Here is a 144,179-nt window from a genome sequence, read left to right as displayed (position 1 = left end):
GTTAAACATTTTTCTCCGCGTATTAAAGTAGGAAATGAACCCGGAACCTAAATTCAATTACGTTAAACGTAACCAATAAAATCGTCATCTACAACAAGAATATCACTTAAGAAATAACTTTCACTCACATATTCTCGTTACAGTACAAGTAAATTGAGGCGTTTGACACGAAAGCACTAAACTGTCTGCTTTTGATGGAGCAGCAACGAGATAATGCGTAGTTGTCACAGAACTGACACACCGGCCTGTCAACCAAGTCTTTGTCATCGTTATAGCTATATAAATAATTATTAATTTAAAAACCGTTTATTTCTCATTGACATTATATGTGAATTTATTGTTTTATAATTAATTAGCTGGAAAACTTTTAGGCCTGTAAAATTAAAAAAAAATATAACCGTCGTCAAGTAATTAAACTATCAGAGTATAAATAATAAACTAGACAGTACAGAAAGAAAAGATTTTGAAGAATTGTAGTAGAATAGAGAACAGTTCTAAACATAAGATGTAAAGGTTTAGGACAGACGAGAAAATATGCACAAAATGTATATCTAAACATCTTCCAGAAGAGAAAAGAAATCAAAGAGTTTTAATGCCAGTGTGAATATATAAAAAACAAACGAAATGAAACGTACTTCAAGTTAAAAAGTATTTTGTTGAATCATATTGCGGATGTTGTAGAATCAAAAATAAGCAATAAACTATAGGATGGACAATGTTTCAATAGGTTAAAAATTTTATTGTTATGTATAAACCAGAAACAAACAGAAGATGAGATAACCAGATATTTTTAAATTACATTAAAAAAAAATAGTAGAGAGTGATAGAGTGAAGTTCTCAGCGTATTTGCAAGATCAAGTGGTAGATGGCAAGCAATATGGCGCACAGAAGAAAATTGCCACTGATATCTTAAGACTTTGAAATGGAGACTACGGGTCGACAAGTTCAGTGCAGGACTTCCACTGACAAGTTTGACAGACGGCCATATAAAGGTAATGGAAAAGGATGAAAAAGAGTGCGTCCTCAAATTATTTAAGAAAGTTGCACAATGCACAATAGACAAGTACAAAACATAGGCGGGTAAAACATTGTAAAGTTATTATTATAGATTCATTGATATTAAAAAAAAAACAATTGTAAAATAGATCCGTGATAAAATTCATGTACACGAGAAAATAATAAAACCAATTAAAACTGTGATACTGTAATAGAAATGGATAACTGAAGTGTTTGAGGATGTACTAAAGGAATGGAATAATTGAGAAAGGAAGATGGTATTTTAGAATGATAGAAGAAGGAAAAAAGATATTGTGTACTATGGAAGACGAGAACGAGACATTGGATCCAGGGCGATTTCAACTTGTCTTATTGGAGGCCGATTTCGCTGTGGTTGGTCTACGGTGATGATGATATTTCAGTACATCAATTTTATGATTAAACTTTTGACGCTCATTGTACATAACTGGAGCGAGTGCTGATTTATATTTTACATTTATTACCTCGCAAGATCTGATTAAAATATCGTTCCGAGGATTTTCATTACGATAAAACATGTAGATGTCGTTACGCGCTCTTCATTTTCCATAAATAGCTGCTTGCGTGAGTAGCATGTAAATCTTGAACGCTACAGTAAAACTATAAATATTAGGGCAGGGACAAACTAGTCGGTTAAAGAAATTATATTATTCATCATCCGTTATAGATTAGTATTCTTATATGGTGTGAATTTTAAATTACATTATTATTATTTAAGTTAGGTTTGCGGATTCGCCTAGCCTCCTAGCCTCAGACGGCCTAGCCTCACCCCCTATTAAGGTAACGAAACTATAGCCTTTTCGGGAGAACTACGGCTCGAGTCGCTACATAGTAATACTTCACTGAATTGGTAGAACGTTTCATGGAGTTACTTAGCTCATAGTCCCCCTTAAAGAGATCTCGACATGGGATTTCACTCGTCTATAATAACCGTCTAGCATTCGAATACAAAGACGTCCAGGAAGACAAAGACACAATTTATTTGAATGCTATTCTCGGGCTAATATTTAATTATGAATAATTCTATTAATAACCGATATTTATTTCATTATCTATTAGAGCATTAGACGCTAGATGCTAGCTGCTTTTAACTGGTCCTATTGAAAATCTCTGCAGAGGGCCATGTCTAGAAGTTGACGGCCTGCTACTGCAATGATGCTCACAAAATTTTCTCCTCTCTTTATCGTCAGAAAAATGACATTCCATAGACATTCACTGCAAGTCTTGGGCCTCCTAGCCCCAAGATATCTATGAGAGAACATACCATAATCGCCACACATGGTAGCCGAGTTGGCGATAGCAGTGTGGTATTATGGTACGCAGAAAATGCTGCTGATCATTCTCTGAAAACTTATTTGTAAGCAGTGACAATCATATATAATTAATGCACAAAGTGTGAATTATAATATATAAAATTTTATTCCGGAAAAACCCAGAACCTGCAATCGCAATTCTCAATACTCTACCGCTAGGTTACCACTGCACAGGAGAGGTACCTAGTATTTTAAACCTAAATTTTCTTCTGTTATTTCAGCTATTTGATATACCTAACAATTTACAGTGTTTGACTGCAACAGACTGTGAATCCGAAGATCGAAAGCCGTCTAATGGGTCACGACGTCGTGGAGTTCATGCAAATCATGAACGGCCTAAATTCATAATAATTAGATGATCACCGGTGGACTGAGATAATTTCCCTGCAATGAACGCCGCAGCGCCCGTAATGTATGCGGTTTCGTAGATTGCAGGAAAGTAGCAAGATATTGTCTTAATCCTTAGTTGTCTTATATTGTATACGACTAATCTTTTCTATACCAGTGCCTCCAGTAAGTTCAATAATCGCTCGATGCTTCAGCTTCTATAGAATGATTAGTTTTAAGTGTGAAAGCTTTGCAGTTGTGTATAACCTATTTATTATAGGTTTTACACCCATAAACAATCATTCTATTTATAAGAACTCTTAGAGAAATAATAATTGAGAAACTAAAATTAATATCACAAAAGAATACAACAGCATTAAATTATTATAGCATAACAGCAGTTTCAGTTTTTTTTTTCCTTTTTTTTCATTATCTTTCAGTATTCTAACGCTGTTAACCAGACCAAAATGTTACTTCAAAGTAATTCTAATCAACAATCTCATTTTAATTATGATGTCCATGATTTTTTTTAAATAAGGCTTGTTTTGTTATATTTATTTCAGTGCTGTACATTAACTTACTATGCTAATATAAATGTAGGGGTAAAATGTCTAAAAATCAACATTCATTATTCATTCAAATCAACGTTAATTATTAAAGCGTTCTAATTTAAATATAAAACCTAAAACCTTCAACTGATAAAAATTAAAAACGGCACAAAGAGTTGTTTATAATAATTAAAAAAATTAAAACTTGGGTTGAATTTATAACTAATGTGTCTCCTATTTCAGACGATTCCGAAGTACGCGTGTGACCTTTAGTAAAGTGGCAAACATTTTTAAACGTACCTACGAAGGCCAGCACTTTTAACAAATGGCTCCATAATTTAAAAAAACAAAACACTGGGTATAGCGCTCCTCATAATTTAAACCATAAATTATGTTTTAAGTCACGCAATTATAACTGTTTTAGTACAAAGAAAGCAACTCAAATAAAACGTATCAATAAACAAGTTCTTTTATTAAAATATTACGTTCTTTTTTTAAAATATAACTTGATATATTTCATCAATATCATCATTAGCCGTTGGATGTCAACTAATGCAGTACTCCGCAACCGGTGCGCCGTGGTAAACTGGTGTGCTGCAAGTCAAATGTGCTACGGTAAAAATTAATAAATTGAAATTTTTCATTTTTCATTATACATATTTTGCGTTTCAGACACAATGGCCACGTCACCTTACTTCGTCTTTCGTATTTAGCATTTGGTTTGCCGTAGATGATGAGAAAAGATTGCGGAGCACTTAACTAAAGGACAAATGATTATCCCAATTTCCAATAGCATCTGTTAATAGTGTCTGTTGTCCTTTTATTTCTTTACTTCTCTTCCGTAGAAAAAGACCGCTTTTTTAAGATCATTCATTCGGTCTTTTATACTTCACATGAACTTACGTACTCGTCGGCTTAGCTTCAGTTCAGAAGATTATTATCATCAGATTGTCTAAAGATTTCTATGATTAATATTATTATTATTTTAAAAGCATTAGCGAGGAAGAATTGATGAGAAAATATCGATCAATGCTTATGTGATTAATTGATGAAAACTTGGTATCGCATTTACGTACAAGCCAGAAAAATTCTGAGTCGACTAAGATTTTTTATGTCGATATTGTGCAATCAATTTATAAACGTATTAATTCTGTTAGCTTACATTTACAGCCGCAGTAAAAATGGGAACATTCTTTTAAATTATATATCTGATTACATATATGATATAATTTTATTTCTTATGTATAATGTAATACATAATTATTAAATAATTAAATAACGTTTATATGAAACGCACCTGGTGCGCAGGCGGCATTCATGTGTCGAAGCTGGGCGCGCGCGGCGCATCACCGCACTGCAACACACACCCTGTAACAATAACACAACCTTACATTACATAACACAGCGACACAATTGATACAATGACCGAAATTTTCTCTTCGTAAAACTGATGATACTTTTGAGCATAATTCAGACATCATTTCAGCCAGCAATTACTGGGTAAAGACCTCCTCAATTGATTTCCATTAGGCCTAGCATTTATCTTCTTCCCATGATTTTAACGAAATCGTCAATCCGCCTTCTGAACGTTCTACGCTACGTGAAATCCACTCCTAAACCATACCTCTCCATTATTAGTTCAAAGATAAGAAATTACGTGTAAAAAAGTGTGTCACGGTATATAGTTTTCGAAGCGTTCAAACGTAGAAGCAGTTTTAACGTATATAGTCTAAAATAGATAAGGAAGGGTCGGATAAAATTTTAAAAACTGGTATTGTATTTTTATTTTAAAAAGTTAACATTGTATTAAAGAATAAAAAAAAAATAAAAAAGTATGTAAATAGAAGAGAAAAGATATAAAAAAGTAATTTAATTTATTATTTTAGGAGCAGAAAAGAGAAAAGGAAGGAGTTGTGCAGAAGCCAGGTAAACCTCACTCTTTTGAGTGTGTATCCAGGTGATATTGTAACGGAAAATAGATGAAGAATGAAAGAAATTTTGAAGAACGTAAGGAGGGAAGGAAAAATACGAACATGAGAAAAAAAGTATACAGATTGCGTTTCATCCGAGGATTATTTGGCTGACACTGCTTTAAATTCAACCTTTCATAATACAGCCACGAAACCGTACTAAACTTTAAGTTGGGTAAAGTTTCGTTATCAAAGTCGTTTATGTCAGCGATATTTTTTGGTATAAATTTACTCTTAGCGTCTTGCGGTCTAAGCTTTTTCCGTTGCGGTAAAATTACTGTATTGTGTTTTTTTATTGAACCGTCCATCACAAAATAGGTCTATTTGTGGCTGGTTAAAATCGGCGAAAGTATATTTTTGAACCGTTTATAAACATTCCAATTACGGGTGACCTCATTGTTGGAATACGAGTACCCGAGTCCAATTTAGCAATGATATTTTTTTGGACTTAAAACAAAGAAGACTTTACCCTTTATTCCATATTTCATCTTCATTAACAATTTAGTTTTTATTTCTAAACACCCGGCTGAGTTTGTCGTGATATCTTCTCAAATGTCACAAGAAAGGAGTTCAATTTGACTTCAGTTTCTTTCAAACTAAGGTCTTATTCTTTCTCGTTATAAAAGTGATCACTATAAATTACCACAAAGGAATGATATTCACAAATAAATATGTAATACCATATTAACTTGATATTAAAGATCTTTGAGTGTTGAGAAATCGTTTGCAATATGTCACATAAAAAATCTTCATAAATGATATTTTTTCCTTTGACGACATTACAAGTGACAAGACGAGTAAATCGGGCTTAATCTTATCTCTTCACACTAACTAAGCAGAAGGGCTACCTTATGAGGCCTAGTCGTACCTTGAGAGACAATAACAAATGGAATAGCCAGACGTAATTTCAAATTTCTAGCGAAAACGAAATCTCCGTTTCATTTTAGAAATCCATAACTAATATTTTTTTCTGTTACACTAATTGTTATAAAAGTTTATGGACATTATGTTTATGCCTTGTTATGACCAACACTTGTAACACACTAAACCAGTGATACATTTTTTGACCTCTGATATGACAGTTTCTTCGCAAATTTTCCTTTCAATGAGACATTGAAACCATATAATTATAAGCAAACAAAGAGTTCTAAGTCGTGACGCTTCGCTAGACTCAAAATTAATGATTTATCATAATTTTATTTATAACAAATTTCGATTTACGTTAAAGTATTCACTGCAAAAAAAAACTAAATTTCCCGGTATGCACTTTTCTTATAACCATATGCATAATGCGTATAGGAGAACCATTAGCATAACTCAAAAGTACATGTGTGAATGCGTTTGATAATATTTACATCGTCAATTGTCTATGTAGAGGTGCCTCAAAGACGCCGACACTAAAACATTTAATGAATTTTAAGTTTATCAAGAATTCGCTAACGAATCTATATGCTCAAATAAAAATCTAAAAACAATTTCAAATCATTAAAAAAAGACAAGTTATAGAAGAGAAATGGTATCAACGTTTTTTATTTGACTGACTTAGTATAGCAGTGAAGCGATATAGGTGAAATAAAAAATATTTATTGCGAACAAACACGAAGTCTTCAACTTATGTAATAAAAATGAAACATTTGAAATGATAACAAAGAAAGTAATATCCATAGAGAACGTGTGCGGTAACGTATATTCATACGTGCCTAGAATTTTAGTTTACAAACAATCTGCGGGTACAAAGGTTCGCGAATACAATACGAGTGTAGTTGTATCCGTCAAGATTTTCTTATAAATCATGTCTTTTTAACTTATATTTTTTTATCTTATGACTTCTCTATTCAAAAGGAAATACGAGAAAAATTGGTTAAGACACACATCATCATGTGTGTCAACATACGCCCACAGCAAGGTTTCCCCCTCCTCCAAAGATTGCCACGACATCCGATTTGCACTGTCCGCATTCAGCGATTTCACACGAATCTAACTATTTCGTCGATCCATCTAGTGAGGGACCTATATACGTCTACCAGCTTGTGGTCGCCCCTCAAAAATCCATCGGGACCATCGACCATCACTTGCACGAGCGATGCACCTCACATTGCATATTATAAAAAAATAAAAATAATTACATTTAAAAAACTTTTAAGTTAAACGGTTTTTTGATACCCATATTGTGGTGGTTGTGGAAAAATATGTACCCAGTCCGCCATATTGAAACGGTGTCCATCTTGAATTTTAAATTTTGACATAATCATCGTGTTTTACTAGTGTAGCCCTTTCATTTGATACCCATATTGAGAGGGTTAAGGAAAAATATGTAATCCGCCATTTTGTATCGGCGGCCATCTTAGATTTATAATGTCATTGATTTTATTATATTGTATTGTCATCTAAATTAAATGTGTGTACCAAATTTCAGATCAATCTGACAACGGGAAGGTGCCTAAATTTCAATTTCTAATTTTGACCCAAATAAATTCCGTACGGGTCGAACTAAATAAAACCGTTTAAAAATCAGGGTTAACGTAAACGGAAGCTATACGGAATGATCAGATCCATGAGAACAAGCTATTGCGAATATAACAAATGTAAAATCAAGCCAATGTGCGCGTGCCTCTAATGGTTTTACATAAAAGATATTATCTGTTAAAAATAATAAAATATTACCGCAGTAATAACTGTAAATCTATAACAAAATAACTGTTTCCAATTGTTTCGCTGTGCGAGCGAGCGGAGCGATTTTTTTTTATAAACGTTACATATAACGTAGGACGTGCTAATGTCATCGAACGATTTATCACCTTTTTTGTTTCAACTTATGAATTATTAATTGTTTAACTGTTGAAGTTTATCTTTGATCTTACTCTAACAATAGATTATCCTGTTCTTTAATTAGTTTTAATATATTTTTATAACGTCATCATCAATATCATTTCAGCCGTAGGACATTCACTGTTGTGTTGAACATTGGCCTCTCCTTAAGCTTTCTTATACAACTGGTTGAAAGCGGCCTGCATCCAGCGTCTTTCGACAATCCTAACGAAGTCATCTGTCGAAATTATGGGTGGTCTCCACTAGGCCTTCGCGGTTGTTGGTTCTACACACTATACAGTCTGTCCACCGCCACTTCAAATTGCCAATCTGCCGAGCTATATTTACGTTACTTTCATTCTAAGTAAGAAAAGGACCAAAATAGACTCTGTGTTTGGCACTAATCGGTGTAACATAACTCCTGAAGATGCCCCGTGGAGGTGCGAAACACGCGTTGAGTGATTTGACGATGGCGGTTGTGTAATTCGCATTGTTTGCCGCATACGCATTTATCAGGGGCTGGCAGGCGGTGCACTTTATTGCACGACTACGACTGCATGTGCGGAAGTGGCTAAATATTAGTCCTTTTCTTACTTAAGATGGACTTCCGCGAGGTAACACTTGATTCCATTAAATATTTACTTTCATTCGTCTACACATTTCCTCATTCCTGATTTTTTCTCTATCTTTCTTTATATATTAGCCAATTCTGTATCGATTCCGTTGCTACATCTAAAGTTACCTACCAGATTGAATTTCATGATAATTACTACTTTTGTACTTTCTATTTTTAACTATATATGCCCGTATTTTGTAATTGTGTTTAATCATAATATAATTAAATAAGAAAACCTATCGTTAGCCCTCATCTTTATCAGTAATCACAATACAATATAAAAAATAATATGTTTTGTCTCTATCATACCTTGTATACAGTGATAGAGACGCATTATAATTTTTTTATTATTTATTTATAAAATATTTTTGATGTTATACTTTCAGTAATCTGTTGTATGAAATCTTTTTTAACAATAAACACAAATTGGTTTCACTACATTTTCTGAACTGACGTGTACAGCATTTTGTTATCCTAACAATCTAAAATAAAAATAAGCGACTTGTTCTTTTAGCCGAGTACACGTTATATTAAACATATCATGTCTATATTACTAAATACTTCACAAATTTTATTCAATCAAAAATCTGTGCAGATCAATTGCTTGTTATACTAAGACATAACACGATGTACATTGTTAATCAGTTATTCCAATTTAAACCAAATAAGAAAAGTCTGATTTGATAGAAACAAACATCAAAATAAATTGGTCTTTGATGATTTATAGCTTCCAATAAACATAGGAGGTTTTCGAATTTAAAGGTACGTTCTGAAACCTTCTCAGGAAAAATTTGAAACGAACTAGAAGCAAATGGATCGCTTTTACAAGCATCTGAATGCAGTAGTTAAATTCATTATCATTGCTTTTTTATCATTTAAAAAACCTTTACACTATTATGGAGTTATAAACTCAGTACGATAAGCCTTAAAAGTTAGATAAGCTAGGTATTAAAAAAGTTCAATAAACACGGTTGTTGTCAGAACAGTTTAACAGGTTGCTATATTCAGCTGTCGAAACGACAAATAATCGTTTCGAAACGCTTGTCTTGCGATTCTAGCTGAAATGAACATTACATTTTCACATTGTAATATCCTGACATGTAGTATATATTATATACGATGTTTGTTATCTGTGCGCGGGCGAACCGGAAATGAGTCTGATACGGAGGATGCGTGAAGAAAACTCGTTAGAATATTTACTAGCTTGTACAGCCGCAAGCATGACTCGTTTTAATTTTAAATATTACCAAGAAGGTCCTTTATTTTTGTAGCGTACGTGTTAAATGAAAGCGACTGTGATATCGCAAATGCGTCATGTAATATTGGTTTTATAGAACACATTATTACATAACATATATTGTTTTTAAATTTTCTATAGGCTTGCTAAGGCGCTCGAAGTGAAAGACCACGTTTCAACACTAAGACTTTCCTCTTTAGGCACTGATGCATATTACATATGTAAGTAGATGTTTCCTAATGCTCCCCGCCGAGATGGATTTCAAGATTAACGTTTTTCTCGAAGTTGGACTTAGTTAATTTGACCGTTTGCCTAATGACGATCTACTGTATTAGTTATTACTAGTATTTAAATTGTTTAAAGTTTATGGAGGTAGTCTATGTCTTTTGGTGGACGTCCTGTAGCTGAAATGATGATGATGATGAATAATTTTCATCACCTTTAACCATTTTTGACAAATGTATTAATTTTTTTATCATTAATGAGAAAAATTTAATAGTTTATTTTAGATTATTATATGTTCAATATGTTATCGCTCTTCAAACTGAACGCAGTCTTTAGTCTCTTTTTTTTCCTTCTTTTGTTCTTCCACCCTTGTGCCAAATCAAATGCGATGTACTATAAATTATATAGTATTTGTCTATGACATTATGTCAGTTACTTCTCTGGTCTATCAATAAGTTATGTCTGAATGTCAGTCAATTAAACGTCAAACGTTGAGACGTCTTCCATGTGTCAATGTGACTTTGACGTTTCCAAGCGGGTAATGGAAGAATAAATCAATATGAAACGAGAGGGTTACTTTCCCTACTGTAAATTTTATAGCTGTAGGCGAATATATTTCGTAACTATTTCTTCTAATTATAATTTAATTAAAACCCTTTATCACTAATGTCGAGTAGATTAAAAATAATGAATGTATGAGAACCTTTAAAAAATTATAATATCTTTAAACTAAATAAACAGTTACGTTACAAAAATTAGATATGCTATAATAGTCCTTAAATTATTTACATTAGTACTGTTTTGAAACGAAATTCCGATTAATCGCCTTTTAATTTACGCAATATCCGAATGTACGGGAAAGTGTAAGATTTAATTGTATTTTAATTACAAAGGTCTTTGACCGGCGTGTCTTCAATACGAGATCGGAGATCAAGAGTTCGTTTCTGTTTCTTTGTTCTTTAGTAAACATACGCAACTTATTTCGAAAACTTAAGATTGTACGAGTATATCAATTAGACAGACAGAGATAAAAACTCATTGAAAATAGGTGGAAAGGTTATAAAAGGTTGAACACACTGTTCCTTTTCTATCAAATATTGTAAGATGTACCATACATATAAAAATTATTGAATTATTATTTACTTTTTTCCCTGCAGATTCTTTTAATGCCGGAAGTTATTTACTTGTCTCATTCCATCACAAAAAAAAAACAGTTTAACTAATTTTAGATTCATATATTTCTTTATTGATTAAATGTGAAATAAATTTTTAAATGTGATCGATAACTACTGATCAATGCAGCTGATAAATATAAAGTCTGCTTGCAGTACCAAGTCTGACGGGGCGGCTTATGTATAGATTGACTTTTACACCTGTATACAACCAGTCACGCTATGTTATATTTAAATTAGTAATCATAAAACTAACTTACAATTATCTAAGCTCAACTGAATCATCAGTATTATAACGTAAACGTGACGTAATTCAAAGAGGTGAAAGCGGGCATGCTGCAGCTGGGATGGGTGGCCACAGGAACCGGGATTTGTTATCGGGCAGCGACCGCCCCGAGACTACGCCCATCCATTACATCTCCCAGCAACAGTTTCATCGACCATGATAATTCTTACCCGACCTGTTTATTAAATTTTGCTGATATACACTACTGTCTTTCAACAACAACTTTATTTTTATTTATTGAATTAAATTAAAAAATGATTTTTAAAACTAAAATTACAAAACGGATGACAGACTAAAAATCGATTCTTATGTCGAAATTTATAACCACAATTTGGCACGGTATTTTTTTATCCTTTTTAGGCGAAGCATTTGCCTGATATCCAGCGATAAGATGGTACATGCTTGTCCAGAAAAAACCCATTCACTCTTGCCTTAAAGACTCCTGAATTATAATTGTCGGGAAACAATGACGTCGGAAGGCTATTCCACTCTTTGGCTGTTTGCAATATAAATAATATAGTATTATCAAAACGCTTAGTGCGGATGGAAAGAATTTCAGCTATGTACGGATGTCACGAAACTAAATCAGTAAGTCTTATTATCCGTTAGAAGAAAGGAGATGGGAAAATTATTTGGTTTAATTCCGACGCGTGCTCTTCAAATGCAGTCTGTAGAATACCGATAGTGGCATATTTTTGCCAATGCTCCAAGCTATGAAGCTTAGTGCTGACTAAAGTATTGTTGCCTATCAGCCCCTTGGCTCGTTTCTGTATGAAGTCCAAAGCTTCTAGATGGTACTTCGCCGATCCATCTATTTTCTGTGGAAAGTCTAATTCGCTACTCACGAACAAGTTTTAAGGCTGCAATCGAATCTAATGAGAGCATGAAAACCTTGTATTACTCAGGTTGATAGATAAGTCCAAAAAACTCTTATGATTCATATGTATTATACAAATATTATTTAGATACAACATCGAAATACTATTTAGCTAACAGACATATTTTAAATAAAGATTTAAAATATGACTGTTCGCTAAATGTACCGTATATTTAATTCTGCTTTTTCTTCTTTTCAGCTGATGGACGCCCATAATAGGCAAGAAGGCATATTCCTCCTCCAAAGATCGCCTTGATGACCTTTCCTGCGCTGCCGGCATTCAGCGACTTCCTGTGATCTTAACTATGTCGTCGGACCACCTAGTGGATTGACTACCCACGACTACTACCTACTACTGGCTTGTGGTCGCCACTCTAGTACCTTTCCATCGGTTACACGATAGATGTACCTGTCCATTGCTACTTCAGTCAATCTTCTTCGCGCTACTTCAGTAACCTTGGTTCTTATGCGAATCATTTCTAATTCGATCTCGCAGCGAATCGATCACAGCCCCTTCTATTGCTCTCTAAGTGACCGTGAGCCTTCCTATGATTTGATTAACAGCCTTAATTATCAAGTTTAAACTGTACCCAACCTGACTTGAATAAATGTTTTCAGTTAATACACTATTCGACCTTTTCGTCAGTCGCTAAATTATCAACACGTGTCTGTCGACCAAATGTCTGTCGGTCATTTTTATGACGTTAAGATTGTACTTGTCCTACAATGCTTCGAAATATAAAAAAATAAGGACATAAATGTATTATGAATTAAACCTAGCTAAAACATATAGTTTACAGATAATTTTTAAATACTTGGGTTGACTTAAACACCACCCGAAAACCAATTCATGTATTCATTATATATTAAGTACAGTTATTGTAATAGTACGATACTAAAAATTTCATGTGTACTTGCTCTGTGTTTTGTGTACATAACTGGCAATCAATAAATGTAATTATAAAGTCCCCAACATCAAAGAAGGGTCCTCCATCCTCACGGACAAATCTTATTAACAACTCCCCTTTTCAAATAAAAGTTTGGATTTCGATTGAAGTAAATACAAATAAAACTTAGGCTGACTGGTAGAGAATGCCTAAAGGCATTAAGTCAGCCTCTACGAAATTTTAAAAAAGGTTAAAAAAACAAATAAAATAGAAAAATCTAGGAAATGATTTTCTTGCCCATAGACGTGCACTACAAGGCACAGGCCTCTCCCGAAAATCTAGTCTAGTCTAGTCTAAGGATGATATACCAAAACTGCCAGAACACTGTGACCCGATATTTAATGGAATCAAGCATTACCTTGCGGAAGTCCATCCTAAGTAAGAAATATTTAGCCACTTCCGCACATGCAGTAGTATTCGTGCAACGAAGTGCACCGCCCGCCAGCCTGCTGATAAATGCGTATGCGGCAAACAATGCGAATAACACAACTGTCTCGGCCAAATCACTCAACACGTGTTTCACCCTTCCACGTGGCATCCTCTGGAGTTATGTTACACCGATTAGTGCCAAGAGCACTCTGTGTTTGCACTTTGTTGCACGACTACTACTGCATGTGCGGAAGTGGCTAAATATTGGTCCTTTTCTTACTGTTACCAGATCTCTGGCTTGTTTGTGAGCAGCAGCAATTCTATATAATTAACGCATAAAGTGTGAATTATATAAGATTGTACCCCAAGAATCGAACCCGCGACCTAAGAACACAAGTCTTAGTCCTCTACCACTAGAATACCTCTGTTCACAATATAGTAATTTTTTTAAATTGTTTTGTTTTTTTTTAAATTTAAGATTACGAGAGCGTTTATTGTACAGTGCAGACTACTAAAATGTATTATTTTTTTATAGCAGACGCTATTGGAGGCCTCTAAAACTTCTCGTCCTTGGTACACAGGGATATCAACTACAATAATAATTTACTCACTAAATTTTCTTATTTTCTTACTGTTCTTCCTTCCATCTTATGTTGCCCGTCACAATTTCTTTCATTGCATTTCAATCTTTGTATTATTTCTACACCTCGCCTCATTGTTTTCTTTTTTTTTCTATTTGTGAATTTGTGTTTATTTCCTTCTTATTTTAAATTATGACATAATTACATTATAAAAGAAAACTTAACAAAGTTTGTTTATTTAAAATATACTATCGATTTATTATAAATTAATTATAAAATATTCTTTGTCATTATCATTATTTCGGCCGTAATAGATACACAGCTGAAATAGGCCTCCCGTATAGATTTCCAATAAGAGCGTAAAATCGTCTATCAAATTTATATCTTCTAACATTCTTTACTTAATGGATACGAGAGATTATTATAAATGATTCCAAGTGGAAAGTAAGGTGAATAAACGAATAAATTGCACGCAAAAAAAAACTAAAGGGATTTAAATGTATTCATAAAATGAAAGAAAACTATATTTTTCAATCCCACAAACGTTCAAAGCAAGAGAATATGTACCTTATTCATTACGGGCCATATATCAAAATATCATATAGTTTATTACCCTTTTGAATATGTCTGAACAAGTAGCGATGCGAAAATAAAACGAGACACTAAAGAATATACGATAGGCGGCGTTGAATAAATTTATTTGCTAACGCTACTTACGACACGCGGTATTAAAGAATCCTGTTGCATGAATACTATAAAAATAAAATGCCTACACATAGGTTCTTTACGCGTTTTTATTACATCCCGGCCAAGTGCCTTGAATTATACAGGGTGTATCTTATCTAAGCAAAGATTTACTACCACCTGTGACATATCTACCACACGTTCGCATGAAATAACCCGTTCGAGTAATGTTGTCAGAGATAAACGTAGTCGAATACGCAATATTTGTACCGATACAATTTATTACATCCACTTCTGTAAACGGCTTCGATGATTTATACAACGTTATCGATGTTCTAGTAGCTAGAAGCTTTGATTTACAAAAACCACTAACTGAAATATGTTTCCGGTATTTTTAACGACGGTGTCAAACGCTGGTAAGCGTTTAAGAGGAAAGAGTAGTGGTTGCACAGCGGTAGAGGACTGAAACTTGCAATATTAAGTCGCAGATTCGATTCCCTGGATACAATCTCATATAATTTACACTATGTGCATCTATAATATATAATTCCTACTACTCACAAACAAATTTGCAGAGAATGGACATCAGCATGCCCTGCGTACCATAATAACACACTACGATCACCAGCCAACGTACCAAAGAGTGTACCCTTATATTATACCCCTCTAACATATCTTTGGGGAGGTCTTGCAGTGGACCTTTATGGACCGAAACGACGATGAGAAACTAATTAAGATAATACGTTCTTATTTAGTAATCAATGCTGAGATATTTTTAATTTTTACTAGCTGTCCAGACAGAATTGTTACTGTAAGTAATTGGCCGTAAATATTGGCAGTATTGGCGTATTTCTGAGTGATCGACAAATGTAGAATAAAATGAATTATGCGATTGATAAATACTAATCCATACAACTGCTTTGCATGAACTGAAAAAGGCGCGAAATTCAAAGAAAGAGGAACGAAATTTCAAGCTTCAATAGTCATTATTTGTACTGAATTTTTTCAAGTAACTACGCAATTTTCGATTTCTTGCTATAATTTTATTTTAGTAAGTATTATTAAACTAGAAAAAAAGTCGTTTTCAAGTTATGGCGGACTATGGGAATGTTTTTTTACATAAGAATAAAGATTTCTTTGCGATGTTTTCCTTAAACGTTTGTGAGCAGATGGCGATGCTGTATGCGGTGTGTATCTAAGAGGATCTTTCTTTTATTTTGCTGAGGCTGTTTAATTTTATTTGATAAAAAATATGTTTTTGCTGTTGATATATATTCATTTTTTATAGTGACAACTTGTGTATTTCATGAGATGAGATAGAACTCTCTCACCTTCCCCTATGGTTGGGGATCTTTATTGTAACAAGGGTTCCAAACGCACCCTGATTTACAGCACGCGAGCGAAAAATTCTATGGTCAATTTCTCTCTAAATATGATATATTTATCTTCTTTTTGGTTGCAAACCAATGACGAAAATAGATAGTATTTTTTCCGGGACATTATGTCGTATATATACGTTAACATACAAGCCTTTATGGTTTTTATTTTTTCGATAATATATTTCGAAAATACCGGAAGTTATTAAGGCTACAAATTTAAATTCAAAACGTTCCTTATTCAACATACAATGGTCTACATATCTTGGTTATATCAAGTTGAGTCAACTACCTGTTATGAAATTCCTTCGACGTAAGAAAAACAGATAAGAGAAACTCAGCGGAACTATGTTTTTTTTAATTAAGATTTCATAAATTAAAATTTAAATAGATTTTCTATTTGTAATTATTCGTGTATCAATTGTTAAAGCTTTAAACACGTGGTTACTATTTGTAATTAAATTTGTGTTCGTCACGTTTAAAATACAAAATCATTTGAATGAATGCACGCTAGAGAGCAACCTATCTTTAGACGTCTTCTCATCGTCGTCTTTAGACATTCAATTAGAATACGTAATGTTATTTTAGTATTTATGGTAAAATCTAATATGGAATTTAATAGATAGGAAGAAGGTAAAGCATCTATCAGTGTACTGAAGAATTTAAAGATTATACGGAGCTGAGACGTAGCGACGAACGCAAACGAGTCTTAAATATATCTTACGCTTTGATATTGATCGAAAGTAAAATTCCTTGACTAACAGGTAAAAGATACGGTAATAAATAATGTATTTATAAAAAAATATCATTTGACACATAACTGTCTGTCTGTTGTATATGATTGACTTTATTATGTTATCGATTAATAAATATAAATATAATATTAAGAATAAAAAAATCCATTAAATATCGCATGCGATACGTAAAAACAGCTTTTACTCAATTCTATTCATATTTTAGCCCCAATTACATTATAAACGCCCTTGTAAAGTTAAACCTTTGAATAATATAAAGAGATTTGTAAGTAAAGGGACATCGAAGGACTGTCTGGGTATTTTCGATCATGGGTGGACAAAAAAAAATCAAATTTGAATACTTCCATTATAAACATCTACGTATTTGTACGTATTAAATGACCAGCGACTGAGGACTGAGACTATAGCGATGATAGGCGGATTCAATTCCCAGGATACAATCATACATAATAATCACACACAGCTCACAAACAAAGTTACAAAGAATAGGCGGCAGCGTACTGTGCGTACACGCTGCGATCGCCAAACCACCTGCCCAAGCGAGGCGATTATTGCACATCCCCCATTAACATCTATGGGGGAGGCATTGCAGTTGTCATCCAAAAGTCGCAGCAACTATATATACATTCATTCCTTTAAAGATTTTATTACATTACCAGTCACTCGGTATAGTATAGAATGTAAACAATTTTTGCCGAGAGAAAATTTTTAAATCCAATTAATAAGTCTAGAGTTTACTTTCCTGTACTCGTATTTCTGTAAGTTTATCTGAAATACCGAATACAAGATTATTTCAAAAATTTCCAAAACCAGTCTGAACAAAACAGAAAATTTTTTCATGGAAAGATTCTTCAATATATATCTCTTTGTTTATTTAAGCAACTCAACGATATAAAAAAGGAAACGAAGCACACAGAATCGTAAAACATCGTATGTATCATACGTTATTTTTTATAGACTTTTTCCCACGGCTATGCATGGCAGATTTTCCTTGGGGAATCAAAGTTATTTGGGAAAACAATTTTTTTTTTTCATTTTGAACAAAAAATTTCTTAACGGTGAAAATCAATAAAAAAGTGTATTGTGTTTATTACGTGTTGCTTGGATAAATTTAACAATTATCTTTAAGAGGCGATGTGTTATTTTTTTTGGATTCAAATTAGTTATTTAATAATAAGGTATGTTCTACTGTTCATATAATTACACTACTTATATTGCCTTTTAAAACAAACATGTACTCTGTATGATTGCGAACATAGATTATGCACTGGTTCTTTTCAAAATTAAATTCCAAATTCAATATATATGTTTATTTAAAGTTGTATTTACGCGCACTTTTAAATCGTCAATCATTTTTAAATTTAATCTACCGCCGACTTTCAAATGCTAATCTGCTGAGAAAGGGGAGCCATGATGTCAACAGGCTCTTTTTAAATTAAATTTATCAATGTTTAATGTAATAATATCAACTTTGCAAATGAGTCTATTAACAAATTCCACTAATTACGATCAGCTAAACATTTTTAAGACCATCTTTTTGTGATTAAGAGTTAGATCTAAGATATCGTGCTATTGGGTTTTATATGTTAATCATGTTTGAAGCGATAGACCACCTAAGTAGCTTAGGTGACACATCTTTCAAGTAAGTTACTTCGAGGTATATTAGTAAGCTTAGACAGACACTTCGTCCAGTGACTCAGTCCAAGAGCCCATAAGGCTTCAGCGGCCTTGGCTTAGATAGTTAATGTATACGCACTTAGTATTTTGATTCCAAAGTACATAAGAAGACAAGAAGAATAATATATATACGTATGGTTATGTAAAATATTGAAAAACAGAATAATTTAAATTGTATCGTTTCCTTAACTAATTAGGTGTTTACGATTTCGATTGGAAGGTAATTGAGAGAGCAAAGCGGATGAGTATGTTAAAATTGACCGCTGAAGTCTTCGGGTTCTATAGTGGAGTCTAAGAATCGGCAATCGGGGCGTAGGACGTTCTTCAACAAGGAGGACCGTCGACCTTATTAAAGTCGCTAAAATATGTTGGATACAGACAGATTCATATCGGTCCTGTTGAAAATTTATGGGGGGGACCTTTGTCAATATAACAATATAATGTGTATATATATATATATATATATATATATATATATATATATATATATATATATATATATATATATACATTTATATTCTCGTCATATATATATATATATATATGACGAGAAAGGGTTTAAGAGTTCGTAAAAGACTTAATATAATAACTTTCACAACTAATCTGACGTAATGTTCAAACATGAAGGTTTACTCCCTTAAGTGACACTAAAATTATTCTAACTTACTCAAACTATAATTATATATGTCCGTCTCGGCCAGCGACATTTTCCATCTATCATTTTCAACTATTAAAACAACTGTAAATTCACTTAAATTATCTTGTGAAGGTATTTTAATAATTTCAAATTAAGGCCTAACGCGACAGGCGTTATACGAGCATTTACATCTAACAAAGATACAGGTAAAATTAATTTAATCAACATTGGTACTTTAAACAATACTCCTGCTAATGTTCAACGTACTTTTTTAATCTATTTTATTCTTTTCTTTACTGTGTTCCGCAAGGTGTTATAGTTGTGGGGAAAAAATAATGTTTTAGCTATATGTTTTTTCTTGTTCTCCAATACAATCTGTTTGTTTGTAAGGTAATTACAATTTGACATATCTTAATTTTAATTATTTACTTGATTTTTTACTTTCTTAATCACTTAAGTAAGGTTTAATTAACTGTGTACACTTTACAAAATGTACGTCTTTATTTATTTTATTATCTAACAAAATATAAACTAATATATACACTACGCTAATTATAAAATATGTATTTTAAACAATTCAAATTGAATTACGATGGTAGACTTAAAAATATGAAAGCGTAGATCAGACATTATGAATGTGTATACTATATGCGGGTGTACGAGTATGTTAAATGTGTGTGTTTATGTGATTGATTAATCGTTTTATTATAAATATTAAACTATACATGTATAATATATAGTCTTAACGAGAACCATTTAATAAATTAAAATATAATAATATTCAGTTACTTCATAAATCCTGTTCAAATTATTAAAGCGAATTATAATTTGTCGACCTATGTTGCCAGGCTTATGTATAATAATATCATAATTTTAAACAGACAAATGAATACATTTTTGTTGTTTCAAACTTTGGAACACATATCTTTTTACAAACTGAGGAAATTAACCATCATGCGAACAATCGCTTATTAATTGACGTCACATACATTACTAATTTTTGTCGTACCTTACGGTATTCTTTTAACTATTACATTATTAGCAATATATTTTTATCTTTTTATTTAATTAAAATTACGCGATATTTAATTCTGATATGTTCCTAAGAGCTGTGCTAGGTAAAGTGTTTTACAGCCGTTAGCGCCGTTCTCCTTAAATAGTGAAATAATTAAATAATATATATAAAGAGTTTGGCAGAATAAGCACAATGTCATCAAAACTTTTCTTTAGGAGCCATTTTTGAACTATGCTTAGGCTTCATCTTCACCAAGATTTCGGCCGATAGATGCCCACTTCAAGGCATAAGCCTCCACGCAAGATCTCTACGATGAACGGTCCTGCGCTACCTGGATCGAGTGACTTCCCATGACTTTAACTATGCCGTCAGTCAACCTACGGATTGTTTCATGAGAACCTTTGGACCCTAACGGCCTTTCTTGCTCATATTTATTTATTAAAAATTACTAAATGAAACCTACATGACTTCTAGGTTTAACTTTGCAACTAATAAAACCTAAATGGTCGTATTTAAAATTGTAACCGGATGTGTACAAAAATTTTCCTGTTAAATATAAAGGAAAGGCGAATCAAAACTGAATGTCTTAAAAGCGTTCGCTGTATCGCGTGCTAGGAACCAATAAGCTTACGAGCAGAACGTAAATAACAGCATCTGAGCCAACGGACCTACGAATTAGGTCACATCCACTCTAATACAATTTGATATCCGCGGTATATCATGCGAAATTTTACGAAACTCTGCCGTCTGAAATTATTGTGAAATTTTATATGTATAAGCATTCTTTGTATTTTACTAACACAAATACTGAATCAATATTGATTTTAGTTTTATTCGTTGTAACAGGTTGATTGGTTATAGATAAAAGATTTAAAGGTGAATCTATGAATGAATATATGTGGTAATTTGCTGCTAGTTCATGTGCCGATACTTTCAGAAATATGTACTATACTAAATACTACATATTAAAATTAATTATTATTAACTTCTGTCTCTGAAATATAATAGGAATAAATAATTAATGTAACATGTTCCAGTGTGATTAAATGTGAAATTAATTCATTTTTGGACATTAAAAAATTGCAGTACGTCAACTGTCAAATACGCGAAATTCAAAGCGAACTGTGTGCACAACAAATGCGCAGTTTCAATTGTCTTATAATATTCCGGATTTATTTAAATTTCGATTTCCCTATTTTATTTTCGATGATCCCGTAGTATTTTTCAAAAAGCGTTACATCTACACACAATAGGAAAAATAAATGCACTAATTAATCCAAAAAAGGTACTATACAGTTACAACAAAAAGAAAAACAGTTTATTGAATATAGTCGCAAGATATAAAAGTAACATGAAGTAATAAAAAATTAAAATCGCTGAACTAGGCCGTGGACGATAGGTATATAAATCTCCTTTTTTGCTATCGTCGACACCCCTGTTATAAATTACAAGACTTATTGTACTTCTGTGATGTGGATGATGTAATGGTATGACTAACACCTCTTGGCTAATTCTAGGAGTCAACATCCTAATGATGCTAGGGACGCTAAAACCAGCTTATAATAGTTATAAAATAAAAAATTACGAAAATCACACAGACACAAATAAACTAATAATAGCTCGTAATACTTATACACGGTATAAATTAAAATTATTTGCTGCCAGCTGCATAGACGAGTTAAAATAAGCCTATCCGTGTATAACAACATAGATTTATTTGTAAAATATATATTCTTTTGTTCATTTCATTCTGTGAACCACAATGTCTTAGTAAATAAAACTTAAGTCCATATGTACATACGGCAGATTACTACGACACATTTGAGAAGTTGTGAGCAAAAGGAAAACTGCGTTTGGGGTTTAAAATATATCCGACATTTTAGTCTATTGCTACTAACGCTGCATAACTTAATAGGAACAAAGGAATACACAATAACTTAAACATGAAGCGATAATATTGAGCAGAATATACAACAATATATCAAACTTTCTTATTCATTTATAAACTGTATACATATTTGTGTGTGCATGCACATGTATATACCTTATAAGATTTTGTTGCTCATCCTGTATGTGCTATAGAGTTTATTGAGTAACTTTCTTCCATGTAGGATTATGATCCCTTTGCACGTCCTCACAATCTAAATAATTCTATGGGCCGAAACTTGTAATGACCCTATGTTGTACAAATCGCCTGTTATAATGTAACTAGTATTTAAGTTTCCTTAACAAGTATAAATAAAAATAAAATGTTTCAATCATCGTTCGTTTAATTTTGGAGTACACACCGACGTCGATGTAGTTTAAAATTAGAAGAAAAACTACGTGCTTTGATACGACAATGAAGTATTGACCTTCTGCCCCTGTCCTAAGTCGACATAATACGTCTGATGAAAAAAATAATAATTTTGAAACGTAATTTAAATGTTTCTCTTGATTTAAGTAAAAGATTCAAATGTGTGTGAGAGCAGTAAAACATTCAAGAGTAACTGGCAACGAACTGGAAGCATCCCCTATAGGCAGCAGATTTATGTTGAGAGGAGAGAGAAAAATCTGTCGGACGAACTCTCCGTTTCAATTTTTAATTACCTACAGATGATTCGCAATAAAATCATAAAATAGTATTATGATTTGTATTATGTCGTAGGAGTTGTTTAAATTTGTTCCGGGCTCTTTCCGAGCAGTTCTCAAGTTACTAATGCTTTTCTAAACAGGTCCGGCTGTGGACACGCGGCTTATTGCTTCTGTGTAAAACGATATCGGAACATATCGAGCTCACTCGGTTTACGATGACTAAGCGACGTAATCGATACCACAGCTTCCGGGCTTTTACTCGCGATTATTTCGAATGATGATCGATTCCAACCATCGATATCGTTTGCAGCTTTAATATTATATGTGAACTTCGCTCTTTGAGAACGTATTGGAGGTAAGTATTGAGATTTTTCAAAATATATAAACCTTTTCAAAATAATCATAACCAACTTTATCATTCTAGCCGCCACACAAATATAGAAATTAGCTGCGAACCAAATTTCACAATCGCAAATTTTAACGATTTTTAACGGTACATTGGTCGCCCCAATCACGCGAATTAATATTGCTGGATTAATATTTGCGGGACTATGTAAATATAAAGCCAATTGCATCGACTTCATATAGTCATTTCAAATATAAGAAATCCACAACAGGTCGTGGACATTCAGCGTTACCAACCATTGTAACAAGGTCGTATATCCATTTTGTGAACGGAGTTCCTAGGCTGCGTTTGCCAGTATAAAGATGGTCAACTTTAAGCTCTTAAGGAACCACTGGCCATCTGGTCTGCGCTCTATGTAGCCTATCTATTGCCACAGTAACTTGCTAATTCGCTAGGCTATCTATACTTTCGTTCATCTACGGGTTTTTGCATTTTTTATACCATATAAAAATCTCGTAGCCACACCTGCCCACCGCTACTATTAAAATACATAATTGTTAAAATAATTATTAATTATTTCTTGAAAAATTACAATTTTTTTTTTGTGTAACAAATATTATAATCTGTATAATTAAAAAGAAAAGTTAACAAAACTTTAAACGAAACGTCAAATTTTGTCAACTGTAAAGTAGGGCAGACTCTCACAGCTACAAACTATATAGCGAACTCTCCGGTTTAACTCTATTTGTTTTGTTTCCGCAATACCACCAGACGGTATAATTAAGGCAATGTAGACTCCAGTACACGGTATAATGAAAATAAAAAATGCACTTTGATATGGACGTGTTTTCCCAAAACTTAATTATACTGTAGGAGTATCTATTTATGTATTATATTTCGTCAACCACAAGCAATCGCTAGCGGTTTTGTGCTCCATAGTTATTTACGATTTCATCTTTCATTTATTCATATCATTATCCACATAACATCATTTTATATTACCACATATATACGTCATGCGAAGAAGAGCCAATCAAAGTATTCTTCAACTTAAAGCTTGGAGGTATTCTAAACGCAGCTTGATTTAAAAAGAGACCATAACAAACACAGACGGTTTTTTTGCACAATATGCTCAAAAGAATGCGTTAGTAAAGAAATTCATTACAAATTTTTCTCTTTTAAATATTCATGATGAAGGTTTTATTTTGTAAGACTATAATTAATAAGAGAAGTCTCTTCTCTGCACTACAGGTGGAATTATAGATTTTTGTCTTTAGTCACTGAGAGGAGACGAGATATTTCGTAGTTCCGCGAACGCTGCCCAGCCATATAATTTAAAATGTATATACATGTACATTATATACATTTAAACGCATATACAAATAACAAATAATATGCATAAAATTTATAACATAAATTTGAACGAGTAACGGATGCTTGTTAGTACGTTTCGATTTTAGATGCTAAGGCGGCTATCAATTTTAAAAAAAATGTATTTAGTGATAGAACTTATAACATTTTAAATAAAATTTGCATATTATTAGCATACGTAACTATTTATGAGTATTGTAAATAGTTTACACTGTGATGTTAATTTTCGTGTACCAGATTTCGACTATGTGATTATTACTATAAAAATGCATGAATACTTTGACATTGTTTATTAGACAGTTGGACAAGTAACCTAAATAGTTTCACCGAAATTACATCGCATTGCAAACAATTGGGCCGTCCCCTCGGCTAGTTCAAACACGCGATAGCGCCGCTTGTAAATTATTAAAATATGTATTAATTCTCTTTACGGACGCTAATTCGAGGCAATGTGTTACGGGTCGCCGCTACACATTCTAACTCTCACTGCCAGTGCACCACTAACACACTCAAACGCGCGGAAACCATCTCCGACGATCGCAGCAGCGGCCACACTTACGGACAATTTCGGACATTCCCAAAAGAAATTTAAGTTTGTTTTAAAACATTATTTTTTAAATTTATTTATATATATATATATATATATATATTTAAATATATATATACATCATACAGTATTAAATTTCATTTAAAAAGAGCTACCGTTGACTTTCTATGGTACCTACTAATAATTCATTCTCTTGAAAGTAATTGATGATTCAAACGTATGTGCAAATGCCCTTTTGAATAAGACATTTAAAATTCCAATTTTAATTATATTACGATAGAATAATTTATTACAATTAAAGTCAATAAAAACGCAACTATGAAATACACGAAAAATTTAGGCAAAAATAATTTTTGATTCGTTTTAATTTTCAATGACTTCCATTGAATTATTAAAAATATTTATAACATTTTTTTTTAAATATTTACAGTTTAATTTTTTTTTACAAAAATTGTAAGTTTACATTTTACGTTACTATACAATAAAATCAGATTTTATAACGTTTCGTTCATTACTCAGATAAAATTTACAACGCAATTAAATTAAAATGACACTGATTTTAGAAATGAAAAGTGCACAGATGTTATAATCGTATTTTTAACGTGTTCTCGTATTCAATTACATTGCTTAAATAACATTAAAGTATTATCCGAGTTAAAAGTTGGTTGCCGTAACACTGACCAGTAGATTCGTTGCATTTTGCATGAGCATTAGATACCGCTGGAATATATTGTGTCGGTCTATTATTCTGCATTCATCATGCTCTTGATTAGTCTTTTACATCGAGATCATGAGTTTTCTAGCGAATTTTCGTACAAAACTGGAATTTTACTTTATCATTATCATTTCATCCGTAAGACATCTAGTGCTGGATGTAGGCCTCCCCCAGAGACTTCTAATGTGATCAGTTGGCCCAAATTTCACTTACCAGTCCATAAACTTCGAAATATTAAATCGTCTATCATACACACAATTTTTCGAAATTCTTTTTAACGTATGTAAACTACTGATAGCATATTATCGATATTTATTTTAATATAAACGTAATGTTGGAATTTACAAAAGAATGAATTCACCGCGAGTTATCGATGGTTAAACCAACACCATCAAGTTGTGGTAGAGCCGTTTGCGGCGTCTTGCGGGCCTGGCCGCCGAAGCGCTCGAGCGATTTCGTTCATTTTTTGCAACCGGCGACTTGGATTTCTAAATAATTTAAATACGCTCACGTTATATGCGTAGATAGCTAATTAATTTGTATTCATATGGGCGTACATGCGTGCGTTCAGTATCGCCGTTTATAAATAAATCTATTTTAATTTTAAATCACACGTTCGTTAATTTTAAAAGCATCTGTATTATTTTAATTAATCGTAAATATGATTAGGCGGTACCAGGAGTGACACTTACGTTTTCAATGACACCGCAACGAAATCCGTTTAGAACACAAAACCATGTCACTGTCACAGATGATCGAGAGTTTTCAGTAGCACTGGTGGCGCGACGCGGAGTGTGGGTGCTAGAGGCGCGTGCGTGCCTCTCGGATGCGCAAGAGCGACTGAGCAAACGCTCCGGTGAAACGATCCACCGGGATGGTAGTCGCGGAAAGAAATTGCACGAGTAAAATCTTAGTTGTAAACGTAAAAGTGGTCCCGCTACTAAACGCGACTGATTTGTTAATCGCATTTTCCGGTACGTCACACTGACATCGGTCAACTGAAAGGTTTTACATACGAGGGTTGCTTGACCACTTCGAGGCTTTTTGAATTTTCCTCGCAGTATTAAATGCGATAACAATGCTGCCGTCAGCCGCCATCTTCAACTTCATGCCCACTTTGTATAATGCTCATAGATACTCGTATGATACGACTAAATGATATATAAAATTTAATACCATTGTCGTTTCATCATTATTTCAGGCCTCTCCAGGGCCGGTTGGAAGTGGCATATGGCATCAAGCGTCGAGATTGCCAAAAGACGCTTTACCACTAAAACATACAGTGGCAAAAAGGCAGTTGTTATTGACTTAATAAAGTAATTAATAATGTTTAACTAATATCAAAGAAGTAACCGACTTAGTCCAGCAATTTGAATAATTCAAGTGGCAGACGGCATATCGTGATGATAATGAACTGATATTAGTTCTCCATGCCATCGTTTAATTAGGTACTATGTCTATGTTTAGTAACAAGTAGTGTTTCGTAAGCAATGGTGTGCCTATGATGTTGATGACACTGCATGTGGTCTCGCATAATATTATGTAAACCACGGTACCTGTGACTTCTAAAATATAACCAATAGCTAGCAAAATATTTATAAACATCTTATATGTAACACCTAATCAAAATAATGTATTTAAATTTGAATGCTGTTAAAAATATGCTAAGATTGTTAATTAATTATACATTTATTATTGATTTTAAAGACATATTTTAACACTACTAATTTGTATAATTTACATATATAACTCCAAAAAAACGAACATATTGCATAATAAATTATTGGTAATATTAAAACTATATAAGAGTCTGATGTATATCGAAAAAATTTTACAAGGAAATTAAAATAATATTTGAGTAATTCTAATAGAAAATAATTATGGTTGTTAGTATATTTCCGACGAAGATTAAATACTTTCAAATTTAATTACTCAAATTTAAAATATCACCTGTGCCTAAGCACGTTTTCAACATGGTATCGAACAGGAAACATAAAATTTGACGCCTTTACTTTCATCTAATTTCTATTTCTAGTCAAACTTGTATGCGAAGCTTAATTGGAAGGAAAGTGTTTAAGTTTATTTATTGTCATATTCATTATTTATATTAAACAGTACACAATTCTTAGCATAATTTTATGTTAAAAAGCCAATAAATAAATTAGACACTATACCAAAATAATTTTAATATAAAAACGTTATTCCTAAATACAATGATAAAAGATTTTTTTTTTAGGAATTCTTTATCAAAATTTAAACACCTCATCATGAAAAATATCGTAAGGTTAATATAGCAGAGAAATATTTGTGTTATTTTATTATATCATATTCTAAAAAAGGTTGTTCTTGATAATTATCAATTTTTTTTAATAATTTTATAATTTATTATTTTATATTATAGTATATTTGCAAATCATATTTTTTTCTTAATGCATGCCGTTTTCCTAGACTTATTCACACATTCAAATTACAGTAAAATTTTCAATGATCGTAATTTCAACGTATAAACACCCACTGCCAGACATTGGTCTCGCCGAAAGACATCTACGGGGGAAAATACCATAACCGCCCTTCAATACCATAATTCACCCTTGACAGGCTCGTTGCCAACAGCAGTGTGATATTATGGTACGCAGAAGAAGCTGCTGCTCATCCTTTGGAAACTTGCTTGTTAACAGTGGCAATCCCGTACATTTACACACCGCACACTATGTGAATTATATAAGATTGTATCCTGGCAACCTGAATCGCGGCGATCGCAAGTCTCAGTCCTCTGCCGCTAAGCTACCACTGCTCATTTTTCAATATTAACTTGGAATTATTTCTTGTATAATCCTCCTGAAGAACTTAAATATAAAAAAGGAGGACATGTAATTTAAAATATTTAACTTTCAACAAAACATTAAATGCCATAGAAAAGACATCAACGTGCGCGTACGCATAATATCGACACAAAAATGACACAACCACTATAAACAACTATTCCGTTTTATAATATTAAATTACTATAGCATTTCGGCACTATAAGTATCATCACTATTACTATCACTGTTTTCTTATCATAGCTATCGTATGTATGGTGATTAAAACTTTCAAAGGTTGAACGGTTTAAAAAATGGTATAGCTCATTTGTGAGTTAGAAACCTTATAGATTTGCAACTATATTAAATCACCCTGTAAGAAGTGTAACAATATTTTATATTTTTTTATTTCGAATGCAACAGGCCAGTAACTTCTGGCAGCGTAAAGTTTGCAAAAACAGATAGTAAAATCATTATTTTTTTATGCAGTAATATGGATTTTTAAAATATTTTTACCTTTTAATTTTGAGTAAGGTGTACTATACATTAAATAACAGCAAATGTATTTGAAACCTATTACTAATCAACCTGTATATATTAAGTCTACTTGATATTCCTACACTACATTCCAGTTTCCGTAATTGCAAAAGGAAATTGTTTATTACTCACCCGATAAACCGTGATGTTAATGGATATATTTAAATTGAAAGTGTAATGAATAAACACGACTTTACAAATTATAAACATCCTCCCTAGAACTTAAGTATTCGACGGCATGTACTAAAGCACGTACAGCTTAATTTATTACACGGAAATAAGAATAGACCAACATAGTAAACTATTTCTAAGTAACAACTGTTAAGTATATGAACTAAATAAAATAATATATAAACTTTGGAATATACAGGATGATTGGTTATAGATATATAGAAGCTTTAAAGGGTGAATGTATAACTCATTTGTTGTTAATGTATAAACTAAAAAGTAACGTAATAATGAAACAGTAAGAAAATGTGTTTTAAAGATTCGGATTACTATATATTATAATTAATTATGGTATACTACCTGTCCCTACAGACTATTCTTTCTATTGTTCCTATACAAAAAGATATTGGAACATATTTCAGAGTGAATAAATTACCACAAAAGGATAAGGAAATAAGTGTAAAAGCATTAAAGATTTTTGCTTACAAATGGACTATACATTCACTCCTATAAAACAATTTAAGCTTTAACCTATCATCCTGTGTATGTAGATAATAGAAATAATAATTATAATACACTTTATTATACATCTAAGCAAAACGAAAAAAAATATACAGAAGTACAATTGGCGGTCTTATTGCATAATTAAAGATTTGTAATTTAATACAGGACTATCGTCTGATACGATAAAAAAGAACTTATCATTCTCGACATCAACTACCCATTTTGTTACTACCCATGTAAATTATCTATGTACTATGTCTATGATGCGTCTGTGAATTATACAGAATAATTGAAAATAGACCTAAAATCATTCAAATTAACAGATTTCATTTATCAGCAAAGAGCTCTAAAACTTTCACATCTATTTTCAATTATCCTGTATGCAAGGATCACACTGAATTATGTTAAATTAATTATTTTTTTCTATTGGAATGCGTCAGACCAATTACTCACAGACAAAGTCTGCAGAGCAGACAGTGAACAATAATTAATTTCAATAAGTAGTAATACGAATTTTGTAATCATTTTTTCTTACTTCATTAGGTTATTTATTATTTCTGAAACCTTTAACTTTTGGATACAGTGTGCCATCATAATTGACATCTATAAAGGAACACATAATATTATTATTACGGTAAATTTTATATTAATTTTAATTTACGGGTACTGCTGGTGTACCTAAGTAAAGAAATAAAAAGATGAAAATAAATACTTAAAAAAAGAAATGTCTTATTAGTGACATAGTCACCTCCTTAATTCATTACTCCTTTGAAACATACTTAATCACTGTACACATACACAATTCACAAATTAGTTAATAACAACGTTAAAAAATATATCAAACAGTATTATAAACAAAGAAAAAAATATACAATTTTAAGTGTATCACAACATAAGTATAATGCTTCGACAAAGTATTTTTAAAATCACGTAACTAATAGGTGAAAGTATTTCAAACGATATTTACGAATGTTTCCCAGCCTCTCAGGAAACCCTTCCGTCGTAACCAACAAACAAATCATAATAAATTGCCTTGGGAATAGATTTTAATCTGAATATACGAAATTTAATTTAATTTTGTGAAGCTTTTACTTTATTTAAATAAACCTTTCATTTATTTTCCAGCATCAGATAAGACGGGATCCATTTATCTTTCGCTCAATTGAAACGTAGCTTTTTAAATTAATTATAAATTTGAATTGTCACAAAAAAGTTCAGAAAAGAAGCCGTACAAGCTCCTGAAAAAAGTATTGGTAAAATAGTTACTTAGGCATTTTATGTAACCTAATTCTTTTATAAATTCGATTGACTTTAAGCTACTTCAATCGTGATAAAAAGCGTGGGATCGTATTTCTTAATTAAAAAAAAAAAAAACAAAACAAACATGTTAAGTATTCGCACGTAAATAAAAACTTTACATGTCAGTGTCAATAGTAGCTGCACAGTTATATTTTATTGTGACAATAAACCTTATTGGCCATTGCTGCAACAGTATCGCTAACAAGTATCAAGATGTATTGTTGTGTAATCTGTTCTTTTCTAAGCGAACAATAGAGGCTGCAACTCAATAACGGTTAAAGTAAATTTGAAGCTTTAATTATTTTTTAATCACATTATAACCATACCATGTTACTGGGCGCAAAACTTGACAACGGCGCGATCAAACGACACACAAGACAAACAGTTTCTTTCATATTTTTATTAGGTGCGGAGAAAAGTTCTTGTTGAGACAAAAAATTTAAAAATAGCGAACATCTTTTCCACTTACCTGTCTCTAGTTAACGAATATGTGAAGTAAAAATAAGTGTGCATAGGCGTGTGTAATCAAACAAGGCTTTCGTATACAAATAAACTATAAAAAATGTAATCACGTTATTACCTGCAGTATATATAACTTAAACGTATATGTAATTATTACTCTATCGGGACAGTTTATTTAAATATAAGTTTTACATACTTACGCCTTCTGCGAATTTTAAAATAAGTATCATACAAATAACGAATCGTTAATAAACGTAACTAGCCAAAAATTAAATAAGTTATGATAGAATAAAACAAAAATTTAAAGTATTTAGATATGATGTTTGGAACTATCAAATTTTCTTCAAGTTTCTAATTATTAAATTGATTTGTAGAGACATCATATAACAACGTAACACAAATAAGTGGAATAATTTTTAGTATTTGAAACGAATATAAAATACAGAGTGATTGGTTATAGGCGTAAAAGATTTGAAGGTTTTCAATAACCCCTTTAAAGATATTACATCACCAATCATCCTGTATGATGGTTGCAAAATCTTAATGAGTCTACCCCAGTACTGTAGTGTGTCATAAACCTGCAAAAAGGATACCCGGGTGTTCCAATAGAATTCGTAATATGAGTTTTGGATAGTATAACTTCCCATGAGAAAATGCATGTCCTCAGAAGATTTATTGAAAGAAGCAGTATTTGAAATTCGAGATATTGTACATTTTTTAGAGTACTAACATTTCAGTCTTTCAGTAATAATTATTTTAAAAGTTTTTGAGTTTGAAGCTTTACTAGTTATTATTATAAAGAAGAAAAGAACATATATTACCCGGCGTATTAATAACTTTGAGTTCCGGAGTTTTCTTTTTATGTTCGGAAATACTTGGTCATGTTCACATTCACTTCAAAAAACTTACATCAATCCCTAATAACAGAATCTACTTATATATCTGTGTGTAAAGACTTACGGTGTAAGGACTTACTTACGGATGTACACAGATAATAAAATAAATGGAGAGGTCTATGTTTGGGATTTCTCTATGAGATCGAATCAAGAATGACGAGATTTGTAGACGAACGAAAGTAACTGATATAGCCCAACAAATTATCAAGTTGAAGTGGGAGTAGGCATGCTGCAAAGCACGCAGATCAAATAGCTGCAGGGAACCTAAGGTACTGTAGAAGAGATCACGGATCGGCAAGGTGACGTCCACCGATAAGGTAAAGTATAAATAAGATCTTAACAAGATAGTCAGAATATGCCTTCTTGCGGTCCTATTTGTAAATCCTGGAGGGAGCTTATGAACAGCAGTGAAAGTCTTTCGAGTGAAAAGATGATGGTGATAAAAAAATCGAATCGGTCCAGTTGGTTGAAGTGCAGATCAAAGTAGCACACATCAACATGATCGATGATAGGAAAAATAAAAAAATGCTCTAGCATTTCTTAGTACAGATCAAAACGACTCCTCCCGTCTGCTCCTACTGAAAATCTCTGACGAAGGTTTATGACCCGCTGTCGAAGTCTTACCGCTGGACCTATGATGAAGAACTAAATACAATCGGGACACTCTGTTACCAGTAATATCTCTCTAACTGTTGATTAGTTAATTTACAATTATTGCGTTGTTTTCTCTAACCTATACATTCACGACATGCGCGCACGCGTTCATACCGCCGGCGACAAAACGAGGCACGACTCGACGAGTGAAATTGAATTATACTCTTGCCTCGTTGATTGATGTGCATTTTGTATCGCGCCGTATCGTTTTCAGATTTATCAAAGTCTATTTATCAGCGAAACATGAAAAACGTTTAAAATGCGAATGGAGTCATTATCTTCGATGAGACGTTAAAGCTAAAAAATATTATTTTATAACATTAAAATAAGTAAAGAAATATAAATATTGTAGAAACCTACAAGTCTTTAGATTTTAGTCGAATATATGTTATTATTATATTATAAAAAAACAACTTTCTATTAAGCATGTTTATACGTAGTTTATATATAGTGTAGTATGTATAAAAGACATAAAGGGGTGAATGCAATATTCATTTGCTGTCAATTAATGTATTGTACACTCCATCCAAACTTCAGAAATAAAAATTTGAATAACTACACATTTGAAATTAATCAAATATTGACAAAAAGGAATTAATGCCTAATGCAATGTTTATGTTATGCCTTCTCAAGTTATTGTCGGAGGCAATACGCTCGAAGTTATAGACAGCTATATGTACTTACGACAAATTGTCTAGCCTGATAAAACCAACTTCGAAAAAGAAATTCCTCGCCAAATTCAACATGGATGTGCTAAATTCAGAAATCTCTCAAACATTTTCTTGTCCAAAATACTGCAATGTCAAAAGTCGAAGGTCGTTGACCTATATGTGTTGCCCGTGATAACATCCAAGATCCCAGACATCCGGAAGATCTAGGTCACAAGGGCCAGAAAGCAATGGAGAGAGCTATGCTCAAAGTTTCGCTGCGTTATTGAATCAGAATCGAATGAGGAGATCCACAGAAGACCGTAGTTCAAAGAATTGCTGGTCTGAAGTATCAGTAGGCAGGGCATATCGCTCGTGAGGGTAAAGGGTCGGGCTGAAATGGCGAGTGGCGATCACAAACCGGTAGGCGCGGTGTGGGTAGACCTTCCAGTAGGTGGACCAATAAAGTTAAGGCCGCGAAAAGTCGCTGAAAGCAAGCAGCACAAGTGACAAGCAACAAGTCCGGTCGTTATTGCGATCTTTGGGAGAAGTCTATGCCGAGCAATGAGGGTCTATCGGCTAAAAAACGAAGGAGAGAAAATGAATTATTGTTTACTATTTGTACCTGCAATTCGTACTGCCAGAAGTTATTGGCATGTCGCATTCCAGTAAAAACAAATAATATTTCAGGGTTTGCTTTTCACAGAGTTATTGCAAATAGATGTAAGGTCTTTCGGGGTACTTGTTGACAAATGAGCTATAATTTTGCCCTTTTAAACATCTATAACCACCTTTAATGTTTGTATGTGACGTTATGTAAGTAAAAAAATTCCGTACACTAGATTTTTAAATATTATTGTATCTGAACATACTTGTTATTAATAGCTTTCAAAAACAATAGTAGTTGGATCCAGTAAAATTAAATTAAAGTCCCCGATACGACGCATGGAATTGAAACTTTAACATATAAAACTCACTGAAGCTTTTAAAACCTACCTAAAATACTAGCACGTTTCATGACGGGTCATAAAAAAAGTGATTTTGAACGGTGAAGAGTTGCCAGTTTCATACCGGCGCGGCATTTAAAACCACATAAAAACAGTTTTACCGTGTGATATTAAAATTTCCCCGGAATTAAATTGCCTTCTTCATCGCCTGCTGTTTGTACGATATGACGCTGCATTCGTTTGTTTAACCCACTGGCCTCTGAAACTCTGAACAATAGAGATTTGACAGCATCGTCATAAATGTTTATACAGCTAAGATTTGTACAAAATTTTACAGGGGGTTTGGTTATTGGTATAAAAACTTTAAATAGGTGAATATATAATTCATTTTGCTATCTATAAATTTGTGGTACACCCTTTCGATAAATCAAAGATTTCAGAAAATAGAGTCTGTATAGTAAAAATACCGTATTTAAAATTCCGATTAGTACATATTAAAATTAGTTTGTTTAATATCTATTTACCCCTATTATTATGTATTATAAAAGTAAAAAAATAATATATGTTTCAGAGTAATCACACTTTATTTAGAATTGGTATAAATTTTTGAAGCTTTTTGGTGTCAAATAAATTATACTTTGATGCCTTTAAAACTTTTACATCTATATCCAATCATAATTCCGACAAATATAAAAGAGAAACTGAGTTCACCTTCTTCTTCAATGCAAGACACAGGTCTGCCCCAAAGATCACATCAGTGGTCACTGATTGAGTGAACTGGTCTGGCGATATCCACATCCAGCGATTTTTCCCGATTTTAACTATGACATCCTCCCTAATGGGGGACCTACCCAGACCAAGTCAACCTACTCGTTATTACCACTCGGGAACCCGAATTCACCTAAGTTGTAGTAATTTTTAAGTCTCTTTTCAAAATGTGTTTTCAACAATAGTACACATTTCGATTAAGTACGCATAATTTTATGTATTTTTAATATAATTTTTTTGCATTTTCATTTCTTGTAATATCGTTTATAATTAATAAGATGAATTAATAAATACAGATATCGATAGAATAAATCGCAACATAATGGCTCAGAAAAGAACTTAATAGAATAGAAAGATTATGTCGGAACAAAAAAGACTATAATGGAATGAAGTTGAAAATTTTAAAAATGCAAATTTTTAGAACGATTAGAAAAAAGTGGCATTATAAAACTTAATAAGCGAAGACGACAAGTACGAACTTAGAGTTTTTGTCTCAGCTGAATAGATACAATGTAAACAAGTAGATAACGTCCGACGTATCAAAGACCAAGCAGTGTGGCCAGTTTAACAGGCTTACCGTGAAAGTACAACGTATTAATGTACAAGTTCTATGTAAGTAATTATTCGCAAATGAAGCGAACTTAACCGTGCACGCGTCGGCTTATACATTCAGTTCTAACGAAGCGACACCGGCTAATATCGCATGCGACAATATTACGATTGAGTGTAAAATATAATAACATACAACAAAATAGCCCCTCATTGTGTTTGTATTACTTGTTGCTTCAGCGGATTTCTTGTTATTCAAAGCTACTTACATATCGAATTACAAGACCACATTATTAATTGATTTATCTTCTTAATAATAAAAAACGGTTATTAACATAAATATTTTTTCTATTTCGTACTGTGCAACATTTTAACAATAATGTAATTATATTTTCATTATAATGATTTATACTCTTTTATAACTCTATTACTCTGTTATATTCTGTTATGATCACCATTTCAACTGTACGACATCCACTATTGGGTACAAGTCTCGACCATAGATAGGACCGGCTGGAAGAGATATGCATTCAGCGTCTTCGTTTTCTTGGCAACAAATGTTTGGGAACCATTCAATTCGTCGATTTATCGATTCTTGATGCACTTGTGAACTAAAAACTAATATTTCTTGTACAATTTATCATTTTAAAAAGTAAACTTCATGTCCAACTTATTTTTTAATTTATGAATTTATTGAGGTGACTTTAATGGGCTAGCTATATCTTGTTTTGGTTGATTGTTATTGGTCCGACACGGATTCCTGCAATTACCTGACGTGAAACGATAGCGCGAGGTAATCGACTCCTAGCGCCATCTATTCCGAAGTAGCAGCGTTCCAACAAATATATAGTACAAACAAAAAAAGTTTATAAAACCTCTTCGTGCGTACAAGTTCTTACTATATAGTTACCATCTAGCTAGACCTTAACTAAGTCCCGGAATATTTTTATACAAAGGAGCTTCTCATAATAAGCAAACACTAACAGGGATGGATACTTATTAATTTACTTTAAACCTCATCCTCAACTAACTCATGTTTAAGACCAGGCTCTTCAGAATATGCTACCAATGAGTACTAAGTTATTTCGGCCCCTTCTGGTAGTGTAGACAATAAATGACCAGGTAGATGATCACTTGCATGCCCATCTGGCTAAATCAATAACTAAATTCTCCATTACTTACACTATAAGAAATGCAGAGGATAGTGATGGATAGTTGGAAAGAGCTAGCCATCGAATTCCGTGAAGGCATTTCAAGACGGACATTTAGAAATGATGAAACGAGGTGGGGATGTTCAAATATTTAAAGTGTACTTAGAGTAGTTTAATTCTGTTTATTGTCATTTTAATAACGTCATTAGTTGGAAACTGTCATTAATCATAGAAAGAAGCACGGTCCGGATGCTGAGCGACATAAGACAAGAAATACTTACCCCAATTATCTTGCGGTTTAATTACCGGCTTCGAGAAGAGCTGTTCATTACGAGTGGCTGTTTCGCGACGAATTGGTGCGGAGTAAATGGTTTTATAGTCCGTGAATAGTCTGTTCTATTTCCTTTTATATTCTTAGTTATTTTCTTTTACATATTGCGAATTTATTACGAAAATAACCATCATAGACCAGCAGAATGGCAGCAGCATGGCATGGGTCTTGAAGTTCAAAAGTTGACACCACGGACCCGCAAGCAAATACTGCGAACTTTGTTTCTGGCCAGTATTTCTTATACGTTGGGAAGCGCGCAGAGTAAAAAATATATGCGGATCATTTAAAATTTGGTTATAACTGTCGTTTCTTGTCTTTTTGAGTTGCACATTTCTTTCTATCGAATCAGCATCCTTTTACAACACCGAAATTTCAACCTAAAGGATGTCAGAATTTCATTGTTAAATTTAATGGAGGCATAATATTTTATTACAGATTTTTTCATTCGATTTCTTAAAGCCAATATCTATACAAAATTCGCGACGCTCTCAAACAATTACGAAAGGTTGGACGAATCACTTTATTCGAATTTCACGGATCACAAGATTTTTTTTTTTCATTTTGTGTCAAAGAAAAAGGTCGCATATGATATTACACATAGAGATGATCCTTTTTTGATTAGACATATATATGAAACTATCGTAAATGTTAAGGTTGTGTTGTCATGTTTAAACTATTTTGGCGGAAAGGACTTACTATCCAATAAAGGAATATTTGAATTCAAGAATTCTTGGCAGTGATGTTGATTGATTATCTTGATTTTATTTTGGCTATATCTGAAAAACTGTACATATATAAATATGTATTGTTAAACTTTATTAAAAGATGTTTTGTTATGGAGTTTCTTCTCGATTCTTCTCCACAAGTGCAACACCCTGCGAAACAGGGTAGAGTCAAAAATAAAATTGATTAAAATATAAATAAAGTGACGGCCATAGATCAACAAGAGTTTTGTTAAAAGTTCCAATGTTGAATAAATGAATATTCTTATCTTATCTCTATCGTAACATGTTGTTACCAGTATTTTCCATGAGGACCTTTCACAGTTGTTATATTTTTTTATTTTTCAAAAACTTCTAGAGCATTTTCATATACGTGGACTAAGTAATAATGCCTTTTTATCAAATAGTTCGGAGACAAGGTACCTGTTTTTTTATACAAAAATTATTATTTTTCATTAATTCATTATAGTAATGTATATATAAACTATGGTGTAAAGCGTCGTTGTCTGTAGTAATGTCCAAAATACAATTGCATACGTATGTTAAACATACATAGCTTTTTTTAGCCTATTTAAAGGAAACCATGGAACCATGGAACCAAAACGTTAGTCATGGATTTTCAATACTATCAGAGAGAAACGGATTTTTTCAATATTAATTCGTAATAACATTTATTTTAAAAATAAAAATAATCACAACGATAGGTTAAAATGTATATACTTTAGCCCTAGCTTTGACCTTTAACTGCTACAGTTTCAAACAATTTACGCTATACAGAGAAAGGAATAGTAAAATTAACAACTTAAGAAACCAACTATGAAATAAAACATTCCGCAAATACCCTGAATATCTCGCAAGTCTGTACAAAGACGACTAATGTATTCAAACATGAAATAAACAGAACTCATTTCATGTTTAAATACATCGTTTATTTGTTGTTGTTGTTATATTGTTTAACAGTTGTTGCCTAATGGTCAGTCTGGCTTGCGATAATTGCGACCTAAGATCGATTATCAAAAAGCAAATACTGTATTAACTCACTACACACATACTTAAAGAGTGAAGAGCGTAATACATATAAAAATGTATATCTAGAATAAACCAAAAATGATATATAGAATAAAAACAAAAAAATTTTAATAGTTCAGTCATAAGGAGAAGAAAGAATAGTATCGAATAAAAGGAAAATGAATATGAAAAGGAAAAAAGAAGAATTGTAGAAAGAAAGAGAATAATTGAATGAAAGATCATAGAAGGAACGATTGAAAAGCGCGAAAATAAAAATGTTACATAAATTTTTTTTTAATAAAAACAATGTCTCTGGGCCACAATAGATAGAGGTCCGAAGGGGATAGCGGAGGCCATTAAAAAAATAATTAAGCAACTTCATGAGAATATCTGATTGTAACAAGAACAAAAATCCAAATAATAGACGATATGTACTATTACATACCAGACACATAGATTATTATTATTGGCAATAGTTTTGCAAAAGAGAGCCATCCAAGCAATTTACGGCTTAAAGAAACTAATATTACAGTGGCCTATCAATATATTTATGATAATATATTAAACGTTTACAATAATTATAGTAAATTCAAATAAAACTAGGACGTCCATAGCTTAAAAACCAAGGATATAGTACTGTGAAGAACTGGCTGTACCAAAATTTCAACTGCTAAGACTCGCTAATTCATTCGTAGTAATCGAAATTGTTTTTTTTTTCAACAAATTGCCGCAATACATTATAAAATTCAAAACGCGTATTAGAAGTAAATTAACGTAAAAGTTTTATTATACTTAAATTACATTAATAATTTTGTTTCCATTTAGCCCATGTCTGACGGAAAGTGTACGTGTGGGCAAAAATCCATTTGTTTAAAGCGTTATAAAGCTTGTTAAACTTTTTAAATATGTGTTGTTGTAGATTTTTATTATGTGTCTTCTCTACAACTATAAATCTTGCGAAGGAAAGTAGTGTCAAAAGAAAAAGTTGTCGATGAACAAGAGTCCTATTGAAAGTTCTAATTTTGAATAATTGTTTTTATCTTTTACAGCCCTAATGCGCTGCTAAAAGCGACTTATGTATCTTTATAAAGTAAAACTTATGTGAATGTATTTCAATATATACAAATATGCCAGGACTTTTGATTAATTCATATTATTACTCACATGGGATCATTTATCATGACTTCTTGAGTACATCACGAGCACAATGTCTAAATAGCCTATATCAATAAAATAAAACTAAAATTTAATTGAATTCTCTATAATGAGATCCTTCAAGTTAAAGCTACGAAGCTAACAAAAGTTTACAAACACGGACGGGTTTTATTTCTGTCTTCACTTTTAACTTTTATGTATATATATATATATATATATATATATATATAAATAAATATGTGTGTGTGTGTGTGTGTGTATACAGTATGGGCAAAAATATTCTATTTGCATTAAAATTGTTATTTGTGCGTAGTATTGTATTTATTATAATATTCAGAAATTATTTTTTTAAATTCCTTTTGTTAAAATTTGAAACAAAATACTGGAACTCAATACAATCTGAATACATTTATGTATAGCAATCATCTTTATGGATCCAGTTTAATAATAAAAAGATACGAAGGTAAGGGGGAACAAAAACGTATTTACGTAAGAAATGTTAATACAGTTTTCGTTATTAAATATATATATATTTCTTTGGAATAAAAGACGAAATGATATTGGCCTTACAAGAATAGACATTATGAATTCTATTTTGTCCTCCAATTACCATTAAGCCTAATGAAAAAAGCCTTGAGAACAAATTGAAAAACAGAAACCAATTTAATAAAATTTGAATTTTTACTCTAATACACAATTATATAAAAATTATTTTAGTTGTATTTTTTAATAACAATAACCCCTATGTTGTGTTAAATTCATCATCATGATTTCAGCCGTAAGACGTCCACTGATGAACATAAGCCACCCACGTAGATTTACAATGATCCAGGGCATGCGGCAAGCGTATAGCGTCCAGGGTTTTCCGATGATCTTAACAAGGTCGTCTTTCCATCCTGTAGTGCAGAGAAGGAGGCTTAGGTAGACGGGTGGGATAGGTTTTCTACACTGCACCTTAAGACTCCAGCGACCTCCTGTTCTGCGGCCACGTATCCTGCCTATTGCTAATTATTTCGTTACTCTACGGACCTCGCCATCCCTAATTCGATCACTTCGGGAAATCCCCGGGTAAAGCTATCTACCATAGCTCGTATAATATTATATATAAAAATATTTGCTTACAAGAGCCTTTTGCAGATAATAACAGATCACGAGTTCGTTCTCGAAGCTAAAACCAACCGTTGATGAACATCCGTTGATGTGTAAGTTTCTCTTGTAGGAGGATTGTTTACCAGCTGATGAAATTTACTAAGCAAACTAATATACATAAGACATCGCTGATATTAAAAATATATGATATTCCGATCTTCATGTAATGTACCGTATCTTGTCACCAATGCCGAAATACTTAAATAATAAAAAATACAGTGAAAGATAGAATCCTGTCCGCTAAAAAGGCCTCCACCTAATGAACTGTCCGAAAAACTAATAACGCGTACTTAATAAAAGTGACGTAAAAATAAAAATATTTTAAGGTCCGATTAAAATAGAAATCACACTCTAAAAGCCATTACAACACCCTTAATACACCAGCTAAAAGTAAAAGTACTCGCTTGAGATAAATCTCAGAGGAAACAAAAAGCAAGAATTAAACCAAGATACAAAATAAATGAAAAATATACGCGAAACTTAAATTTGACTCTTATGGAAGAACTCGGCAGTGTTTACATATTCTTACCTTTTGTTTTAACTACTCTGCTTTCTTGTCATTAAAAATGACAGCTTCAAGATTTCACTTACCCTTGGCCTAAATTTAAAAAGTTATGACCTTTTCGTATACCATTTTGATAAGTACGATGATCAGATAATCGGTCACTAAAAGCTTAATTAAATTGTAATTTTGGTGGTCAACGTCCTACGTCAGCTTTACGTTAAAAGGTGTAGGTTTTCACTTTTTCATCTGATCCCTAACTAGAATCAAGGTCACCGACGTGACTCGAAAAATAGACCTGTATGTGTGGCGTTCTTTTGAACGCACCCAAATTTATTATCTATGAACGCATCTGTTTTTGCACGCCCCTTCTTAAACTCGGTACATCTCGCCCTCTCTCTGACGCGCCGCGCTACCAGGCGAAGTGTCGCTTCAACCGCTGTTCAACAAAGGGAAAACTTGTAACTTAGATTGAGATTTCTTGTTCTGTCATATTATATTATAAGTTTAACCATCTAACAAGTGTTTTTCTTTACATCGAATAATCTATTACGGGACGAGGGGCCCGTATTAACTAAAACCACTCATATGAAATGGCGGTGGGCGAGGCACATTGTGAAAATTATGGCCGTTCGGGCACAAAGGTTCTCGAGTGGCGATCACAAGCAAGAACGCGGTACGGGGAAGTCCCTTCTACTAGGTGAACCGACCAGATATTTATGGTTGAGAGTAGTCGCTGGATGCCGGCAGCGCTAGACTTGACATCTTTGTGGGAAACATATGCCTTGCATAAGGCGTCTACGATAATGACATATACACAATTATATCATTACACATTTTTAGGCCACGTAAAAATGAAATAGTTTCAACATATAAGCAGCAGGCAGCAATAATCACATTTTACACTATATGTAAAACACACATAGTGTAAAATCAAAGTCTATATGATAACTACGCAGTTATATATTATTATATTATATATCATTCAATTTATGTTATTATGCATCTATGGCAAGCTTTAATGTCGCCCAACGAGCGATGTAGAGGTCTGTACTTAAAATTTCTCTAAGAAATAATATTAGAAATTGGGATATCCATGAAAAACGAAAGAATCTGCCATAGCTCAGCAGATTAACAAAATGAAATTGCTATGTGCGAGCCAGTAACAACTCACATGCCATCTAGCTTCTGGTTTGCAGACCACGGATCTGCAAGCACAACATAGTACATCCAATTATAAGGTGGCCTTGTGAAGGCCGTTGGTGAACTCTGGATGATGACCACTTCCAACCAGTCTTACGGCTAATATAATGATGACTCTGGCATTTTTAGTTTCATTGCCCGTAGATTTGACAATAATTGATCACCGAAAATCGGTGTTATAATGTGTTTTGTACCGAATCATAACTCTGTGCTAAGTAGTTTACCACTTCGGCTACAACGAGTCACTTTTATTTTTATGTTACTTCACGAAACTTATGTACAGGATGATTAGGTTGGCAGTAAAAGCTTTAATGAGTGAATGTTTAGCTCATTCACTACAAATTACTGGTAAGCCCTGTCCAAAAAACAATAGTTTCGGAAATAATAAATACCGACATGGTAATGTAGTAAGCAAAAGTGTTTTATAAATTTCAATTACTAGGTATTTCTATATGACTTTGTATAAAAATTATTAACATGTCACAATCCATTGGAAAAAATTAATGAATCTAACATATTTAAGAGTATTCACTTTATACAGATTGATAGGTAATAGGTATAAAAATTTCAATAATTTAAGCTTACAAATAAACATGTATTCACCCCTTTAAATCTTTTACACTTATATAACTTTCCCGGTGTATATTGCGACATTGTATTAATAAACTGTTGTATTAATAAAACCTAATTTGTCGTCAAATTATATTATATTACTTTCTAAGTAAAATGAAATTAGACTTCGTAGAAAGCTCAATTAACCCAGTTACATTGAGAGGATAAGTCTATTTAAAGTAACTGCTGTTTACTAAGTCCCTTGACTCTAGATAGGCCATAAAAAGGACAAAAACCCACTGTGATAAAAGTTGAAATTACTTCATAATTGAAATAAAGCGTATCTAACTCGGAAAGTACAGGCGAAATTACTTTTCATACTAACTTGTACTTCAGAAAACAGGCCATTAAAGTCGACTTTTTTGATAAAAGTTTTTAAGATTATTCGTAATTGAAATAGAAAAATTGTTTTCTATAACTTCGAATACGCAAATTGAAGTAATAGTAGTAGGTAGGAGTTGAAACCATGAACCGGCAAGAATCGGCAATGAAGATTGACGACTTTGTTAGGTCACCGTTCATTCGATCCTATTGGAAATCTTTGGAGAGGCTCATGTCCAACCGTGGACGTCCTTTAGCTGAAGTGATGATGAATATGATTCCCCTTAAAAAAAGTGACTTAACGTTATCCATTCCATTTAATAGTAAATAAGAAACACACGTCATCGTTTTCAGAACTAGTAACTTAAGCAGTTCAATGTGAACACAGCTTTCTAATTCAATTAGTCAAGGCAACGATGTGCCACTATTTTCTTAGACAAAAGACGACACAGGAACTCATTTTTAGTCACGTTTCGTAATAGTTATGTTTTCATAAATAAAATGATAATTAAGTTAAAAAAAAAAACAAAACGAAGAAATTGCATGTAAAACTATTCAGGCGTTTTTTTAGACAAGGCGAATTTTTATTTTTCTTATTACTAGTTAATAGATTTCATACCATTAACAGTTACAGGTCTGTACATATGTATAAGTATTTTTGTATATATGTGTGTGTATAGCAATGTATCCTCCTTTATATCTCTCATCTCACTCTAAAGATTGTCTGGTAGAGATCGCTTCGAGCGATAAAAACGCCTCCTATAACTTTATATAATTTGTTTTTTTTTTTCATAGTTATTACCTATGATGTACAATAAAATGTAAATAAATAAACCATAAGCATCTTAACAAAAGAAGAAAAAGAAGACGTACATGAACGGTATTATAAAAAGTGCCATTAATACGGACCCTTACTTACCCCTTGCTACGTACTACAGTAGATCCTGACCCGTACAGCGCTGATTTACAGTAATTGACCAGACTAGTTAACAACACTGACATATAAATAAGTTTTTTTATTTCACACACTGCGAAACTTTAGTAATGTGATTTTATTTACATTATAATAATGAATGTTAAAAATGTTAAAAATGTTATAACGCTTTATGATATGGAGTATTTTTTATACATACAACTTTTTTTTGTTTTGAACGATGTCAAATAGATAGGTGAAAACAACAGATGGGTGTTTTAATTTACTGTTTATTTTATTTGGAAAAGGATAGTGTTAGTTTAATGTTTCCTTTCTCTTAAAAAAATCCTCAAAGTTTGACAAAGATATATTTAAATAGTGACTGAATTAGCCTTAGTCAAGTTTTTCCTCTAGAAATATACAACTAACTACTGTGATCAAAAAGTAAGGTGCAATTGTCATTTAAAAATCCCGTGAATCAGGAAGCAAGGTCATTTTTATTTTCCTGGGTTGGTAGGACTATCTATAAAATTATAAAATTTGACGAGCGTCTGTTTGTCAAAAGTTTGATTATCATTGGGCTCAGTTCCAACAATTTTGAACGATATTTTTTGTCTCAATAGCGTCAATACTCGATTGATGCCAAATTCGCCCAATTTTTTGGAAATTAGTCAAATACTCAACATATCGTTCTACAACCACGGTAATTGCCTAACTTGGCTCTGTGCGACTTCTGGGTTTTTAGCAAATCCAGGAAAACTATACGGAGACATGGTTTTGATACGATTGAGAAGATAAAAATCAAATCGAAGGTCTTAAAGACTATATCGAAAAAAGACTATTCCGATTGTTTTGAGAACTAAAAAAACTGTTACTATCGGACTGAGATTACTTTGAAGGGTATGAAATTGATTTAGAAGAATAAATAAAGAATTTACATTTATAAAGAAATTTATCGTACTTTTTGATAATTATCAGTATTATTCAGCAATATATTTTTCACATAAATATAACCAAGATTTTTGCAAGCAGAGCAACCTTCCAGGTGGTAAGGGCCGCTTCCTACCGGTTCTTTGAAAAACTGTAGGCAAGATCTATGTTCAGCAAATGTTCTTGGACATCGTTTGGTTGAAATAATGATCACGGTTGCGATATTAACAAACGCATATATCAGTACAGGATTGCGATAATATTCTTAATATTTTTTTGAATTAATAAACCACAAAATATCTCCTATAATGACTCACTTTATACTCGATAATAAATACAATATAAATCAAGGGGGCCGTTATTCTGAAAAACGTGATAATAAAAATTAATTAATATATTAATTAAGAATACGGACAGGTTTATTTCGTATTTTCCTTATAAATTTTTCCGCATGCGACATTCCACATTCGTGCGTAATGTAACAACATGTCGTGCGTCGCGTGTCCTAATTATCTTGCGGCTTAATTAACGTCTGCCACCGCGACCGCAGACTCCGCAGGCGCGTTGCTGATGTTCGAGATGGATGGATTGTCTAATTTTTAGACAATTAAAAATCTGACAGCACTGATCTCCTCGCTATTTATCACCAGAGCAACCTTCGGAAAATTAAATTGATCATATGCCTTCACGATATAATTACAAGTACTTCACGTGATTTCATCATTATAAGGAGCTGTGACGTTATAAAATTTTTCTACCTAGATAACATAATATTACCCATATTGATAAAATTTGACCTGCCTATGTCGTTATGTCTGATATTACACAGTCACACGGTTTGTTTGAACGAATTTATTTATTCACTTTGTACCATATTACCCATATTGATAAAATTTGACCTGCCTATGTCGTTATGTCTGATATTACACAGTCACACGGTTTGTTTGAACGAATTTATTTATTCACTTTGTACCAACTTCATCATTTATAATGAAGGTATTGTTTTATCTAGAAAACAATGACAGAAAAGCCTTTTACAGATTTGATAGAGACAAATCAAATTAAGCTCTCTTATGTTCATTCAGCTAAATAAAACCAAAATAAACAAATCCACGCGGATTTGTTTATCACTTTTAAGTCCTTAATTAAAAAATTGGAACAAATCATTCCCAAAACTGTAATGAGTTAAAAAAATTCGGAAAAATTTAGGATTTATTTCACTATTTTATGTTTGAAGTACTAACATAATTTATTGCATGATATGATAAATATAAATAGGAGCTATTTTCAATAATTTAGTCCTTCGTTTCAACGTATTTATGACCCAAAGAAGGTTGTCTAAAGTATTTACTTACACTTTAAAAAAGTTGTTTTTAAAAGTAAATTCTCCAGCATCTAAGCTCCCAGACGTCTCGTCCTTCTTAAAAGCCTCTTATAAATATCCTTTGTCACATTCAGCGTAATTACTCGAACATGTTTAATGGAACGGCAAATTACTTATTTTAGTTTCGTTCATTAACTTGAGTATAACAATGGTTTAGTGTTAATAAAATATTCTCATGTTATATACGGAATACATTCACCGTTAGGTATTAAACATAAAAACAAAATTAACAACATAGCTGTATAAAATACAATGGGATGGCATAAAAAATATCGTGTAGATTTTGTTTTAATTCAATAAACCCAGTCCGTACAAAAGCAAGTATTTATTTATATATTTTTTTCACCCAGAGAGCAATGATCGAAGTTTCGCTGCGAGATCGAATCAGAAAATGAAAAGATCCAATGAAAAGAAAACCAAGTTCACTGACATAGATCTTAGAATTTCCTGTCTGAAGTGGCAGTGGGTGTTGGTTAAGGCTTTCGCGACGGCCATTTTGGCCTAAATATTTTCGAGCGGCGACCTCGAGCTGGTGGACTTGACCAAAGATTCAGTCAAGATCGCGAGAAGTCGGTCTTTGCGTGCAGCACAAGACCGGTCATTGCTTCAACCCTTGGATGAAGCCTATGCCATGCTGTAGGTGTCTATCGACTAATTCAATAATGACTATGTATAAAGCCTTTTGCAGTGATTTTAGATCTGTAGATATCGCAATGAAGAAAAAATAAATTGTTGGTAAAGGCAAGAAGATATTTTTTACACAGGCCAACGCAAAGCGAAATTAGAGAGAAATACTAATTATTATTATTCATCGGCTTATCTCTGTAACGAGTTGGAACCTAGACGCAATCTGTCACACCGATATAATCGCGCTGTTTACTATTGTAACTCGATTCGAAGTCTATTGTAACTTTTTCTTCTTGTCTTAATCTTTTGTTGGTACTAGATCCTCGTTGCCTTGTTTGTCATTTCCCTCTATTTGGAATGTTTATGGAATTTTTTTTTGTGTGCGCATAAATGAGACGCCCCTGAGGCATGTGAGCGATAGGTCGGGAAAGATCGAGAAACGTTAAGCCGTCTGTTGTCAAATATCGCGCGTGCGTCTTGTTCGCTGTCTCACTCATCTCACTCTCGAAATAATGCAGGCAGTGGCTATCACTTCTCTTGCACACTATTATATTTTTGTTAATTCTTTTAAATAAATATTAAATAAGTAATATTAAAATAGATTTCTAAGGAAGTGACTTTAGCGTTGGAATTTAACCAACTAAGGAGACATTTTTTTTCTAAGTATTGATGTAAATAAATTAAAACTGTTATTTAAGTATTATGTAACAGCACAGTAGTGTATAAATATATGTATCTTGGTTCTAGTAATAGGAGCGCCTATTTTCGCCTGTAAACTTAGTGTACAGTTTGCTGATTACGTATGTACTTTTTTTGTGGAAAATAAAAAGAAATACACTTAATAGAGCAAGTTTCAATTTTAGGATTTTAGGATTTTTCAAGTTTAGGAGGTATATATATATAGTATAAGGTCGTGATGATGAGTCTTGCATTGCCCGCATCCACCAACTTCTTGCAATCTTGACTATGACCTCGGTTCACCTAGTAATATATATACATACCCACACTGCATTCACAGGTGGTGACCACTCAAATAGTAATATCAATAAATATTAAATAAAATTTTATACTGTTACACCTTACAAATTAAAATGTCTGGATTGATATTAAACTATTTGTTCTAGAAATCTCTAACTGTCATTTGATGAATTTATTTATAATCTGTTTATTATTTCTAATATTTAAGATGAAAATCACACGCATAAACCACAAACTCAAAGGCAAACATAGAGAATTGAGATCGGCAAAGTCGACATCACTGTTTCAAAAAAATACTGTTGTTTTATGGATTTGTTCCATGGTGAAGTTAATGCTGTTAGCCCTAAGTCTTTTATAACTTCATCTGACATGAGTTCACGGAATAGAAGGGTCCTTGAACTTCTGTTGCTGTTTCTCCGACATATATAATCGATAATTATTGTGAATTGTAATAGATACATTCGATCTATACGTACTCCACGAGTACCGCTAAAATCATGGTAGTGGTCATAGAAAGATGCACTACAAAGTTCGCGGGAAACACGCGTTCACAAAGCGAGCCGAATGCTCAGTTTTAATTACCACTAATCGAGAACGCTATCTAGATTCTTTCGCCGCTCGTTAGTGTTGGTACGCGCGAGATAACTTCGAGATTTATTTAATAACATAACAGTAGTAGGGCCGTAGTGGTACAGTGGTAAAGGCAGGCTTCGCAGAATCGACAACGAATGAGAGAGTTCATTCCACTAATTCACAAGTGTAATTAGTGTTGAAGGATATTTGGCAGTCATTATGACTCAATTAAGGGTTAATTATCGTGAGGTAATTTGTTGGAACTCAAAAGTTCAAAGTTAACGGCATTTGACTGTAAATAAGAAAAGGGTTAAGCTCCGATGACATTTTTGGGCAGTTTTTAATAAATAAAAAATTTTCATTATTCTACTTAAGGAAAATATTATCTCACGATGTCAAGGTCTACAATAGCATATGTTTGCCTAGAAGAAACCTATTCACTCTTTGAAATCTATGGAAGAAGCCGATGTATAAGAGTGGGCGTTCTACAGAAATTATGATAGTGAAGCTATAGAAAAGAAATCGTATTATACGGAGATAAAGAAATAAAGAAAAATAAATAAGATGTATATCACAACTTAATTGTAGTAAAAGCGACACAAATAAAGCAGTTGAAACTAATAAGAAACGTTTTAAAAATATAGCAACACTAAACTGTAATAAGAAGCGAGTAATTTCGTATAACTTAATTAAGAAATACGCCGACTGTCATAAAGTTAGCAACGTACTCCTGCCGTATCTTCACAGACTGTTAATTTAGGATCACGCTTTCTTACCGTCGTCGCGAAGGCGAGAGTGCTTGATTTTCTCTACTCTTGATGAACGCTCTACCGAACCAGACATTTCGGGTAACGCTGTTATTAAAATTGACGATTTTTATCATTAAATAATTATATAAATAGCTACATCGTTTTATTTTAGAACGTTACCTTATTAAACTTTGTTTGCATATTTCGATTGTTATCGTTGTTCGTGAAAGTGTTATGAAGGTGTATTGTTACGATTTAGAATGTCGGTATGAAACAAAAAAAAATCAAAAGTTACATAACAAAGTAGTCCATTTTCTTTTACTCTTTTCTTTCAACTAATTATTTTTATCGTTTAAAATCACCTATCACCGCGGTACGCTAATCTAGATTTAATAGCCGATGTTACAGAAGCAGTATTATAAATGGCTTGCAAATGATTTAATGTAACAATATTTTGGACTAATTCTTTCTCGTATTATCATTTAAAGGATCAACTGGTGCTAATGGTCATTATCTGTTAGCTTCAATCCAATTATTAATATATCGGCAATTAATGCCAATTTAGCATAGCACTACCGCTTACGCCACCGATACGTATTCCGTGAACTACTTGTAGAAATTCAACGACACTGATGAAGCTCGGAGTGTCCACTCACTATATGAACAAAGCTTATTTTCGTATTTTTCAGCTACATAATCTAGAAATATTGTGACAAATAAAAAAAAAACTTTCGATCGCTGGAAAAACAAACTGTCGACGACCCATTGCGCTTGTACGATCAGGTTCCTCGAGATGTCTCAGTAGCTGAAGCAATACAAACCGCTGAAAACTGATACAGGTGATATTATATAATGCTCAACAAACTCAGAAATAGACACCCAAACAGGAATACATAATATAAGATTACATTAGTCTAATATAAGAGAGTATAAAATTAAACAGATTTTCATATTACATTATTAAATACACAGGCTTGCCCATAATTACGCAAGCTTATATTTAAATTTTAATAACTAAATTAAACAGAATCCAATATTACACGCCCTAAATAATATTAAAATATATAATACAAACAATCTATTGAATTTTAATTTAGTTATAGACAATGTTTAATAACTTCGTAGTGAATTATTTACAAGAACTATTTACGCATTCTATCCCTAGAAGCAACTCTAGGGTTTCCAAAAATCTCTAACTTCGATATTTCCGCAATAAATTGATTTTAAGTGTTGTACATTCATCGGGCGGTATAATCGTAGTAATTAGTTAATATAGCATACTGGCTAGCCAACCCAACAACATCTTGAAAGATAACTAAGTATATTTATTCAGTAAAAAGGTATTAAATCTCCTATGTACCAAATAAATTAAAAATAAATCCATGATACCGTATAATTACTGTGCGAAAGTTCGTTCACAAGTACCCATCATATAACACAAAAGGTTCCCGGAACATAAGAAAGTTCTGAGTGTAATGTAAAGTTTGTCAGATCTCAAGGACTCTCGTTCCGGCTTAATTAAATAACGTAATGTTTGACGTCAAACAAAACGTCTGTTTTAGCTCTCAACACCGTCTCGAGCCAGCTTTATATGATGTAATAAACTTAATTAAACTCCGGGAAAACTCATATGAAGAAATGGTTTAGTTGAAACGATGCTAATTATATATAATAGTATGTTACGGTGTAACACTTTTTTGCCCCGAGTGCGATGTACACAAACTAGATAATTGGTAATATATTAAGATAAAGTACGCTGTCGTTATCAAAGATCTCCGCGCCGAGAAACAATGAAAGTTCAAGTTTCGAATGGCTAATTGGGCGTGATTGCTTTAGACCGCGGATATCTTCTTACTAGAAGGTGCTTGAGCGCGGTATTTAGCGGTCATAATTTCTTAATATCAACATGATTCGATTTAGAAAGCTCAGAAACATCTTCTCGTTCAAAACCGACGATTGTGTGTGGCCAGTGATTGTCTACGTATCCTTGAACTTACGGCTTACCACTGTCCTTTATAAGAAGGCTAAGCGTCATCCAGAGAGTAATAGAGGAGGCTATGCTCGTAGCTCAAAGAATTGCTCGTCTAAAGCAGAGTGGGCGGGGCACAATGCTCGTGTAGCAAAAAGCCATTAGGCCGAATGGTTCTCGGGAGGCTACCACGAGCAGGAAACCGCGGCGTGGATAAGCTCCCCACTAGGTGGACCAAAAACATTTAAAGTTGCCAGAAGAAGCTGGATGCGGGAAAGGCAAGACTGGTCATTGTGAAGATCTTTGGGGGAATCCTGTACTTTGCAGTGGGCGTCTATAGGCTGCCTATGATTACATTGATTCCGTTTTATCGACAATATAGCAATCGTGCTGAAATCGATAGAGGAAATCGGCACGGTGCTCGAAGCGTGGACCTAAAAATTATATAAGAATAAAACTTTGTCAAACTCCTAATTCGTGCCCACATTAACATCAGTTGATATTTCGGTTTTTAAAGTTATTGATTCTTAAGTGTTCCTGGGGCAAAATTCAAACTACTCAAATCTAACTTTGGGAAAGAAAGTAATTGTCAAATCCAACTCGGGTGGACATCATTCGGAAAACTACGAAACCTTTTCTCGTATTATTTCCCTCAGTGCCTCTAAACGAAGGTTAGCGACTAACGTGTTCTATCAGCGATAATGTGCGTATTGAAATGTGGTCGATTAATCGTATCTCCTTGGCGAACTGACAAACGCGTAACTAACCATTGAGAAGGCTATGTTCGGTATTTCCCTACAAGGTCAAATCAGTACAGCCTAGGAAATTGGCAAGTTAAAGTGGAAATGGGAAGACCACATAGCGCGAGGCCGCTATAGCCTTTTCGTTCTGAATTGAAGATTTCGTACTGGAAAACGCAGCGAAGAAGGTTCACCCGCAAGGTAGACGGACGGTCTCCTCCATCCGGTTTCACCTGTTCATATTGAAAATATATGTATTTGGCCTTTGTCCAGCGATGGAGGTTATTTAGCTGAATATTGTTACTATTGTTAATGAAAATGTATATTCAAAATTATACACTACTTCATAACATAACATGGAAAATGTGGAAATAATCAAAAATAAAATTTATCTGGAACGATAAATTGTAACAGGTAAAAAAGATCACAATTAATTTTGCTTCCACCGACATTACGAGTGCTATGAATCACGCACGGATGACTCCTTTAAAAAAATTTGTTTTTACTTTATATGTAATATATACGTAAATCTAAATAATATTTTTTTTTATTAATAAACCTTAAAGAGAAATTCAATTATTTATTAGGGCCCAAAAATCTAACAGTTAAACTTTCAAGCGATATTATACGCAAACTCTTCACAACGCCAAAAGTTATAGACTTTACACTGACAATTAAACCATCATATTTCAGAGTGATACCTTAATTTATTGTATATTTTAATAATAAGCTAAAATTATGTTTGTGTTTTTTTATTATGTACATCTAAACTGCCCTCTCCTTCATGTCTCTCATTTCTATCCTAAGGTTGTCTGGTAGAGATCACTTCGAGAGATAAGAACGCCTCTTGTACCTGTATACAAAACGTTTCTTTTTTTAGTTATTATCTATGTAATTTTATTAAATTTCCAGTTTGTTTTTTCATATAGAATTAAGTGTACAATAAAGTGTAATAAAATTTTATTAGATTACATAAAAATATATTTTTTTCAAATTAAAAATATGTAGTATATACTCTATACTGTAGTATCAATTAATACCGTTTTAGTAAATATCACCATACCAAGATCCACACATTTCAATCAACTACAATCAAATAAGTTATAATCAATTTTATTCAATAATTTTCATAAAAATTTAACTAAAAAAATAACAAATAATAGTACACTGCTTGAAAGAAAAACAATTGTAACAGCTAGTCAACTCCAAGGTCTATTAGACCTGGTACAATCTTTAATAATCAAGTTGATAATGAAGAACACTGTTAGACAATACTTCAAAATTTATCAAAACCGCATCCATAAAAACTGTCACACATAATTCTAGTGTTTGAAATCTAAGGCTTTTCTAGTGCTAGGTTCTACATCGGCGTAGGTTTGCAGAGCTAAACGGCGCGTGGTCGCTATCGGCTGCATCGGCCATGACTCCACCGCGCCGGCGCGAACGAGATACCGTCGCTGCTCCACAGCATATCTCCACTTTATGCTTTCCATTACCATTTCAGGATTCAACGTACTCCGGCGATTTGTTTGCATTTATTCCGTATTTTTTGCAATCTGCTCATGAAAACATTATGACAGTTATACTGACATATATCGTTATTAAACGGTTTTATTTAGTTCGATCCGTACGGAATTTATTTATTTATTTATTTGGTTCAAATTTAGAAATTGAAATTTAAGCACCTTCCCGTTGTCAGATTGATCTGAAATTTGGTACACATATTTAATTTAGATGACAATACAATATAATAAAATCAATAACATTATAAATCTAAGATGGCCGCCGATATAAAATGGCGGATTACGTATTTTTTCTTAACCCCCTCAATATGGGTATCAAATGAAAGGGCTACACTAGTAAAACACGATGAATATGTCAAAATTTAAAATTCAAGATGGACGCCGTTCCAATATGGCGGACTAGGTACATATTTATCCACAACCACCACAATATGGGTATCAAAAAACCGTTTAACTTAAAAGTTTTTTAAATGTATTTATTTTAGATTGATTATTGCTATAAAAACTTTAAAGGAGTACTAAATTTAAATGTATCGCTCTATTCAAAAATCAATAAGGGACTAAGGAATAGCAAATAAAGTAATGATATTCTAAATAGAAGCGTTTTCAAAATTCGAATCACTATATAGAAGAAATAATTATCTTAAATATTATTAATATATATCATACATTGACCTATTTAAATCAATTTTATACCTATTAAAAATAGAAATAATTTTGCTAATTAAACATACGATATTTCTTTTACCGTCTGCAATTTCTACGAGAACTAACTATAAAATATGAGGTAGTCGATACGGCAATAAAGTTAAATGTAAGATAACTTTTTACAGGCAATTTAGATAAAGAACATGAGAGTGCTTACTCGAGAATTCATTTTCTTTTACGAATATGTGATTAAACTGGATTGTACTTTATTGCTCCTTTTTATGAAACTTTATTTTATTCACCGACATATCTTTGTGTTGCGAATGATAACATTATTTTTGAACAGAATTTAAATTTATCATAAAAAGCTAAATATAAAATTTTCGTATTAATTCATTTAATAAAAGAAATAATATAAATACACACTCATTGTTAGAAGTTTTTTTTATTACGCGTTGATTATTATTTAATTAGTAAAGTAGTCCGTTCTGTTTTAAGTAAAAATTCATTTGTGTTTAATTAGATTAGATAGTTAGATGTTTTTCATGGTCAATTTGAATTCGCGTTTTAAGTGTTTTAGAAAAAGTGATTATAATGTGACATAGATTATTTATTTGTTTACTTATTTATTAACACTTTTTTGAACCTCATAGATAATAAATAAAGGGGAAAAAAGAAACAATTCATATGGTAGAATAGGCGGTCTTATCGCTCGAAGCGATCTCTACCAGATCATACACAAACATACCAATACAAATATATTTACAAATAAACATACATACAAGAATACTTACATGGACATTTGTTTACGGAAACGTATTACACAAATACGAATAATTAAGAGATGCTCCACAATATAAAATTTTAGTGGCCAAGGATGTGCTCTTATACCATTTTTTAAATGCTGACAGCGATTCAGCACATCTAATTGGTTCTGGTAGCTCATTCCATAACCTGGCATTTATAACTGTAAAAGATTTCTCCATAAATATAGTAGAATGTGCAGGCATAGTCAATTTCAAGTTCAACGATGATCTAAGCAACTTATCATGTGAGTCACATAAGAAAAGAAATCTAGATTTAAGATAAGAGGAAGAAAGCGGGTTAAACAAAATACTATAGAGAAGGATAAGGATGCAGGCATTCCGGCAAAGTCGAATCGGCGACCACTTCGGATTATTACGAAAATTAGAAGAATAATAAGAAGTAAGTAAATAAGTACAAGTATACGCATACAGTAAAAAAATATTTGTCGTCAATACAAAGACGCTGTTGACATCCAGACAGAAAACCTATGAAACCACTCAATTGCTGTCGGAGATATGTTAAGGGACCGGAGAGTGTAAAGTAAAACGTCAAAATCAACAGTGTTAAAAACGCTGAAATTAAGTAAAAATAACACATTTAATGGAAGTTTACGACAAACGTTAAAAGCAAAATAATAACATGTCAACGAGAAATGGAGCGTAGCATGCTGGACATCAAAAATATTCAAAAAATACGAGACACTAAAATTAGAGAAACCGCAAACGAGAAAGATGGGACAGCAGAAGCATTGACTCTTAAATAGAAATGGGCGAGTCACGTAGCACATATGCAGGTTCAAAGATGGACAAAAATGTTACGGTGTGGAAAGGCCCACTTGGCAAATGAAAGAGAGGAAGACCGCAAGGTGAGAAGACGACGTAATTAAAGTCGCCGGTGCAGATTGGTTCGAAAAAGCCAAATTTAGAGAAGATTGGACATCCTTGGAGGAGGCTTTCATCTGCAGAAGGGTTCTAAAAGAAGATTAAAAATCATGCCGTATATTGTAGAAACTTTTTAATTTTGTTATTTAATTTTATAATTTTTTATTCTTTTCATATTAAGATACTTAGGTAAGTTAATACATTTTTGTATTAGTTACGTCTTGCAATAAAAGGCTTTTTGTATTATTTATTAACAAAGTTAATTTCCCCTTTTTATGTCTTCCATAACATGAATTAAGGAGGTAGTAGTACTGTGACCGGGGCGGAAATCGGAGATACAAACGGATCCAAGAGTCAATTTGTGGAGAGGAATTCATTAAGTTGGGAAAGGATAAAATGTCCTGGAACTTTAGAGAGGAAAGGTAGGATGGATTTGGGCCGAAAGTCGGAGTAGGTAGAAGGATTCGATATTTTAGGAAAAGAGATAAATTGAGCATCCTTTCAAGCACTAGGACTCAGATGAAGACGGAATTGTTAAAAATGTGACAAATTACACTGAGGACTAGTTGAAGGATAAAGATAACCATATTACGGTACATGACATGAGATAAACATTAACCTCGACAGGTAGACACTTTAGAAGATATTCACTCACATAATAAGTACATTGTGTTAATTATTACAAATTTAAATTTATAATATTAACGGAAATAAAACGAATGCGACTGCTTTATACTACCCACGAATCACATCTCTATGAGTTGCTATTATCGGATATAAACTTACAAAGGTTACGTACACAACTTTTCCTATTAAACTATAAACTTGTGTTAACTATAAACAATATGAAACCTTTAATCTAAATATGGTTAACAACTTGAAGAAAATGAACTAACAACCTTGAATATTATTCACATAATGATTTATTATAGGTGTAAAAAATTTAAAATTTTTAAACGAGAGAATATACAGGTTCTTCAATTTAATTAGAAAGCTAAACAAATTCTGCAGAGACAAATAATATACAATAATTTATTTTAATAAGTATGTAGTAACCCGAATATTACAACGTTTTTCATACCTACGTTATTTATTATTTCTATAACTGCACCATACCATGCCATCCATTAATATGTTAAATGAGCTTTATATTCACCCATTTAAAGTTCTTACACCTACAACCAATCAACCTGTACATTCCGCACATGAAATTTGAGATCTTGAATTAAATCTAATCGAATATCGATTCCTGTGACCAAGTTGATGTTATCAGGCAACTATAAAACATTACATGGAACCGAGTAATAACTTGAACGGCTCATGGAGCTTGTTTTATAAATCAGCATAAACACTGGAGCCCGATGTCTACCGTGGCAGGTTTTACATCTACTAGGTATTTTGCCGAGCTTACCATTCATTAATAAATACCTAAATTACCATACACGGAAAATCTAGGACAGCTAGTACAAGATTTCTTCGTCAATTTCATTATTAAAATCGTATATATTTTAATGATCTTCATCGTCATCATGTCTACTGATAGACGTCCACTGCAAGGCCCAGGCCTCCCTCAAAGATGATCAAGTTTACCAGTCTTGTGCTGACCATATCTTTCCGTGTCATTGATTATGTCGTCGGTCCAACTAGTAGGTGGCTTTTCCACTTCGGCAAACGACCCTCGATTGCACCAACGATGTACACCGCATACTGATAATTCAACCTACCAAGTAAGAAAAGGACCAATATTTAGCCACTTCCGCACATGCAGTGGTAGTTGTGCAACAAAGTGCACCGCCCGCCAGCCCGCTGATAAATGCGTATGCGACAAACAATGCGAATTACACAACTGCCACCATCAAATAACTCAACACGTGTTTCACCCCTCCACGGGGCATCTTCAGGAGTTATATTACACCGATTAGTGCCAAACATAGTCAACTCTTGGCACACACATTTACCACATTACCACACATTTACCATTACATGTGAGGAAGTGGCTAAATATTGGTCCTTTTCTTACTTAGGATGAACTTCCGCAAGGTAACGCCTGATTCCGTTAAATATTCGGACTACCAATTTTGAGCTACGTCGGTGACCTAGATTCTTTTGTGGATTAGCATGATTTCTGATTTGATCAACCAATGAAGCTCCGAGAATAGTTCGCAGACGATACTCGAGAACCTTTCAACCCAAATATACAATATAGATAAAACTTTAATGATCAATAATATGAAAACCTGTAACGCAAATATAGATCAACCTTTCGAGTAATTTATGAACACACAAGTTACCCGTATAGTATCGTAATGGCAACCCAAAAGTTAGGAATAATACCCGTCCTAAATGAACCCTTGGGAGACGCTCGAACTCACCTTAAGTAATTTGTACGATAAAATAATAATCGATCCCATAATAAATAAAATAGCACGTGTTGAAATAGATTACTAATTTTGAACTTTATTTTCTTGTATATTAAATTCAAAACATCATCAATAACATTACAAATACTTCACGGTTTACGAAAAAAAGAGAAATATAATTTGAACTTCGAATTCAAACTTGATCACAAAAATACGTGACGAAGACATTTAGCGCTATAAGAACAACATTTGAAACGGCACACTTTTCACCAAAGTCCGCTTGCTTCTTAATTTTTGACTTCATCATTATTATTTCAGCCGAAGAGCGTTCAGAGCCGGTTATAAGAGTTTTCCGCAGATTTCCAATAGGACCGGAAAGCAACCAGCCTGCACTTTCGTCCATTTTAACAAAATGATCACCACCTTGCAAGTGGACGCCGATGTCATGTTGCCAGTGCAGCTTACAGCGGCATATGTTTTACGTACTTTTTGGCTCGATCACTGTCACTTTAACTTGCCTAATCTAACTATATTAATAAGTTATTAAAGTTTCCTGTCAGATAGAGATTCTCTACCAGACAACTTTAGGTATTTCAAAGTATATATAACAAAGTAAAAAGCGTGTAAATGTCATTATTAAATAATAATATAAAATATACAAAAAAAATAATGTACTATATATACATAACCAATACATAAATATGATAAAATACACATATAATAAACGACTAGAGAGAAAATAATTATTTCTAATCTTCCTCCCATAGCTGGTGAACATTCATTTTAATGAAATAACGATTTGTTGACTCTCTAATACGTCTGCCTTCTGACAGTAAGAGAAGAATGAGCGAGTTCGGATTTCTGAAAAAGATAAAGTAATAAAAAATTATTTGACTATCATAGGTTCCTGTCATGAATCGAAGGAAATGCGAATTGCATTATTCTTATAAGTATAGTTAAAACACAGTTGTGTTTAAAGCAGAAGTTATGACGCCGGCGATTTACGGTCTGTCATAAACAAATAAGTAAACGTTTGAAATGGTTCTTGGTGAAAATTTTTACGATGTACTATTAATTGTAAAGTTTAAAAGAATTCAAGTGTTAAAGGTTAGTAAGTAAAGGAAATAAGCTTGAAAATTGACTGCTTTGTCGCCAAACATATATATGTAAAAATATAAGTTGTTTCCTTAATCTAGATTACGAAAATACAGAAACTCTTATTGAAATCCATTAGAACAATTACTTTTATTTCAATATATCTCTATACATTTACAGTGGTAAGCAAAATATACAGATAAACTTATACAACGCTAAAAGGGGGGGAGGGTTTGTTGACGACTCTTCACGTAACACACCTACTACTGTCAAAACAATTTTTAAATGATAATAAAGCTTGAAAATTGATTTTCTGTCACTAAGCATGTATATCTAAAAATATTCATTGCCTCCTTGTTCTAGATTACATAATAAAGAAACATCGTATTCCCGACAACAAGCGTACTACCAACTAACTAACAAGCGTACATAAAATGCACTAATAGACTTATTATTATAGATATTTAATGTTAGAAAAAGGCCGATTGCTTACCGGTCCTATAGGAAATCTATGGGAAACTCCTGTATGCACCTGTGAACGTCCTTCATCTGAAATAATGATGATGATGTCAAAAAATGAGAAGCAAGCGAACTGTGGTGATCAGTGTGACGTTTGAAGTGTTGTTTTCATAGCGCTAAATGTCACCGTCAAGTGTTTTTGTGTCTAAGTTTGAAATTGAAGTTGAAACTCGCGTTGAAACTTCTAAATTATTATTACTAGTTGTCAGTAGCAAATTATCCATTTCTACGTACGTATATTAATCATGGCTATATTAATCTATCTGTTTTTGTTTATAAAACTTATCCATAAAACTGCTGTCGTTATTTTTTGTACGTAACAGAATAGACACATAAATGAACCCACGTTTGATTCTAAGTTTAATCGAATCTTTTTTATTTCATTGAGTCATTCTATTTAATACGTGTTACGACTTACAACTTGATAATCAAGTTGTATAGCCAACAGTTAAACTAACATGCAAGTATAAAACGTTCGCGAAATAAAATCTTATCCGTGATATAAAAGACTGAACGGTACTAGCTTCTGGAACATTTTCCCTCACAATTACCTCAGTATGACGTTACTGATTATAACTACTGCACATTAGAACGGCGGCAGGTTTAGAATAGGTCCAGATGCCATAAACAGAATTGCTCTCTCAGCGTAGAGTGGTTCAGAAATACACTAAGAGATATTTTATTAACCCTTCTTTATCGAAAGGCAAATTTAACAATTTTATTAATAACAGCTTAATGGACAATAGGATATATAATAAGGTGAATAATAATATATTGTACGTAAGTTCAGATATAAACGAAATTTAAATATAGGCTGTTACTTCTGATTTCTTTTGTAAGGCTGCACAAATTCTGTAAGAACAGGAAGTAAATGTTAATTTTTTTTAAATTGTGATCCGATGTTTCTAACGCTTGTTCTTCCTATGTATACCTATAATTCAGTATTTCTAAAAAGATTGGGTTCTATATAGGGTGTATCGTATATCAACTTATAGCAAAAAGTTATAAATCAACCCCTTTTACTATATATACTCAATCAATCTGTATATCAATGACAACTACATAAGGTGTTCTTGTTGTAAAACTATAAATACATAAAGTATTTTTAACCATCTCTCCAATTGAGTAATGTCTGTGGAAAAGGATAAAAACAAACTTATTAAAACTTTAGGGTCCGTATAGTGAACAAAAAGTTTATCCTCTATTAATTCAAAAGGGATCCTTATATTATTAAAAGTTTGTTTCCTGTAAAAGGGACCCTTTGTACAAAATATATTGATGTATTCGTAATTTATCAAACGTAAAGGGACAGCTTAGTGAACTTTTTTCGTAACTGTATATTTTATATAATAGCTGTCGCTACAAACTGTATTGCCAGAAGTTATTGACCTGGCGTTATGAAATAAAAAAATTATAATAATTAATTTAACATATTTTCGTATGATTTATTTATTTAATTATTAAATTTAAAATAAATTTATAATTTTTTTTACTATTGAATACTATTGAATGCCTGCTGCATTAAAGTACAATATAAATTTGAATCGCGAGAACTGTTCAATTCTCTCAAACAAACTGCTAACAAGCAAGTTTTCAGAGAATCGACAGCATCAACCTCTGCGTACCATAATACCACACTGCGATCGCCAAACGACCTACCTTTGCGATTATATTATATCCCTCCATAAATATCTCTGGGGGAGGCCTACGCCCTGAAGTAAGCGCGTATGGACTAACTAACGACGACGACGACGACCAACTTTCCAATGTGAGACGTTCAAAACTTACTGTAAAACCTGCAAAGTTTTAACATGCAATTTTATTTCATGAAATTTTTCAAGTTGCAAAAGCACAAAGTCTTCGAAGTATTATGAAAAAATAAAAATAAAATCGGTAAAGTCATTCTTCAGTTATGGCTTGAGTATTGAAAAAAGAAATTACTTTTTATATATACATGCAAACAATAAGACATACACTTTTTTATCTCTTTCTCCTGTTTAGATATATTATATTCTACTTTGGATAAAAAAGACCAGGATAGCTGGTAAAACTGGACTCAAATTAAGCTCCTCTTTATTGACATATAATAAAAATAAAACGTTGTGCGTTACAAAGGTCTCGTGTTTTAAGAAGAGCTCAAAAGCATTGTAGATTTTTTTAGATTACTTACCAAAAGTATATAATAAAAAATCAAAACATCTTTGCTCAAGAAGCCATTATTTTAACATTATAAGTAGTAAACTATCACCGGTTAAAAAGTCTGGTGTGTTGAGAAGAACGTGCTAGAAATTAGACAATTACTCTTTGAAATGAAATTTACAAATTTTAATACATTCGCTATTAATTCAATTTCAACCATGTAAATGACTCAACAAATCAAGTCCCACACATTACGGTCTACTAAAAATTATTGAATACTGTAATAAAGTTTATTTAATAATATACTATTAATTTAAAACTAAGAAAAGGAAATCCTAATTATCGTATGTAACTTTATTATACATGCGAATACATGAACCCATGAAGGATTTGTTAACATTTAACTTTTCTATTATTTTTATGCAATAAATGATTAAAAAAATTATATTATTATGCTTAAAGAGCCCAACTTGAAAGAACTTAGAATCAGATTGAACTCCTCTTTAAAGGGATCTAGCAACTTAAACCTAAGATACTTTCAACGCACCCTGATCTAAAAAGAGCTCACAGCAAAAATTTACCGGCTTTTAATTATGGTCAATTTCACAATATTCTTAACAGAATAGTCAAATACATTTGTATAACTCCATCTTGATTTAAATAGATGATAAAAGAGTTATTGTTATAAACCTCTGTAAATAAACGTAATATATTCCAATTTCATAAACTCACCGTTCAAGAAAATAGGCGGAAATGAACGTATATTTAGAGCCATAGTGCTGCGCTTTCCGGAGAATGACGTTATAAAGTTGATTTATATAGTATACGAGTAACATTACTTCTGATTATAAATAACGACTTCGTGTTTATTTTACGGATATAGACCTTATATTATTATAACAATAACACTTTATTGTTATGAGAAATACAGTGTGTTCAACAGATGCCTTAAGCATGATTATACGGTACAAATATGTAATTTAAAATCTAGTCAAAAAGAGTCGCATCGAAAATGAGGTGTAAAGATTTTTATAATATAGTTGATTTTTTTTGTTGTTAATGTGTATCAAAAGAGGATAGCACATTTGCTGTCAATTAATCCGGTGCAAACTATCCAAAAATCAACAGTTTCAAAAAAAAATAACGTAATGATAATACAGTAAGAAAAAAATTCAAAATTAGGATTACTACATTTTAAACATAGTCATACATTTTATAATCAATTATTGTTTACTATATGTCTCTTCAGAATGTACTACCAGAAGTATTTGGCCTGTCGCATTCCAATGGTGCAGACGATGGTAGGCTGATCTACAAGGCCCAGAGAGACAGAAACAAAATGTTTGTGATCTATAGTTATTAATTTTAGCTTACAGTCTCACCTTACCGCGCTCTCCAGGACCATCGAGCTGGACATGGTCTTGGCCCAGATGCGTATGTGCAGGCACGGGAGATTCTGGGAGTACCTTCACAGGTGTAAGCCGGGGTAGACCAGACCATGGTGCACCTGGTGACCAACTGTCCCGCATTCGAAGGACTTCGATGCGATAGCAAGCCCGTGCTAAAAAAAATTCAGTGAGGACAGCATCGCCTCAGTGATAAACAGTGACGAAGACAGACCTACGCTCCTCAAATGTTTCAGAACGATAATTGAGGACGGGATTGATATGAATAAAGGTGAGAATAGTACAGGTCGAGTAATAAATTAAAGACATTGGAAAAAATAACACTAATGTAAAATAGAGTGAAAGCGATATTACCCTATATGCGGGAGCCATTTGAAAAAAAAATATTTTTTTAAGCACGTATTACACGCGTAGAGTGGTTTTACGTCTGTGAGACTTACTGGCTAGCGCCATCTAGTAGGACTTTAAAGAATATATGATAAAACTGTTCGATGTGTTTACCAAAATGGAAAAAAAAATATTCAGAGTGATCACTTTACATAAATAATTGAAATTAGGTGTAAAAGCTTTGAAAATTTTCATTTACACCTATAACCAATCATCCTGTACACAGTTAATATATATAAAAGTTAAATAAATTTTTTTGGAAAGCCTATATTTATGTAAATACAAAACTTTGCAACAGAAACTTTCTTTTAATTCCATACAATGCTGAGTATTATATTAAAAGTTGAGGTATAATTACATAAATATTATTTCTTGCGTGCTCAAAAGTTCGCCGCCTAATGGAGTCCATTAATTTATTATTCAACCTACAGAGGGATATCGTTGATGAAGGGTTATGTATCTCAGATAGGTCATGAATTTATTATTATACGTATAACCTTACATCGCTTTAATCTCATTCAACTCTTTAACGTCAATGCTGTAGTAAATTAGTTTCAAATAGAGGCACATCACTGTCAATAATCATAATAACCAGGTAAAGCTCTTCAAAAATTATGAAATAATCTTTTATCCAGTTCAAAATAAACATCAAAATAATCTGTTGACTACAATTTAGTATCTATTTATGTTCACTTATTAATTTTTGTTAACTCAAAAAATTAAAATGCAATAGATGATCTTATCGCGAAAAGAAATTTCTACAAGGGAACTAATGGATGGACTGTTAATAACGAAAAATAGAAGGGGCGGTCATCAAGCGATTATCGTTATTCACCATCATTTCAGCAGTTGGATGTCCACTGCTGGATATAGCTCTCCTCCATAGATTTCCAATAGAAGAGGTTGGAAAGCGCCATCTGACCTTTACAAGGTCAAACCCACCTTGAGGGACGATATCTTACGCTGCGTTTGCCAGTACGTGGTCTCAACTCCAAAACTATAGAGCACCAGTCGTCTGTTATGCGAATTATTTAGCCCGCCCACTGCCAAGCAATTCGGTACGTTATACGCTATAAAACAGCTTTTCTTTATGTTTTACTGCTATTTATTTATTCAACGTTTATCATTTATAAAACAAATTGACTAAAACGTTGGAATTTATTTCTACAATATCAAGGTTCGTGCCTAGATATATTTTCCAAAGATAATATACCGAAGTGAGATTTTAACGATGGTTTAGAAATAGAATTATTTTTCCATTAAGAATATTTTCATAGGTTAGGGTTATTTTGATTTCTTTGACATTTAAACCTCTTATGTGTTTTGCTATCTATATAGAATTAGAATACAAGCTTTAAAAATTCAGTTTCAATTTTCAAGTTGAAATTTTGTTGGCTGTTAATCAGCAAGTAAAATAACAATAGTTATGCGTATATGTGTACAGAGTTAATAGATATATTAAATAATATACAAACAAACTTTTAGATTGGTAAACAAAGGAAAGTGACCGACAAATCCCAGCGAATTGGCAAGCAGAAGTAGTAATGGGGAGGCCACATAGCTCGCAGAACAGATCAACGCTGGGGCTCTAACCTTCTAAAGTGGATCTGGACCTTGTTAAGACACTGGATGCAGGCCACTTCTAATAAATCCTATTGGAAATCAGTAGACTAGATATGAGACTATGTCCAACATACAGCGCTTTTCGACTGAAATGCCGACGATGAAGATAATAAACAAAGTTCATCCTGTACAAAAACAAGCAACGCAAAGGTTTAAATTGGATAGAATACATTAAAGCCAGTCTATTCACCTACGTTACCTATTCTAATTCCACACGCCAGCATTGACGGGAGCTCATGAATATATTCAGTTTGCGAGAACGTCTCGCCTTTGTACCGAATTCATCAAATAGTTTAACTGTCGCAAATACACATATATAATATTTCATGTTAATTTCACGTATGTTGTGCGTACATTTCAAATGACACGTAGGTGATTTGAATAATTTATATTTAATATTAACTAAATATTATCATCGCAGAGCCTATGATGGTCAGACCTCAGTGGTAGACTCTGAACGTTCCAGAGGTCATGCAACACAAGTAGGAGATAACTGGAACTTATAGTATGGGTGTCGAAAATCTTAACTTCATGATCACCATTTCATCTGTAATAAGTCCAAATAAGTAATTTATTTTGAACTTTATATTTGGAAAATGAATTCAAAAAATATTATCGGAAACATTACAACTGCTCCATGGTTCACGAAAAAAGTGTAAAATGAACTTTAAAATGAAACTTGGATAATAGCAACGGTTGATAAAATTACCAAGCGTTTCAAAAGCAACATTAATAACGTCTCGCTCATTATTACAAATTCGCTTTCTAATGGATTACTTACTAACAAAAATAATTAATTTATTTTACTTAACCATCTCCGTTGTCATAATCTCAACCGAAGGATGTCTACATGGAGATGGAGGTCTACATTTAACGATTTCCGACGACCTTAACAAATTTCTCTTTCGACATGTTAGTCCATAATTTCGACTCCAGACTATAAGAACCCAGAGAACATCTATTTTCCGCTGTATATAAACTACCCACTGCTACTCAACTTGTCAATTCTCTAGACCATGGATGCACAGACCGCGGCCCGCTGGTCGAATACTGGTGGCCCGGCGACAGCAAAAATAATACTCTCGTACATTCGAAAAATATTTAATTCTAATTATTATCAATTCCTTATTGTCTTTAATTACATGTTCATGATTTGTCCTAGTGGCCCCTAGTCTTAATAAGTCTGTGCAACTATGCTCTAAACTATGTGGGATCAAAACTTAATTTCATCACATTATAAAACGTGTATGTATCTCGAAGTGATATTAGAAATCACATCTTCCAATGCCAGACATAGTGCGCTTGCTAGATAGCACAAAACTTTAATGAAGTTTAACTTGTTCACTAGTCAAAATTTATTCGTCTTACTTTGACTAAAAACATCTCACAGCTCCAACTTCTAGCGATATCTTAGGTTAACTATAACCTGCCGAAGCCACTATTAAGCCAAACTTTAAAGTCGTTCTTCGCTTCTAGTTGTGTTAGAAGCAAGCTCTTAGAAACTAACAGCTTTTATGAAGTAACAAAGGTTTCAGACTCACAATTTTATGCTCTATTAAAAACTAATAACTTCTGAAGCCGTAATAAATGCCTTTGTCTCAAAAATTACAACTCGTTGAAGTTGTAGTCCGTTTTTTTAATTGTTCGTTTTATTAATCAGTATATAAAAATGTGTATATGAACATTAAATATGTGTATAGTGTATATGACGGTACGCTGTTACTTTGACCGGCTACTATAGATGGCGCTAGTAGTCAATTGATTCGTGCAATGGTTTTTGTTATGGTAACGTTTTGGGGTTACTCTTTCATTTATTATATTATAGGGACATGTAATTTTTGGTGCTTTTGTTTTCCGTTATTATTATTTTTTCCTTCATACTTTCAGCCTTTCGTCTTCTTTCATTCTTCACATTACCTCTTACTCTAGATCTACATTTACATACAATTCTTGCTTCGCCTCCCATTTCTTATAATATTATATTATATTTACATTTTCTTTTCCTTAATTTATTTTATTTTTATTTATGTTATTAATTATTTTACAGTTTTATTTATTATTATAACACAGTTCCTATCTGTATCACAGTTTCCTCCAAGTTTTATATTAACTCTCTATCTTTCTATTATTCAATAATATCGTATTTTAATAGTTTTTGCAATGTAACGAGAATATGCGTCCTGCCTCTTTTGGGAGGCGATACCGTCGCTCTCGATCTTCCTACCTAATTAGGTTTGACACTCAGCTCTACTTCTTCCGTGTACGGGACATGGTGACAGAGCTCGACTGAATTGAAAGCGTGAAGCCAAAGTCCGAGAATAATCGAATATAGAATCGGAATTGATTAACTAATAAGAATCAATGGAGACCCAATATGTGTTCATTTTTTTTTCATCATTATATTTTATCTACACTTATTTTGCAGTACAATTCAAAGGGTACCTATCTCTTATTTTAATTACCAAAAATACAGGCATCGCTTAGTCTTGGTACTACAAAGAAATTTCGTTGAATTTTTAAGTATCTCGCAATTGTTGTTTATTACAGTATTAATAAAATTTATTACGCCGTATTTATTATAAGTGTATATGTCCTATGCATATGTATGAATGTTTTGTACACGTTTACTACCCGGTATTTATACTTGTACTATTTCCACACTATGGTTGTCTAGAAGAAATTTTCTCGAGTTACTACAATTGTCTCTTTACGATTATGCAACTATATATATATAAATATATATATATATATATATATATATATATATATATATATATATATACACATATACATTCTATCATGTACAATAAAAAAAATAAAAATAAATTGAAAGTGTGAATTTAAGAAATGTACCGGTCTAATTGAAACTACGGGAATGAAGCCTCACGGCTTAAGTGATGATTACATTAAAGTATTTTTCTTTTGAATAAACACTATTTTAATTATTTTTTTATCCGCAAATCAACACAAAAGGTTTATAGTATTGTACTTGCATATAATAACTTAACATTCTCTTAAATATTCGTTCATTTAACATTTATATTATGATGTTAAGAAAAACATTGTATCTGGTAGAGCGCTTTACAATTCATACTGATACCGCTCCATGAATATCTGAGCGAAAAAGAATGGCTGCCCATTCTCATTTTACCTAAATACTCCGAGCAAAGAAAGCGAAAAGAATGCCGTTGGCAATTTTTCGTATTCGTATAATATTCTGAATGGCTAACTGCGACCGTTGCATTCTTATTTCTTTTTTAATATTACTTGTAACAAAGAATTCGTTAGTAACAACGTGTTGAAATGACTTTAAAAATAACGATCATATTTTTATCTACCACAGGATGACATTGCTCCGAAAAGTTGTACAAAGACAAAATCATAGAAATTTATAACTGCCTTTGCGATTTATTCTTATAAAAAATCTTCAAAGAAGCATTAATTAGCTCATAAAAAGAACAAAATCGGTAAATTCGTTCTCAAATTATGGCATGCTCAAACGAAAATTTTATTTATTTTAATGTACAGGTTTATCAGTTATATATAAACGCTATACAGAGGTGAATATATAGTTCATTTGTCAGAAAAATGTATCAAAACTTATACAGGCATTTCTAATTAAGATAAATTACTTGACTTTTTGTAGTAAATACCATAAGTCAATAACATCTGGCAATAGAAAATCTGCAAGGACAGATAATAAACAATAATTACTTTTATGATATACTAATACAAACTTTTTAAAAGCTTTTTGTTACTATTTTAGGAGAACGCTAATAATTAACCACTGATTTTGGATAGGATGTAACATACATTAATTTTTTTTATTGTGGCTCCCGCTATTGGGGACCTCTCCTTCCACCCCCTATTTAATTGGGAACAGGGTTATGTATCTCTTAATAATTTTTTCACTTGAATTTTTATTCGTTCTCGTCTTCCATAGTATACAATTTTTTTTCCTTCTTCTATCATTCTATAATTCCATATTCCTTGCTTAATCATTCCATTCCTTTCGTACATCCTCAAACACTTCAGTTATCCATTTCTATTACAGTATCACAGTTTTAATTAGTTTAATTATTTTCTCGTGTACATTCAATTTTATCACGGATTTATTTTACATTCTTTTTTAATATCAGTGAATCTATTTTAATAACTTTACAATGTTTTATCCGCCTATGTTTTGTTCCTGTCTAACATAGATTAATTTACAGTACATGAGCTATACAGTCACCCCTTGGTAGCTTTTAGACCTTTAATCAATCATCCTGTAGATGTTATTTCGTTTACTCACAAGAATACAAAATATAAAACACTTCGCAGCAGAACACCTGCGTTTGATAGAATAAAATACAAAATGATTTTTACCATTTCCCTTTGTTCCATCAATCAATGTAATATTCGTGTTTGTACAAAGACCTTTCGGCAAATATTTGACACTTACATAAATTCACGATTCTTTCGAACCGTATGAAGAGGGAACAGCTAATATTTTTTTTATGTTACGTTCTTTCAAGTTTATTAAGAAGACAATTTATCATGACTTTTGTTGAAAATGTTTTTAAAATTGTAAAAAAACGAGACGGACAAAAGTGTATTTATATGTCTCAAAATCCAATTTAAAGGCCGTATGTGTATGCGCTTGTCGCCTAAAAACTTAACTAGTTGGCTTCTTTGATATCTTTACACTATAGCGTTACCGAAACCGCTATACCACGCCTTGGGTATACGCGCGGTGAGACGAGGGGAAGTATAGGCCGCTCAGTTCCATCAGTCGTTAATACATGCGGTGACTGCGCTTACGCTATTTTTCCAAAGCCCCCGCCACATTGGATTTCCATAATTTATTTAACATCATATTAACTTAAACATGATGCAACTAATGATTGTATTGTCACATCAATTTCGTCGGTAGCCAACTTAGGTTAGGTTAGCTTTGCTAGACTGACAACCTCAAGATACCGCTGTCAATGGTTAAACTTTATAATAATTCCTTGTTATTTACTAAGGTTTTGAGTTGTTTTATACGTGAAACCTTTTTAATTGTATTGCGAAAACTATTTCTTGTAGCTAATCCCGAAACTTTGTACCGATTGTTATGCAATCCGTTTTCCGAATAGTCCAGTACAGTAATAGGTTTGAGCGTAAATAAATGAATCAATAAATAACATAACTTTAGTTAAATGATGAAATATGAAAAGTGTAATATCTGAATCCATAACAGAGAACGTGGCAAAACAATAACCGGGTATTGAATAACGTCAACCGCGAATTTCTTCGATGGAACCATTATCGCGGACTTGCCTAATGCCGCGCAACTAGAACGGACAGAAGAATTGCCTCAATCTGACGTCGCGTCGCCCGAGGGTGATAAAATTGTTACCCGAGGCCCGAAGACAATTTGATAACGTCGAAATCGCTTCCAGCTGAAATAATTTATATCTTCGTTGCCTAGTTTTCACCTTTGCTGGAAAGTTGAAGATTAATTCAGATGGTTTATGTTGTTATTGTATTTGCAAATGACCGTTGTATCGCTCAGTGCAAAAACAAAACTTGCAGACCTTAAATACAAACATTGTCTTGTAATAATTATAAAATATCTTCGTATTTGTATTGATATACTTCAACCGTTATGTTGTCATATATCGTCGTAGGACATCCATGGCTGGACATAGACCTACCTCATAGATTTCCAATAAGACCAATTGGAAAAGGCCTGTCTTCAGCGTTTTGCAAGGTCCTCAGCAAAGTCTATGTCTCTGCGTAAAGTTTATCCGCCTTGTGAGTGAACGTGCGACACTGATCTTACTCTCTATAGAACTTTAAGCCCCCTGCGGCCATTTTTTCTGCGCGAAATGTGGCCTTCCCACTACCACTTCGAGTCTTCAACCAGTTGGGCTATGTCGTTCACTTTCTTTCGCCTATGTATCTTCTCTTTCCATATTCATTCTTACAAAGAATTTTATAGCATAGTTCATAACATAACCCACTCCATGGTTCATTGGACAGCTGTGAGCTTGCCAATTAAGCCAGAAATATAAATGTCACTGTGAACTCAAGGTGGTTTGTACTAGAGGTCCCCGATAGCGGGAGCCATTACAAAAACACACATTGCTTGTCACATAACTGTATATTAATTATATAATATGTTTATTCAAAGAGAGATATGACCAATATTATTATGTAAATTAAAAACTTTTATTAAGAATAACCAAATAAAAAGCTAGATGTTAAACGAAATTTACCATCAAGTCTAAAAAAAACAATTTGCATAGTTAAGTATGATGGTGTAGTTATTTTCTTTATTGTGTTTGTGAATACTAGTAACATAAATATGAAAATATTAAACAAAATCTTATTATTTGGTAAATAAGCCATAGCGAATAAGCTTTGTTTCAGAAATGTATTTTCAATAATATAAATCGTTCTATATTCGTTTCTCATTAGTTTTTCTTTGTTTTTTTTTATTGCATATCTTTTTCCTTTTCTTCCTTAAATTTAATCAGTGGCAACACAATAACTACTGCAATATTTATTTTATTATAAATATTCTTTTATGCTTTTGTCTACGTATACCAAAACGTACTAACCAGATAAGTCGAAAGCTTAACATTTCCCCTTACGTACAATCACTTTTTCTACTTTGATGTTTTCTTTTTATATTGTTATAAATAGTAAGTTTTAAATGTTGTGTAACCTATTAAGGAACACATAATAGATCTTTTATTGGTATGGCGATGTATTTTCACTTATATGTACAGCTGGTTTACATATAAATAGATAAATAAATATATACATACACACGTAAATAAATATTAAAACCTTTTCATGTTCAAAAATATTTGTAGAATAGAATATAGTTGGCCCGCCTTTAGTTTCTTAAAAATATTAATAAATACGCTGTAATCAGCGATAAAAAGCAAGCACATGACCTAAAAAGAATTTTACAACACAACCAACGTGAATATTGATTTTAAAACCTAAGTAGGATCGTACATTTACCCATTGGAAGCTACACTTATTATTTCTAATATAATAGAAGTGCCTTTGATAATTTGGTACATAATAGACGAATAAATATTTTTGCTATTTGTTGTTGACAGGCGCTTGTAACTACTTGTTTAACGTAATTATAATACAACGAAATACCCATCAATAAAGCTTTTTAGGTACAAAAAAATCATATATGTTAATAAGTGTAATGTAAAATTATAACTATAAAAGATCATATTATAGGTAATGGCGATAATACAAACACAATAAGAAAGAAGTCTGCAGTTCAAACATCCGAAATGGAAAGTCCGTTATTGCTCCCTCAATTTTTTGTTATTCAATTGCTCAATTGCTTGTCCGGATTTAACCACCAGCTCGCCTGATGGACTGAGCGACAATATCGTCGAAGATGAAGCACGCAAACTTGTTAGGTACCTATTCCATCTAACCCTGAAGAAACTTGGGTTATAATTCTCGAGAAATAAGGAAGCCGGCAAATTGTTCCATTGTCGGGGTGTGCGGATCAGAAACGCTACTCGTCGGCGAAATTCAAGTCTGAGAAGTTTTAGGTACTAATTTATTATCACCTATAAGTCGAACAGCACGCCGTTATAACGAGTCAAGAGCTTCTTGCTGGTATTTAACCGAGCCATTGTGGTGGCAGCAGTATCCAAGACATAATCGGACATGTGCTTGATACAGAGTAAGCAATTAGTCCGGTGTGAAATTCCGCCTGACCGTATTCAAGAGACCCAACTTTTTACAAGCTAATTTAGCCTAACTCAACATAGTTACTGTAATGGAGCATCGAGGTAAGAGTCAATCGTTTTTCGGTACAGTGAAATGTGTCCTGTCCATTTTTTCTTCACGCGTAAGGCATAATACAGTGTCCTTTATTTTTGTTTTTTGTCTTATGCTGTTTCATAATTCTTTGTTTTTTATTTGTCTTAAGGATGCTAGTTTTCACAGATTTTGGACATGTGATTATTTTTTATTTCGCTCTATTCGTGTAGTGTTTGACAATCAAACAGAAGGTGTGTAAGAATCAGGTATCACTTTTCTCACTCGTACTGTATTAATCTTTATAAATTCTCTTAGCGACGAAATGGAAAGTCCGTGATGTTTTTCCTTTTTTTAACTTCTTTCCCTAATTTTTTCTTACAAATGAAACTTGTTTAGTCAAATAGAATTATAGGATGAGACACATTCTATATTGTTTTGTTTTGTATATATATCTACATTGAGGTAGTTAGTCATTATTTTTGTCTTGCATGCAATTTCATACCTTATATGTAGATATTAACATGATAGATTAAAGGGTTTATATTCTAAAATAAATGCAAGAAAAAGTACAACGAGTATACAAATACGAATATAAATATTCCCATAATACTAGTTCTATGGAATAAAATGAGTAAAAGGTAACAAAAGGTTTTTATTACTAAAGCATTCCTACCTTGATATTGGACAACTGAACAATCAAAGGAGAAATTTGATTCTTTTATCATAAGTAATATTGCTTAGTAAACTCCTTTATAGCATAATTTCAGTTACATATTCTATATAAATTTAATAAGAAATCATAAGCTTTGAAATACTGTTGCAAAAATAGGTATGTACGACGTCAAAAGTATTTAAAATATGGAGTTTCATTGAATAAAATCAAACTTGGATAATTAAAAGCCAAGCCAACAATAACCTTTGCTCAAGCCCTCGACATATATTTTCGCGTAAGAAAACAATAACGTGAAATCGTAGCCTTTGCGACGAGGTCGAAAAAGAAGGAATTATTTTTCTAGTTAAATAAAAATAATTACAACCATGTTAATTGAAGTTTGTTATAAAAGTTAAAAGTCTGTATTTACGAATATCCGAAGTCAGAGTTCAGATAGATAATTTGAAGTCTCTGCTAGGACTATAATAAATAGATATGAAATCATTTCATATAATTCGTTTACTACGTATAATAAATTAAATTACCGCAATATTGATATATAAATAAATACTTATAAAGACATAATTACATAGAGAGTAATTGTAAAAATAAAAATCCTTAATTTCAATATTAAAGTTTAAGAATAGATTGATATTGAAGTTACTGGATAAAGTGTGAATTTATAACATGATCGCGTATAGTATATTCTTTTAAGGTGCCCATAAAATATTACGCGTGATGCTGTATTTTTGAAGACTGCAAACAAACAATAAAATTTTAAGTAGTTGCAATAGTTGTAAATTCCCATGCCTTATTTATTAATTATTTTTAAAGGTTTTTAGTAAGTAAACTTGTAAAAAATACTTAACAAACATTGAGAGATCTGCTTCAAAAAACAAACTATAGAAATGGTATTCCAGAAAATACCGATCTAGAAATTTGTAACCACACAAACGTGTCACCTGTAGTAACTTGCGCAACATCAACGCCCCACTGCCGACTCCAGTGGACTGGAAAGCAAGGTCTCTGACCGGCTCATTGTATTTTAGAAGTTACGTTTTCATTTCAATTAGAAAAGACAATGGCGCAGGAAGCGAACCAACCCTGTGTCGGACCCTAAAGTCGCGAGAACTATCACAGATCTAATTCGCGTAAAAAATAATTCCGTTCCACCTTATTTGACTCCAGTATAAATGATCGATGCAATTCCGAAATGTCATCAGTCGAATTGAGTCGGTAAACCATTAGCACGATGCTGGTAACAGTGTTCACCCTTGCTTTGAGTGCGGTGATGTGTGTGCAAGCGCAGAATGTTGAACTGGCCGAAGAGAAGACACCGTACGATTACGTAAAAGATCGATTAGATAAAATTGGCACAGATTTTCGATCCGGTTTACCCTTATCAAGTTCGTATGAAGTTGAAGAAAGTGAAGATTACCCAGAAACTATAAGAGGAGCTGCATCTACAATTTTAAATACAGTTTCTGGCGCTGGTGGTATCGGTTTGGGACAAGGATTAGGTTTTGGTGGTCTGGGAGGGTTCGGTGGAGTAGGAGTTGGCCAAGGATTGGGGATTGGACTGGGTGGTGTAGGGGGTCTAGGAGGTATTGGAGCTGGAGGAATCGGAGTGGGTAACGGAGGAATTGGTGTTGGCGGCCTTGGAGGAACCGGTATTGGAGCTGGTGGCATTGGACTAGGCAATGGCGTAGGCCTAATAAATCCAGGCGTCGCTGGTCTTGGAGGTTATGGTGGCATCGGTGTTGGAAATGGATTACTATACCATCCTATTCTAGGGGCCGTAGGAGGCGGATACATTGACAAAAAAGCATACGATGCTGCTCAGAAAAAAGGCGCAGATGAAAATCTGGAGAAGATTGAAAAGAAGGTAGAGGAAGAAGCCAAACATGGTCAAGAAGGTTTTCAACAGGCAGCCGCAGCTGCGAAATCTGAAAAAGGAGAATCTGGTTTTTACAAAGGAGAAGAAGCAAAAAAGAAAGCTGCGGGTGACGAGAAATATTATGAAGGTGGTCAAAAATTCGATAAACAAGGTAATTATACTTATGACTATTCCATAAACGGAATTATTTAACTTTTTGTTGTAATTACAATTTAGTAAAATATCATAATTGTGCTTATTGTAATACAAATATGTTTTTAAATAAATAAGAAAACCACTCTCAAATTTACGAGCTAAATGCCATGAAAAATGTAATAAAAAATATGTAAAAAAATTGAGTATTGCACCCAAGTTTTTTTTACATTTTACAACCAAAGATTTAATCATACTAAATATTTTCTTACCTGTGTTATAATAATAATGAGAACTCCTGCTAATCAAATAAAGATCTGATTTTCCCTCTACAAAATAATAGTGCTGATAGTCAGTTTTGTAAAAATAGGACTTAATGTTAGACCAGAGCCATTGTTCTTTAAGATGTATTTTTACATGTAACCTGAACCAAAACTCACTTATCACTTGATACTTCTTTTTTAATTCGATTCACACTTAAAAATCAATTTTCTTTCTCTTAATTGGATCGTCGCTGCTACATTTTATTCAGGTGCTAACGAGGAACAGATTAAAAAAGCAAAAAGCCACAAGAAAGGTCACGTAAGCAAAGGATTCAAGTCCTCCAGCAGCAAAAATGAGGAAGAGAAGTCGGAAAGTTTCTATGATGAAGCTCACGATGAAGCCGATCACAAGATATCCGGACAAAATGCTGGATCGTTCGGAGAGCAGTCACAACAAGGCTTTAAGGGTGCTCATGAGGAAAAGGTTCTTGATGCTAATTCGCAAGGAAAGGAAGGACATCATGTATCTGAGCATAAGACTGATAATGCTAACGCCAATAAGGTAAAACATATATTAAAAATAAGAATTGGTAATTTCCTGATCTTGATAACCCCTCTAATAAAATGATGCGATTTAAGAAGAGGTATCGTATCGCAATACTACGTCTTCTTGGACACATAGTAAACAGTAATTATTTTTCATATATAATAATCTGAATTGTGTGAATGATTTTTCTTCTTATATTATCTAACGTTATTTATTATTACTGAAAACATTGATTTTTAAAAGGCTAAATCGTAAATTAATTGGCAGTATAAGAAATATACATTAATACAGATTTTATGCTTATTATCAATTATAAATTATATTTAGAAAATTAACATTCTTAATAGCACATAAATAATACTACAATTTTAGAAATTTAAAACGAAGAACTACAAAAACCAAAGAGAAATTTACTATTAAAAAACGTTTTGATTAGATTATCTGAACAAATGATAAATTAAAAACATTGTTTTTCGCAATAGACGTAAAAACTTATGAATAATTTCTTTGACTTTCGTTTTTTCAGGGCGAATTTCTTCAAAAAGGTTACAAAGGAGGCGCGGAACAATTGGAGAAATTCAATAATTTGGGTGCCCACTCCGTCCACGGTCATCAAGAAGCGACCGGAGGCTTCCAGGAGAACAAAGGAATATTGCCCATCCATCGCTAAAGTACAAAAAACTACGATGTACAATTTAATACAACTGACCGAATAAATTTAATGACTGTATACATTTTTCCTTTTTCTTTTATTATGAGCGCCTCAAATTTTTCTGATAAATACATAATATTATGTTCCAAAAACATTAAAAAAATTAAAAACGATCCGTTGTGTCTACAGCAAATGTAACATTAATTTGAAACAGCAATGATTTGTATATATTTTAAAACCCGTGACATGTGTGTTATATGCATTATGATTAGTCACTCATTTGTCAGCTCAAAAGCTTTTACACCTATCTCCAAACCAACATGAACACCAAAATATGTCACGTTAATTTTTTATTTTAAGAATGCAACAAATAAATAATTTCTGGCTGTCAAAAGTCTACAAAAACGTACCAATAATTACTTTTAAAAGTTATAACTGTAAACTAATAATTTTTGACGAGAACATACATTGTACAAATAATAGCAAATGCCGTAAACCACTCTGTTTTTACTTTACGTATGATTTACCTTGTGTTGTTTTACTTTCGATAAAATCAAAACGTCTGTAAAAATTTCTATCTCGAGGAAAATATAAATTTGGTGAAAATAAACACAATTATTTATGATAGTTAAAACTATCAGTTGTTTTAGGTGAAGTCAACATGTAACCGAAGCTATCTACTGTAGCGCTCGTTAAGCCGCGTCCCCGCTATAATCGACCTTAATAGAAGACATTTAGGCCAATCGCCTAATTGCCTATTTCAAACTACGAGTTTCAGGTGACATTATTTCATTAACTTGATTATACAAAAGTACCAAAAGTTTTTTATTCGTATTAGTTATAGCAAAAGTACTGACTAAAAATGTAATATATTCCACCTACAAGATGGACAGACGGCAGACGCTGGAAGCAAACAGCTTTCCACCGGTCTTATTGAAGATCTATAGGAGGAAGACTGATGTCCAATAATGGGCGTCCTCCGACTGATATGTTACACTCTTACTGGACGGTGACATATTAAAGAGTTTTTTTAAATCCTGAAATGTTACTAGTTTGTATGTATTTTATGTGTGTACAAAATGATGAATGATGATCCCATGAGAAATAAATTATTTCTTAAAAACTTAAAAATACTTAACATTGTATTGGAAATGAATTGTTAAAGTTAGAACAAAAAATTTTTGTTAATAAAATCGTTAATAAAAATACAAGCCCCACAGCGTTTCTTGTTAGTTCTTCTCAGCTAGTGGTGAGTTAGGAACTAACGTAAGTTAATTTTAATCTATCGCTTATAGATGATTGTAATGATCTAATACAACAAAGCTATTTTGATTTACTGACATATCACGTAATAGAATATTCACGTAATCGTTTAAGGTCAAGCACATATTAATGAACTTCTTGTTTCGAAACCGTTATCAATGCGATGACCACGATCTTCCTTTTACTTACAATTCTAGCAAAGAGCAACGGGGAGCGCTATACTCGAATTTTTTCTGCGAGATCTGCAGTAGAGCCAAAGTCACCCAGGTAGCTCGTGTGAAGTGGCAGGTGGCTGGGCAACGGTCGTGCAAGCGATGGCGGTTGGTGCCGAAAGATACTCGATTTACGACCACGTGCCGGTAGACACGGCGTAAGAAAGCACCTCTCTAGGTCATGGTTAAGGGATATCGCTAGATGCGGGCAGCTTCTTTATATTTAGTGGAAGCCTGTGACGTGTAGTGAACGTCCTACAGCTGAAAAGGAGAAGGAGAAATAGGAGATTCTTTTTTATTTTACGTACTTTTTATTTATACTACAGACAAAGATACTTAAAACTTTTGTATAAAATTAAGAGAATTCACTTTATTCTTAACAAAGAAATGAAAACATGCAAATTAAACGAGTAATTTTAAAAAAATCTTACAATAAATTAAAATTAATGAAATGCTTAATGCTAAAATATTCTAAGGAAATTTTCTGAAGTGTAGACCTTGTAGTATGCAGCATTTACGGGGTATATCATATGTGGGAGTGTTGCCGGAATAGTAGCCAGATTCATTCAACCTGTTACACACGAGAAAGAGATTGGTGAGTACTAACTTCTGTTTATAGACGACATATATACTTGTAATGGTTAACGTAAATTTTAGGCGATGTTTATACAACTGGGTGACAGGATAAAAAGTCGTTTGTCTCATACTACCGCTCGATAGCATCCAGGTCTTATAAAGGATATTGGCAGTGATGTTGTGTTAGCTTCCTAAATATATAATAGTTTATGTTGACATTTTAAACAACCTAAATTGTTACCATTTGCCAGTTTTAAACGCTATGCCAATGTGACTTACTTTTTTTCACATCATTATAAACAAAAACGAATAATTGTTAGAAGGATTTCTGAAATATCCAATCTACATTTTGAAAATACTCCGCAAATTTCTAAACGCATAATTTATAATTCGCGCTTTTTTTAAATACTCTTTATGCATTTTAAAAGATATGCTATAAATATCAACAAAAAATAACAGAAATCAATATGTTTTACTTTGTAATGCTTTGATTTGATTTTCAAAGTTTGTTAACAATACTTATTAAAGGACATAGTTAAGAACTCGATTGAGATAGTTAAAGAACTGTCTTTTATAATTATGAAATCATTACGTGTTTCATTTATTATTTTATAATTCAGTTTTGTTGATACCTTAACATTAGAAAAAGGGTATCAGAATTCATCCACTAGTCACAAAATTCAATCATTAATAATTCCTTTTTTACAGTAGTATAAATTCTTCAACAGATAGTAAAGGTAAACAAATATTCGCATTAGCGTCGCAAGCCTCTCTTGATTACTTATAAATACCATTAAAGATGCTTTAAAAAATTGGTGTACCCGACCGACTCCGGCGTTGGCGGCGTGAACACAGTGGATGATATCTTGTTGGACGTATTAGACTTCTGAAAAGGAACACTTTCAATTATTATTGTCTTATTTTTTTATTGTTTATCACAATTACAATAAAAATATATCTAAAAAATATATAACTCAAAAAATATAGTTAATAAAAGTTAAGCAATTTATGCAGAGTTGGTTTTATCCCTCAAGGCGATATCTGCGAGACAACCTTTTGATGAGAGAAAGAAAAGGGCGGTTTAGTGCGTACATGATAAAATAAGACATAATACACATTTCAGAATATAATAAACGAAGTAACTTTCATAATTACACATAAATATATGCACATTCTTACACACACATGATATATATACATACACATACATTATACATGACACATTAATACGGATGAGTAATAAATGTCATTCAATATCATATTTTAGGAGCCACGAACGTGCTCTTTTACCATCTTTTATAAGCTGAAAGCGCCTTAGCACGTCTCATTGCAACAGGTAATATATTCCATAACCTGACAGCAACAATAGTGAAAGTTCTCTCCATGAACATGGTAGATTGTATAAGCATTGTTAAATTCAAGTTCTTTGATTATTTAAGCAACTTCAAAAGTAAGTCATTTATAAAGAGAAACCTAGATTTAAGGTAAGATTGACTAAGCTGATTAAACAAATGCTATAAGGGAAGGCAAAAGATGTGGGCATTGTGACGATACTCAAGGTCACTCGAAAAGCAATCGAAACAAAAATAAGGTGGTCCGCAGAGGAACAAAGTTACCGACGTAACTCTAAGAATTGTTCATCAGAAGTGAACTAGTCTGAACCGATGGACGTTGGGACTGGAAGTTCCGCAAGTGGCGACCAAAAGCTGGTAGGTGCGGTGTGGCTAGGCGGCTCCCACTTGTGGACCGACGACATAGTTAAATTTTCGGGAAGTCGCTGAATGCAGGCAGCGCGAAACCATCATCCATTGCAATTTTGAGGAAGGGTTATACCTTGCAGTGGACGTCTATCAGCTGAAAAAATCAAAAAGAAGAATCTGAAGAAACTGATTCCCAACTTATCACGTCCCTTTAGTGAAATTTGACAAAGCGTGTGACAGAATCTTTGAATTTTTAAAATTCATTTTCCCACTTCATTGGCAAGCTCGTTGCTAAACGAGCTCTGAAGATGACTAATACTCAGGATTTCAGCAATGAGGAGATTCATAACTTACTTATGTTCTGGTATAGAAACCACTACCTTCGACGGCCCTATTCTAAATCAATGAATTTATAAAGACCGATGATGTATCAACAGTAAACGTGACGAAATTGATGATAATAATAAATAGCAAGCTGCATCCGCCGTTCACGGAATATGTGTTTTTAAATAAATAATACGGTTCATAAATTGTTAAAGACAGGCATAATAACACAAGAATTTTGAAGATTGAACCAGCATAAAAAATGTTCAGAGATAAATAAGAATTAAGCAGAGTGCGGTGAGGTCTGTTTGCAAAAACTCTGTTTAAACATTTTGACAGCGACCGGACGGGCGGGCGCGCGTATTATGAAATTCAAATAAACTTTTTATATTTCCAACGCGAACGTTAAGCCCCGTGCGCCAGCCTGTACCGCGTACCCTCCTTTTCGAATTTAGAATAGAATTTTAAATTATATTTAAAAATAGTATAAGTAGACAAATACTTCAGGGGACTGAGTACGGATATTATAAAACAGAAAACAGACGTTAATACGACTCGACTCGTTATTTTCATGGTATTAATGTATTTTATTATAAGGCTTATGCCGCCTAATTTATTTCTATATTTGTTTAACAAAAGAGCATTGAGAGATTTTTTAAAACTACAAATGCGTCAAAAAATAAAATCAAAACTGTCCTTTTATTTTAATATCTTCCACTTAGAATGGAATTTAGAAACCACTTATTCTATTGCTACCGAGTCATTCTAAGTAAATTTATTATGATCTCGTCAATTAAAATGCGTTATTTCAAAATGTCAACCATCTCTATCGTGCACCGTTAACAACCGTTTCTATGGTGGTAAGCTAGCGTAAATGCCCTTTGAAACCACTTATATTATCTGAGAAAATTTCTGTCAACATTTTAAAACATCGCTAGTAAAGTTCTCGACCGCGTTCGTTGTATGACGTCATTTAGATTACTGCAACCGACGCTTTGAAAGCCACAATATAATGGAATGGAGCCACTTAGTGTTATAAGTTTTATAGTTAAACTAAATAGATTTCATATCTAAACTCGTATTCAATCCGTTCTCTAATGAGCGTGTAGAATTATATGTAATTTTCCCTAATTAATGTTTATTTTTAATGTATATTCAAAACATACGTTATCTATTTCAATTCTATAGTGCTTTTAAGAAAGATGGAGAGTGACAGTACGCTTAGGCAAAGTCAATAATACTTTCAAAGTATTAGCTAAAATCCGCCGGTATATACTGATTCATCAATATCTGAAGTGGAAAGAATACGAATAGCAAATATATATGTCGATTTGTAATAGACATAAACACTTTAAAAGGGTAAATGTATAGCACATTTGTCCGCAAAAGAAACTTTAAAATGCATCTAAAATATGTTACATTAATTGCTTTTTATCTATTGGAATGCAATGGGCTAGTAACTCCTGGCTGTATAAAGTCTGTAGGGATAGATAGCTAACAATAATTAAATTTAATATGTAGTTGCGCGTTTTGAGCCTTTTTCTTACTTTATTTTAATTACGTTATTTATTATTTCTGGACCCATTGACTTTTGGATAGAGCGTACCGTTAACTAAATGTCAGCAAATGCGCTACTATACATTGACAATTTCAAAACTTTTACAGTTCTTTTTCGGTTACACGACCGATGTGCCCACTGTCTTCACATATACATATATATATATATATACGTAAAGCTCGAGGAGACTCCCGAGCTTAGTTACTGCAATGTAAGGTTGAAAGTGCGACCTGAGGTAGAAATGATAAATTGAAGTTATTACCTGGCTTTGAGCGCCGATACTGCCGGAACGGTTCTTGCTTATCCGCGCTGGGGTCACGAGGTTCGAGTGATAAGTCTGCTATCGAAACGTCACATGTTGTTACTAAAGGCCACATATATCGTGGGAATACCCTGATGATAATTTAGTTCGGTGCTTATCAACAAATTATACTAGACTATATAAATATATATACATAAAATGTTGTAGAATAATACATACAAATGCTGCTATAATATTTTAAATAGTGACAGTTTCATATTAATCTCACAAGTTTAAGATCATCTTTGACATTTTTGTACATTAAAATGATAATACAGTTTTCACACGGTGATATAACGCCTTACTAAGAAATGGTTTTGAAATGAAAAATACGTATAAAGAGACATAAATGAAAATATTCGACTTGTAGTAAATGCCTTTTAATCTTGAAGAAGTAATGTTCACGCAATATTATTTGATGACATAGAAATAAAAAAAAATACTGCCTATTACAATCAATAATTAGAATAATATATAATAATTAAATCATATTAATTGAAATTGAAAAAATATAAAAATCAACTAATTTATTGTCTGGTGTTCATAACAGGAGTTGCCTCTTATACGAGATAAGTTGCCTGTAATAATTGTCCCTAACTGGTGACAAACAAACAAACAAGCAATGACCGTTCTTATGCTGCTCTCTTCCAGCGACTTGTCCTTGACTACGTTGTGAGCCCAATTACCGGGCGACTAACCCACTCCGCGTTTACCGGCTCCTGTTCACTCAATATAACGACATCTTCGTAAACTTTCAAATTATTACGTGACTCTATCACGGCAGAGAATTGCCGGAGAATTCAACATTCTAAAATTTATTTTAAAATGTAGATAAAAAGCCAAAATAAGCCAAAATGATCTTAAGCTTTTATATAAATGAAACTTTCTAGAGATTGATTTTTGAACTTCGCAGTTATAGTCGAAATCGCAGGCTCGCAGTCGCAGTCGAATCGTCTTATTACTCACGATCGATGCTAAGTAAGGTTGTGTTTCAAAGGAAACTATTTACTGTTTATACGGAAAATTTCAAAAAAGTATTATAGTTTCGTAAGTAGTATACATATATATAATAGACGTAAGTTATGAGGCCAGACACAATCCAAGGGAAAAAAATTTGCATGAAATTTTCGAGTCACTATATGTAATTATTTATCATCTTAAAACAACAATTACTTCAGAAAAATAAGATTTTCTTTCTTTTCAATTCGAGACTTTATTAATAATATAATTAACCAATTCTAAGACACCTCTTCTGTTTTAATTGACGTCAAATTGATTACAGCAAGGGATACGTGTTTTAATTAACTCTAGTATTTTTACGCGAAAGAAAGGATTATCTTTTCATTGTTTTCATTCATTAGAACAATCGTTATTCTTTTGAGAAAATTTGAGATTAATATATACAAACTGGTGGAGCTGTTCCCGACTTTTGTAGTTAGCAACATTCGGCGATTCGTTTTTATATATGCCGACAAATAATTTTATAAGAATATTGCTTATTACATACTATTTATTTTAAAGTATGCAGTGATGACGGATGACAAATTTCAATGAAAAATAAAAATATATTTTGAATTAAGAACTAAGACAGATATTACGAAAAAAGGTTATGTAAAGTTTTGGTATCTTTCCTGTGTTTACAGAATAAAGATTTTTGCTTGTTTTTTTTTTTAAATAAACATGTACAATATTAAAGAGGTTAATATTGGTAGAGAATAGATAGCTGTAAATACAAAACTTCGTCGTCAAGTTTCACAAAGACTCAAAGGTAGTAAAAATACTATTGTAGGGATTTTCTTAAGTCCGACTTATTCTTTAATCCAGTAGCAGTAAGTAGTTGGCAAAGAACGTCCGAGCGGTGCCGTCTCGAGCTGTATACAAATCTGATAATCTGCTTACTGCAGGAATTGGAAGCTTTAACGACGCAATAGTTGCAAACTACACGGGCAATTCTGTATTTAACCTAAATTTTGATGCTAACAATTGATAATATACATTTTGATGTTATAAATCCGTACTTATATAATATGAATAAAACTTCCATAACATTGCAATATAATAAATTGCATATATGTCTAAAAAACAATATTTCTGGCCCCATTCGCATGGTCACAGAACCATGGCTATGCGTGAAAAATCTCTACGTAATTGAATCAGGAATGAATAGGTCAGTAAACAAACAAAAATAGCCACCATAGCCCAGGTGATTGACAAGTTGAAGTGGCAGATCACATGGCGACAGAGAACAGACGACAGCTGGAACTTTGGAGTCTGGAATAGAGAACACGAACCGGCAAGGGCAGTGTATTACGCCTATAGTCATTGAAAAGCGCTAGATTCAGGCCATATAGTATTATCGGTGGATATATTAATGATGAATTAACGACGTATAAAATAAATAAATAGTCTATATATGTAACATGAAGTTCAGATTTAGTGTTAGTTTTAATTTATTATTCTTTGTGAAAAATTATTATAATGTTGTATTTCATAATTTAGATGTTTGAATTGTCAGAGAGATACAAATAGAAATAGAAAACGCCTGTAATAAAACTGTAACCTTTGCTGTCAAAAATAAAAGATTGCATTCAACCGCTTTCTTTGTCTGACGACTCCATATATATATAAACAACACATACCATACATTCGGCACAAAACTAAACACATATTTACTTTATTTATTATATAACGTGTATCATTTCAGGGAAAGGTGTCAGAAAAGCCCAATTGGATAAAAACTAGTACTAAATTGAGGCCCTCTATAATGACATATCTGTACTTAAAACGCATCTACGTGGTTTCGGAACGCACCCTGACGTGGTCAGTGCTCACAACAAACTGTGGAATTTTTTTGTAATCACCTTCATCCACATACGACAAATAAAACAATTTATTCCTGTACTTTATTGTCATCTAAAATAAAAAAAATAAAAATCTTTGAACTATAGTAGGAAATAGTACTTTTGTTTCAACGGTATAAATTTATAATTTTAGTAAATAATATCAGGAAGGAACACAATGTATTTATTTCTTGCGGTGGGCTCGAAAATTGTCTTAGTGACTCCTGACAAAGACGAGGGTTGCGACGTAAGCGCTTTTTGCGACAGTTTCAGTAAAGGTTTAAACGTATTTTGTATTTAGTTCTCGCAGCTGTAGTAAAAAACACCTACGTACCTTTTCCATTTTATATATACATAAATAAATATATGTATATATAAATATATATATATATATATATATATATACATATATATATGTGTGTGTGTATATAAAAATAAATATATATATATATATATATGAACTATACATTCTTACCTCTAATACTTATACACCTAATAACATTCTTTCTGTATACAAATATACAGGATACTAAAATCCAAACATGTACAATACAACTTACACTGTAAGGAGTGCTCTTGGCTGTTCGCTTGTATGTTGGCGTACTCTGTATGAAGCTGGGAGACAGATTGCTGCCCGGCGAGATGGGAATGTTAAATGGCGATACTTGCTCTGAAATAATAATGTTATACAACGACCTTTAAAAATTAAACTTGTAAAAAAATGCAAATACGCTACGCAAGCGCAAAAGAAACTTAGAAACATTTGTTACATAAATTTGAATAAAGATTTTTTTGTTACGTGTTATATGTACAATTGTTAATAGCTATGACGCTATGATCTAATGCTTATGAGTTAGCTAGCCCAGCGGTAGAGGACTGAGATTTGCAATCGTAGGTCGCGGGTCCGATTCCCAAGATACAATCTCATATAATTCCCACTATGCGCTTTAATTACATAGGATTGCAACATATTTTGTCAATTAATTATTACTCGAGCGACATGCATTTCACACTTACTTGATTGCATTGTAACTTGAGCCTCCAAATTCTTTATAATTTTCTGATATTCCTTCAACTGCTTATTCTGTTTCTGATACAACTCCGATATACGCCTGAGCTCATTGCGTGCCGAAAAAAATTTCTTCGTCTGCAAAAACATGCGGAACGAAATATATTTCAAATATTAAACTTTTTAAACCAAATTGTAATAAGAAAAATGTTTCACATTCCTGTCTTACATTACAGTATGATTTTATGTACATAAATATATTACATTTAATATTATGTTTAAATTGCACTTTCCTTGATCAGTTTTACTGCTGTCATCAAAAGAACTGAATAGTTTGTCTATCATTGAGAGTAATATACTGCGGGATGCCTATTGAGGTATGATTAGGCATATATAATAGGCAATTTTATGTATAAGGTAAGTACGTATCATTAACAAAGACAAATATCTAATGGTAATTCAATCAAGCGCTAACACAGTACAATTAAAAATATCTAAGCAATTTTAATAGTAACGCCTCTTATGGTCTAAAATATTTTCTTAAATTGCATTATTAGCTGGTTCATTTATTTATATTTTCAACTTTATATCGAATGACTTACAATTTTACAAAATCATTATAAAAATTAGACAACTAACCGCATCACTACAAAAGCTATATTTACATATTTTTAACACCGTAAAATTTTATTAATATTATAATTATTAAAACACTAACTACTTAAACTAACATAATACACGCAATACTGTATCAAGAAATTATGTGAGTATTAATACAGCGACGTAAATAACTCGATACATCTTATATATAAAAATGATGTTTGTCTGTATGTCCTTTATACAATCTTAAACTATGCATTTAACCATGAGATGATCTTTAGCATAGTTGTTGTGCATGAGCCTAGTTTTTAGTTGATATTACCAATTTTCAACAGATGGCGCCACTTTCATTCCAATAAATTTCATATATCATGATAGTTCACGCTGATTTGTATTGAAATCAAAATTGCGAACTTATGGTGTAATTTCGAGTAGTAGGTGACATAGGAATTTATATAAATTTTGAAATTCATGCCAGGCTCACTGAATTAAAATAAAAAAAACTAACTAAAAACTAAACGTACTAATATTTTTTTATTAAATTTCACGCGGACGAAGTCGCGTGGTACAACTAGTTTTAAATAAATTAAAATAAAGTAAAAAAATTCTTACACATTGCAACAAATAGGATAATAATCTTCTCCTATGTTGTCTTTGAAATTGTAATACTTCCAACGACTTTTTAATCAATTCTTCGGGATCGGTAAAGTAATCTTGCACCTCTGGGTTCATCTACAGTAACAATAAAAGTTAATAAAAAAACATATAATTTATGCATTAATAATAATAAAATAAATAATTAATTTGTTGTTTCATATACTTACGTCTGGAACTAATTTCATAGTAGAACACGGAGCTTTGCAAACAAAACAAGTGCTTTGTCTTGCACCTAAAATAAAGTTATATTATATTTCTAGAATGTTTTTAAGAATTTTTTGATAAATATTTAATTTAATAATTATTTTGAACTTAACGTACCATCCTCTAAACATTTGTTGCAAAACATATGACCACATGATGTTAGATGTAAAGTTATTCCTTGTTCCAATTGCACGAAACATTTATTGCAATGTATCCAATCCATTTTTTATTTCATTAGAGTAACGTTATTTTGTCTCTTACCGATAATCTAAACCAGATTAGTGTTTTAGTATTTTACCGCTTCAAATTAAAAAAAAGTAATGTGCTTATCTTAAAAATAACATTTTAAAAACACTAAGTATATATCTATTAAAATATTAGTAATTTGTATGAATTTATTTAAAAATATACAATTTTTGATTAAAATCCCAAAGTAAAACATTTATTACAACATAATTACACAACACAACTAAACATTTATTTTCTACAATGGCTACTATTATTTATTTTTTATTTCCGCTGGCCAGTTTTTTTTATACAACACTAATAGGTTTTATATCAAACAATTATTTTTAATAATATACAAAAATTTTAATTATTTTAATAATAAATCATATTGTTTTATTTCTTATGCAATACGTTATAATTAATAAATGGTCCATATCGATGTAACTGTTTTTTTTTATTTCCGTAACCTAAAACTTTGTACAATTATGGCGGGAATCACGTTTTCAAAAATGGCGGTTAACCGACAAATTACACGTAACTAAACATTAATTTTTTTGAGATTTTTAAAATGAATGAACAATTTAAATTTTAATTTATTATTACAAATGTAAGTATTTTTTATTTTATCTTTATTTTTAATATATCTTATTATAAATTATAATCAGATACACACTATAAAAATATAATGGCATGTTAATACAAAGCTTTTAACGTATGTATGTATTATGTGTATTCTAATCCTAATTATTACAATTAATATTTTTTCTAATTATATTATTTGTATCGCATGTCATATAAAGATGAATAATAATTACAATTGTCATCTTCCAATCCAGTGATGACCCTGAGATATTTTTTAAATATGTACGTTATTTTCGTTGCATGTCACACAAAAGGTTAAGACAAAAAAAATATTTATATAATTTTATTGTGAAACGGCGTTTAAAATACAAAGACTAAATTTGAAAACCGTCCTATTAACATTAACATAAACTTATTTTACATATTTTATTGATAATAATTACCGAAAATCAAGTTATACATATAATTAGATAACAAAAACAATTAAAAATTTATTTGAAGATTAGCGACGTTTTCAGTGCTGAAGTTAGTCTACTTAATCTAATATTTCGGGTTTATACCTTGGAGGTAGCAAAGCATAAACAAGCGTCACTGACTTTCTCTGCCATAGTCGTTTCAACCCTTAGCCGCTGACCGAGGGACATAGTCCTTTTCCTAAGATACCTATTGGGGATATACCTCTTCCTTGACAGACGAGTTTCCGATTGCAGTGTGGTCCTATTGTACGCAAAAGATACTGTCTATCGCCTGCAATTTTTTGATGAGCAGTGACATTCCCTTAATATTAACGCACAAAGTGTGAATTATGAACTTATGTACTATGATTGTACCCCGGGAATCGTACCCGCGCCTCAGTTCTCTACTAATGGGCTACTACTGCTTACTTAGCATAGTATCAATCTTGTATTATCTTACTGGTTGATATTGTTTTATTAAATTTTAAAAAAAAATATCGTACTTATATTTTTTCTTTAAAATAAATCTGCGAAGTGCGGAGAGAGAGCACAATAAAATTATTAACTTACTATTTATGATAATTAGCATGCACGCAAAATAACGACTAAAAAGGCTAGTAAATTTTTACCATCGTCGTCATCATTTCAGCCGTAGACCACCTGCAGTTGAACATAGAAGTGTCCATAGATTTTAAATAGGTTAAAATAGATATTCAGCGTCTTCCGACGAACTTCAAAATGTTGTCTACCCACGTTACGGATGGACGTCCTAGCTTGCCAGGTCATGGTCTACACCAGAACATTAAATTCCTAGTGCACATCTGTTTCTATACGTCCAAAAATTTAAAACAGACCTATTTTTTTTATTTGCTAACAGCACAATCAAAAGCTAATTGAATCCGTACTTATTTATAATTGAGATATTTTGTCTTTATCATCAATTCAGTACATCGCAACTCAGCCATATTACCCACTTAAAAAGACCGCTAACAAATTATTCTATTGATCTCAATGAAACTTCCGCCTGTTATCTCCTATTAACAGAATTCCCATTTTTAAGGAAAACTTTATGTAAAAAAACAAAGAGTGTTGCGTAATTCGCCGGACTATGTGGGTTCATAAATCAAGTCCACTATTAAGGAAGTCTAGAAAGTTCTTTATTTAATTTATTCTATAATTTCTCGTACATTGTACATGGTTACTAACCGCTACATGTTCTTTTATCCACATTATGATTATCTGTATGAAATTGCTTTAAGTGGAAAGACCGCCCATTGTACTTTTTTGTAGTTGAGTCCGTCCCTTAAAGATGTCTATGGGGAGATATACTACAATCGCCACGCTCGGCAGGCGGGTTGGCGATCACAGTATGGTGTTTTGGTACGCAAAGTACGCCGCTGCCAATCCTTTATTAACTTTTTTCTAGGCTCTGGCAATACTATATATTAATGAACAGTGTGAATTCAATCGGATCTTATTCAGTAAATCGTACCCACGACCTACAATTAAAGTCGCAGTACTTACCGCTTAGCTACCACTGCTCAAAATGTAATATATATGATATACTAATAAGAAAAACACTAATAGACGTATATATGCATATACATACATTGATTTACATATATAATAAATATATCCAAAATTATTAATACATAACAAAACTTACAAAGCATATTTTTAAAAATAATTAAGAATACAATTATTTACGTGAATATTAAAATTCATACTTTAAAATTAGTAATCTGAGATCGTTTCGTATTGTAACCAAAAATTGTTTTGTCCTTTTTCTTGCTTACTTTTAACGATGTATTAAATTGTAAAGTTTTTTTCAAAATTCCGTTCTAAAACAAACTAACGATCCAAATTCAGACATACGGATGAATATTAGTATATCCCATCTCTCACATACGATATGACATAATAAACAAAATGTAGACAGCCAAAACAATTTTAAGATAATTAACACACGCTACCTCGGTACCTAACCGTACGAAAAAATTCGGATTTTTTATCATTACAACAGATTATAAAACGTGATTGTTATAAAACTTCAACAAAAATCTTTATAGCTCTTACACTAATATTCAATCAACCTGTATAAAGTGATCACTCTGAAACATGTTACATTAATTTTTTTCCATTAGAATGCGACAGGCATATTACTCATGGCAGTACAAAATATGCAGAAACAGATAGTAAATAATTATTATTTTTAATAAATAGCAATTAGAATTTTGAAAATCCATTTTGTATAAAATATTAAATATAAACCATTGCTTTTTCCACAGAGTTTATCTAACAGTAATTGACAGCAAATAGGCTTTACATTCACCGCTTCAAAGATTTTACACCTGTAACCAATCATCCTGTACACATCAAGCGAAATAATAACAATGATAACATGATCATATAAAAGTAGTCGGCGTGTCGTTGGACAGTTCAGTGCTGGTCCGACCGCGGATGGTCACAATGGCCATGACTTTGAAATATCTCCTAGTGCTTGCAACCTTGATCTGTGCCAATGTCGCCGCTAAATCGTCATGTATGTTCATATTATCTTTTCCTACAAATTTTTGAAAAAAGAATAATACTGTTGTTAATTTTTTTGGTCAGTTCTCAATTTATTTATAACATAATAATTAAAAATAATTATACTGCTTATTTTTTTATAGAAAATATATCTGAAAACATATAACGATTATTTACATTTGTTATTGAAGAAACTTTACATCTAAAAAAAGGTTACACTGTATTCCCATCTGAAGGACATTTCATGCCATATTTTCACTGTTTATGAATATTTTAAATAATAATTTATTATTGGTCCTTAACCATTGTAACTATTTCTCTTGTGTTTTAACCTTTCATATACTATTATTGCAGATTGAATGAACATAAAAATATTTTTGATAATTGCTTCGCACAACGCTTCTTTCATATAAATTTATTCAAATTGTGTATTACATGTCCATATACACATTTAAGAATTTTTTTTAAAATATAGAATAGTATTTCAATTATAAGATTGGTACAGATAATTTCATTAATATTTTTGTGTTACATGTCCATACATAAAATTAAAAAAAAAAACTGTTTAAATATAGAATAACATTTCAATTATAAAATTTCTCGCATTCGTTTGGTTGGCATTAAGTAAATTTCGATATACGAACAGGTTTGTTTTGTTTATTTACGTTAATATGGATGGCGGTGTTTCGCGCATTACCTTGAATAAGCTGGTTTCTTTGGCAACAAATTTAAACTTGTCGTGCATACGGTTGTATACACTAAATGCACGGATAGAATAATCGTTATTTTAAGTTTTGACTCGATTGTGGTATCAATAATAAAAATAAATCTTACTATCTTCTGTCCTTTAACCTCAGATAGTTCAGTTAGTCAGTTTGTTCATACGATTATTTGTAATATTTTTTCACAAACATCTCTAATCACTAACAATGACATGCATATTGTACATATATATACAAAAAATATTTATCGGTGTTTTTTAAATGACTTTTATTCAGTTTATATCTAATTATTAAATCTCAAAATTATTTTAAGTATACATCATCTTTTACCATTTTCATTGGACGAAATTTGAAAGAATATAAACAAGCAATTAGTGTTACTAGGCGTAATTTTTGCTGTGGGTATTGGCATTTGTGTGTTGTTTTTAATTTACCTCTTTTTGCTGTCTATAAATTTATCAAAAAATTACAAACTCCAACTATCTAGTTGAGCACGCAGTTTTTATTCGTATTTATTTTAGTATGATAAAAAATAAATTAAGTTTTAACCTTACTAAATTATGTGTTAATAACATTTGTATTATCATTAATAGACTACTAAGGAATAACATAATAGCAAGTAACTGTTATAGTCAAAGCCAAAGATTTAATTCAGTTATTAATTATTTCCTGCCAATATTTTAGGAATCTAAAACTTCAATTATTATAACAGGTTGTCAAATATCTCCCTTCCGCTTTTTTGCTCTTTATTCAATGCTTTATAAAAAGTGTTACAGTGATCGGATTTAGTTCAAATATGCGCCGTTTTGTTCGATAATCTGTTTCCATCTAGACGGCAACTTCATAATACCTCCCTCGTAGAAGCCCCCCTCCTTATTTGCGAAGAACTCGGACAGCCACTTTTCACAAACCTCTTTTGAGTTCAACTTTACACCACCAAGGGCGTTCGCCATGGACAGGAACTGGTGGTAATCACTTGGCGCTATGTCCGGGCTATATGGTGGATGTGATAAAACCTCCCATCCGAGCTCCCGTAGCTTCTGACGAGTCATAAACGAAGTGTGTGGTCTGGCGTTGTCCTGGTGGAGCACTACACCCTTCCTGTTGGCCAATTCTGGACGCTTCTGGTCTATCGCCTGCTCCAAGCGGTCCAGTTGTTCGCAGTAGATGGTAGAATTAAGCGTCTGGCCATATGGGAGCAGCTCATAGTGGATGATTCCCTTCCAATCCCACCAAACACACAGCAAAACCTTCCTGGCCGTCAATCCCGGCTTGGCCACTGTTTGGGACGATTCACCGGCCTTCGACCACGACCGTTTTCGCTTGACATTGTCGTATGTGATCCATTTTTCGTCGCCAGTCACCATCCGCTTCAAGAATGGGTCGAGTTCGTTCCGTTTCAGCAGCATATCGCAGGCGTTGATTCGGTCCAGAAGGTTTTTTTGCGTCAAATCATGCGGCACCCAAACATCAAGCTTTTTTTTGTATCCAGCCTTCTGCAGATGGTTTAAAATGGTTTGGTGACTAACTCCCATCTCCTGGGCGATGTCACGAGATGCCACATGCCGGTCTAACTCGATGTAGTCCATGATTTGATCGGTATTTGTCGTCACAGGTCTTCCGCCGGCTGGCTTATCCATGGTGTCGTTTTCGCCGGCTCTGAATCGTCGAAACCATTCCTCCGCGGTTCGAAGTGATAGAGTACCATCCCCCAAAACACCATTAATCTCACGGAACGTTTCTCTAGCGGATTTGCCTTTAACGAAGGAAAACTTTAAAATAGCGCGAATTTCGGCGTTAGTGAACTCCATGTTTACACGTCTATAACTGTTGAACGCAATATCCAAACTAATCATGCATAGCGTCGTTTTGTAGGTTATGTCAAGACCTTTCAAATTATGTATAGTATTGCCAGATACGAGCTCTGTAGCGCTTTGTACATAGCCGCGAAATTCAAAAGACAAAAAGGCGGAAGGGAGATATTTGACAACCTATTATAACATGATTTATTTCTCTAATACGCTTTAAATTATTTCTGGTTGATATTACATATGTTTGTGTCGATTTTCCCGTCAATTTAATATTGAACGTACCCAAAAGCAAAACCGGAATACGATATACTTTGTGTCACTCTATCACGCACGCTACTTGAAGACACATGACCCGCCTTAGAAATATCGATCTTGTTTGATTTTACTTCAGATCTATGTAACCTGCCTATAACATTACAAGTCAACGACTATCTTGGTTTCATTACTTCGAAACCCAATTTAGGTGTATTGTCTTCTGCTTCCGTGGGTCGTGTATCGACCACATGCAAGTAAAAGAACGACTCTTGGGACGTCGCGTTTCATATTTGCATTTGGATATATTTATCTTTTAACCTATTTTTAAAAAGTATCAACCTACATAAATAAATCTGAATCGCCTATTGTGTTGCTAAGCGCAATTCGAATACGGCTTGATCAATCGGCATTTATTCTCTGTTTTTGTTAAGATATGATAAAAATAAAATCTGCAAGGAAAATAATAATAATAATACTATACTTTCCCGTACACAACACAGAGTAAATTAAAACATTTCTAAATAAAATAAGTTTGGCCTTGGCCGTCAAATATTTCATGTCAATACAAAAAAGACGTGTTAGGAACAAGTCTTTTAGTGTGAAAATTAGAATACTAATTTTTATTAAATAATCGTCGATTTTTTTTTCACACTATTAAAATAATAAGCTTGAAATATTTTTTTTCTATTGAATTACGACTCGCAAATCATTTTTTAAGAAGCGAAATATATTAAAGAAGCTGAATGTAAATAAAAATGTATTAGATTTGTCCTTCGAACGGGAAATTTAATAATTTTATTTTTAGCTGCGGTTGAGATCGACAAAACTTAACACCTATGATTATTTTTTATAAGATGTTATAAACGATAAAATGTTAACGTGAACATATAAATTTCCCAAAAAATTCTATATATGTACTTTATTCACTACATTTATGCACAGGTAATATTTACTTAATTCTTAATAGTTCCTCAAGATACAGGAAAATGAAAATAAATCACGTAAAATTGTTAAAATAAAAACCGGTACAAACGGCCGTCTTGTCGCAAACGGCGATTTCTTCTAGACAACCGTTGTAATTAAAATTATCGATTGTGACAATAAAAATTCACATCTCTTATATACATATATTTAAAACATAAATCACTGACAGATTCATATACACACACATGCAAACATAAAAAAGAACGTTATTAGTAAAATTTAATACATTGTTACTTTTTTTTTGGTTTAAAATGCGTATGAATATTTTTTTCTTTATTGGACAGATAAAATATGCGTGCCGTCACAGTTCATGAAGGCATGCCAGGATATGTTGGAGGTTCCAACAAAGAGCAAGGTTACCCTTGAATGTATTCCTGCCAGAGATAGGTAAGAGGTATATTTATAAATAAATAATATTTTAATTTTATTGTAGCAAGAAAAAGAAACAATTTGTTTCGGAAAATCTGCTAGAAGATCTGACATTACTAAATTTTTCTGGTGACTACCTACCAACTACTCAGCCCTTCAATGCCAACTGCAAGACATAGGCCTTCCCTAAAGATATCTATGAAAAGATATATCATCATCGCCACGCTTAAAAAGCGGATTATTGATCGCAGAGTTGTATTGAGATGCTCAGAATATCCTGCTGCCTTTGCTAAACTTGGGAATCCTTTATAATTAATTCGTAAAGTGTGAATTTTTATGAGACTAAATCCCTAGAATCAAGGTTGCAAATCTCAGTCTTGTACTACTACCACTGCTCACAATATTAATTATTCGACTTAACTTCCGAACGCGCTAGTAATTAACTATTGTCGATCCATAAGACTATTCTTTAATACAAAAGCAAGCTTTCGTTGACTAGAAAACTTTGTTTATTCGTTGTGACTCTAAAATTATATTTATTAATATAAGCTGCGAATAGTTTTCGCAATGATCAGTATTCAAGTATGTTGTAGCGTTTTTCCTACGTGTTTAGAATATTACGAGACGTATTTTGTATGTCCCATTGGGATCGGCAATTGAAGAAGGAAAAAAATACATATTACTAACGTTTTCCTGTTACTATTTTTAAACTATCTTTTATAACATATAATATACATATGTACATTAAGAAGAAGAAGAATTTGTAATGAGAGAGATGAAGGACATCGACAACTTAAACACTTTTAGATGCTATTTATATATCCTATCTTGCTTTTATATTTGTAACAAACATACTAATTCATTCATTTAAAATGTCTTTGTGAAACTTCTATAATTAGACAGGTTAAAAGCGATTGTCTTAAAATAACGGATACTAAATATTTTAAGTATAGATTTAAGTTATTGAAAATACAATGATTTTGCATTAAATACATGAGTAGAAAAAACATTATGTGCGGAATGACGGCACCGGCATTAATCAATTGGCTTCGTTGGCCTTGACTGCCAGACAAAGCACCTGGAAATGCTAAACAGATTAACCTGTACGCATTATTTCGCCATATATTCAGAACGTCTTGATTATACCAAGAATAATAAAGAATAAACATAGACGAAGAAACTGAATATTGAAAGAAAATTCTCCGCAATCCTGGAGTAGTTGTTAACCAGTTTGTGAAGAACCAAGGTCCTTATCCCTAAACCACCAGACGCTCTGCTACCTGATTTTGTTAGAATAAAAAACCTTACCTGTATCAATATATCAATACAGATATTGCATACTATATTCTAATACACGTTATAAAAGCACATAGTCGCAAAGAGAGCAATACAGAGGGCAATGCTCGGGCATTTCGCTGCGAGATTGAATCATAAATAAGTAAATCCGCAGAAGAATAATGTCATCGACGTAGCTCGAACAATTGCTTGTTTAAAGTTGCAGTTGGTGGAGCACATCGCTCTTGCAACAGACAGCCATTGGGGCCGAAAAGATCTCGTGTAGCGACCACAAGCTGGTAGACTCAGAGTAGGTAGATCCCCCACTAGTTGGACCGACGATATAGTTAGGATTGAGAGGTCTGGAGGTGTAGGGTTGAGGCTGAATGAAGGTAGCGCAAGTCCAGTCATCGTGGCGATCTTCGGAGAAAGTTTATGCCTTGCAGTAGGCGCTTATCATCTAGTATGATGATGATATTATGTACATGATGCAAATTATTCTGTTTTGCAGGGTACAATGCCTGAATTATGTACAGCAACGCCAAGCTGATTTAGTACCGGCGGATCCTGAAGACATGTACGTGGCCTCCAAAATACCGAACCAGGACTTCGTGCTATTTCAAGAATACAGAACTGAAGAGGAACCAGACGGTAAGATATTTTAAATTTCTTTGGGCCTCATTTTAAAGTTCACAGACGTTCAATGAGGACATGTTCGGAATTTCTCTACGAGATTGAATCAGAAGTCAGGTATCGTGTAGATTAGATGGTCGCTGGGGTATTATGCTTCTGGAGTAGGGATCACGGATCGGCACGCGTAGGGTGACCTGTAAGGCGGACATACGACGGTCACGCTTCATGTAGGCGCCTCCCAACCGTCTTTATTGGAAGACTGAGAAGGAAGCCTATGTCTACCCATAAACTACGACTGAAATAATGGTGATGAAACGAAACAATACATCATGAGCTTACGATAAACACTTATATATTTGAATCACGTGGCTAACAGAAATCCATCAAACATGGAAAACTATGGTTTCCAAAGTTGGTGAGAGTGATTAAATAACGAACAATAAATTAACGTAGGCATAAAATCACAATTTCCTAAAATCCTTTTTAAATTTTAAAATTCGAATCGAATAATAACATTTTTTCGTTCTTTATAATTTACATCGTGTCATCGTTGCTCTTGGCCAGAAACAAATGTAATGGTATAATTAAAAAAGAATCGTTTCCTAACCTTTAGATGTACTAGACGTTATCTAAGTGAATATTTTGAATATAACTATCAGACTGGACAGTGAGAATATTTGATTTACTTAACCTGTTCTTATTCAGAAGAAAACCAGTTGCAAAGTCACATTCTTACATAGTAGCTTTAATCAATATTCAACATAGTTATACACTTATAAATTTAAATGTAATACTATATTACTTAACAAAAAAAAACTAATTTAGATACAATATATAAATCAGATCGTAAATCCTTACGTGCTTTTATTTTATCTGAGAAAATTCGAGTAGTCGATTGTAATTTTAAATAATCTATGTTCATCGATATATGAATTAGTTCTCCCTGAAAATCCAAAGTTACAATAAAAGTTTTCAGAAATCCTACCAGCCTAGAATAATTGTAATAAATAATGTAACAATAAAAGCTTAGCAATAACAAAATAAATATTATATTACTATTGCAAAATAACTTTTAATTATTCTTATTTTTTTAATTATTTTACCACAGGCAAAATAATTAAAGACATTTTATAGAGTTTCGTATTATGAAAGCTAGAAGTTTTTTTTTTTTTTTTTTATTTAGTACACTTTATTTTAAAGATACAAATACGTAAGTAGACAGATTAAATATCAGCTGACACAGCCCGCTGGATTTGTAAATTAAAGTGAAAAGAGCGCGGATTTGCAAGAGCAGCACATGACCTCCACCTACAAAGTCGAAAGACGCTGGATGCTTGCCTTATTGTAAATTCAAAGGGCCCTCCCCTTTCCCTTCCCCCCTCCCATATCCAACTGTGTACTTCTCTATGAATTGACGCTGATGAATCCTACTAGACGTCCACGAACGTTGTTGAGTATTTTTTACAAAACGTTTATTATATATCTTTTTAAATTGGAAACATCAAAACAATGCAATACAACCTAAAACATATTACAAACTTGATATATAAATAATACGTCTAACTAGCCAAAAAATCTGTCTTGTTTTAAGCCCACTTAATCGTAATTACAACAATGGTTATATATTCTCTGAAAAGAAATAAAGCAGTTTTATTGACTTAAAGGATCTTTTCAAAATAAGACACTAGTTGTCCCAAATAATGCTAACAAAACATGCATAATAATAACAGCATCAACACCCTTCATATAGAAATATATGAAAATCAGTAAACGCGGAGGTGAATTTCACCCGTTTCCATTTCGAGAATATTTAATTACGATAAAATAGCAATATGAGAAGGGATATTATGCGAGAATCTAAAAGGTTCCATTTGACTAATAGGTCGTAATTAATTCAATGGGTCGACGGTTCGTCGACGGGCGCACTAAGAGGTATAAATATAAACAACCCTGCTCTACGACACCCATATATTTATCCACCTATACATTAGTTCGGGATGATTATGTCTGTATTTAAAGGTAGACAGTTTAACAAACGCTACGTTTGTTTTTGTATAAAATATGATTTGTGTATATGATAAATCTTTCTTTCTTATTTTTCTTGAGATGTCTCATAATTGATTAATACTTTGAAATATAAAAAACCGTTAGAGCTCATTTTAGATTGTTAGAGCTCTCGTGTATTTGAAAACAAAAGTTTCTCCTTCTCGACGTTTTACCCTAATTGATGAATTTCATTGGTTATGCCGCGTGCGGGGCTTCCCCGTATAGAACATGTACAATTATTTATTATCTTTATTTAACTAGTAGCGTAAATCAAGTAAGCTACCACTAATAATCAAATATTACCAATCACACGAATGTTTCAGATTTCGATTCTGAAATCTGAGTGAAAAGGAAAGCTAAGCCCGTCTCGTGTGACAACCAAAGTGTAATTCTTCTCCTATGGCCGACCCAAGGAGGCCAGATGCTCCTTAAAACAACTTATGAACTTGGAAAGCTTCGACTCATTTAGAATAAATGAAGTAAGAGCACAAACCGTGGCTTCAAAAGAAAAGTCTACGAATTTAATCAAACGCTTTTACTTCAAACCCATTCCGGTAAAATAGCAACATGTAGCGGCCCGAGCCGAGGCTCGCCCCGATGCCATCGAGTTTTGCTACTTTTAACCCTTTGAATGCTGAATACTCGTGGCCTATGCAGCTTGTACGGACGACGCGTAGCTGACGCTGATGATCGCCAGGGACTGAATACTCTTTCCCGTAGTATGGATCTCGTTGACGGTGTGTGACACATTATAATATAGTATACGATCCAACTACTATTCTATTGTCTATTCCACATTAAATGAAAACATTTTTATTTTCAATATATACAGTTTCGTTTCATCCAGGTCGTCATCGCTGTCGTCCCTTGTAATAATATCTTTAAAACTGGTACTCATTTTTAAAGTATGAAACAGGGCGAGTATCTAAATGAAAATTACGTCCACTATAAGTTGAACACGACAACGCTATCAGAAACCAACTAAAATAGTCAACTAAATTTTTATTATCACCGTTACTCAGCTACGACGTTATTTTTTATTTGCGGCCATAGTCCATACTGATAACAAGTGCTGAGTGCATATTTGCGTCCATAGTCTACATCGATGGCTTTCGCTCGACGCATATGTGCGCCCATAGCACTCAAAGGGTTAAATAGGTCTAAGCTAGATGCACTTTGCGCCCTACCACCTCATACCCGCGGAACCTGCAAATGCCATTTCGGCAGCAGTGAGATTCGTATAAAAAAATCACTTCAAATCCGATAAAGCTAAACTGCGAGTAAAGACCGTTAGACAATTTTAAAAATGACTATTAAAAAACCATGCCAAAGTAACTTTCGACTGAATTTAAACTTCTTACCTTTTTAATAAGAAATCGAAAGTATTTTATATAATAACAATGTATAACAATCAAACTTTCTATCGTTATTCAATGACGTAATGATTGTGTTAGTGAAAGTTCAATATTTAGGGCTAGCGATTGCTTTTACAGTCACAATAGATAAGAAACATTATTTTTTTTTGGTGGACATATGACCTTCTTAAGATCATTAGAATGGATACAGATCGCTTGCAACCGGTCAGTTTGAAAACCTCTGGGAGAGAACTATCTCCAGCAGTAAACGTTTAATATCTGAAATAGTCATAATGATGATAAATTCTTCCATGGAAGTTGATGATTTAGATGTATCGTCCGAAAATAGGTCTTGCGAAAAGACGAAAGTCCATCACCAATTTGTACTACCATAAATGATCTACGGTATAGTAACACGGTCTCCACCTCTTCCTTTATTAGCATTCTCAACGAAACCTGCAGAGAGGTGTTTTCGAGATTTCTCGACTAGATCGAATTAGGAATGAGGAGATTTGTAAACGAAAGAAAATACCCAACCTAACAGCCACATAGCGCAGTATAGAAGGCCGATGGGACCATAAAGTTCTGGAGTGGAGATCACAGACCTACAAATCTGCGAGGTAGACAGATGACCCTGTTAAGGTCTTTGGAAAACGCTGAATGCAGTCTCCGTCCGGTCTTATTGAAAAAGTATGAAGGCATAAGCTTAGGCTGTGTTCAGCAGTGAACAATTTACGGCTAAAATGACGACAATGATTAGTGAAAAGAAATAAATGAATGAAATTATTAAATCTATCAAACTAAAGAAGTTTTTAGGAGCTAACTAGAATTTACAATATATAACAATAGGTATTTAGTACTTACCATTTCTTTTTAAGCAAATCAGATAGTTTTTGAAATACCTTCAAGCACTAAGCGTATTAATTTAGGATTCTTTAAGTCAAGTGAATAGGTTACTTCTAGATAATCATGTAGCATCATAGATCTCGTCACCATTTACATCACATTAGAGGGTAAATGCTTTCCCTACAGTCGATAAAAAAATATAAAATTCAGTACAATAAAGTAAAAACTACACTAATTGATTGTTGCATATTATTACTAAAAACGTTGAACTTGACTTAGTCTATTTTCTATGTTAAGTCGGAAGGAAAATTATTAATTAGTAAAGAAATAATATAATTAAGTACAATATGATTATATTAATGTAATAAAAAATAAAGGTCAATAACTAGTAGAGGAAACTTGCAATAATTTTCCACATAACTAACAATAAAAATTTTAATTTTTAATATCTGTGCTGAATTATTATTTAATCTCCGATTTATTAATTCTTTGATAATATCGCCACACATAAACTTAAGTTAGACGTGATATAACACACAGGATGGCCCTACTCAAAAGCAAATGTTGACAACGTATGACCTAAGTGTCGTTGAGTGAATCGTTTGATCATTTCAAATGATTTGGTCATTTCAATTTCGAAAATGTAGTTTAAAACAAGGTAGAAAACCTAAAAACCAACTTATACAAAAATATCCTTGACCCTAACGTTTTAATTCATTTTAAAGAAAAATTTTACCCGCAGTCCTAAAAGGCTGCTGATCCCTGCTCCGAAATATGATTGCATATATAATAATATTTACATCGATGCAAAATTCAATATGAGAAATTCAACTCACCACCTAACTCACTTGAGCAATGATCGAAAATGTAACTACCACAGTATTGTTAACAAAAATATTTAGATATACGTACAAAAGCCTTAAAAGGATGAATGTATATCTCTTTTGTATGTTAAACTCTAAGCAAAAATCCTCTACACCTATTACCAATCATCCTGTATAAAGTGAAATATATTACATAAATTTATTTTTTGGACTACCACATGTCAATAACTTCTATAAATATATAGATGTTCGAATTTTAAAAACGCTTTTTGTTAATATAGTAATCATTACATTATTTACTATTGCTAAATCCATCGATTTTCGTACAAGATGTACCGTTCATTATGACGCAATTGAAATATACATTCACGCCTTTAAAACTTTTACAGCTATCTCCTACCATGCTATATATTTATTACCCTCGAAAAATATATGAATCTGCTAACATGTTATTATATAAAAGTTGCAGTGTCCCTTGTATAGTCAACGAGAATTTTACGACAAATAAATGAATAGGCGACTGTAAATCCTTTCAAAAATTCCGGAGAAAAAAATAATCTTTAGAATAATAGAAAATATGTGAAACAGGGAAATGAACAGTGTATTGGTTGGATAAAAGTGGACCGCAATAAAGCCCAATAGACTTACCCGGTTGTCGTCCCAAACCGTCCCTCATTTCCTCTCCCTTGGGTGCCCTTGTTACTTTTGTTTTAAGATAGTACATGCAATAAGTAAAATATGTGTTAAATTGTATTACTAAAATTGTACCTATACGTACCTGTGTGTGGGATGCAATATTTCCTGCTTTAAGCTCAAATTAGATAAATTAGTCGGACAGAATGTAATTGTACCATATTAATATTATAAAAAAGACTCAAGGTCGCCCAGAGAACAATGGAGATGACAATGTCGGGTTTTTTGTGACAGTTTTGGTGCGAGGTCGAACCAGAAATGAGGATATATGAGGAAGAACCAAAGGCGCCAACGTAGCTCAAAGGATTACTCGCCTAAAGTTGCAGCGGGCGGGGCAAATTGCACGTGCATCCGACGATTGTCGAATGGTGACAACAAGCCTAGTAGATGTGACATGGGTTGACTCTCCTCTATTAGAACCGATGACATAATCTCGGGAATTCTGTGGATATGGGCAGCACAAAACCGATTATTGCGGCAGCCTTTGGGAAAAACATATACGTTGCAGTGGGTGTCTATCGGCCGATATGATAAATTAGTTACAACATATTTTCAACAATACCAGAATAGTTCCCATAGACACCCAGCCCCAATCTAGTTAAGTAGCTAATAAATGTATCTGGTTCTTACTAAATCTCATATAACAATATTGAAAATGTAATAAACTAAAACCTTAATTAATGAAAAGTAACATATATGCTAATCAAAAGGCCTCTACCATAAAATATATATATATATATATATATATAGACGATCGTATCGTAACACTATAAAAAGTGGCTTACAGAAATTCAAGTAAGCACTAGTATCTTATTTACTTGTTTTTATTACGCAATATGATATTACAATTAAATAAGAAAAGCACTCTATGCCTTTAAACATAGCGGAAGTGTATAATCTCTCCACCGGAACTCGGCACGCCGACGGCGTACAAGTTCGCGAGCTTTAACATCGCGATCTTTAACTCGAAAATTCACAGCTACGGTTGCTAGCATTAAACGCTTTGTATTGTTAAACGGTTTTATTTAGTTCGACCCGTACGGAATTTGTTTATTTGGGTCAAAATTAGAAATTGAAATTTAAGCACCTTCCCGTTGTCAGATTGATCTGAAATTTGGTACACACATTTAATTTAGATGACAATACAATATAATAAAATCAATAACATTATAAATCATACATATTTTGCCTTAACCCTCTCAATATGGGTATCAAATGAAAGGGCTACACTAGTAAAACACGATGATTATGTCAAAATTTAAAATTCAAGATGGACGCCGTTCCAATATGGCGGACTAGGTACATATTTTTCCACAACCACCACAATATGGGTATCAAAAAACCGTTTAACTTAAAAGTTTTTTAAATGTATTTATTTTGTAATATTCACAACGTGTCAAACGATTCATATATCAACTTAATTTTTTATAATACTAAGGTGTTTGTAAGTTATTTTTTCATCGACAAATGCTATCTGCATGTCATGTTAATAACATTATATAGCTTCACCGATATAACAGAACTCTGGAAGCATTATCTTTAACCCCTATAAAACTGTAGAATTTCTATACTTTACATGTTTCCTCAAGGCGCGCAGAACAAATGGCCCCTAGAGCTTTGATATTCTGAGTGGAGACGAAAGGTTGACAGACGAACTTGTTAACCTCCGCTAAATTAATTTTAGCCCAAATTATCATGACCAAACTTATAATCGATTAAAATATCAGTTTCAAAGCCAATAATCGAAACATAGTGCTTGTCAGATTTTTCCATTTTTAATTACGTCTATAATTTTTATATATATGGTCACAATGTAAGAAAAAAATTTAAGTTCACGGACCCTTCCGCTCCGTGAACACAGCTCAGATGAAGCTGTAAAAGCCTTCAAGCCAACAACACCTACATCAACAGAGAAAAACAAGAAAAAATAGAGGAATATATATAAGAGTTTTATTTTTTGCAGCGGAATTTCGTTATGAAGCAGTCATAGTGGTGCATAAGGATCTCCCGATAAACAGCCTGGACGAGCTGAAAGGATTGAAGTCGTGCCACACTGGGGTTGACAGGAATGTCGGGTACAAAGTGAGTTCACTCAGCTATTTTAATACTCAGGACCCAACCACAAGTACATCGCGATGGCGTATACTAGGGTCCACATATCACACGGCGAGACAAGTTTTTGAAGTAATTAATTTTACACTTTACATAACATGACTACAAACCTGTAGTTATTAAGATATCAATGCGACTGCAAGGCATGAGTTTCCTACAAACGTCACAACCATGACAGTCTCTTACGCTGCACACATTCAGCGACTACCTGCAATGTAAATAACAGAAGCTTCAACAAATTTTGTATATATATGACTTTCTATAGGCAATGAACTGTGCTTTGCATGCGCTGGAACCATATAATACCTAATATTGTCCAGGAAGTCTATTTTGACTAGTTTTAGGAGTGACAAAAAATAAACTAATTGCAATATTTATACATTAATTAAACAAACTTATTAACCCAATTTTAGGCAGTTCCGTTATATACGTTTTACCATAATTATCAATATTAAATTCGATTTATCCTTATTATTTAACATAAATCATGGTTGCCGCACATCTGTCAAATTTTGGAGGAATTGCAAAGGGACCACATGAATGCTTGGTTAACCCGAAATAATTTACGAACAATGTAATTCATCATATGGAATTTGAATAATTCCGAAGGAGTTCGCATATCTTTAGTATGGTTAGTTGTGTAGAGGTTCATACGAAGTAAATTATTCTAGAATTTTCAACAATGCTTTAGAATAGTTCATTAAAGTTATTCATACTTCAGCCGCGTAATATGTTATCACATATCAGACGCTATAGATGAATAAATTCTTTTATTATTACGTTTTCTAGTACTTTTAATCAGAATTTTTTTTACAGAAATACGAAAAATAATAGACTAGCATGTAACTATAAGACATTTACTAAAATTTTGGACACAATATTTTTAAGCAGTGGTAGCTCAACGATAGAAAACTGAGACTTCGATCGAACGTCGCGGGTTTTATTTACGAAATACTCACTTATGTATAATTCACACTGTGCATTAATTACATAGAGTTACCACTGCTCAGAAACAAGTTATAAGAGGATGGACAGCAGTGTTTTAAGCGTACCATAATACCATACTGCGATTGCCACCTCGCCGCCAAGCATGTCGCCTGGTATATCCTCCATAGATATCTTAGGGGGGGAAGCCTATACCTTGCAGTGGGTGTTATGTGCTGAAAAGGAGAAGCTTATTTAAAAGAATTTTTAAAATAATTTTATACCATTGTAAAAACTGGCTGGCCAGTGTTAATAAAAAAAAACTTTTCACAGATCCCTCTAACCATGCTTATGAAAAGATCGGTATTCCCCAAGATGAATGACCACAGCATTTCACCAAAAGAAAACGAATTAAAGGCTCTCTCCACCTTCTTTTCGAAGTCCTGCATCGTCGGCCAATGGTCTCCTGATCCCAAGACCAATTCCGCTTGGAGTAAGTCCTAATGCAGTATTAATTCATCATCATCATCATCATTTCAGCTGGCTTTACAACGCGTAGGCCTCTCCTGAAGGTCGGCCAGTCTAGCACTGCCCGTATCCAGCGACTTCCCGCGAACCTTGACTATTTTATCGGTCCAACTAGTGGATCGTTGACTAATTCAAAGAAATCTAATTGGTATTACTAATAAAAAAAAACTTCATGGATCAATAAAAACATAGTGGTGACGTATTCTTAGCAAGATTTTTTCCAATTTTCAAAAACAATTACATGGGTGATAATAATAGAGCTCACTGTGCTCTGGAAAACAACTACCAACAAAATAACTATAAATCAATTCTTAAGGATCTTACATCCGAGCAGCCATATATTCTACGCATAATTAATCTAAATCGAAATCTAATCGAAATCTTATTACAATACCGCGATGAGAGAGGTAGCTCCCGACGACGCCGAATCAAGGGTGACGTGCCCCAAAGATCGATCCTGAGACCGGTACTGTACACTCTCTATATCAACAAAGTAGTACGCTCCCAAGGTCGTCACACGACACCTGTGTCTATATTTCTGATATCACTGTCATCACCTATCGTCTCTAGACCGGAGCTAAAGTGTTAAGAAAATGGTTCTGGAAATAGAGAATCGAATCGAGTCGCAAAGTTCGCCTATGGATCTCTTAATTCCTAATTCGATCTCTTACTGAAGTCATTTATAAATCGCCTATTTTAATTCTCAGAATCGCACTACAGTCAACTATGTGCAATGTGTGAACATCCTGATAGATGTGACTATCCCGACAACTACAGCGGGTATTCGGGCGCTTTGAGATGTTTGGCGCATAACAACGGACAAGTGGCCTTCACCAAAGTCATCTTCGTACGAAAATTCTTTGGAGTGAGTTATTTTATTATTAAACTTTGCAAATATCTGTCCTAACAAAATTCAATTCTACGCGTAACTTTAGACCAAAATAATCATAGATATCAGTTGGAATGTCTATACAAGTGCTTACGTACACAGTGTTCTTTCTAGATTAACATGATGATTGGTTATAGATGTAAAAACTTTTAAGACATTATTAATATATTGTGCACTCTATGCAAAATTCGATGGTATCAGAAATAATCAACAAAGTAATCTGAAATAGTAAATATTAAAAATATTTTTTGTGAACTCTCTGTCCTCGCAGACTTTATACTGTCAAAAATTAATGTTAAGTCGCATTCGAATGGAAAAAATAAATTGTAGTAACATATTTTAGAGGCTAACAAACACTAACAGGAAGTTAGGAAATTTTTACTGACAAATGAGCTATATATTCATCTTTATTAAGCTTTTATAATTGTAACTATTAACCCTGTAATATTTCTTTTAAATGATAGAGGCAAGAATGTACTTTAGAAATAAGGACTCCGTAAATCTAAAACTAGAATGTAATGGAAATATAACAGTTATAAAAATATTACACCTATTTATATTTACGGAACAAAGTGACGCGTAGTTTAATAATGATAACAATAATATATTATTGCACACAAAATCACAAAATTAGAATAAAAATTCAGATAAAAATGAAACAGAACAAACTAAAGAACTAACTTAATAACTAACCAGCTCAAGTGTGTACAATTATAGTACTTTGTATACATATACATCTTCATTTGCCATAAGACGTATACTGTTGGACAAGGGCTTCGCCACATAGATTTCCAATAGAACTGATTGTACGCGGCCTGCATCTAATCATACTACCTTTAACCAATCAAAGTGAAATACAATAAAAGGTACCCAATGGTATAGAACTGAGACTTGCGATCACATATCCGTTGATACAATCTACACACTTTGTGCATTAATTATATAAGATTGTCACTGCGTGTAAACAAGTTTCCAGAAGGCATCAGGATCCTCTGCGTACCATAATACTGCACTGTGATCGCCAATCCACCTACAGAGCGTGCCGGTTGTGGTATATCCCCACATAGATATCTTCTGGGGAAGCTATTCATTGCAGTGGGCGTCTATGCTGACAATGACGACGAACTTACAATAAATACAGACTCAGGGGACACAAATTTCATAATAAGTTTTAAGAAATTTGAAGTTATTAAGATTACGATATTGCTTACTAAATGTACCGAAAGACAACCGCACGTTTATGAATAAAAAAAAATTGCCTAAACATTTTCCAGAATTTTCTATTCGCTTACCTCACTTTATGTAACAATGAATTAAAACTAAAGTAAACATCGTAGTTGCCAGTCGGAACAACTCCAGCATCTGAATCACCGGAGAACCCAGACGAATTTGCCTACCTATGCGTCGACGGATCCAAAGTTCCTATAAGGGACAAACCTTGTTCATGGGCAGCCAGGCCTTGGCAAGGACTGCTGGGACACTACGACGTGTTAGCCAAGTTGTCGCCGTTGAGGGAGAAGATCAAGCAACTAGCTGCAGCTGGTAAGTTAAACATATACATTATTCTACTTATATATAAGAATCTTTATCACAAACAGAGGTAACATATAATAAATTCAAATAAACTCTTCAGAATGTACGAACGCGTGTTTTTTAATTTACTATAATTAAATAGCGAGATCGAAACAATAAAGAGGAGTTCCGTAACAGAAGTAAGGACACCGATGTAGCGCCGAAAAGTTCTCATCTGAAGTAGCAGTGGGCGGGGAATATCGCTCGTGCAACCGTCAGCAGACTACAAGCCGGTAGCGCGGCTGGGGTAGACCCCCACTGGGTGAAGATGCTGGAAGCGGGCATCGCATGACCGTGGCTTCATCATGACGATTTGTCTTTTTAATAATAATGAAATTGGACAGTGGAATTTGCGAAACCAAACAAAATTTGCATCAATAGTTTCTTAATATTATCGTAACGTTGGCGTCTATTCACAAAGTCGACAGACGGTCGTGTTAAAGCCGTTGGTAGAAGGTGGATGAAAGCCGCTTCCAAACTATTTCTTCTAAATCTATTGGGAAGGCATGTTCCAGCCAGACGTCTTACTACTGAAATCCTAATAAAAGATTTCCACTCTTTGATTTCATGTCACAATTTTTAAGTCAAGATTTTTTCTTTAGTGTGATTACGAAGATATGACTACAGAAGTAGATAATAAGTATTTTAGAATAAATTGAACTAAAGAAACTGTTGCAGGAAATTCTCTTCGCAAGTGTACGTATATGGATCACTGTAGAAACTTTTACCGTTAAGCAGTAACGACTAATCTTTATTGGTTCGGATTTAGACAGTATCACAAATCACCAAGCTAACAAGACGCCATCTTGTAGTATGTTGAACTTAAAACAAGATGGCGTCTTCCACTAAAAATAAGTTTTATTCTAAAAGACTAAATTTTACAGCATATTCTGCAGTAAATAAATTTAAATATAATAACCTCATTTATATTCCATTGTCTACGCTATGAAGTAGTAATTCAGCTCTACTAAATTACAGCCGTTTCAAGAGAACAATTTGCATTCAGAGTGTTTGAAATCTCGCTAAATAATACGCTTAATCTTCCACAGTTTTAAGTGCCTTTACAAGAGCTTTATATAATAACGTATATTCTGTACGTTTGTGCATACAAACTACGTAGTTCTATTATTAAAATTTATAATATTTTGTAATGAAGATTTGAATAAAAAAGAATTGAATAATTAGAAAATTATTTTGATATTGTCATTTTATTCTTAAAGTTGGACAATAAGCTATTTGTTTATCATAAGCGAAGTTATGTTGTAAAAATTAATAATGTTAGAAATATACATCTAGAATTTGGTTTCGCATAATTAGAAATTGACATGTGCCTTTTTATTGGTATATTAGACGACAAGGTTAAGGTTGCTATATGAGGTCAGCGTAAGACCGGTCATTGTGGAAATGGTTTGGGGACGTCTATGCCTTGCAGTGGGAGTCTATCAGCTGATATGATGATGATTTTGACGTTGTTTTTTATAAAGGTGTGAGCAGCAAACCAGACTGGTTCCTCAATGTACTGGGACTGTCAGAGAAGATCTACCACGTGGCGGACAACATCCCGATCAAACCGGTGGACTACCTCAAAAAGGCCAACTACACAGAAGTCATCGAGAGAGGACATGGACCTCCCGAGCACGTCGTTAGGTAATAGTATAAAAATGTCTTCAAACATTATAGTAAGTATTTTTAAAACCACCCACAGTAACACATGGTATTCCAACATAAATCCAGCATAAACCAATATAAATCTTCTATGATAATCACAGATAGTTTCAGCCCAAAGACGCCTACTAGGCATAGGTCTCCCTCAAAGATATCTATGAGGAGATATACCATAATCGCCTGGTTTGGCAAGCTGGTTGACGATCACAATGTAATACAATGGTACGCAGAGGACGCTGCTCCCCATGCTGAAACTTTGTGCAGTGGCAATCCTATAATATTAATACACGTAGTGTGAATTACATAAGATTGTATCCAGATAATCGAACCCGTGAACTATGATCGCAAGCCTCAGTCCTCTGGGCTAGCAATACCATAGTATTAGTATACTAATAAAAAAATTACACACCAACCAAGTACATAACTTCGCAAGAGTTGGTATAGCTGAAGATATTTAGGCTAAACCTCTTTACAGTAATTGAGCTCAACGGTTGCCTCAGGAGTCTCAGCTCTGGTTGTAAGATCAACATCATCATCATCAGTTCGACCGCAAGACGTCCGTCCACAGCTGTTCATGGGACTCCCCCATAGATTTCTGATCCTATCATCCTATGGTTGGAAGCAACCCATTTTCAACGTCTTCTGATGACCTTAATAAAATCTTCTGTCCGCGTTATTGGTAGACAGTCTACGCTGCACTTGACGGTCTATGGCCTGAACTCCAGAACCTATAGGTCCCAGTTCATCTCTCTTTAGGCTCTTCCCCCTTCCACTTCAATTGGTCAATCTGCTGAGCAATTCGGTTACTTTCTTTTTTTTTCTTTCGTCTATGTATCTTCTCATTTCTGATTCGATCTTGTAGAGAAATCCCGAGCATACCCCTCTCCACAATTTGTTGAACGAATGTGCGCTTGCCCACGAGACCCGAAGCTCTTAGGTCGTTTTAACGAAGAACGCTTCATGAAGCAAGTAGCTCGTCAGATCGCTTTCAGCATTTTGATTCGAAGGTGCCCTTGAAGGCATTATCGGTTGCTCTTAAAGGTTAATCCAATATATATTCTATTTATGATCGAACTGCAAAATTATGTCTGCATAATAAACTAAATCTACATAACGCATACTGCAGCGAGCATTCTAGATACTTTATGACGGGCAATAAAATTTTATGATATTTATGATTCACAGTATACGTAAAATGCTTTAGCTGTGTTTCTATTACTTTATTTACAAAAATTTTGAAATTTGTGATTTTATATTCTTTTGTAAAATATATGGTTCCGGTATCTTTTGCCCATTTTGCTCAAATCTGAGGGATTTATCATCCAAACAGATGCTAGACTTATATTGACGTCAATAAGAGATGTAATTTAGACCATAATATTTGATAAATAGTTTTTGAATATGTAATAGACTTAAAAATAAATAAAAATTATTAAAAAATATCATGACTTTTAATGTCTCAATCGCAGGACGTTCACTGCTAGACATGAGCAGCCTACATAAAGTTCGTCTAGCATCTAGCGTCTTACGATTACCATAACAAGATCACATATCTAAATGGTTTGGATATATTCAGTATAATGGTTGCAGGCTGTGTGTGACTTCACACCTGGCGCTGGAGAAGTGCCGGCTGATGTCCGTGTTCGCCTTCAGCAGAGACATTAGGCCTAAGATCGATTGCGTTCAAGAAGAGTCGGAGGCAGCCTGTCTCAAGAGTGTAAGTTTGTACCTTACAGCGAAATTTTGTTTCTATTCGTCGTGTATTCTTTGATTCCTATTCGTTAATTAATCCCAACAGAACCAAGCGGTCCTATTAATTACGACTATCTAATGTCAAACGACATCGCGAGGCAATCTACTAACAGCGCCATCTGTCAACGCTGTCCAAAGTAACAGCGCTCCGACATATTTATGTGGGTATACGAGATCGAAACTACGGGTGTACCCCAACTTAGCATCTTAGAGTCACAATCGAAGACAAGATCCACTCGTGGGAGCCCGTGAGCTTAGTCACTCCATGAAGCATCCACCGAAACGATCTAAGAACTAGGTGATCTCCTAATCCAGGGAGACAGTAATATGCAACATTTTGAGCCAAGGCTTCCTTGGGAGCCTACGAGCATTGCTTAAAAGCAACCTTAAAAGATGTCTCAAGCTTGGCGCTATCTGTACCCTGCCACCTCGAACTTTGAAATCTACAAATGCCACTTGGAGAGTAGTAAAAGTCTGGTCCAAAAAAGAAAAACTTTTTTTTTAATTAATAACTTTAACATTTCATTTTCTCGTGAAATTTATTTACATTGTTGAAAAACTTATGCATTTGCATTTTGTAAACAGACTTCAGAAATCTGACATGTGTGATTATACAACCTTAATTTAAATTGCCGTGATATGACCGCCTATCGTACTTTTTTCTGACCCGTTATGCAACTATGTATATATATTCTAACGTGTACATTAAAGAGTGTTGAATAAATAAATATAATCTAAATAGGTACAAGAGAACGGGTCAGATCTGGCACCAGTCGATGATATGAGGGTGGCATCGGCTTCTAAAGAGTACAACTTACACCCTGTCTTCCACGAGGTCTATGGAGACGCGAAGACGCCCAACTATGCCGTGGCCGTCGTCAAGAAGGACTCGAACATTAACAACATAGATGATTTAAGGAGTAAGCGGTAAGTATATTTTTTACATTCAAAATACGAATTTTATTTGAAACTCAAATAAAATTAGCATAAATGTTGCCATAATTATGACTGCTTGAGTCTTACTTTTATAATATTCTAATACATGATGTATTCATGGAATGTGCCTAAAATATTTATGATTAAGATAAAACCACTATAAAAGCAATTGAAAATTGTTAGTGCCGCGCAAACTGTTCTATCTCAACTAAAGTCAGAAGCGGTTATATTATTTTGGAGATTAGCATCTAATATTGTTGATTGTTGAATGGTGAACACTCGTGGTGGACATAATATTGTTGATATATGGTGCTTCTTCTGTATTTAATTCAGGCCATTAAAGTCGATAATTATCCAACTATAATCCAATGTCCAATAACTTATGAACTTATTTTCTTTATATTACGGTCTTCAGCTAAATAATATGTCTTCGCAATAATACATGTTAGAAAATGAACAACTTGATTTTAAACAGCGTCGTTTTATTCTTGGTTTAGCCTACAACGACTAAATTATCGTTTGACGGCATTGATACGTGGTCCTGAACTTGAAAGTTTCTTCGTATTTGCATTAGCAAGCTTGCAGTTGTTCAAAGAACCATGGAGAGGACTCGGGATTTTCTACAAGATAAAAACCAGGGGTAAAGTGATCCAAACATGAACGAAAGAATTCATCACTGCCCAGTTGTGTTAGCAGTAAGCAAGCAAAATAACGTGCAAAACAGATGGCTGCTGGAGCCTTAAAGTTCTGAAGTGGAGACCATGGATCGGAACGTCCAATCACTGAATGAACAGACCTTGTTAAGGTCGTCGGAATGTAGCCTGCTTGCATCCAATCCTATCGGAATTCTATTGGGGTGACCTATGACCAGCAGTAGTCTTTTAATGGCTGAAAACATGACCATGATGAAATTTTCGAATTCGGTTTTCGAACGTTATTGATAGCAGAAATAGGGAGATTTAATTAAGCTAAGCTTTCTTTAATCCGCAAAGTTTTCGGATGTAAATGGAATTCACTGCGACCTACACCGTTTTTAAGAAAAGATTAGCATATTCACGCTATCGGAATCGCCTAGTATTGTTTGCAGTAAATGCAGAACTACCGTTTTGCGTAAAAGCAATTTCATGAACCATTTAAGCTTTAGATTTCCAACCCTTTCTGTGTTATTCATTTAATTATTATTTTAATGACTACAATGTAGTTTACATTTACTGGTGAGTCTCTAGCGTAAGTTTATGATTTACATTTACATAAACGCACAATATCCTACAGACTATTTAAACATCCACAAAATAGATGTAAAAACCAATATCTATTGTAAACCTACGGTTAAACAACTAAGGCTCTTAATGTCTTCTTAGCGATTTCTCGTCCACATTGACGCCGTCTGCAATGCATAGGGGCCAAAGATATCTATGGCCAGTATTCACTCAATCCTCTGCCGTTGGGCTACGACTGATGTTATTTATTTACAATCAACCAACTCTTTCGTTCTCTATTTAGTAACAATAGAAAATAAAAAAAAGATTCTCAATATAACGCTATTAAATAGCCTATTATTTTTGAAAATCCTTTCATAATTGCTCTAATACATGTACATGAAAGATGTCTATGATTGCACAGATAAACAATGCAAGGAAAAATTATCAAAAACGTTTTTTTTTTAATTATGGGTGAAAGTAAACGTAAAAAATTTTAATTTTATTTTGTTTATAAATATTATGTAGTATAATATAGTGTTTGTATAAACACTATGTACTAACTTATTTAGAACAATATTTTAGTATTTCGCTTTTGAAATCTTTCAATTTAATCAAAACAAACATAAGATTTTATTCTGTTATATAATTAATTAAACATTTGTATTAAAAATATCATATATGACAATAAACAGTGATATATGCATAACAGTAAAGGTTACTATTTATACAAATAGCTTAACACTATAACACCATCTACGAGAAATTATTTTAATTAAGTTAATCATATTTCCATTGTTACCATAGGAATCACCTTTTAAGTACGAAATGCAAGACAAAATTTAATCTAAAATGCTGCATTATTTGACAAAAAGACGACATTTCATCCTATGCTAAATCGCAGGGAATTAACATGTTAAAAATAACGTTATGGACGGACTGAATTTATTTTCCATGTGAAATTAGCTACACCGCAACGGTAAAGGCGGTTTGTGAATATTTGCATAGCAAAAGCATTTTCAGCGTAAAGTGATGCTTGTGAAGCCGTAGGGGATTGGAGTTGTGGCTTATTTGCCATCAGATTTTATATACAAAATGTTAAATTCACGTTTGTTCTGTTTTAAATTAAAGTGTGAAGTGTATATCTTTATTAAAAAATGGCGCCAATCCTTTAAAATAATGTCAGGACGACAGCTAATCTTGTTAAAGTATAGGTTGAAATGAAAATTTGAATGAAGTTTGAAAAATCCGGCATTTACACTTACCTCAGTTAAGACACAATATGGTACAAATACCAATAATCGACTCAAGTTTACATATATCAAAGCATATAGCTATCTATAGCATAGCTCTATAGTATTAGCTTGCAATTTGATTCATCATGTTTACTTTAGAATAGTAATAGTATAATAATAACAGTAGAATAGTATAGTAATTTAGTAGTATTAACGCAATTTTTAATGGAATCAGGTGTTACATTGCGGAAGTCCATCCTAAATAAGAAAGGACCAATATCTAGCCACTTCCGCACATGCAGTGGTTGTCGTGCATGAAAATGCACCGCCCGCCAGCCCGCTCGTAAATGCGCATGCGACAGACAATGCCAACTACACAACAGCCACCGTAAATTCACTCAACACGTGTTTCACCCCTCCACGGGGCATCCTCAGGAGTTGCTACACCGATTAGTGCTAAACACCGAGTGCTGAGTTAATAAAACTGATTTGTATTTTGAATGAGAACGAACGTAAATGAACTTGTGAATATTTTATTTGAATATCTATTCCATTTATTATATCTATTTATACGTAAACATTGAGATTACAAATATTAAGATATATTTTTACAATCGATACATAACATTATATACTGCGTAGATTATTTAAAAAACGAATATGTTATCGTATTTTAAATCGTATAAGTTTAAATATCGAACAAAACCATATTTTATCTATAATAGTTAATAAAGTATAAGATAGAATTAATATAAATTTCTGTTCTACTTTCGAATGGAATCAAAACGATAAACAACACATTTCTGTCACATTTTGTATGAATGTGCGGGATGATTGGTTCTAGGTGTAAAAGTTTTAAAGAGATAAATATGTAGGTAATTTATCAACTTTTACACCTATTTTCAGTCAGTCTGTATGAAGTGATCACTTAAATATTTTACATTGATTTATTATTTTATTGATAGTAAAATTAAGTTCAGTTTACAGGCACAGATAATAAACAATAATTAATTTTATTATGTGATAATCCGAATTTTGAAAATACTTTTTCTTCTTCTTCTATCATTACTTTATTTATTATTTCTATAAACGCTATTTTTCATTGAATATTCCATATATTTTTATTATTGTTTTCATTGTACCATATGTATTATTTATTTTTTATTGGATGACAGTAAACGAGACCTTAATTCACCCTTTAAATCTTTGACCAATCTGTAATCAATCAACCTGTACCTATGTTTTATATATGTATATCTGTTTGTTAACGCAGGTCTTGCCACAACTCCTTCGGAAGTTTCAGCGGTCTAGTAGCTCCGCTCTATTACTTGATCAACAAGAAACTCATCAGCTCCGACCAGGTTGGCCACATTTATACGTAATAAATAATGTATGTTTTATCCGTAGACTAACGAAAGTATATATCCTAGTGGGCACGTTAAAGTAGAAGGGGGCAAACCATTAAGGGTAAAAAAAATGAGTCTTAGTGTTCTTGACTGGAGATTATGGAACGGCAACGGTATTCGCCCACAAAGTGAACAAACGACCTGATTAATATATTCGGAGAACTGAATGCAGACCACTTTCAACCAGTCCTATTGGTAATTTATAGGGGAAGCCTATATCCAGCAGATGTCCTATGATGATGATGTATTAATATTTGAGTGTGTGAATATATAACAATGATTCATTATATGTATATGTCTTCGGTTCATATTAAACACAGTATTTCTGATGCACACCATAAGTTAGATGAACAATAACGTTGCCATGTTTCTAAACACTTTTGACGTTTGAATGGCTGCCATTATGTGCAACGTAAATTAGTACCTAATATATTTTATTTTAATGAAAGTTCATTTGTATTTTATATAAAAATTCGAGAAATTAACAAAGATTTTTACATTCGATTATAATTAAAAAATAATAGTTGCCATTTTGTTCGATGACATTTTGCTATCTTGTAGTTAGTGGCATGATGGCGTTGGCGGTGCTGCACAGAGTATAAATAACCCTGATGACAGTTCATTGGGTTAGGTTTTGTGACCTTTCTCCTTAAATATATTATATATCCTATATATTAAATGTATTATAAGTACTGCGTTTTAATATTTATAACGTATATACGTATAAATAGATGTATGTATTAGCAAATCTAATACATACTTCTTCCATCACTTTTTCCTAGGTAAATGAATTGATGTATTATCTTTATAATTTTCCGGCAGAAATCTCTATTTACGAAAAATTCTCATATAAAAACTTTCTAGACATTTTTTTATTTTTTATAAAATATATACTAAATTTATTTATACGCATATCTAATACCAGGACTAATACTTCATTTATTTATCACGTTATCTCATTTTATGAAAGATATATTTTCCAGTGTGTTAAAAACATGGGAGCATTCTTCTCCGGCGGATCCTGTTTACCTGGTGTAGACAAGCCAGAAAATAATCCAAGAGGTAATTTTTTTATTAAAACCTTTATTTTAGTATACATGGCCTTTGTATTCAATAACCCGTCAGGTGGTCTTGGATAAAAAATCTGAATAAGACTTTGAATGAAGTGTTCACAGAGAAAATCTTTTTGTAAAAAGTTTGCGCACACAAACATCTCATACAACTTTTGAACACAAGACTCAGCTTATGTTATTATCTTTTTACCTCTATTACGTTATCCCTATTTAACATATTTTTTGTTATGACAGGCGAGGACGTTTCCAGCTTAAAGAAACGATGCTCAGGTGACGGCAGTGCTGTTCAGTGCTTGCAAAACAACGGCGATGTAGCTTTCGTTTCGAGTAAGTGTAATCATTATCACGATGTAAGCCGATAGACGCCCACTGCAAGGCATAAGCTTTCCCCAAGTGTCGACACGATGAACGGTTTTGTGCTATCTGCATCCAGAGACTTCCCACAACTTTGATTATGTTGCCGGTCCCCCTAGTGGAGGCCGCGTCTACAACCTTTTGACCCCAACGGCCATGGTTTGCACGAACAACGTACTCACCACTTCAGACGAATAATTCTTAGAGCTATATGTTGTATATAATTTAGGATTATAGAGTGTTTCTCTATCCTAATTAAAATGAAAACGTGTGGAGTAAACAGCATGTCTATTCCATACGGAATGCTCGACTTTTGGACTTGCCTACATTGATTCTTTTAAACCTGATCTACACGGCTGTCTGTTATCGCTGTCGCGGGGCGTAATATGTTGTGGCGACGTTTTTCACCAATGTATTTTAGACGATTTACTTAGCTGCAGCACAAGCTGGAGAAGGTATATCTGTCGCTAATTGTTTTTTCAAAATTGTATATAAAAATTATATATACACAACAAAACTGTATATTTACGGTACTGACAGCATCAATGTGGTGTGTTTTTTTGTATTTGTCGAAACTTAAATAGCGTACTTATTCATATATTTTGGTGCACCAGCAGTACGCATAAATTCAGGATACATTAAAAGTTGTCGCATAAATAATGTTTTTTGTTCCTTTATATGTAATACAGCAATTAATAATAAATAAGATAAAAAATGGTTTATGTTAAAAAAACATGTTTTTGTACAGGAATTGCGACCAATAATTATAGATTTTACTGCGCCTAAAGTTTATTTTTTCTAATATAAACGTACAAGCAAATGCCTGACGTAATTTTTTCACAGGCGCTGACTTGTCCAAGTTTGACTCATCGCAATACGAACTGCTATGCTTGAACCGCGAGACCGGAGGCCGAGACAACCTGGCCAGCTTCACGACTTGTAACGTCGCAATGGCTCCATCCCGAACCTGGTTGTCCGCAAAGGACTTCCAATCAGATGTCTCCATTGCCCACGCGCCTCTCAGCTTAGCGCAGCTGCTCGACAAGAGGAGCGACCTCTTCAATATCTACGGAGAGTTCTATAAGAATAACAACGTACTATTTCACGTAAGTTTGCTTAATTTTAGGAATTTTCGCGCCAAAAACATGTACACGGCCATTTTAATTTTATTATAATTATGTTTAAAAACATCGATACAAAAATGTTTGTTTCCCTGGCTTCTGATCTAGTATTCTCTGTGTTAAAGAAGCCAGTGCCAGTACAATTTTAATCTAAATCATTGTTTAAAATACAAAAACAATATAAATTCTAAAGATAATATAAGAAAAAAAAGTATTCATGCTCCATATTGCTAGCTTCTACCATAATGCTTTTATACTATATAATTCTAGAACGTGCGAATTCAAATTCGAACGCCGATTTGATTTCGGACACCATCAATGATATGGTCGCTGCCTTTGCTTTAGCGTCGTGCACACTAAAAATAGTAGTGATACAAAAGGCGTCATCATTTTTTCAACATTCTATTCTCAAATATTACCGTAACACTTCTATTTTAAATTTATTTTATATACATTTTAAATTTGATTTTAAAAAGTTATATGCATACGTTTTGCTTCATCGCCATTTCACCAGAAGCCAAAAAACTTTTCTTTTCAGCATTTAGACCATTGCAAGGCATAGGTCTCAACTAAAAAGTTCGCCACGGTAACAACACGCATCCAACGACTTCTTACGACCTTCAAACCACCCAGTCAAAAAAATTCTACTAAATATTAATTTTTTAATTTTAAATATGAATTGATTAATTACTGTCTATACTATATGCCTACCCTAAAATAAACAATTTTACAATGTGCCCCAACATATACTTTACTCAAAATTAAAAACTTTAAAAATGGTTTTACTTTCTCTATAATACAATATACACTTTATATTTCAGAATGCTGCTACAGGATTGGCAACAACTGAAAAAATGGACTTTGAGAAATTCAAATCTATTCATGATGTACTCAACACCTGTGGGGTCGCCTAATAATTTATAATAACCTTTTACAATTCATTGTTTTAATTCAATGTTTTTAATTATGTAATCTGTTCAGAGTTATAATGATATATAAATAAAACAAAGTCTGATTTGTTATTTTTTAATACTTATATTGAAAACAAATAAATAACGTCAAAATTATATACTTTCTCTTACTACCCTAAAATATTAGTGTAATTTATAATGCAGCAAGAAACAGAGTTATAGCCGTTGCAGTGGCTAGCATTGCATATCCTGTGGAATAAACTTCCTTTATTGTTAATCCTTTTGCCGTGTCCCAGTATAAATGCCTAAGACCATTTGCAAAATGATAACCAAATGGAGCTGCAATTAACACTTTCGCTAGGAAAATTGTTGCAGGAGATAGATTCAAACCTTCAATCATAGTAACATAATGGGAGATATCATTAGGCAATACCAATGCTCCAATTCCCAATGCACTGATGTATCCAGAGAGAATCATACCTAAAAAGTAAATATTTTTTTATTTATTTTCACTTTCTTCTACACCAAATTGATAATAAAAAAACATTTAAAAGTAATAATATAAATAAAAGGTAAACAATTTACACAGAGGTGGTACTACAGATCTGTATATGAAAAACTTTGGATAGTAATGATAGTCATATACAAAAAGGCAGTTTAGGGCACACATAAAATAATATAAATACATCTGAATGAGCATTCAAATACATATATTACTATGAAGACAAATATAATACATTAATATAAATGAGAAGTAAATGCTTTTTATTTGTGTTTTAAATGCCAAAGAAGCTTTATCATGTCTATAGACAAACAAAGTTCAACTTAACTTTACCCAGAGCTAATTTGTACAACTATTAATTTCTAAATTAAAAAACAAAAAAACCTCTGTAATAATTAAATAGGTAATATTATACTAACCACATCATTAGTGATATTCATTTAAACATCATTAAAAATCAATTTCTTACAGAAATATCATTAAAATTGTTATGGAAATGTTGCTTCGTTAAAAGACCTGACAAAATGTATGCAGAATCAATGTTATTATGTAATCCTTTCTTTTTCTATAATAGATCATTGGTTTCCATTCAAAGTTACCATAGATTCAAGGTAATAGTAATCAAAAGTGCACAGAGCACTTAGTTTGAACTTCACTAAGACTAAAGTAAAAATAGGAAGATAAAGTAGTACTTATAACTATATAATGAATGATTGCACATATATAAGGAAATATCAAATATTACAATAAAAAGTTGATACAAGAATAATCCTAAATTTATGATTTACAGAACAGGCGCCAAAAAGCAGTAATGGCAGAATCAATTATGATTTAGGTAAGTAGGAAGAAAATTCTAATAGGTGAAGGTAAAGTTGGTGCATTACAAGGCTTTCCTGAATCTTCTAGAGGGTTTTCAGCACCAAGCACTTATACGGTTTAGGACTCAGTAATTAGACTGAGTCCTAAACCATACAATACAATAGATCGAGTCTCCACACAATAAATCTATAGAATGCTAACTAATTACATATATTTAAAATCAAATTATTGCATATCTTAACTTTTTTTAACTAGTGAGACAAATAAATGTTGCAACGGCTCACAGAGATGGCTGGCAGTTGTTTGTCCACAATGATATATACACACGAATTGTGTGATAGTTCACACAGCTCCGCAAGCAGTGATCACCCCTCTAATCATACACCCCCTACATACATACTAGATTACCCTCCATGGTCCTACAACTAATGCACAAAAAAGCAACACCACCCCGAGTCAGCCAATCAGCATTACAATTTTGTTCTGAATAAGATCCCTCTTCAAACTTTTGCTTATTCAAATAAAATCAAGTCATAATTAATAAAGTGGTAAATCTAGCTACAATTAAATACAGTAATGCTTTAAATACCTGCGGCTCGATGTGTGATGGACAACATACTTGTCAGCTGGGGTGAATATATGGTAAGGTGAGGAGACAATGGTCGCTTAAGGCGAGCATTTTTGTCGTCGTAATGTTCCGGTTTCGGAGGTTCGAATTTCTTGAACGTGACTTTCGGAACAGCAGCAGCCTGTGCATATTGGGCAGTATTCAAAACGACGGGTAACCTTCTCAAGTTAGCAATTACAGGCTTTGCGCAGAGTCTAAAAAATTTATGACATTAGTAAACAAGTCCAATCAGATTATTATTACATAACCCAAAACCATAACCTACCTTCCGCAGTAGAAAGCCATTTTAGTAAATTATTAATATTATTAGAATATAACAACGTACTTATACGTTAAAAACGTATTATTATATACGTAACAAATTTAACTACTCAGTTACGAAAACCTTAAAATGACAGCTGTCGAATTTTGGCTGCCAACATATTACTAAAAGCCAATCGGAAAAGAAGAAATGCTATCTTCAAATTTTCAGAGGCATTTACAAAGAACGATAGTTTAAAAGAAGGTATTTTAAAATACTTTATTATGATTCTAATATACCAATTTTAAAGAACAGTAATTTATTAAAGTTCATCATGCTTTATTTTTTAATATCTCTTTGTCTTTCAACCGCTTTTTTGTAAACCTGTGGAAAGGAGAAAGTTGATAATGAATTACGTATCACTAATAAAAAAATAGAGTAATCTTTTCTTAAATTTAGGTATTGATGATTGATGATGATAATAAAATCCATAAATTACAACTTTATTTGTAGATAATCCAACGATTTCACATTCAATCTTAAACCAAATAACAAGAGACATGACTACATGATGCAAATTGGAGAATTGAAATAAGACTTTGTCCTAATGTAAAAGTATTTTTAGCTCATTATTTCTAACCAGTGAGGTAAATTGCGTATTTTCTGATTCTCTGTCTAACGAATACAATATTTTAGACATTAATTTACATTACACATTTAATAAAAATAATAGCTGACTTCATAAACTCTTGACAGGTAAAATTCAAAAATATTTTCTTTGATGTAGATTTTACCAGAGCTTATAATAACTACATACGATAAATGCTACGTTTATTAATTCTGACCACGGCTGCAGCTTCGTTAAGGAACTACGGCATTACTACTGCTGCAACCATGGCTATTCGAAGTGTTGATTTTGAAGTTTTTGGGCAAGTACAAGGAGTTTTCTTCCGAAAGGTATATGTCTGTTAAACTTAATTTCCTAGAATTTTTAATAAATTGGTAACTATTTAAATAAAATAATACTGTTATAAAAGCATAAAGTTACATAAGCAAACTTAAACATTATTAGTAATAATATGTATTATATTCACGCAAAATAATATTATTTTTAACAGCATTATAATGAAATTTTCACAGTATACAAAATTACAAGCTGAAAAACTTGGACTTAAGGGCTGGTGTATGAACACTAGTCAGGGAACAGTTCAAGGTCAAATTGAAGGTCCATTGGACAATTTGCATTCTATGTGAGTTTTGTTCTATACTTTTAGAATTCTTGGTTTACAAATCTGTGGTGTTATACTCCTATAGTCTACTATGGCGTATATAATTTTATCTTTTGGGGGAGGCCTGTGCAACTGCAACTTGAGCTAGATAGAACAAAATTATTATGAAGCTTTTCAATTTAAATTTACATAATGTAGCAATATAGGCTGAAAAAATAAATATAATATTATCAAAATTAAACATTTCAAAATCCAAATATCACACAAAAATGCTAAAAGGTTCTGATAAATCTGCTTATTGAGGAAATGTGATCATTACTGTACTTATGCAGTAGTACAGTACTGTACATGCACTGTATGTGCATTTACTATCAAGAAGTCCTAGATTCTTCATCATCATCATCATCATCATCTGACAGCCTTAACAAGGTGTCTGTCCTCCTTTATCTTGAGTTGACAAAGCAGAAATTTGGATTTACCAGTATTTTGTGTTTTAAAATCCTTTATCAGAGAATTATAGTGCATAAAGAGTGTTCAGTTCTTGTTTATATTTATTTTACCATATTGTAATAAAAGAATGTTGATGGAAGCAATTGATAAAATAAAGGAAAGGGGTGATGGTGAATGCTGGGTTGACAACATTATAAAAATTACTGAGGACACACAACTATCAGGCCTAAAGTTAACTATATGGTAACCAAGAGCTTACAATTTCATTGTAAGGTACAGATTTTATAACTGAGGGCTAACTCTATATTATAAAATAACCACTAGACAAACAGTAAATCAAAAAATTGTGTCTGACCTGTCTTTTTCTTGTTATTAAAAACCAACAGCTGTTATACATACATAATACCAATAACTGAAACAGAAATAATTATTTCCGATGAGAAAACTGGTTGGAATAGGCCTACATCCAGTATTAATAAAAAAAAGAAAAAATAATTTAGTTAAAATTCTTATAAGTTCAATTTAAATTAGTTCTTAATTTATTATGCATGTATCTTTATTTATGTCTTCGCTGACTTAAGTCACCTTACTTCACAAAGAAAGGAAGGTTTGGCAACAGTTGTACTATTAGTTTATGTATTATATATGTCCGTGTCTGATATTTGTCAAGTTGTGTTAAATTTTCTGATTGCTTCCACAATGTGGGAATTTTATCTGTAATTAGTAGAAACTAGCAGGACTTGTACGGAAGGTAAGAACTTAGTTTCCATATATGTGATTTTATATGAAACTGTTTTGATTGCAAGGATCACGTCAGAATAACAGCAGGTTAATTATTCCAAAATATATCCTTATGTATTATTCATTTATCTATCTGCTACATTCTCTCATACATACATACTCTTTCATACAAATACACACAGATGTAAAGTTTTGTAAATGTCTGGATTCATGTATTGATTGTGATAATTGAATTATGTCTTTGTTTTAGCTTTTATCTCCTGTTGATAAATTTTTTGCCACAAACTGTAGTAACATTAACTGTCTTACAAATCATAATTTACATAGAGTCAAGCTTTTTCAAAATAATTTTTTATTTTAAATTTCACAGGATGCAATGGTTAAGATCTACTGGAAGTCCAAGCTGTAAGATAGATAATGCAATATTTAAGAATGAGAAGGAAATTGGGGATTATACTTTCGCAGATTTCAGTATTAGAAAGGAATAATTCAAACCCCTTATGAATGTTACCTAATGGTATTATGTTTATAGCACAAGAATATGTTCATGTGCTTCTAGAAGGTTTTATTTATTTTATGAAGAAGCAGTTGAAGTTTAAAAAAGCTTATTTAATATTTGTTTCTTATGTCAGTGTTAAAATATTCTCGAGCCAATGAATTGCAATACTCAAGGCTCAATGCTATGTTTTGTCAAATAAATAGAATTGATTGTTTTTAAAATGTGTTTATTTATCCATTTTTAACAAAATGTGAATAGTTAAAAGTATAAAAATTTTAAAGGGGTTATGTATAGCTTATTTGTCAACAAAAATCTTTAAACTCTTACACTTATTTCCAATCACACTTTATAAAGTGATTATTCTGAAAAATGATTTTTCTATTGGCTATTAGCTAGTACAAAATCGGCACGGATGGATAATAATTAATTTTAATATGAAGTGATTCAAATTTTGAAAACACTTGTTTTAATATATTACTATTTCAGAAATCATTGATTATGGTGTACTGTATATTAATAGACTGCAAAAGAGCTGTACATTCACCCCTTTAAAGCTTTTACTCCTATAACCAATCACCCTGTTTATTTCACGAAATGTGTGAAAAATACTTTCTTAAAAGTATTTTTCACACATTTCACATCATATAAATAGAGAAATTTTTTTTTCATAACTATGGCTAACGTTAAATTAGTTGAAAAATCTCACCGCGTGCGCAGATTTTAGTAAACCTTTGTGCAATGCAAATATTAACTATGATCGTTTTTTCGTGGATTATATTGTTAATGTTGGCTACAATTTTGTATAAATTTTTTGCTTCATTTTATCATAAGTATACAAAACATATACATACAAAACTGCCAACCTGCTTTTTGACAGTTTTTAAAAATAGGTGCTCTTGTGAATTATATTTTCGTATTAAACTATTTATCTTCTATTTTTTTTTCTAGCTGATGGACGCCCACTGCAAGGCATAGCCATCGCCCAAAAATCGCCACGACATTTCCTGCGCTGCCTTCAACGACTTACCGTAACCTTAACTGTGTCGTCGGTCTAACTAGTGGAGGCCTAACCACGCCGCGTCGCTCCACGGGGCACGGGGGGTTCTCTGAGTACCTTCATAGTTAGTTTAAACTCAAGGAGGATCCCTCGTGCTTCTGTGAACCGAGCGTGGACCAGACCGTGATCCACCTGGTAGCAGAATGCCTCGCATTTGGAGGGCTCCGTTTCGAGACCAAATGCCGAATAGTAAAAAGGATAGATGATGCCACAGTCGCATCCATTTTGGCTAAAAAAGAAAGAGAGTCCTTACTCAGATTCTGGCGGTAGGAAAAAATGTAATAAATAGAAACAAAATTTAAATAGACAATACAAAAATAGTGAATTAAAGTAAAACAAAAATAACATTGGAAATAAATTAAAAATGAAACAAAAACTGAACTGTAAAGAGAAAGTAAAAACAATAATCTGTGATAAGCTGTAAATGGTAATAGACGTAAGCAGTGATTGAGGATGGATGAATGGAACAAAGTGGAAGAGAAAGATAGATAGAATTATAGAGTGAAAGAACGGAAGGCTAGATAATGAGCATGGAAGAACAGTACGGTAATAAAAAAAGGAATATGAAAAAATTACTAAAAAAAATAATAAAATCCCTGTTCTCACACAAATAGGGGTGGAAGGAGATGATTCTAATAGCGGGGGTCAGTAAATTTAAAAAAAACCACGCCACGTCTACCGGCTCGTGGAAGCTACTCAAGAACCTTTCGGCCATCGGAGCGATATACCCCGCCCACTGCCACTCAGACGAGCAATTCTTCGACCTACATTGGTGATCGATGTCGCAGCGAAACTCCGAGCATAGGTCTATCCATTGCTCTGTGGGTGACCTTGAACCTTCTCATGAAGCCCGTCGTAAGCGACCAAACTATGTATGTTGTTACTAAACTAGGTGTGACACTATCACACGCAATTAATATTGACTGTTCAATATATGTCGTCATACTATCATGCGCGCTACATGAAGACATTGGGAACTATCAGTCTGTTCGATTTTCTTGTATATCCATGTAAGTTGCACTATGTATAACATAATACAAGTCTACATCAACTGTCCTGGTTTCATTACGACAGAACAGAAGATGATGTGCCATAAAGGATACATTTATACATAAATTAATGGACTTAGGCCATGCAGCTAAATGATAAAAGTTTTTTATATACAGTGGACTGGTTACTGGTTAGTTACTGTGATAATTTGTGCATGAAAAGTGTTTCTAAAGTCTATTTCTCAGTCCTTCTGGTAAAACGTTTGCTTACATTTTTTAAGAAGCCTATTTTGTTAATAATTCTTTTATTTAATTATTTTTAAGTTCTTTCAGTTTAATAGTTTTTTACGGATGGAATCATATATTTTTCTTATATGATTTATCTGTTTAGATGTGAATATTCTATTTTAGCTTGCACTTTCTCATTACACCGCGTTCGATTTACACTTTATTTTACCTTTTCACTTAAAAAATATATTATTGTTTATGAGGTCACACGCTTTGAAAATATAGCCATTGAACCACGACATTCAGTGCTATATTAAAACACGAAACCAATAAACAAAACATGTGTATAAAACATTCACTGCTGTCTATATTGCAGTTCAGGGCAATATATTCCCAAGCGTGCGCCAGTGCAACTGACATTTCATGTCTGAGTGAATAAATTTCAAATTTGTGAAATAGTTTAGTGTACGATTTTCCATTTCTGAAGACATTTTTAGAGTTCAAGTTTTCGATATACAGACTGATGTATAAATTATTAAAAAGTTTAAAGCTATATAAGTTTGTCACTCTGAAATACGTTACATTAATTTATTTTTTCTATTGAAATACACAAGTTTATAACTTTTGGTAGTAATATATTATATTTTATTATTATACAATATTATATTATTTATTATTATACAATATATTATTAATAATATATGTTATATAGTCTGCAGGGATAGATAGTAAAATATAATTAGTCAACTTTATACCCAATTTTAAAACGACATTTCTTACTATATCGTCATTACGTTATTTTTTTTAGTGAATAGGCCTCTAATAGTTGGACCGACAGCATAATCAAGGTCGCCGGAAGTCGCAGCGCTAGACGGCTGATTGTGGCAATCTTTAGGAAGGTATATATATACCTATACCTTGCAACGATAGTCTATCGGATGACATGAATTAATTAATGGATTTATCATTACTGAAACCATTCATTTTTAGGATTTAGCATATATTAACTGACATCAAGAGCCATAACCTCTTTAAAGATTTTACACTAAAAACCAAGTAATAAACTTATACATATTTATAATATCATGTTTCTACGTCTGCCATTAAAATCAAGCTACGATTTAGTCAGGAATAAACTAGGGTTAAAGTTTAAAAATAAAATCCTATATTATAAAAAGATGTGAGAATTCTTTTTGTTTTATTAGCAATTATTTAAATAAATTAATGATTTTTATTTTCACGATTTCACCTATTGCATTTCGAAGAGTGTGCATAAAAATCACACGATTCAATCCCACCGTCCTTTATTACCCGATATTGAGATACGAACATCTATGCTTTTTGTCATTGACATTCCTACCACGCGAACAAAACGTTTTGATTCAGAGTTTTCAATGCTTATAGCAAAGAAGTGGTTTATTCGTTGATCTATTCATGCAAACATTAATATCCGTCATTAAAGCCGTAAGACGTCTGCCGCCTTTCTGTAATTAATATTTTTGTTATTTACAAGGTCGTAGGTTATAGTTTTAAAAACTGTAAAGGTGTGATTATCTCAGCTGTCAACTTATGTATGGTTAAATCAATGGTTTCAGAAGTTATAAATAACGTAGTGGTTATATAGTAAGTACCACAATCTCAAACAATACTAATTAATTTGTAAAACCAAACAAGATGGCGTCTACTATTAAAAATGACAGCTTATATTGTAGTACATATCTTTAAATATAGGTTTAAATCTGGCACTTGTGCAGCTACTAAAATGTATGTATAATTGAATAAAAGTCGTAAATTGTATTGTTTGAATGTATAAATTTTAGCTATATTTACCCATAAAAAACTGTATATAATAATAAAACGCAGTCGTGACAGCTGGGAGAATAAAAAACCTGTATCATGTAGCGGCAATCCCTCTCCCTGTCCGTGCTCAGTAAACGTGAAAAAAACATTGTGAACAAAACACTCTAGCTATACAAATGAGAAATAATAAAAAAAATACCTACCGTCCCAGGCGGACTGCCGCCCACCCTTTTCAGGAGGTCTAGGCACCTCCGAACACACTTCAAATTAAATTTTCATTATAGCATTTGTTTTAATTATTTTCTTTAGTGATTACAATAGACTTAACTAACTGTAACATATGTTACCAAACCCTGTATTACTTATTCCTGGAACACCGTATAACTCATTTGTTATTATAATGAAGCTAATATTTCGTAGCCTAATTTGCCTATCTACAGTTTCGTCGCGTTTTCGTTGTAAATATGAGGATGACATTTACATATTCTAATAGAGATTTAGCTCCATTTAATATAGTTTCCAATCATCGTCACTATTTAGGCCTCACGACATCCACTGTTGGACATAGGACTTCTTTGATTTACAATAAAATCAGTTAGATGTGGGCTATATCCAGAGTTATCCGACGACTACAACATGGTTAAGAAAAGGACTAATATATAGCTACTTCTGCTATGTAGCAGTAGTCGTGCAATAAAGTGCACCGGCCGCCAGCCCGCTGATATATGCGCATGCGGCAAACAATGCGAATTACACAACTACCACCGTTAAATCACTCAACACATGTTTCACCCCTCCACGGGGCATACTCAGGAGTAATGTTACGCCGATTAGTGCCAAACACGGAGTTCGAGAGAGAGAGAGGGAGGCCTATGTCTTGCAGTGAGGGTTTCTGGACTGAAATGATGATGATGATCGGCGAAAAATGCAGCACTAATCGGGGTTCCGAACTCGGTGTTTGGCGGGCGGTGTACTTTATTGCAAGACTACTGCTACATAGCGGAAGTAGCTATATATTAGTCCTGTTCTTAATTAGGATAGACTTCCGCAAAGTAACGCCTCAATCCATTAGATACAACAAGGTTTTCTTTCCACCTTATAAGTGGAAGTCCAACGCTGCGCTTGCCTGTCTATAACTGATATGCCAGAACATTAACCGACCACCTGTTCTGCTCTTCATGTATCCTACACACTTGCTTCGCCATGGCTCGTTGAGCGACTTTGAGCTTATCAATGAAGTTCTAAGTGAAAGATTATCGTTTTCTTATTTCACTGCCGTAGTCACGCGCAGAAGATGTTTCGTATTTTCCCGAACGCCGCTTCGCCAAGTTAGATTTGACGAATGACCTCTTTCTCAAAGTTGGACTTACCTAGTTTGACTACGAGTCAACTACTTCAAGAATTAAGCCTGGAACTAATATAAGGGTAGGAAAGACATCAACTTTTGACGTAGTTGTCTCCTTTAATGGTCACGAAGTCCACTAGTTTCAAAGACAAAATATAAAAAAAAGAAAATAGATAAGGTTTATATATTAATATACAAAGATAGTTTCGTAAATATAGTTCATGTAAAAACTCCTTTTAAAAAGCGGCAAAACGTTTTGGAATTTACGGATATTCGCAAACGTGGAGCTAATTTCCGTCTACCTGTGACAGCGTGGATGAAACATGGAAATTTGTTCTACTTACTGTACAGTGTAAATTGAATATAGGATATATTTATGAAGTTTGACTATAAACAAATAATACGTTTATGATTGGTTATAGGTGTAAAAGCTTGAAAAAAGTAAATATATAGCTTATCATCGCTATCCAAAAAATAATGGTTTCGGAAATAATAAATTACGTAAAGATAATACAATAAGATCAAGCGTAAATGAATTATTGAGTGCTTACCATCCCTACAGATTTAGTACTGCCAGTAATTATTGGCTTGTCGCGTTCCAATAGAATAAATAAGTTATTCTAACATATTTCATAATTGTCAATTTATACATAGTGACATGAAGTAGGTATAAAAGATAAAAATGACCATGAGATTTGCATTCACCTCTCTAAATTCTTTACACCTAATAACAATCACCGTTTATAATTTTAGCATCATAATATTTAGCCATTGTAAGGCAAATCGAACACGTGTCATTTTAAATGTCAAATTAGAACAAAAAAATGGCTAAATTGACATAAGTCAAAATATTGAGTGTTCGGAACGTTACAAAATTTAAACCATTGTTTTTTTTAATATTTTTATTCTTGCAAAATATGCTAGTTTATTCAGGACTGGTTTAATTAAACGATAATACGAATACATTTATAAAAAGCAAATATATTCTATGAGCAGTAAAGAAGAAATTTTATAAAAAATGTTTTTTTTTTATTTTTTCAATCTTACTCTGTAGACCTCAGAGTAATCAATACGCCATGATTACTCTACACATCGAGTACACTGAAAGAGGTCACGGTGCTGTAACATTTTAAATAAAAATTGTCTTCGCTGAATACATATATAACAAAACCTGATGATACTGACAACTTTAAAATGTTATTACTTCCGAATAAAGCCAAATCTCTGGTCTCAAGTGGTTGAAAAATCATATTGTCAGCCGGTTGAAGCCTCTTCCAAGATGATCACGATGACTGGCATTGCATCTAATTGGAGCCTACCCACGCCGCTTCTATCGGCTTTTGGTCGCCACTCGAGAACCTTCCGGCTCCTAACGGTCGTCGGTTGCACGAATAGTGTGCCTGCCTAACTGCAACTTCAGACATGCAATTCTTCGAGCTCATTTCCTCATTCCTAAATCGTCCTCACAGCCGAACTCCGATTATAGTCTTCTTTATTGTCCTCTGTGTGATCTTAATAATTGTTATAGAAAAAAAAATTACAAATATTTATTGCATATTCATTACGTAAGTTGTTAATAATCATTTCTGGTTTAGTTCAGTTCATAATTACTAAAACATGATTATTATAGAAGTAATTTACATCTCTTTATAATTTCGCGAAACAAAAAAAACAATGACGGGGCGGGCGGATTGGTATTACAATGTTTTAATTCCAGTTGGAATTAATTCCGCCTGCATAGAAGGGTGAAAGAAAGGTCATTAACAATGAGTCTATTTTAAATAAACCATGCGGTATTTTTAATTTTTTTATTTATTTCTTAGCGCTTATTTTATAGTTTATGTTTTATTTATTATTTATAACCTGTGTATGGGCTAACATAGTTTCTTTTTTAGTTTTAGGAATAACATTAGCTATACTGTGATGAGTGGCAGTTAAAATTAAGTAATATTCGCGGTACGCGGGGTCGATTCGCACTGGTAACCGAGTGTAACTTTGTCTCAGGCTCCCTTTCTTAATGACCACTAAAAACCCTCACCTAATATCTCACAGTGGAGTACCTTTGTAGACGTACTTAGCATTTCCTTTAAATGACAAAAGTCAGGACTAAAATAATGAGTCGGGTAAAACTCGACAACAAGGACATAAAATGTTTCAAAGTATTAAATTAACTATCGATGAAATTTATTTAATAAAGATTTTGCTGACAAATAAGCTGTACAATCACCTCCTAAAAGGGTTTTACTCCTATGAACAATCACCCAGAACATAAATAAAAAGCCTGAATAATTTGTTATCTACATAAACTATTTGTCAAGATTCTATTCTTCAATTAAAAGTATGAAAAATTCGAAAATGTATACAAAAGGAAAATAAATTAAAATATCACTGAAATGACAGTTCGACAGAATGTAAAAGAAATAGTCAACGGCAGCGGGTATTCAATTTTAAATCTCTATAAAAGTCTGTTGCCAGTGTCACTGGGAAATGAAAATATCTTTTGGATTTAGCTCACATTCCCGGCTAATGAAAAACTTTTTAATCACCCTTTCACTAGCGCACGTCACACGCAAATTAAATAAGTTGCTTCTTTTTCAACAACAGAAAAGAAGACGTCATAAATGATTATACAATATATAGAAAGTGTTAAGAAAAACCACATTAAGTAAAAGTTACCTATAGTCCTCTCAATACAGTAACCTGAAAATTAATGAAGCTAGTTATGTAAATTGACATCAATCATTTATGTTAATATACATGCGTTCGGGAGTCCGGACGTTCGAAATAGGAAACCGGAAACACGTAGTGATTAATGGGACAAGTGATCAGTATTAATATTCTTGTTTATATACCGATTGACTTAAAAATTGGTATATATTATTCCGAGGTAAATAATATATCGATTGTTGACCTCCATTTATAGTTTTATAAACAAAATAAATCTAATCAAAAACAAACAAATCTAATTCAAAATAAAATTTGTTTCAACTTCTCATCATAAATTTTTAATCAAAACTTAATGTTACTTTGTCACAGATCATACACCGAAGCAATAGACTTATGTAACTCCAAGTAAGTTTGAACCAAATATCAAGTTATAAGGTTAAATTATTCAGTATTCCCCCGACTCGAACGTCAAGGATTAGTTAAACCTAAACAGGGTACACTAACTATATGTTTCCTTTGAGATTGTGGCAATGTACTTTTGTGACAATTTTTTACTATAGAAGTTTACCCATATAAGTCTGAGTATTATGACTCGTTTTTTAATTTTGGCATTAGGGACAGATAAAAAATAGCTGACTGGAATAGTTTAACATGCTTTTTTAATCGAAAATATGAACAGATTAGGTCAGGTTTGTTTTGATGTTACTTCCTTTTAGGTTAACCTAAGAACGTTTTTTAATTTTTTGTAAACATAATGTAAAATGAAAAAAAATATATAAATTAATCGAGTAATAAATGAAAAAATAAGTTTAGCTTTATACCTATATCCTATGGTGACATATGGTACATTACGCAAACAAATACAAATTTACGATATAATTTTTTCAAATTTACTTTGAAAAATAATCTATCGAAATGTCACTTCGATATAGTTTTAGTCTGTGGTCAAATTTCATTGCTATAATGTCAAGATACTAATAATAAATGTTTATTTATATGCATGTGTGTGCATTCAATAAACACATATACATTAATACAATGTTTAACTTATATACATTTTTCCATTTCCTTATATAAAAGTTGATTTAGATTTCATGACTTGAGACTCAGCGAGCTTTAGTTCAATAGACTCATAATACGAGTTACCGCACACGTAGAAAACTTATTTAATATCTTTTATAAGTCAAATATAACTCGGAAACTAAACTTTAACCCAACTATCTAAAGGTAAATAATGTTAATTTTATACAATTATTCTTAATTGTAGAAAAACCATTGATGTTTCTACCGATATGTTGTTTTATACATATAATGAATAAAAAGCAATGTTTTTATAATTCTCACTGCGACGTGTTCTTTAGTTACAGGGGACCACAACATGAACACTCTAATACAGCAATCAAAAAATACAGTTAGATAGGCTCACAAATGACATTTAATAATTATAGTGGGCCACATGGCGTGCACAAGTGGCCTGTGGGACCTTAAGAGTGTAGATTGGAGACCACGGGCCGGTACAGCGAGAGACATCCACTTCGGACGGCTTTTTGGAAATATACGAGACGAGGACTTTGTCCTGCAGTAGAAGTGCTATGTCTATAATGATAAAGATAAATTAATATTAAAAAAATAGAAATGAAACAATTTTTTAAATGCGTTATCTTTATATTGACTGAATTAAATAAGAATAGTATTTATTAATTTTATAACAGGCCATTTAAAAAAAAGCAGTGAAAAGGTTTTGTTTTTCATAATAATTCAATTGTACAATTTCATAAAGAGAACGAAAACTGTCTTTTCGCTGAAAGCTTATCTCGCCAAGTTCAGCCGGACGTGTTCAGAATGCGGAAGCCTTGAATGTAGACTGCATTTTCACTACGTTTTTTATTCCAATGTCTCGCCAAGAAAACACCAAGACAATAGATTTACTACTTGTTTCCATTGTTATTTGTTTGAATCTGAAGCAGGTATTAAATAGCTAAACAGTAATATAATACATAAATAATAATTTTAATATTTCATTCTCATTACAAAATGTTTGGGTATATATAGTATAAGTTTATAGCGTATCATCATCATTTCAGTCGTATAACGTCTACTGTTGGACATAGGCCACGCCCAAAAATTTCCAATAAGATGTCTGAAGTGTGAACATCCTTTGTTGTGCTTGCCAGACTGTGATCTCCACTCCTGCGTCTTCCAGCTGGCCGGAAACCAGCTTCTTCATAAGGCATTAAATCCACCATTACATAAAGCATAAAAAAATATGTAATATTAATTCTAAGTTGTATAAGTTTAAAATTGCTGCGAACCAGTCATTTTAAATCTAAGTAAAATTTACTAAGTGTAATGAATCTGAGAACTACGATAGAATCGCCCCTTTCAAATCTATAACGGGAAGGATCAATAATGGATGGAACGCCATTGAGAGACGGGACCCATTTTTCCTGTCATTCTGATAATAGCAGCGTTGACGTCACACAGATTAAAAGAACTTTTAATTTGGACACGATTTGCGAACGAATTCGTCGTAATTAATTTTGATCAATTTGCCTCGACAACATGAACGTGTTCTGAATTTAAACCGAATTATATGAGAGGTTATATTTATGTAATTGATAAATGCTCTTTCGTTTATCATTTCAGTTGTAGAACGTCCACATCTGGACATAGGGTTTCCTCCAGAGATTTTACAAAAGGACCTTTTTTTCATTTGACCTCCGCAATTGGGAACCTTTTGTACAACCCCTACCTCGGGTTCACATGGACAGTTTTAAACGAAATAATTTATTCACTTTCTTTTCTTATTATTTCCTCACTATCCTTTTGTGCGTCTCGATATCTCTCACTCGTCCCTCTTTTATCCTTCACATAATATTTCATTCCTTTATCTTTCATGCATCATTACTTTTCCTTCACTATTTCTTCCTGGACCTTTTAAGCACCAGTTGAAAGTCAGTATTCAGCGCTCTTGACGATCCTAACAAGGTCATCTGCGTTACCTTGTGTATGGACGTCCTAAGCTGCCCTTTTTCTAGAATTTAAAGGCCTTGCTCACTGCCAATTTGACTTGCCAATCCACTGAACTATGTCATTTAGTTATAAAGTAAACACAAGCATATCCTTTCAATCATACCATAAATGATTAAACATACGAGGAATGAACTTATAAGAGTACTTTCTTAAAAACAACTGTTTATAAGCGTATTATAACAAGAATTCAAATAACTTTTAAAAATTTTGTTGCCTGTTGTCTACATTAATTTTAATTTAATTTTATTGAAAAACCTGTGCGTGTCTGTGTCTGAAAGCAAGTCAATAACAACAGATAATAAATGTAACATGTTAATACTTAAATTTGTAATCTTTTCACACAACTTAATGACAGTTTCTTAAATAAAAAAAATAATAATATTAAATTTCAATTTTGAAAACAGAACGTAGATGTTAAAAATTGATTTATAAATATGTTCAACATTTCGCTTTAACAAATCATCTTGCCGAAACTCACTGCTAACATTGTTTGATCCAATTTGCCCCGTAATATTACGCTGTATTGGCTTGTAAGATGGGATATTCCCTTAACGAAACTGTCAACACGCGGCAAATCAAAACTGATGAAAACTTTTCTTTTTTACCTTCTGCTTTGTAATGGTTTAGTCGTAAATCATCATACATATTCTATAAAAAAAGAAATATGCTAGGGATGTTACGATCAGACTATCCAGAATATTGAATGATAATAATATATGTTGGTATAGATGTAAAAGCTTTAAGGGAATTAATGTATAGCTCATTTACTGTCCATTAAAGAAAGATCGATGCAATCCTTTATAATTCACACTGAGGTATTAATTTTAATGGGATTCCCAGTGCTCATAAATAAATTTCCATAGGATGGTATCAGCGTCCTCTGCGTACCATAATAATAAACTGCGATCGCCACACCGCCTGCCAAGCGTGGCGATTATGATACATCTTCCCATAGATATCTTTGGGGGAAGCCTATACCTTGCAGTTGGCGTCTATGAACAATGAATGTATGGTATGCTTTATCCATACATCAATGGTTTCAGCCTAGCCTATCGTAATGTTTGACACCAAACAAAATTTCAATTAGTCGAAAGAATATTTCCAAACTATTGTAATAATGAAATTAATTGGCAAAGACAACAGAACATGTATATAATTTTAAATGAAGGAATGTGTGTGTGTCTAGTCGAGAAGTGATAGCCCAGCGGAAAATAAAGCAGCGGAAAATAAAGAATACAATTCTATATAATTCACACTTTGTGCATTAATTGTCTAGGAGTACCACTGCTCAAACAAGTATCCAATGGATAGACGGTAGCGTCATCTACGTACCATAATACTACACTGCGACCGCCAACTTGCCTGCCAAGCGTGGCGATTATGGTATATCCTCCCATAGATATCTTTGGGGCAAGCCTATACCTTACTACAGCAAGCAGCCATGACCTCAAATTCTCTTAATATATATATAAAGAAAAAGTGTGGTTCTAAGACAAAAGAACATTGTAAAACAAAAGTAATGAAACTTAGAAGTACAGGTGTTATTAAAAAGTTTGATGTAGTGGAACAGTTTTTATATATACCATTATCCTAAGAGCCATAGGATGTCCACAGCTGCACATCCTAATCCTTGCGTCGTATCTTCCACCACTGAGAATTATGAATCTTAAGGAAAATTTGTGGTGTACTATGTGAGGCCATATGTGTTAGTCTTCATAGTCATCGGACAAAGACTTTCAATAAGAACGGATGGTAGCGGCATGCTTTAAAAGATCATCTGTCCTCCTCGTGGGTGTATGTCCTCCGCTGGAAATACAAACACTAATCTCAAATATTTCGTGATGGCATTCAACAGATTGTCAAAAATGTGACAAGTTATTTTAGGTTATGTTGCCATTTAACTGAATAACAGGTCAAAAATGTATAGCGATAAAGAATTGAGAGGAATTTTAAATAAATAGATATAACCAAAATCATAATCATAGTCTCTATTTCTGAACAACATTGGTAAAAGAGTTTCTACAACCTTTGTAAGGCAGTTTTGTGTATGAAAAATACTTTGTCATGGTTTTTTTCTGACAAAACCTCGTATATTTATCGTGAAAACGAAAATGTAATCCATATCATAAATAATGAAGGATGTAATAACCACGCTATATTATCGACATATTCGTGTAAGCTTTGTTACTGTTATGGGAATACACGGTTTCATATTGTTTGCCATAACTTTTACACGGCATTTAAAAATTTCAGTGTGATAAAAGGATACCGAGGTTATTTTTTTACCCGCTGAGTCAAAAGTCAGGGTCTCTAGAGCCTAATTTAAAGGCTCATTTACATAATGTCCTATGTCGGTTGCTCTGTTTCACAGTACTTTGTATAGCACTCTTTTGAGCGTAATTCTCAACAAAAAAAAAACTAATTAAAACGCTATTAAAACTTTTTGCTTGCAAACGAGTTTTCGTTTGAATCTCACCCGCATTGCTTTGACAATGGCACTATGTATAACCATACTAGATTAGACATTCCTCACAGTTTTAAAGTATTTTTTTTTTATAATCAATGCTTAGGTTTGTCAGTTTTGAAGCTGGTTTTGTTATATTTATTTATTTTTACTTTTGGAATGCGAAAGATTTTAAAAGGAAACTTTTAACAGTAAGTTGTAAGTATGTGTATGTAAGTAATGAACAAATGAGTGGTGAAAGTTATATGTAAAAATTATTTCATTCGCATGATAAATAAATTATTACGGCGTTGGTGTATCTGAAGTTGAAGGCGGATGACTTTTAAAATATATTGTCTATCTTTCATCCAAGCGTTTTAATTTTTGTGCTCCAGCTCGATGTTGTCTCTGACATTACCTACCTAACCTGTTAACGTCCACCACAACACCGACCTAAGTTAACTTCTTCTCTTGTCAGCCCATAGACATCCGCTGCCTGGCAGAAGCCAAAGATCGCGCCAAGATGACCAATCTTGCGCTGTCTGCACCCATGGAATTCCCGAAACAGTTACTATGTTGTCAGACCACCTAATGGACATCCTACCCAGAAGGTACCTTTCGGAAAACATCTAGTTTTATATAATTCTGTTTTTAATTTTTTATAATGTATCGATTCAATATTACATGTCACTTATCCAACGTTACAATTACCATTACATGTTTTATTACGTTAGTAATAAAACAAGTATGTAAAATAATCTCCATTAAAAATAAAACTTTTAGGTGTTGTCTAATAGAAAATGTTTTATATTTTATCCTTGCAACACGAGATCTAGAGGGTCATCCCCTGAGATCACATTACGCGAATGTACAGGGAAAAACCTAATTTCCCTAGACCGTAATAAAAAGGTTGCTCCCGAAACATTTGTAACGGATGCGTAGGAATAAATATTGCCCGGTCCAACCTTATCACTGTAGCTTAAGGAATGGCACAGATGCAAAATCTCATATTCACACATGATAAATAAAAAAATAAAAAAAAAATCGTAAAGCCTATATTGTCTTCAAAAAATTAACAATTCCTTCATGAGCCTATGTGTAGATCGCTTATAAAGGATGTCCAAAACATTTATTTCAATAGAAATTAAAAAAAGAGTTATGCAGATTTTATTTCTTGAAAATTATGTCGTCTAAATGCTGACTATCACGTCAAGTACTCTGTTGAAACCTGGCCCCGATATTTCGTGGTACTAGCTGCAGAAGTGATTGTCGGATAGTACTAACTTCGAGAACGATATTTTCTTTATGTTTCGTAGACTACACCTTTCAGATTCCCCCACAAAAAGCAGAAGTGATTTTCGGATAGTACTAACTTCGAGAACGATATTTTCTTTATGTGTCGTAGAATACATCTTTCAGATACCCCCACAAAAAATGTCCGGGGGGTAAGATCCAGTGACCTGGGTGACAAAGAGATCTCTCTTAATATTGACATAAAATAATCATTCAACATTTGCCACCGGTCACGGTTATTGTTGGCGCTCGTAGAATTTCCAAAAATATGAACTGAAGATTTCACCGACCGTCATTTTCGGACTGTGAATTTGCAAGTGATACTTTTATCGTGTGTACTATTCTTTGCGCGACCAAAAAAGGCAATTTTGTTTATTAACGCCTCCATTTAAATAAAAATGGCCCACGTCACTCCGAGAAATGTATACTGTACGAAATCGCTGTAACATTGTTTCAGAAATTTTAACGATATAACATAAATTTAAAATTTTTCTTCATTATTTCATGCACTTGTCTTGGTGAGCATAGCGTTCTCTTGCGTACTAACTCGAACGACTCGAATTGTTGCTTAAAGCTGCTCGCAACGAATTCCATGTTTTCATTAGTCCTTGACGTTCGGTTAGGCCCTGGCCGCCGGTTATTTGTTGTTGAATACGTTGCTGGGAATCTTCGTAACCCCGAATATCTTCACTTGGAGCATCATGTAACCTTCAAATATTGTACCAAGGACAAAAATGACGACGCGAAATTGCTCACGAATCATTGGTTTGGAATGAAAACACGCGTTGTTCTTTCATCCAATATGATAATATGATTGAAAAACCTGGACGAATAATAAAGTTAGATTTGCCTTTTATCTACTATTTTGCTTAATAATAACAGAAAACTTTTAATCCGAATTTCACTACCGGACAAGCTGTAATAGTAAATGGTAGTGTAATAAAGTTCCTCAAAATATTTTGAATCCTTCTTATTTCATAGTTTTAAATATAAGATTAAAAATGTTTTATTAAATAAATAAATGTTATTATAGCATTCAAAAGTTTTAATTGATCGAAATGTGCGGAAATTTGTTTATTGATTCATTTACATGGCTGTAATTGTGAAGTATACATAAAACAAT

General features: G+C 32.9%; 5 protein-coding genes across 5 annotated transcripts; 3 read left to right on the top strand and 2 right to left on the bottom strand.

The window, feature by feature from the left end:
- Positions 1-76,325: 76,325 nt before the first annotated feature.
- LOC137918554 (uncharacterized) lies at positions 76,326-78,582 on the top strand. Its single transcript, XM_068761377.1, has 3 exons — positions 76,326-77,121; positions 77,635-77,927; positions 78,439-78,582. The coding sequence occupies exons 1-3, from the start codon at positions 76,326-76,328 to the stop codon at positions 78,580-78,582; spliced, it is 1,233 nt and encodes a 410-aa protein (XP_068617478.1).
- A 1,928-nt stretch (positions 78,583-80,510) lies between these two features.
- Positions 80,511-90,031, bottom strand: LOC137918553 (probable E3 SUMO-protein ligase RNF212). The gene is made up of 8 exons (XM_068761376.1): positions 89,926-90,031; positions 89,772-89,836; positions 89,560-89,679; positions 88,356-88,485; positions 87,899-88,008; positions 84,460-84,537; positions 81,437-81,501; positions 80,511-80,610 (listed from the first exon to the last, which is right to left on the bottom strand). The coding sequence occupies exons 1-8, from the start codon at positions 90,029-90,031 to the stop codon at positions 80,511-80,513; spliced, it is 774 nt and encodes a 257-aa protein (XP_068617477.1).
- A 3,474-nt stretch (positions 90,032-93,505) lies between these two features.
- Tsf1 (Transferrin 1) lies at positions 93,506-123,248 on the top strand. The gene is made up of 15 exons (XM_068761410.1): positions 93,506-93,615; positions 97,659-97,761; positions 99,530-99,669; positions 107,379-107,497; positions 108,785-108,944; positions 109,687-109,844; positions 111,206-111,410; positions 112,925-113,087; positions 114,696-114,822; positions 115,600-115,784; positions 119,501-119,588; positions 120,617-120,695; positions 120,941-121,033; positions 121,904-122,166; positions 123,003-123,248. Exons 1-15 carry the CDS (start codon positions 93,534-93,536, stop codon positions 123,093-123,095), a joined length of 2,058 nt encoding a protein of 685 aa, XP_068617511.1. The 5' UTR covers positions 93,506-93,533; the 3' UTR covers positions 123,096-123,248.
- Positions 123,194-125,453, bottom strand: LOC137918571 (succinate dehydrogenase cytochrome b560 subunit, mitochondrial-like). Its single transcript, XM_068761411.1, has 3 exons — positions 125,307-125,453; positions 125,003-125,235; positions 123,194-123,572 (listed from the first exon to the last, which is right to left on the bottom strand). Exons 1-3 carry the CDS (start codon positions 125,324-125,326, stop codon positions 123,286-123,288), a joined length of 540 nt encoding a protein of 179 aa, XP_068617512.1. The 5' UTR covers positions 125,327-125,453; the 3' UTR covers positions 123,194-123,285.
- Positions 125,454-126,071: 618 nt separating this feature from the next.
- LOC137918390 (acylphosphatase-1-like) lies at positions 126,072-128,344 on the top strand. Its single transcript, XM_068761184.1, has 3 exons — positions 126,072-126,239; positions 126,423-126,532; positions 128,073-128,344. The coding sequence occupies exons 1-3, from the start codon at positions 126,105-126,107 to the stop codon at positions 128,188-128,190; spliced, it is 363 nt and encodes a 120-aa protein (XP_068617285.1). The 5' UTR covers positions 126,072-126,104; the 3' UTR covers positions 128,191-128,344.
- Positions 128,345-144,179: the final 15,835 nt, after the last annotated feature.

This window comes from Battus philenor, unplaced genomic scaffold (assembly GCF_028537555.1).
Source record: "Battus philenor isolate CCGP_79_NKW_IND1 unplaced genomic scaffold, ilBatPhil1.0.hap1 SCAF_14, whole genome shotgun sequence".
NCBI lineage: Eukaryota > Metazoa > Arthropoda > Insecta > Lepidoptera > Papilionidae > Battus > Battus philenor.
Note: the sequence above shows the minus strand (reverse complement) of the source record. Positions and strands in the feature narration are given on the sequence as shown.

Excerpts from the sequence above, each read along its gene's own strand:
- LOC137918554 (XM_068761377.1), top strand. The coding sequence starts at position 76,326 with ATGCTGGTAACAGTGTTCACCCTTGCTTTGAGTGCGGTGATGTGTGTG. Across the intron at positions 77,122-77,634 it reads TCAAAAATTCGATAAACAAG|GTGCTAACGAGGAACAGATT; the intron begins GTAATTATACTT and ends CATTTTATTCAG. Across the intron at positions 77,928-78,438 it reads ATAATGCTAACGCCAATAAG|GGCGAATTTCTTCAAAAAGG; the intron begins GTAAAACATATA and ends TCGTTTTTTCAG.
- LOC137918553 (XM_068761376.1), bottom strand. The coding sequence starts at position 90,031 with ATGGATTGGATACATTGCAATAAATGTTTCGTGCAATTGGAACAAGGA. Across the intron at positions 89,837-89,925 it reads CAACAAATGTTTAGAGGATG|GTGCAAGACAAAGCACTTGT; the intron begins GTACGTTAAGTT and ends ACTTTATTTTAG. Across the intron at positions 88,009-88,355 it reads TCAAGTTACAATGCAATCAA|AGCAAGTATCGCCATTTAAC; the intron begins GTAAGTGTGAAA and ends TTATTATTTCAG.
- Tsf1 (XM_068761410.1), top strand. The coding sequence starts at position 93,534 with ATGGTCACAATGGCCATGACTTTGAAATATCTCCTAGTGCTTGCAACC. Across the intron at positions 113,088-114,695 it reads CCTCCCGAGCACGTCGTTAG|GCTGTGTGTGACTTCACACC; the intron begins GTAATAGTATAA and ends TAATGGTTGCAG. Across the intron at positions 120,696-120,940 it reads GCCAGAAAATAATCCAAGAG|GCGAGGACGTTTCCAGCTTA; the intron begins GTAATTTTTTTA and ends TTGTTATGACAG.
- LOC137918571 (XM_068761411.1), bottom strand. The coding sequence starts at position 125,326 with ATGGCTTTCTACTGCGGAAG. Across the intron at positions 125,236-125,306 it reads ATGGCTTTCTACTGCGGAAG|ACTCTGCGCAAAGCCTGTAA; the intron begins GTAGGTTATGGT and ends TAAATTTTTTAG. Across the intron at positions 123,573-125,002 it reads CATCACACATCGAGCCGCAG|GTATGATTCTCTCTGGATAC; the intron begins GTATTTAAAGCA and ends TTTACTTTTTAG.
- LOC137918390 (XM_068761184.1), top strand. The coding sequence starts at position 126,105 with ATGCTACGTTTATTAATTCTGACCACGGCTGCAGCTTCGTTAAGGAAC. Across the intron at positions 126,240-126,422 it reads AAGGAGTTTTCTTCCGAAAG|TATACAAAATTACAAGCTGA; the intron begins GTATATGTCTGT and ends AAATTTTCACAG. Across the intron at positions 126,533-128,072 it reads TTGGACAATTTGCATTCTAT|GATGCAATGGTTAAGATCTA; the intron begins GTGAGTTTTGTT and ends TAAATTTCACAG.